The sequence below is a fragment of the Pholcus phalangioides genome, unplaced genomic scaffold (genome assembly GCF_987345545.1).
Source record: "Pholcus phalangioides strain wild (caught in Gottingen) unplaced genomic scaffold, Ppha-v1.0 ptg000011l_1, whole genome shotgun sequence".
Lineage (NCBI taxonomy): Eukaryota > Metazoa > Arthropoda > Arachnida > Araneae > Pholcidae > Pholcus > Pholcus phalangioides.
In genome coordinates, this window is record NW_028301604.1 from 56,723,757 (window position 1) to 56,845,118 (window position 121,362).

Genomic DNA, 121,362 nt, shown 5'->3' on the forward strand with positions numbered 1-121,362 from the left:
CAGCAGATGACAGTTTCATTTTCCCGAGAAATTCCGAGAAAAGGTAAGAAATAGTCAGTTTCAGCGTCTTACACGAGTTTTTCAATCCTCCGGTTACGTGAACTAAAACGTTTATCTGAGGATGTCATAACACCTACTATGAACACGATAAGAAGTCTGTGACAACTGCGATAAGTGACCAGGTAAGTTTCCGTCTCTTACACTTTTCAGGCTTTACGAGACTAAGATGCTCTGAAGTAAAGGTATTATGTTTGTGACTTTTCACCGATACGGTCAGATTCACTGCAACTGAGCCAAAAAGGTGCGATAACTGTTACAGGTCGTAGAATCACTAAGCCCTGTTATTTCATCTCGAGTGCAGATAATGTTACGCTAAGCGATCATGGTTCGTAAAAAATATATTTTTAATGCATATCTTCAAGGGGAAAATAACAACTTTAAAATTTCGTTTTTTTTTTGTCTCGTTTCTATCAATTTGTTTTACTCGTTTTAAAATTTTAAAAAATTAAAACTAACATAAATTTTAAAACTAACATACAAAAATTACTTTTTAATTATCATTATTTCTCGTAATTAATTCTGAAACAGGCAACAAATCAATTCAAAAATTCCCGAGAATTTTAAACCCCGTGTTACAAACGCGTATATGGGGAGAGTATATATCAGTATATATAGCACGTATATATATATATATATATATATGTACACTGTATTTTCCTACACTTATATAAGGAATTGATTTTTACTCTAAGAAATTCTCAACTTCATATTAATAACCATTTTCGCATGTTTAAGCGAACAAAATCTTTGTTAATGAATCGTTAGGGATCTTTCGAATTATGACATAGCATATGTTGCAATTCATCGTATCCATTTAGGAAAAGGCGCTAAAATATTAAAAGATAAATTAATAAAAATTAACTTCGTAAGTTTGAATTTAACGTTGTATAAATTATAACCTAGTCTGTATCATAATATTTAATATGATACAGAGTGATTACTTCAACTGTTGATCCTGGAGGCGAGACCTCCAATCGAAAAAAATATCCAAATAACGTGTAGAACTCGGATACGTCATTCATTTTGCAAGGGGTTTTATAGTTATTAAAATAAAATTAACTTTTTATACGGACACTCTGTCTTAAAAAAGAAAATTAGAAACCTATTGCCCTGTCTTTCCTGAGACAAACAAAAAAAATTCCACCTTTCGAAGTGCAATATTCACTAAGATATTTGATTTCAAAAATCGAAGTAAAGTTGGGAAAGAACATCAAAAACTAACGGACAACGCTTCTTTCCCTTATTTTTATGCTGTTCTTTCCCAGCTTTCCTCCGATTTTTGAAATCAAATATCTCAGGGAATATTTTATTTAGAAACGTGTAATTTTCCTTGTGTGTTGGCCTCAGGATAGACAAGGCAACAACTTTCTAATTGGGTTTTTGAGGACAGAGTGTTCGTATAAAAAGTTAATTTTTTTTATTTTAATAACTATGGAAAACCCCTTGCAACATCAATGACGAATCTCAGTTTTACACGTTATTTGGATAATTTTTCTAGTAGAAAGTATGGTCTAGGACAGGCATCTTCAACCCGTTGCTCGCGAGCACCACGTTGCTCTCCGAAGCAGTGCTCGATGCTTGTGTCCGATTTCGTGCTCGCGAGCACTTGATCAACTTTCCAATTCAACACCCTTTACAAATTGCATCCAAGGATTGAAATTATTCTCATTTCATGTGCATTCGTGTATCAAACTTGCCGTAAGGGTGCTCTTCTTTTGAGGTTAGGTACAGGCGCTGTTCGCCACCAGGAAAAGGTTGAAGACCTCTGCTCTAGGATGAACGATTCGCTAGTAAAATGCAGCAAGGGGAATCAAGTAAACTTCCTGTATATTGCATTGCCTAAATTGTGTATAAAATGATATAATCACGCAGAACGTAGGTTAAATTATTTTATCATTCGGCTTGCGGATTTCATTAGGTTGCAATTAAAATCGATATCATAGATAGTTTTTCTTTTCAACTGGGAAAAATACACTCTTTTCATCATTGACTAAATTAGGATAATTCTACCACTCAGTATGAACTCGCAAAGAATCGTCGGCATCAGATAACAAATTTGCGATGTTTTAAACGGGTGGGGAAAAAACAAGAATGGGTAAGATTTTTCGAACTGATACATCCACGTCGATTGTACTGATAAGACTAGTCTCACAAAATGGAAGTTAGAGGTCAGGAACTGGGATTTCGAAGAAAAACATTTCCAATAGTGAAGGATCTTCACTGTTTTGTTCGCCTAAACTAGCAAAAGAGGAGGAAAAAGTGTTTTTGGTCGTCGAAATGGTCTTCATCTATCAATGGTTAAGGAAGAAAAAAAAATTTCAAAAAATAAATTATAACAATTAAAACTGACTAGGAATATAGTCAGTCTCATACCAATATTGACGATACGTGTTATAGTACTTATAGTACTAATACTTTGCGATTGCCAAGAGAAAAATATGATTCCTTTTGTCACTGATCAGAGCTTTAATAAAGTTAATAAATCAATCGATTATATCTCAAATGCATGCTGATTTTCTAAAAAAAATCTGTTCATTCTTTAAATATTTATTGCATTGATGTGCTTGTATTTCATATTAAAAGTTACCATACTCATGTCATGAGTTTTATGCTTCGAAGTAGCAAGTTTTATGCTTAAAGCAGACTGAGCACTTCCCTTCTCAGATCACTTCTTTTCCTTTTTATAAATTTGGCTTTAATTATTGATTATTTCTTAAAATAGGTAACATGCTTCAAATATTTAAAAAATGGTCATGACTTTCCACATTTTTGTGAAAAATGTTTATACATCGGAAATCGGTGAAATGTAATAATAATGGTTGAATGAAGTAGGAAAAAATGGTTCCTCATAAAAATATTTTATACATTTTACACTGAGAAATGGCTCTTCAATAAATCATTTTCTTTTCCCGTGAGCCAGCATTAGAAGTTCCAAGAGTTAGGTGGACAAGGAAATGGAAGGTTATCAGGAAGAGAATGCTTTTCTCATCAAGTTGGATTCAAGTTGTAGGCGTTTGCAGGTAGAAAGAAAGCGTTTTGTTTCCTATCCCTGTTGTTATAACAATACGCTGTGGTAGGTAACTGGTAGTTAAAGCTTAAACTGAGTCTCGTACTGTATTTAACGACGAAGTGATGACGGAGTCATCGTGACAAATGTGACGTTAACTGATACACTCGCAACAATCATGACAGACTTCTCCTTCCCACAAGTGATCCAAGGTCAGACAAATTTACCTCAATACTCCCCATTAATTAACTGCCTGGATTTTTTTTAGAAATAGATACCATGTCTTCGCTTCTTTGCAATCATACCTTAAGCAAGTGGTTCCCAACGCGGTGCCCTAGGGCACCCTGTCACCCACCGTGTTTCATTTGTGCCTGAAAAAATTATTTTTTTTTTATTTCATAAATACACAAACATATATAATACACAAATTCCAGTATATAATTTACAAATACCAATATATAATGTACATAACATAATACTGCAAACAATTTGTCACCTCAAGGGACTGAAAATCCTTCCCGCAAGCCTAAAGTAGTTCGTTTATTGAATATATATTATTATCAAGTTAAATATAAATTATTGTGCTTATGTGCACTTTGCATTAGATATTATATTGATCTCTTAAGTCTCTTCTTTTAGCAGAAGACCCTGTACTAGTTTCTGGTGGAATACATATTAAATATTATATTTATTATAAAACTGGGATGAGATGAGAGCTGCAACGACTGGTCAATTTTACCCTTCCAGACCCTTGTGCTACAAACGTGGTGGTTGCTTTTTCTTACTGTAGATATATATTTTTTAACCTCAGGTTGTTGAACCCTGACTTAAATGATTGTGTATTTTTAGAGTTAGAAATGTGGTGAATATGAACTTTTTGGGCTTTCATCAGAGGACAGCACAAAGTTAAAAAAAAAGTGTGTTTTTAAGATGACTTCTCTCCAGGAGAAAGTGCCTCCGAGGAAAGTGCGATGCATTAAATGAAATTTATCAATAAAATTCTGGAGAAAAATTGTATGTGAATATATATGTACTCTGTATCATGTTAGTTAAAATTATTCTTTACTTATGAAGCTCCAAAATTTGACAAAAGAAATTGGAAATTTGAAAAAAAAAACTAATATTTGCTGACATTTATGTTTTTATATTTGATAATATTTGCTGACAATGTGTTTTTTGAATATCAAAAATGCAAAAACATCTTGAAAATTCACAAAAATGAATTTTCGGGTCTGAGAGGGTTGATATAAATATAGACTATCATGTGTGTTGTTATGCAATCGGCTAAGGAGCAGCCATATTTGATATATTTTATGCACAATTGCATCTGTTGCCGAAGAAAAAAATTTCACCATCGCTTATCTTTATTTATTTATGAATTTTTATTTTGAATTTATTTTGAATATTTATGTAACAGCTTAGATTACACACACAAAAGTAACTAAGGTTAGGTGTTTTTTCCGAACACTGAATTCTTCTAAACGTCATCTGTTACCACAATATTATTTAATAGATTAGATCGATTGGTCTCGAATATTATTTGATGTATTTTCTCACAATTGTGAAGCATAATTTTGGTTTGAAATATATGTTTTTAGTTATTCAATCAACAACATCATGCCAGAGTTTCTGCATATGAAGATAAGAATCATTTCTATAGCCACATAGCAGTTTACTGAATAATTTTTCAAATAATCATAATGTTGAGAATTTTCTTTAGAACTGAAGCATTTAGAAAAATTGTTCCTTTCTGAAATTGAAATACTATTCACTCTTGAGAAAAGTACCATTATTCAATGCCTTCGATGAAAGTTTTAAAAATATTTTTACGCTTTTTAAGTAACTTTCAAAATCTGGAGTAGACCACTAATATGTTTGAAATTTTTGGTGCTAGCTTTAAATGCAAACTAAAAAAAATTATGTATTTTGTTCCAAAAATTTTTAACGTTTGCATTTTGGTAGCAATATTTGTTTAGTTGATATTCACAGGATGTAAAGTTAAGTCCTTATACACACTTTATTTTTCGAACCTTTATTTATAGAAACACACTTTCAACTAGGGAAGTATCCCAACACTGTACCCATTTCAGATGTGTCATTTCTTTAACTTAGGCCGATATGTACCGAGAACCGAGATACAAAATTTAATTTCGTTTTATATAGTTAACTCGTTTTCTAATTTTCAATCAGAAAATTGTTGTCCTGTCCTTCCTCAGCGGAATAAAAAATTTCATGCTTCCAAGTGCAATATTAGTTGAGATATTTGAATTCAAAAACCGCAGAAAATGAGGAAAATAACAGCATTTATAAAGAGAAAAACTCGAGAAATTATTATTTTTAAATAAATAACATGATCCTCTCGCGAATATTCCTAAGGGATCAGCATGATCCGTCCAGGGAATTTGTTAGTGATAGTAGACATCCATGCCCGAACCGGGATTCGAACCCAGACCTGCACAGTGAGAGGCTAGCTTTCTAACCACTCGACCGCCAGGCGGCGATACAGTCAACCCTCGGTTTACGAACTTAACGTTCGTAAAGCGAAGGTTGACTTATTATCAAAGTGTCACCAGATGAAAAATATCGAAAATCGCTGATAAGCATAAAGCATCGATTTTAAAAGAACAAAAACCACACTTTGTTGAGAACAAAGTCGGTTTACGAAGGTTAAGTACGTAAACCGATTTTCTAAAGTCTGTTCGTAAACCGAATCGTTCGTAATTTAATAATAATAATTAATTAGTAATTTTCCCCTAGGAATCAATGCAAAACAAATTAATTCGTTCCTATGACTCCGAAGATTTTTAGTATGAACTTTTATTACTTTTATTGTGTTGCTCCTGTGCATAACTAATATGGTTATCTCTAAACCAACACTGAAATTAACACAATTCGAAAAATATGAAATGCAAACGGAAAGAAAACGATGCAAGGGCAAAGTCTGGTTTCGTGAATATGTATGTATCAACTATAGTCTCAGTGTTAAAGCCCTCAAAATTTTCGCTTGCATCACCATCTGGCAACAAAATATACTCCAAGCCAAACTGATGGTTCTGCAAGACACTTGCTACCAAGCTTCGTAAATAATATGAACTATGAAATTGTGGGATGATAAAATCTTCTTTTTTCCTGAAGTTAACTGACTGTTAGATCTATGTCAGATATTATTGCAAAACATCTTTGAAAAGTTCTTTTCAGAACTTCATAACATTCGAAATGACCTGCTAATCCATGGGCTGAATGAGAGTATTTGGTGGCGGGATCTTTACTCTGATGAAATGTAATTCTTCAACCAAATTCTATATATCGAGAGAAAAAATTGTAATCTATAACTTCTGAAATATGTTTTTTTTCCGGGATGATTCACACCGTTTTCCATGCTCATAAATCAGGATTAGTTCATAATCTGAATCTTTTTTTTTTGTTCATAAACCGAGGATTTACTGTATCTCAAGTTCTGTGACACATCAAAATGATATCTATTATGTGTGCTATTTTTAACGGCACATTCATTCTTTCAACGCTCTTCGCACATAGGTTCAAAATCAATGATAAGCATGCATTCACACGAACACAAGCACATCTAAATTAAATTGGTTTTTTTTTTCCGACTATATCCAAAAAAGTAATTATTTCATTAAAAGGGCGCGTAAAAGATATTGTCTATCATTCCTTTTTATTAGTGTAAAGTGTGCTTTCAGGTTAATAATCATGAAAGCAGGAAGAAAATCACCAGGTCATTTTTCTGTTTCTATTTTTTATTACTATTTTATTTTTAATGTATATTTGTGCGAATAAGTGAGACAGGTGAAAGCAGTGAAGCGCGCAAAGTGTTTTCTTAAGTACAATCCTGATGAGACAGGTGTCGCTCGCATCAAGGGGTTCGAGTACAATCATACGATACGCACAGTGTGATTACGGCACAAAAAATATATATATATATGCGTACGTACCGCTCATCTCAACAGAAAGAAACAAACAGGGGGGTTTTCTTTGGTTATGTGAAAAAAAATGTCTGAGAAAGTGTTTTTCCAAGAAATTTGGATTTTTTTTCGCCACCTTCTTTCACATTTCGTACCGCCATATCAATTTTTAACGCTATACCTCAACATTTAATTTGTACGATTTATTTTTATGATAGACAGTGTTTGTTATACCATTCTCGATAGGGCGTTAATGTTTTCTTTTCTATCCCTTTCAAGAACAGAAATAACGATCAGTTAACTTCTCGGAAGATGCGTATTTTCTATGATGACTTCATAAATATGGAAATGACATTTTTTTTCCCTACAAAAAAAGGGTTTTTGGGTTTTTTTTCCAGTTTGTTTTCTAATTTTAAAATTCACAGATAACAATCAAATGCAAAAATTTTTATTTAACACTAGGAAGCCCAAGATAGTGTCAGTTTTATTAACACCCCGAGGTTTTTTTTTTTTTGTTGTTGTTGTTGGTTTTTTTTTTTTTTTTTGCATTTAAAGTTTCTTATAGCAAAATAAATTTCCAGGTATTCTTTTTCTTTGCTCCTTCTGCACTGTTTTCATAATTTTGATAATTTTTTACCTTTTTTATTTCTAAAATACTGAACTGGACATTAAAGTGAAAGTATGAAAATAATACTATTTGCGTCATTTTCGTTGTTTATCGGCAATAATTCGGTAGGTATTCTGGGGCCCTGCCATCTCCCCTGTGCTTATGAAAGATAATCCGAGAGAAACTGACGTCTAGCGCTCACGGTTACTATAGGTGTCCATTCTGAGAGCACATGCGCATTCGACACAAAAATAGATGTTCGAGAATTAATATATTTAATTAGGACTGGCTAGCAGCAATTGTTGAGCAGTTGGTACGAATCGTAGGCAACCGAACTATAACCGAACTATTCATAGTTCGAATCCCGCCAGTATATATATAATATAACGCTATTTTTTCCCTTCTTTTTTACCTTACATCTTCGTATGATTCTTTGAATTTTCCTGCGTACGCACGGAAGGAAAACGATGCTTGTTCAAGGAGTGGAGGGAAACACTGAGAGATTCGCATTACGGTATTTTACACTAGCGACAGAGTTGCGTTTGTGAAGAATTCATTTTTCCATTTATTTTTGAAAAATAATTACAATACAATCACAAAAACATCAAATACTATCATTTTATTATGCGAAAAGTAATAATACGCGTGTGGGGTGGCTGCCTGATCAACACCACCTATAGAACAAGGCCTCCGCACGAAGCTTGTGACGTCAGTTTTCACCCTGTATAATTAATATTTTTTTCAGCCGAAATGCTAAATAATGCTAAAAAAATGCACTGGTATAAAAATGACCCTTCCTTGGGGGTTCTTATGAAGTTCTACGATTTCGAGCCATTATTATAATTGACGAGGGTTAAATTGTATTTTAACATTTTTACTAGTTTCTTGACAAAGATTTTTATCGATTCGACTTGGAAATGAATATATAATTAAAATAAATTGATATGATAAATTTCATGAATTTATTTTTTGAAATATCTGAAAAAAAAAATTGCGGTATTATTTCATTTCTAAGCTATATTTGAATTTGAAAACGAAGACGAACGAGAAATTTGCGCGTAAAAATGAACGGGCAATGCATAAATCTTCTGACCATGAAAAGCCTGGGTTTTGATTGATGGTGTATAAATTCCGGAAATGACCTTTCCATGACGTGATTTTGCCGCCAAAACAAAATTCAGGCAAGCATTCAGTGGCGGGAAAGTATCTAAAAGAAGTTGCGCAGATGGAAATTGTTGTGTCGTGACGAAAGGAGATGTTGCACCTGTGCAGTTCAGCGACCCACTTGAGGAATCATTGAACGGTTGAGCGCCTTATAAATTAAGCACATCGACATGACTCTTGTAGTATTTATTCATAAAGAGGAAATTGCCGCATTCCTTCCTCACTAAATATAAACATCTGCACGTGGCACCTTCATAGTAAATCGTGTGCCGCGCCTAAGTTTTTAAGCATTTGACAAGGAACGCCTGGCTCTAAAGAATTATCGCACTGCATAAAATATAAAAATCTATATTTCATATCTTAAGAATAAAATTAAGAATTCTATTTACTACTATTATATGTATACTGTCGCCTAATATTATAAAATTCTTTAAGAAAGCTTGAAAGTGTTATACTTAAAACTTAATTTTATTTCTATGCTCGGTTTTTTTCGTTCTTGAACAAAAATTCTGTATGGCTTATACAAAGCTGAGGTGTTTATTTTGGGCATTCTCTTGGTGTGGCTTGATTATTCACCGAAAATTGCGGTATTTCATTGAACAGTTTCAAAGTTCAAAACTTCAAGCTCGTGTTGACAGATTCGCGAAACGAAAGCAATTATTTATTTTTAATTAGAATAATTTTTTACGATAAATTCATCTCCTATTTTATGCTTCTTGTAAATAGGATTTTAAAACTATTTATATTATTATGAAATAGAAGAATTACTTTATATCACTTTTGGTGGGGGGGATGGCAAAGCATTATCATTCAAATAGCTTTTGTGTTTTGAGTATAAAAATGGAATTTTCCTTATATATATATAGAGAGAGAGAGAACAAAGCCGTTTGGGGCAGAAAAAGACTAAAAAAGACGTTTTGTAATAAAGGTTCATAATTATTATAACTATTTGATTGTAAAAAGGTCGTAATGTAGGCCATCACAAATTGACCGGAAAGCGGAACTCGTTGCTGTATGGAGAAGTAAGATGAAGATAATTATTACCATATTTTCTTTACCTGGACTAATTTGATTATGGGGGAAAAGCGATATGATTTCTTACTATGACTATAATCTAACAGGGAATTTCGAACCTTGTTTGTTGTGTGGTAGGTCATCTGTATTCAATAAAGTAAATTTGTTTTTCTATGTCAAAAAGCTTTTCTTTTTCACTGTGCTAGTTATTTTCTGTAAGTCTTCATTAGGGAAAACGAAATAAAATAAATGAAAAAATGGTATTTTGGTTCATTCGGCCGAACATCCGAAATTTGTGAAGACCCTCGCCATGCAGAAAGTTGAAATTGTTTTTGTTATCGCCTGCTTCGAAATATCTTTAAAAAATAGTCCAGTGATGCAGATAAAACTACTAATTGTTTTATATTTGAAAATTTCGAAGCGTGAACTAATCAAATTTAAAACTTTTCATGTGATAATTATGAGTTATTATCAAAAGTAGTGGCGATATCAATTTCCATTTCCTTAAAACTGCTCAAGTAATTGACTTGAAACACACAATACAATTAACGCATTCTTCTACAATTGGCAAGTTTCTAGGCCTTTTATATTTCATTTTCAAATTAAACTCCTTAACCTCTTTTTTTGTATTTTTTATGAAAATTGATATTTCTCTGATTAATCAACAAAATATTTCAATGAAAACAAATCAAGCTCTAAGTACACTGCAATTTCTTTCGAAAAGGAGAGTTCTCCAATTCTGCTATATATTTTAGAGAATCCGATGTATTATTGGCGTACGCAAAGGGGGGGGGGGGGTTGGGGTTCTAACTCCCCCAAGCTGAGATTACAGTGTTATTTTGCAGGGAAAAATGTAAAAACTCCCCCTTGAGAAAAAACAAAATTTGAAACCCCCCTTGATAAAATTCTTCGTACGCCTATGAACCGATATCACATTATACTTTGAAAATTTGGTGGAGGGAAAAATGATTGTTTTTCTAGTTAATACCAATACAAATTCAAGGGCCACGAAGAAAAATGCCTAACGAGTTGGCTGAAGGAAAAAAAGGCCATGAAAAATATGGATATCAATTACAATGGTCGCGATGGATAGCGTGCTTGCCCAGTTAGCAAGAGAACTGGGTTCGATTAACGGCGGAGACAAGTTGACTTTTCTTTCCGAGTTCACCTCGGCATAATATCCAGAAAAAATTGTCTTTCCTTAATCATAGTTGTCTTGATCTAAGTGTGTGGATAGATTCTCAATTTATTTTCGATGATTATCGATTTCTTTACTAGTCTCTAAATAAATTATTCTTACTTTAATTAGATGATTAATAATTAGATCTAAATTATTTACTATTCTTTATTAAAACTCACTGGTACTATATGAGTAGATCCGATTCACTATTCCAGCGGTAAAAACACCGTATATAAGCACTCAAGTTATATCCATCCAAGATCCGTTATTTTAAATTCCCTTTGCGAAGTGAAATTCCAACTTTAAAATGGCAGTTAATTATGAGATACGACTAAGGAAAAATTTTGAATTCAAAAAACAACGATTAACTGCAAAAAAGTGCTGCAATCAATCTTTTCAAAAGCGAATCATTTCAAAGAACAAAAAGCGCCGAAGGATATTTCTGTAATGATAAGGAAATGCTGAGAGGTGAAAACAATGACACCTCCAAAAAATCACCTCTCAGCAAGAACACAAGCGATCTTGACCCAACCCTAATAATAAGTCTAAAATACTGTTCGAGGCCACGAACAGTAGACGGAACAAAGTTACAGGATATCCGAGTTTATTTCTTTTTCGACTAAAACAGCATCAAAAGACATTTTGCCCACGGGTTTTTTATTTTTATAGTTTTTCTAAGCAATGAAATGATCCAAAAAGTAGTTTAAAAAAATCAGTGTTTCAGAAGGCGGGAAGTATTAACCTGCTATTAGCAAATGCCTATCGGGTTTGAAAATGATATTTCGCTTTGAACTTGAAGCGCTGAGTGATAGAGGAAAACGTATAGGAAAGTAAAACATGTATTCGATTTGAACTCGTCCGCACATTGCATAGTTTAGCTGCCACTGTGGTGGTTAAGTGGTCATAGTGACGTACTTGAATCGTGAAAATCCGGGAAATATCGTGAAAATTCATCCTACAGAGAGTGATACTTCATCAACAACAAAATTTTGAACATGAAAAATATCATGAGACTATAAAATGTTGAAATATAACATTTTAAACAGATGTTCACACAATACGCTCCTGAATGAAGATTATTGATTTTAAAGAGAGAGAGAGAGAGAGAGATACTATATACAGATATACAGGGTGGGCAAAAAGTCCGTAGAAACTTTAAAAATACATAAAAACAGGAAAAATAACAGAAATAAAAAACGACTTGCAGGGTTAGCATCGCTAGGTCGAGGGAATTTTTTTAAAACAGAAAAATTAACTTAAAAAATGTCGATAGGCGGCGCTGACGTACACAAGTCAAAGAAAATATACGCAAATAACAAAAACAGAATGCCTCCAAATCGTTTATTACAGCAGTATGTGTTCCACATGACCACCACCACAATGGATAACACATTGCAGGCGAGTCACAAATCCAGCAACAGCAGAGTGCAGCAGGTCCACATACACGGTTTACAGCGGTGAACTGGTTTGGATTAGGAGCGCAAGTTCTTATAACCGTCTCATTATTTTTCCACCGAAGTCGCTCATACCAGCGCCACCTATCGGCTGTTTTTTAGTTAATTTTTTTCCTGTCTTAAAAAAATTCCCGTGACCTAGCGATGCTAACCATGAAAAAATTCATCATCAACGCAATTTCAAAATGCCCCCATGATGCTATAGAGTCAGTGTCGCTAGGTTGTCGCTATCATCACGGCTGCTTTAAGAGAAAATATTTGTTTTTCGACTTCCAGAAATTTATTCAGACTAGTTTTCAAAAGTGTTTAATAATTGTTTGAAATGTGTTCGATAATTTGAAACTAAGCACAACGTACATCACAAGTGTTGAATTTTATCATTTTTAGTTAGAAATTTTCTCCGGTTAGATGGAACGCTATTTTTTCACACACGGTGTCGGGTAATATGGAATACTATAAATATTATCTGAATTGGGCTAGAGAATATCTCTTCAAGATCGAAAGTTTAGTAAGATAGAAAAGGAAAGGTCGAGAAATAATGTGTGCCCTGTTCTCTTTGGTCCCACCTTGACTGTTTTCGGACAGGGAAAGAAGATTACATTTGTGGATCTCGGAAATAGTCTACGACATTACCGCATCATCAACTATACAAATACAAATACAACGCCACAACAGGCAAATTGCCCAACGAGGTGGCTGACTTAAGAACATCATGGATCCCCGAGCCATGTTTTGGAGGCCCTACCTACTACTGCTACACCACACATGCACCCCGCCCACACACCCCCCCCCCGCGGAACCACCAACGAATCGGTACATGCGGGAATGTGCGTGTACGTGTAGTGAAACCTGACGTGAAGTTTTTTTTGTTTCCCTGTAATGCTTGTTATGTGTAGTGCTGCCATCTGCCACCAGTTTTTCTAACTATGAGTGAAGTGTTATGATTGAATGATTTATATAAAAAGAAACGATGAAATTTTCATTTCCCATTGTCATAGACTCATTAAATTTCATTTTTGATCAATTCGAATTAGTTTTCTTCATTTTGAACCCCCATTCCATATTACCCCATGAGAATGATTTTTTTTTTAAATAACTTTTTTTCTTAGTTATAATATATTTATTTCTAAATACCAGTCAATGCATAGAGCTCTCTCCAGCTGGCCCAACCCCTAGGAGTAATGTGCTTATATCCCCCATGGGACAGAGCCTGGGTCATGTCTGGCACAACACTCAATGCATAGACAAGAAACAAAAATTTTATAGAAATACAGGTTTCAGGTATTTATCATGTTCTAAATCTGAATAATCGAAAAATAAAAGTGGTACTCCATCTTACCCAATGACTATATATGTTTATCTATCTATATTATGCAGGTATTTATATTTAAATTATTACTAAGAGAAAAATATACGATCATCGTAATAAAACTGAAGACTTCAGTTGTGACACGCGTGAAAAAAAAATAATAATAAATGGAAAACATGGTACAGACTGAAAATTGCCGGAAGTGGGATAAAATCACTGCATTCATTGTATGGACTGAAATTGTGAAGGTAAGAGAAAAGAAATAGGAAAAAGTGTTTACATCATCATTATAGGGAAGGCAAGAAAAAGAAAAATCGACTGCTAGAAGAAAATAGACTAGTCAAACGGGTTATCATCATCGCGATAACTATAGATCTTCTGAAGGTAAAATCGACCATATGCCGGCACGCGCCCAGCAACACCCGAAAAAAAAATTATTATTTATACCTTTTTTGACGCATTTCACATTATTATGATGACCCTGATATCTTCTTACGTATAAATGGCAATCACTTTACTGGTGAAGACTTTTTTTTTTTTTATTCCAGCTTTTTAGTCTGAACATTAGGATTTATCAATAGTATACCACGAGAATATATCGTTTTTTTTTCCTATTTTCGTGAAAGTACCGTATCACGGGGCTACCTTGTATCGTTTTCGAGAGTTCTCGTTAAGAAAAACTCGTGCTAGAGTCATAGCAAATGTACAAAATGTTTTTGAAAATTATGTTGGCATATTCTAAAACAATGTGAGAACAGGTCTATTGACTTAAAATGCCATCACAATTTTTTTAAATTTTCATGAATTTTTTAAAATTGATGCAAAATAATCCATAAGAGCGAGTTTCTTTAGACCACCTAACATAATGATTACTTCTGAGTAAGAGTATATTTTGGAGCACTGTCAACCCACTTAACATTTATCGTGTTACTACGTGGTACTATGGGAAACTGACAAGAATTGAGTTTTTTGGTCTTGAATAATGATCAAAATTCACACAAATGCAACTCATCTCATTTAACATGCAAAAAAAGCAATTGATATGAATGAAATTTGGTATTATTTATCAAGAAACAAGAGACACAGATTCGGTTATTAATATCAATTTCATGAGCTCAATTAAGCCTAAAAGGAAGTAAAAAAATACTTTTGGGTTTGCTTTATTCAACGTTTTAGGTGATGCAAAGTAGACCCAGTTTTGCTCATAACGTAACCATCATATAACTATCAATTATATCATGACACAGCGTTACAACGTTACAAAAAAAAATTTTTTTTTCGTGTCAAAATTTTTTTAACTGATTTTGACTATATTTGGTGTGCTGATTTCAAATATGAAAACAGTTTTACTCTATCAGCTCTAGTTTTTTATATTCAGCATAGTTCAATTATGCAATATTTTAACATTGAGTAGTAGTTAAGCTTTTTTATGTGGATTCGTTTTCCTCTGCTTTTTCCTTCCTGCTCCATGTGTCCAAGTTCGCATGGTTGTGGAACAATCCGGATCTAAATAAAGTTTTAAGTGTTTTTAATCTGTTCCAAGATTTTTATTCCGCAAATCACGAACAACTACATAAATTATAAAGTTCTTTGTTTTGAGGACTGAATAAAAGAAAAATTACATCCAGAGTCGGAAGAAGTTGTAATGAGATCATCCTGATAGTATTTTGCTACAGACGTGGTGAGTACACCCTAAAAGAGAACGGTAAAGCCATTTTTCTGATTTTGTTAAAAGAGCTTACTTTGGGTATTTTGGCGTTAGGCTTGGTGACCATGATAAAGTTTGGACTCCACACACAGTGTGTAAAACTTGTACATAGCATCTATGACAGTGGACTAATGAGAAGAGAAGGAGGGTTTAAATGGGGTCAATACCATTGCTCACTAACCAAAATGAAAGAAGAATACGATACTATCACTTTTTGGTCATAGACAGAAGATAGTTTCTTCTTATTACCCTTATAGGAAGAGGGCGGCCTACGAGAGAGAACAAGGTTGTTGGAGAAAGAAATATCGTTCGTGAACCCTTAGCCAGATGAGACAGAATCATCTCGCTTCCGTTGTGTATAAAGCTGGGGTTAATGGAACAGCTCGTGAAAGCTCTGATCACAGGACAACCCTTGCTTTGCATGCATAGGACAAAAAATACATGGACAGAAAACTTGAAGCTGAAATTTTTGATTGTCTTCAAATCAGACCGCTCATAAATCATCCTCATTTCGCAGATTCCATGAATGCGACAGTGTGGATCTCATTTGTCCTTGTTGTCAAGAAATTTATTGGCAACCACAAGGCTGAAAACTATGTTGAACTAGTTAGCAACACTATTCTCAACAACTTTAAAGACCTTGGTTTTAATATGAGCATAAAGGTTCATTACTTGCACAGCCTCTTCGACCGTTTCCCCAAAAATCTAGGGGATACTAGTGAGGAACAAGGTGAACGATTTCTACAGCACATAAAAGAAATGAAAGACTGATACCAGGGCAGATGGGATACTCATATGATGGTAGATTACTGTTGGAATCTCTGTAAAGAGACCGTGTAAACAAAGTTCACTCAAGAATTCTAAACAAAAGAAGCTTACGGAGTGGGGGAAAAATAACTTTTCCTGTTGTTTTTTTATCTGATTTTTTCATTTCTGATTTTTAATTAAGCTATTAAGATTTACAGGAGTGTTGCTGTGTCTTTTTCAATCAACAGAAATGATAAAAATTAATTAAGCAATTTTTTTTCTTCAATTTAACGCCTACACCCTAAGCCTAATTTAAAGTGTTAACGTGAATAACGCTATTTTTTCATATCTCGCAAACAAGAGCTGATGGTTGAAAACTAATGTCATATTCGATTTCAGCCCATGAAATACACATAAAGTCAGTTCAAAAAACTCCGGCACCAAAATCAGTGTTGCGCAGTTTGATAAGTTAATTACAACTTTGTAGGTCTGATTTAAATGACACAGTTGGTTTCTACATACAAATAAACATCATTTACTTTCTAATTAAGTCATTTTATGATAGCAAAACGCAACATTTTTTCGGCAAAAATTCTGAGTGAAATGAAGCAACATAGATATGTTTACTAAACAATATCAGAAATGGCAGATGCATCAATAACTGAAATATATATGACCGATGATGTCTCCTGCGGCCAAAATGAAAACTGTTTGGAAATTTTCATTTGAACATTAGAATAGTCGCTAGGCAACGTTGAATTTTTTTTTTACGATTAGTACAAAGTGGCCCCCTTTAGGTGCAAACTGGACCCGGATTACGGTAGTTTAAATAGATCCAAATATGGTCTCATCTTCTGTACTTTTACGAACAAAAAATATATACGGGATGAAAACTGAGTCCGTTTCAGTTCAAATAACTCGTTAACCGTTGATTATACGACCATACTCTCAAATAGGAAATGTATTCAAATGACCTACCTATCTCAGATGTGTCATTTTTTTACTATGGGCCGTATTTGTATATAGAGGTACATAATTTTAATTTTTTATTCGGTGCGCCTATTTCCTAACTTTCAGTTAGAAAATTATTGCCTGTCTCTACTGAACTCCAAAAAAATCATGTTTCTAAGTGCAATATTAGCTGAAATGTTTGAATTCAAAAACCGTTAAAAATTAGAGAAGGAACAGCATATGAAACGTATGAACCGCACAGAACATGCCCCCCTTAATATTATCCCTTACTTACGTGATTTTTACCACGATTCAATTTTTATTATTCACGGTAAGATATAACGGCAATTTTTAATGTAAGTTTTATGCATATTACTATTATTGTTATTAACATTTTATTCATAACTTTTTATAAATGAATTTTAAGTTGATACACAAGCATTTTCAATATGAGTATTTTTCAATTACAAACGACGTTGGAGTTTATTTTGTATCCGTATAAATCTTTCATGAAATTTGCATTTATAATTATATCCATTTACTTTATCCACCTAAATCTCAATTTATTTTCTACCCTTTGGAAACTGAAATAAAGAAATATATGGCTAAATATGACTAAAATTCATGAAAAGATTAGAAATCTGTGTATCCACACAATTAAAAAAGCTGTTTAATGCATTACTTTTCTATCTATTTCTTACGCTACTAACTCATACAGTTCACGGAATTCATTTTTATATTCATTTGCCTAAACGATAAATTTAAATATAAATAATCTTCAATAGAAAATAATTGAGCATACGTTTTTTTTTATGGAATAGAAACAATCTAATAGCTTCCGACTGTATTAAATACCCTGGAGTTTATAATAAGTATTAGTCGGATCTGTTGGAATCGTCAAAATATTTTATTCTGATAAAAGTGCCGTACTTTAACGTGTATAAGGCCGGGAGTACACTATAAAAGTTTTATAAAAGTACTTGTATAAAACTTGAAAAATGCCACCAATAAGATTATTGGTTATATTCTAGAAAATGCAACCGGTGATCTTATTTGTAGTATTTTTCAAGTTGTATAAAAGTTTGATAAAATCCCTTTTGTAAAACTTGAAAAATCCAACCAATGAAGCTCATAGTTTACATTCGAGCAAATTCAATCGATAATCTAATTGGTTGAATTTTTCAAATTTTATAAAAGAACTTTTAGAAAATTTTCTAGTGTAATCCCGGCCTAAGGATCTTTTTTTTCCACAAATTGGGTCTCAAAAAAAAGGGGAAAGATTTTTTTGTAGATGGATAGTATATGAGTACCGATGTGTTAACAAATTACGTACTCAATTCCTTGCAATTTCCGATGAAAGTGACTTTGATGATGATAATGAACTAGTTGATGTAGCTGATTGTGACGTACCAGATCAGGGCGATGAGCAGGACCCGGATGTTGTATTTGCAATTTTTATTATATCTTGTATTATATATAAATACTGATTGCATTGAGCACTTATGAAAAAACGTGCTTCAATTTCTTGGAAAATAAAATTAAAGATGTTTTTTTTTTTGGCTTAATAATCATGGGCATACGCGGGATTTTCCCGGGAGGGAGGGAGGGGCATTTTTCATTTTTTATTGCAAAACACCCCTATCACCCCCTTCCCCAGTACGCCATTCATTTCCCCACGTATAGCAACAGGGCCCTCCGATCAGATTCTTCACGGGCCTTTCACTATTTCACTAGTGCATTTATCGTAAAAAAATAAAAAATGATAAGAATCGTCTCAGGGCCCCAAGCCGGAGCCCTGTCAGCCCCACCTTTGTGGGGGCCATAACACCAATGTTCCTAACCGATTCATGAATTATAACTCGTGTATTAGAAAAGTTGTTATTTTTAATGAAATCTAAACGAGAGAGAAAAAAAAACTTGAGAAAAAATTTACATATGATTGATGCTGTCGTTCGATAACCAGTTTTTCAAGAAAAACTTGTGCTATTTGTTTTTATGGCATTTTTTTCCAGTTTTTAGGACATTTTGTAAACCATTTTCCAAGATTTTTTAGGACAATAACATCCGGGAATTGATGATGAGGAATTTAATAGTGTCTATGATGAATAACGAATATCTTCTTACTTTTAAACAACTATAAAAATATAATATAAATAGTATATATATATTATATATATGAAACATCTTCGAAAACGTTTTTCTAAATTTTAAGCCCAAAAAATCGGAGGGTTCTTAATACACGTTAAAATAGGGTAAATAAATAAAACGTTGAAAGAAAAATCGTGGAAAAGATGCCTGAATATACTTTCAACTCAAATAAATTGCTTTTGTTACTTATAATAAAACATCTTTTGCTAAATACCATCATGTACTCTTGACTCAATAACGTAATTACCTACTTGATTTTTACACTGTCCCGAACTCATTGCTGAAATTTCCCGTTATCGTTTAGCGGGACACACATGCACACATCCTCGACCACATTCGATATTTCAACGTAATAGTATTAGCAAAACTTTTTCTAAAACTTAGTTCAGGTCTTGGATTGAAAGAAAAAAAATAAGAAATTTAGGAGAAGGCCTCAGAAAATAGCAGTCGATGATATGGTTGGTTGCACGAAAAACTTTAGAGGCACCTGCAAGCATTGTACAGCTTCCCCTTATATATATTATATTCCCTCGGTACATTTTTGTTTTTAATATCCACTGTGCGACGAAATCTTTTAGTCAATATTTTTGTGAGAATACTGCATCTAACTAAGTAAGTACTACCGGTCGGAAAACATCGATGGGAAAATGTATGCTTCGGTGCACTTTAATTCCAAAATGATTCGCTATTCACGCAAGCGGTGATTTGTCGAATCGGTGGAACGTTAATCGCTTTCCAGTTCTTTTCATAAAATCGAATCATTTTGCCAAGTATAAAAGATGACGAACTTAATGATGTATGTATGTATATATATGTGTGTGTGTGTTTATATAGGAAATACATTGTATTTATGACCATTCCGCATGAGAACTTGATTTCCTGGGAAAATTCCAAAGAAGTTTTTAATAACAGGAAAACTTTTTTTTCATTCATTTTTGGTTTTCAACTCCCGTGAGAGAAAAACCTTTTAAATAAAATATATGTTAACATTTAGTTTCTCTGTAATTGGATTAGAAAATATTGACATACATGCGTGCTGATAGTAATCGAATAGCACTATCAGCGATTCCGAACTATTATTTCGATTCTTATAGCTTGATTCTATTTTTTTTTCCTTGTAGTTGTGTTATGCAGAAAACTTAGAACTAAAAGTTACATTCCTTAACGAGCAAACGTCCATGTTGTTTTTTTCTCCAGGTGCAAATATGAACAACCGTGAGGCACATGATTTCATAAATTTCGAGAGAGTAAAGCCAGCATCTGAAAAAGCATAAATAATTACAAAATCTGCCGAAATGCTGAAAAACACCTGCGAAATTATTGAAAGAAATAATTTCAATAACTACTGAAAAATATAATTTCATAGTTGATGAGAAAGTTCGTGATTATTGAAAAATATAATTTCATAGTTGATGAAAGTTCGTGATTATTGAAAAATAATTTTATAATGAATGAAAGAAATAATTTCAGAATAATTAGTAAAAGGAATAATTCCAGAATTAGTAAAAGGAATAATTCCAGAATTAGTAAAAGGAATAATTCCAGAATTAGTAAAAGGAATAATTCCAGAATTAGTAAAAGGAATAATTCCAGAATTAGTAAAAGGAATAATTCCAGAATTAGTAAAAGGAATAATTCCAGAATTAGTAAAAGGAATAATTCCAGAATTAGTAAAAGGAATAATTCCAGAATTAGTAAAAGGAATAATTCCAGAATTAGTAAAAGGAATAATTGGAATCAACGGTTAGCCAGTAATTTGCAGTGCGTGCTGTAAGCTATACATCCTGTATATCCAATGCTATAATCGTAGTCACCTCTTCTCTTTATTCGGCATTGTGTCATGCGATATTAAAATTTTCACGAAATGTTAACACTTTGGTAATTTCACATGACTGATTTACAAAAAGTACTAATGCCACCATTATACATAAAAATTGGTCATATCTTATCACAGTCCTTCAGTTAAAAAAAATCAGCAGCATTAACACACTTACAACATGCTTCCTACGTTTTCTGTGGCAAAGATTAAAAGGGGGTTTTATCTAATTACAGTAAATGTGAAATGCAAAGAACAAAAACTTCTCAAAACATTCAAAGACTGATAAAAGAAGCTTGGAATATCTATGTTGGCATGCTTAACGACTTTCTAGGTAATCGCTGGACCAAAAACCATCTTGAGCTAGCGGAAAAACATGAAAATGAAATTTCCAATGTTTCTTCAAATGGCACAACGCATTCTCCACGCTCATCTCGAAAAATTCAAAGAAAGCATGGGTGGCTTTCCTAAAAGAGCACATTCATCAAGGAATTCTCGACTTGGAGTCTCTATATGAGGGAGAACACATCGAAAAATTCATGGAGATCACTTTTGGGAGCTAAAACATAAAGATGAAGTGAATATGGGAATAAAGATGGGAAAAGTCCCATCATTTTTTATTCAAATTTAATATTATATTTAAACTCTGAAACGCCCAGATATGCGACTTACGTTCTTGACGTCATTTGTAGTTTTAAAATTATTATCAGTGCGAAAGTGCTTTTTTTGTCATTTTGAATATTCCATTCCCCCAATCAGCCAATGAGTGTGTATGTGTGCGTGTGGTAAATGACCATTTCACAAATATCGATCCCCTTACCACGAAAGCAAAGTTTGAGGAGAATAATCAACATTTACATGATTATTCAGGCCGAGCAAACAGAGAAATAACTTTTGCCCCAAGGACAAAGAAAAGTTTGTGTTTTTGTTACATAGTTAAATTGATGAAAATTCATTATTTGTGGCAAAATTTCTCCATAATTACTGAAAAAGTAGTTAATCAAAAACATTTTTCATAACTAGTGGAAAAACAATTTCATAATTATTGAAAGAAATAATTTTAGATTAATTGGAAAAAGTAATTGGAAGAAATAATGAAAGAAATTATTATCCTAAAAAGGTTTTTTTTCAGAATTGATGTAATAAATTCTTTCAGAATTATTGGAAAAAATAATTTCAGAAAAAAATAATTAAGGAAACCTTTTTTTTGCAGATTTACAGGGAGATAACAATGAATGAATGAAATGAAAAAAATGATCAAACAAAATTTTTTAAGAATTGGTGGGAGAAATAATTTCAAAATGAATAAAAATCTTCAAAAACTTTGAAGGGCACAGACCCCGCCTACTCACGTATTAAGACGCCACTGTTGGCTAGTGCAGCAAAATACAGTCGAACTTGGTTATTTCGAAGTCCTAAGTCACTGAAAAAAATTCGAATTATCCAATTAATCTGTCCGGGATCTTTAAAATGACTACAAATTGCAACTTAATAATATATAATTATCCTAATAATTCAATATAATTATCAATTATATTAAAATTTTATCATCATTTGCGAAACTGTTTCCAAAATTTTAATAATTTATAATTATCATACAGTCGACGCTCGTTATAAGGCCCCACGTTATAGCGATCATTCCATTACTACGACTGTAGGATAAGTCCCAGTTCGAATTACACCAAGTTCTACTGTAGTTTCTAACTTCTTTTTTTGGAAAATACTTCAAAACTCTCGATAAAAATTAATGTTAATATATAAGCTAATTGCTGTTTAATTAAGTTCGATGCGTACTCTAAATTTCAGGAAGAATCACGTAAAACTTGAGAAGACACCAGAAGCAGGTGCTCTGTTCAAGACGAGTGCTCGGGCGAATCGTCCGTATCCGTCACGCCTTACGAATTTGCAAGAGGATGAGTCCTGGTCGCGTGCTGAAGGTGACGCCACATGGCAGTCGGACTTGGCTTTTCGTGGTTTCGATATTTAGAAGAGAATATCATCTATCACGTGTGTGTGGCGCCTGCAGATAAGATGCACAGTATAGTGTATTATATGTTAAATGAACCCCTGTTTGCACAATCCAGGGTGATGCGTGGAAGGGACGACTTATTTTGTATATTAATTGTTGACTTACTTTTACTCCTAATTTACTCGCCAAATAGATCATACTAGACAGTCTGGTCTAGGATGCTTCACTAAATTTTTCACTCCTACTGATGATTTAACGTAATCTCCAAATGAAATTGGCAAAGTTTGAAAATGGTGTTTATGCATACTGTCCGATAAATTTGATTAACCCATAGTTCAACAGTCACGAGACAAGCTAACTCATGTTTTTATTCACATACGTAGCCGGTGTGATGAGTGAGCTTTTCCTTAAGAAAACCAGTCTACAATGTATTAAGTCACCACCATCTGAAGTAGAGATGATGTTGACTTAACTATACTATTGATCAGCGTTTCTCAACCAATGGTCTGCGACGATGGCATAGGTGGTCCGCAGACAGACTTGATAATTCGATTCTAACCGAATGAAAAAATTATTCATTTGTTGTAATTGATATTAATAACATCCATATGGGCTTTCAAATAAAAATTGTACATTCATATTTAGGTTCACCATACGTCATCAAAGAAAATACAGGAAATTGCGATCTTAAATACGGGCTACAGTAATTGTAATCAAAAGATGCATTTTACGACAAGTTGGCTAATTACTGGGCTAGCTAATTTACGGGACGTCGCCAACTGCCATCAAAAACGTTCCATAAGTCGACAAAATTCTCTGTTGTAGTTAAAATCGCTGAAAAATTCAGGAAAAAGGACATTGAACCTGACAAATATGTAAGATGAATTACATACGTAAGATATAAGATTAATTTATGAATACAATATAAATACACAAATACAAAGGCCTCAACAGACAAAATGTCCAACGAGGTGGCCGGAAAAAAATGACCCTGAAAAATATGGACGTCGAATAGATATCTAAACTATATCAAAAATACAGCAACCCAATAAGAGCAATAAAAACTAATAATTATGATAAAATATCAATATACTACTCATAAAAATTTATGATTGTCTCATCTAAGTATGGATAGCTTCTCGATTTATCTCAATTCAAGACCCCCGGAGGTAAGCTATTCTATTTATTCACAACTCTATTAGAGAAAAACTCCTTGCGACACCCCACAACCTAGTATCCCTCACCAATCGATACTGGTATCCTCTTGTCGATGCAGTTGATTTACGATGTATTAATTACTCATGGTTCATTTTATCCATCCCGTTGAAAATTTTAAACACATCAATATATATTATTATCCCTCGACACCTGCGCTCTTCTAATATAAACACGCTCAAAAAATCAATCAGTATGTTATCATGTGTATATATTGTTTATAATTTGTGTTAATTGCATTTTTAATTGGGTTGCTGTATTTTTGAAATATATGACATCCATATTTTTATGGGCATCTTTTTATCAGCAACCTCGTTGGGCATTTTGCCTGTTGTGGCGTTGTATTTGTATTTGTATTAGCTTAAGCCAGAGCCCGCGTGGCTCTTCTCTGCACCCCGTCGACCAAGTCTTATGTCCCTCTGTAGGAATGGTCGCCAAAACCTAACGGCATACTCCAATCCAGGACGAACTACGCCCGGAAAAGTAGAAGAATCACTTTAGGAGAACGCGAAGAGACCTTTTTGAGAATGAAACCAAGCATTCTATTCGATTTTTTGACCACCGCTGAACAATGTTCAAAAAACCTAAACCGTTCGTCAATAAGAATACCCAGATCAGTGATCCTAGTTGCATCCGGAATAATAACGCCATTCAACTCGTAAGTAAAACGTGGGTTGTTTGAACCAAAATGAGCGACCATGCACAATATGTAAGATGAATTTGTATTTTCCAGCTATTAATTACCATGATAAGTTATAAAACGCCGTTCATTCACGATTTTAGCAAACATTACAAATTCGATCAAGCATCGTTAAAAAAACATTACATTTGTACAAAATAATTCTGAAACTGCCGCTGTGGTGGTCGAGTGGTTATAGTGCCGGACTCGTGATGCGAGGATCCGGGTTCGAACCCCACAGTGGTGGTCGGCGGAAGTTGGTTTTCTGTGGTTCCCAACTTCAAGGCGCAAATGCGAGCCGATCTCCCCGTTAAAAAAGTCTCGCCACAGAGAGCAACAGTCCTACAACGGTAAATCATTCAACCATAACACTTCACTCATAGTTGGAAAAACTGGGGGCAGATGACAGCACTACACATAACAAGCATTACACAGAAACAAACTTTACGTCAGGTTGCACTACACGTACACGCACATTCCCGCATGTACCGATTCGTTGGGGGGTTCCGCGGGGGGGGGGTGCATGTGCGGTGTAGCAGTAGTAGGTGGGGCCTCCAAAAAATGGCTCGGGGATCCATGATGTTCTTAAGTCAGCCACCTCGTTGGGCAATTTGCCTGTTGTGGCGTTGTATTTGTATTTGTATAATACGGGACGCAAGTGGTTCGTCAAAAATTGTTTCAGACATTTTACTTATCCTTACATTCAGAAAGGTCGAGAGACACTGCTATAGATGGTGTTGGTTATATAAGTATACACACAATTTACCATATTTATCACTATAAACTGGTGATTATGCCTAAACTATGCTACTAACTCGCAAGGTATAGAATAAATTTGTCAATATCAGCAAGATGATTGTGGAAGCGGATTCATGTTTTCGCCACCTGGACTATGCAAAATTTGCCTCCCTCCCTCCCTCCCTCCTCCAATTCTAATACAGTTTTCTTGACTACTCATTTTCGTAATTTCCCGCCACCCTGGACTATAGCCCGCTTAGCTCCCCTATAGATACGACTCTGGATGATTGGTGATCATGTATATGTTACTACCAAAGCCCGAAGTTGATCACTTTATGAAGTGGACAGCCCAGTTGACCCGGTCAATGTCCGAAATTCCGGCTTTCGCCTGCCCCTTTATGTCGATCCCTACACATTCTTATGTATGGATCACTAAGATATCGATATTCAGATTCCTTTGATTGTTAGGGTTGACGTAGCTAACTACAATAATTATGGTTAGCTATGGCTAATTATAAATGGTCATAATTATCACACAAAAAATACGCCAACGCGGCGATGACCCCGAATCATAGGGATCTATATATAGGGGCCGGCGAAAGCTCGAATTTCGGACATTGGTCGGGTCAACTGGGCTGGCCACTTCGCGAAGTGGCCAACTTCTGGCTTTGGTAGTAACATATATACAGTGGGAACCTCCAATTAGAAGTTTCCTCTGAGAACAACGGTTTAAAATTATCGGACAATGATTGGACGCCCGTTTCCCCCCCCCCCCGTTTTCAGCGCAATTATATCCTTTTATTCACGAATCAGAGATTTTGATTCGTGGACACATTGATTACATAAAATCGAATACTGGACTTGATGGAAGAACAGTTGACATTCGAAAACCCGGTAACCTCTTGACCTGAGGAGTGCCGGATTTTGTTGGATCGTTATAATGTATATATGCTGTATAGATTTAACGGAAAATGACCACCTGCAGTCCAATAAAAAAGAGATATAAACACTAAATGAAAAGGAAATGAAATGTTATAATGTTCACCAACTACAGTATATAAAACAGTTGTACAGGGTGATTCTAGATTCATGGGACAAGCTTTAAGAGGTAATATAAGACACCTAAACAATCATTTTTGGTCATAGAATGTGCAGTCGAATTACAATAGCAAAGGCGGTAGAGGGTGTTTTTAGGGAGTGCACAACAGCATTTTACCAAAAGAAAATATATTTTCCGACGTATTTGCGGCGATACGTCATATCAACCACTCGAGGATGCAGGGGGTTGTAATATAGTAGGGGCCCCTCACATGGTGCAACCTGAGTATCCCAAATTTTACCACAAGACATTATGCCATTTGTCATTGTTTGGAGCAGATGATTAACCTTGATCGTCCTCACACGAATAAAAACCAAACTTCAATCCAATGCAAAGGTACAGTTTCCCAGGCTGTATCGTAAGGAAGCCTACCACATTACAACCCTCTGCACCCTCGACTGATTGATAGCACATATCGCAGCAAATACGTCGAGAAAATATCATAAAATTTCTTTTGGTGAAGTGCTATTGTGCACTCATTAAAAAACCCTTTACTGCCTTTACTATTGCGATTCGACCACATATTTCTATGAACGAAAATGCTTGTGTGAAGTGTGTCCCATGAATTTAGAATCACCCTGTACAGAATTTTAGTTTCACTGGATAAAGAAAACGTGGCACCCTAACGTGGTAAATTTGAAAATGCGCTCCGAAATCTATGCTGGAAATCTGAAGAAACTGGATTATTGATGGTCGGATTTTTGAATGTCAGCTGTAGTTTTAACATGGATCTCATAAGGGAGTTCAGGGCTTCGAAGATCTATCAGTCTTTTATTTTTTTCACCAATTCACATAGCAGAAAAAAGCCCGACCATAAAACCTGACCTAGGGGTCCACTTCGAGAAGTGTGGAATCTGCATTGAAGTTCTAAAAAAAGAGATACCGCATTGTGTTGTATAATCCGCTGGCATAAACAAGAATGAGGGGGCCTTGGCAGGGTCATAGCGTATCTTCTCGGGGCAGACATTTTCTTGGGGGTCCCTTAAAAAAAATTATGCAAAATAAGTGTACATTTTTTGTGAGGTTCCCCCATTTGGATCGGGGCAGTGCACCCGGTTGCCCTAGCCTAGATACGGCCCTGGGCCTTGGGCAAAGATTCTGGTGTTTTTTTGCAGTTAACCACTTTACGATCAAGAACATAATATTGCGTCCCAACGCCAGTGGGATAAATTCAAACAAATCTATTTGTTTTCTTTCCTCTCTCGCAAAATTCATTGGCGGGACTGAAATAGCCTCGGTCCCAGGTACCGGTGCCTATGTCTCTGGGGAAAAAGAGAAAACACCACCCTTTCCTGTCGAGAAAATTCTGCATACGCATAGGCTATACATGAAGTGTGAAAGTCATAGATTTTTTTTATTCGATAAGCTTGAGAAGACAAAGGAATATACTGTAATACCGGAGGTAAAGGGCACTATGTACATTTTCGTCAATATTGGGAGACGCTATTAATTCACAGTACTTTCGTTACACTAAACATAGGTAAAGGAAACCAAATCCTTTTTCAATAAATGAGATACTGTATTACGAAGATTTTTAACAGCTGGCTGTGCGAAGGTGTATTTAGAAAAGAGAGAAAATTCAACTGCCCTTGCGGGGAATCAAACCCACGTCTCCTCTCACTTCCCGGGTGAGCACATTAGACTACAAAGGCAACGAACATCTCAATCTTTCCTTACAGCTCGTGTGCACTGAACGGGACCGTACATGGACGGTCGAACCCAATTCAAACCAAAGCTTACAAGTGCTGACACCACCACCAGATGGCGGCTTATCCGAGGATGATGTCACTCTCCGCTATCCATACGAAGGTTTTTAACAGCTGGCTGTAATGAAGGTATATTTAGGAAAGAGAGAAAATATCCAGCTGTCCTTGCGGGGAATCGAACCCATGTCCTCTCACTTGCCGTATGAGCGCCCTCGACCACTAAACTACAAAAGTAACGAATGTCGCAATCCTTCCTTCCAGCTCCCCTTTTAGTTGGAAAATGTTCTCTCTTTCCTAAATATACTTTCTCATCAGTCAGCTGTAAAACCTTCGTATGGATAGCGGAAAGTGACATCATCCGCGGATAAGTCGCCGTCTGGTGGCAGTGTCAGCACTTGTGGGCTTTGGCCTGAATTATGTCCGACCGTCCATGCACGGTCTCGTTCAGTGCACACGAGCTCTGAGAAAAGATTGACATATTCGTTTCCTTAGTTGTGTAGTGCACTCACTACAGAGGATGTGGGTTCGATTTCCCTCAAAGAGCTGTTGAATTTTCTCTCTTTCCTAAATATACCTTCGCATCTGCCAGCTGCTAAAAACTTTCGTGCGGGGAGTGAAATCATCCTCGGAAAATGAGACATTCACTTTATAAAACAAGTGAGCTTCATAGAAAGGCATGCTAAAAAAAATTTTAATGGTTCTCCTGAAAAAATTTTCCTTTGTGTCGTGGTGTCCTTTACCTCCGGCATTCAGATATGCACTGGCGTACGTGGAGTGTGGATGGCTTACTCCTTCCAAGCCGAGATTTTTGTGGGAAAACATGGAAGAACACAAATAGTGAACTTCTCCCCACCTCCTTGAAAAAAAGTCCGTTCATGATATATATGCTAATTAGTAGAGCCCGGATTATATGCACTAAAAAAGTGGCAAAATATGCTCTATAAATATGCACTTAAAAATTCAAAAATATGCTCTTGCAAATGCAAAAATATGCACTTAAAAATGTTTAAAAATTCACTTTAAATACCAAAATGTGCACTTAAGCACTTAAAATGCCAAAATATGCACTAAATATCCCAGAATATACACTAAAATTTTTGGTCATCAAGTACGTGTGTATATATAGGCCTATAAATGCTCTGAAGAATAAAAATCCGCACGCAACCGCAGTGCTGTCGCCCTCTTTTAAGCAAATCCAAAACTAACAATGTTATTATTATATCTGTGTACAATAGTTTTGGCACTTCATGTCACCATATAAATTTGATATTCGATTCCGCAAATCAGAACTGGGTTAGCCAGGGTAAGCATGTGTGCTTCCATGCAATGTTGAAAGTCTAAAGTGAGTGAATGAACTCTTTAAAAAAGTTTGTTTGCCCAATCATAACCCTGCCAAAAATGCTGAAATTTTTCCATCATAATGAAATAAAAGTATTGTCTTCACTGACATTGAATTTTTTTTGTGCAAATGGTACCGTAATACATGTACACCAGTAATGTCATTCTGTGCCTACTTAATCAAGTTCCTGGGATTTAGATATAATATGTTTTGATTGTTCAGTTTTTAAATGTTTGGATTATAATTAAAAATATGTAAATTTCACATTTATGATGAAATTAATGCAATAAATGTGAAACGTGTGAATTTTGAGGAATAAATGTGAAAATTTGAATTTTTTTTTTTTTTTTTGCTATTTTTTTGTGAAATATCAATAACTTGCAGTTCTAAAAAGTGAAAATTTGTAATAATTTTTCTCAAGTACTTGAGCCTTGGGCCCTATTACATGTGTTTAAAAAAATGGTATTCCCGCATGAATTAAAGCACCTTTTTGCATGTGATTGTTATACAAAGTATGCGCCTGGTTCATGTAATCTTCAGTTTCGAAAATGAAGTTCCAACTCTTATAATATGTATTCGGTTGACTTTTATGTCTTAGCTCTGTAAGGCTGGGTACACAAGGGCCGGAAAAAATTATGGAACTAATCTACAATTTGGGACAATTAAACTATTCATTCGTGCACAAATTTTGTGGTGTAAAAAACAAACATTTCACAAATAAAAATTGTGAATTGAAGAAGGAAACAATATCATGCCGAAGACAGCTGCAGATAATTATTCCAATAAATTGACTCTATGCCATCTAAAGTCCCAGCAACACCTACATCATTTTTTTATCAAAATTTGTTACTGGAAGCCTTTTCCAAAAAAAGATTTTTTTTTAAAGATGTGATGCGGGATGGGGGAAAAATTATGTTAACAGACAAGTATTTGTAGTGGTAAACCAACAGACATTTGGTAAAGTCATGCAGACTTCAAATGACACCAGTATAACCACCTCCTCTTCCTAACAAAAGCATGGCCCACTGCTCTGTCTCAATGAAGAGATATAAGCAGGTGATCAAAGACCTAGACCATCTGGAAAAAAACTTTGGCAACATAAATATGTTATTGCCACGCATATGCACACACCATTTTTTTGCATGCACCAATTCGTTAGAAATTACCCTGAGGAATGTTCACGAGTTGCATACACCGTTAAGTAGTAGTAGACTTCAAATGCAAAAAAAGAAATGTTGGTACTTCTCATTGTTTCAAGGGCAGCTTAATCTAAATTAAAAACATGTCATAATTAAAAAAACAGCTGTAATTACACTTGAAAAAATTACGTCGTTTTTATAGTGAACAAATGCAAAGTTTTGAATTTGAAGTTTTTTTTTGTAAATAAGTGCAAAATTTCAGATTTAAAAACTTTTTGTTCAAAAAATTTTAATATTTCATTTGTGAAATTGATGTATCCTTAATTATAATATCATCTGCAAATCATGTATAAATTTTTGATTTGTGGAACATTTGGCAATTGAAAAAGAAGAAATAGAGTCCATCGAGTGAGTATAATTTTTAATCACATTCAAAAGACACTCAGCTTCTACCACTTCAAATGTACTCATAAATAATGTGTGTGATTTTGATAATTCCGCTCAACTCAGCAGAATGCAACTAAAACGTTGCAGTAAAATGTAACATGCATCTAAGCATAGTAACATAGGCCTATATACATAAAAATAACTATATATACTTATTTAAAAGTATGAAAATATGTACATTTTTATTTACATATAAGCATTCACATCATAAATTCTTGAATGCTTCTTTCTGCATAAAATTTATTTTGAACATTTTTCTTAATTGTGGAGAAACTGTTGAATATTTTGTATTGTATTGGAAAGAATAATATACACACTGAAAACAATATATATATAAACAAAACATAGACTAAATATTTATCACTTAAAAACATTTCATTATTTTGGTATTAGAAAAGGTGTTTTTAGTGGAATAAAATGTTTATGAATAAAGTAGACTCCAGATAATCCAGCCATCCAATAAGCGGGTTTTCTTCTAGCCCATAGAAGAGAAACACATGTCACTGCATGTTTTTGCACAGAAATTATTATTTAAATGGGCTTTTTCAATTGACTTCCAGTAATCCAATGATTTCAATAATCCAGCACACCCGATGGTCTGATCAGTGCCGTCTTAAGGCATGGGCCCACCTGGGCATGGCCTGGGGGCCTCACAAAAATGAGATCGGCTTGAAATTTTAGAGAATTTGCTTGGCAGGGCCTCAGAAAAATCAATTGGCCCAGGGGCCCATGATACTATTAATGATAGTCTGATATGTGCCAAATTAGCGGGAGTCTACTGTACAGTGAAACCTCACTATAACAATGCTCAATATAATGTGATAATCCCTCTACAACAACATTTTTTCTTGCTCAGCAGAGTACCATTATATCGAGTTCTCACTCTATTTTATGCACAAGTCAAATCGTAATATGTTATATAGTTTTTTAATAAAAATACTAATTAACTGTTTGCTTTCAATCAAGTACAATTTCCTAATTCATAGATTTTTTTTATATATTAATAGGTAAAAGATATGCAATAACAATTTTTCTGCCTTTAAAAAAATGATTCTGTTCCTGATAAAAATTATTTGTTCTATATACAGTAGCATAGCTATGTAAATTTATCTTTCAACGCAAAATATATGCTAGCCTTTGCCTAAATCTTATTTCATTGAACAGTTCAAAAAAATATGTAAGTATTCTTGTATCACCAGGTATATCTCTCTTCTGACGAAATCTCTCTGAAAGAGACGAAAAATCTCTTCTGAATAATAATAATTAATTTTCCTAAATATATTGTCATTTAAAAGAGTGATATACCACCAAGGGGTGCAAAAAGCCATAAAGAACAATTAGAACTGTAATCAGACCTTATGAAGCCACCACTGTTGAGTCTGTGGCTTTATCGATAAACAAGTGTGGAGGTTTGAAGAGGCATTCCTTTTTAAATTGCATTTTCAGAAAACATTTTGCAAAAGATATATAGTACTAAGAAAGTATAATATAGGCCCACTGAATAGTTTTTGCTAAGATTAAAACAGCAACACATTGATTACGAAATAATTAAAACAAAATATCTTCACATAAATGAATGTTTTTTTAGCATATTCAGAAAAAAAAAGACATTTTCAGGTATCAAACTGACTGGCGACATTTTACGCTGTTGGTCCTGCGGACCACCACAATATTCTTCTCGGTGGTCTGAGTGTTTAATCATTGTTCTTGGACCAGTGGACTACCAATGATTTTGAACGCTGTATTTTGTTCATGGAAGTTCATTACGTTCATATAACAGATAGTTTGATAGTTAATTCTACATATAGAAATAATATGATATGAATTTCTAATGAAAAGAAATTCATTAAAACATTTTCAACGCTAAAAACTATTTTTATGATAAAACATTCTTTTAATTTAATCTGAAAGTTACTCTTCAGTTAGCACTCTACTCAAATATTTTTTTAGCTATGCCACTGTATCAACAGATAAGGAATGATTTACTCACAAATTTAAGGCTCACTTCCTTCCCAAGCTGCAAAAAAAAGTGTATTGCGTTTTGTAATTATAATATTGGCACTGATTCTAATGTGCATCCATATACATGGTTGGAATTTGGAGAAAAAAGTACCCTTTATAGATTCAAGTAAATATAATATGCATTGCATATATCCAGAAGAAAATATACATATAACACCCAAACAGCATAAGAAATAGATTGAGACTCACTCATAAATACCCCTAAAAAATATTAGTCACTTTCAAAAAATGAAATATTTTGCATCAGATTTTGATAATTTTTGATAATACAGTATCATGATAAAATACCATGTTATAAATGTCATTCTTTAATATGAATAAAAAAATAGCATTCACTACTAAGATTTCTTGAATAATGCAGCTTTGAGTTTTTCCCATCAAACCTCAATAATAAACTGTCAGAATAAATGTTCTTATTTCCATTGGTTTCAAGGACACTACCATTTCGTCATGAAATAGGTCATCTATATAAAAATATATAATCAATCGTTAGTTATAATAAAAAATCAATTAAATATAATTATTCAAAAACAAGTAGATTTATATAACATTGTAACATTAATTGAATACTTACTTATGAATGTATTTTTATTTGAATGACATCTCCAATGGTGATTATTATAAATTAATTTTGAAAAATTAATCAAGCTCAATTTTTTCGTAACATCCAATATATCAACAGATTAGTATAGTCGATTCCCATTTCAACACATACTGTTATAGCAAAAATCTTGCTTTAACAAAAACTTTTCTAATCTCCCAGATAAGTTTATATAGAAACAAAGTGAAAATCTGAAATTTCTTTATAATGAAATTTCGTCATTACTACGAAGTGATGTCTTCGGTCTCTAGAAGTTTTTGTAGCAGGATTCAACTGTAGATGATAACAAACACAATTCTTTTTTCCTTGATAAATTAGAACCACAATGATATCATAAGTAGAGATAGACATGAAAGTCTGCAGGGGGCATGATGATGATGATGTCAGTTCATATATATGCATATACATTAGATCAGTCGGCACTGCCTTTGATGCTGGGGGAGAGCTTTCCCCCCTCGTATCTCCATCCATGACAATGATTAGAATAAGCAAAAAATCACAGAAATCTGTTTCCACCTGAGAGACAAATAGTTAACCCTTCAAACTATTATTTAACAGGCGTTGGAGAATCTCAGGAATGACATTGAAACATAATAATTTTTCAAAATTCACTTAGAATAAAAGGTTCCAGATTTATGAAACCAACTATATGGAATATATCAACCATATATATGAAAATATGAAAGTAATCAAAATGATCTCTTTCGCTAGCAAGTTCTCAAGGCAATAGTCCTTCCATACTGTATTTATATAATTGCACTATTAAATAGAATATGCAAGATTTTATACAATTCATAAAATATGACATGACTACCTCACCATTAGCATCTAGGTCATTATAATCATAAGGAAGTTCTGTTTCATCATCATACGACCAATTCAAACGTTCAATCTCATTCACATATGCATTGGCTGCAAGAGTTGTTTCTTGAATGTTTAATATATAGAACTTGTCAAATAAGGCCTGAAAAAAAAAATTTATATGAACGATACCATATTCAATCTAGAAACAAAAATACTGGTAATCTTTTAGAAAGGCATGTTGTAAGAAAATTTCTAACATTAATGAATATGATGCCAAGATTTAAATCAAATGTAAAACATAAAAATGATCATTTGATCATTGCACCACAGTCATTTTCTGTACACGAGGGATAATTGTACTGGGAACTACAATTTATTGCCGATTCCAAACAGCAGCCCATAAGAGGTTAGTGCGCTCACCCCTCGGTGTGGGACTTCCTGTGGTAGCAATTTTTTCTGTGGTCATATCACTGTTTCTGTTGTACCCCTGTGTCAGGAGAGTTTCTGACAAGGACGAACTGAGTATTGAACTCGTGAGACCTCTAAACATCCTTTGGTACTTTAGGCGAGTATGTTATCGACCTGCGCTACCACGCCCACATAAAACTGAAACAAATTTATATTGATACAGTTTATTCCGGTTACAAAAGACTGAAAACACACATTCCTTTAATTTGACTTGAAAGATTTTATATGCCAAGCTGAATTATAAGTGGCTTCAAACTGCATCAAACTGAGCAATTGGCCTGTGAGTGTATGAAATTATTATGCTTTTGAAAAGTTTTGGATGATCTATCTAAACTTAGTTCAATAAATAAAATAAAAACAATGCTATCTCTGGTATTAGTTAATCTTTGAATGTAAGAAATTGTTTTAATTCAGTGAACAAAATTGGATCCATTTATGGATCTATTTATTTATTTTATCAGTGTTAAATTAATCTATAATATGAAAAAAATTTTGTTATAAAACTATTTGTAATTCAAAAAAATGTGTATTTCAAAATAAAACAGGGTATTTCCAATTTTGTATACTTAATAAAATCATCAAATCAAGTCATTCTATACAATATTTCAGATCAAAATAAAAGAAATAGTCAATAAATATTCTAACATAGTCTAAGGAAGTACACATCTTTCTTTCTTCTTTAGGGAAACACTCCTGCTTAGACCTGCAAATATCTCCTCATTATGCCAACCACTAGTGTTGCAAAAAGCAAGCCTAAACCATCGCACACATTCACCCTTTCACTCAAGAATCATTCTGCTAAATAATCAAATTTATCAAATATAAAATTACTTACCCTCAAATTTACTGTAGCTGGTACTGTATCTTCACTATAATCAGATTTTTCAAAAAAGTGCTCCAATCTAAGCAGCAATTTGTTGTAATCAAGTTTTTCTAAGGTTAGCACATGAATATTTGGAGGAAGATTCTCAATCATAGCATTCATCTATGTAAAAAAATTTTTTATAAATTATAGAACTGAGAGTTTTGCAAGGAAAAAATTTAATTTAATTAGCGTGTTTCATTAAATCTAGGATAAGATATGTTCCAGAGTTTATATATTTGAGTAAAACAACTGTCTGTAAGAAGGAAAAACCTGAGACTTTTTTCCCATATTATATGACAAACAAGTCTCTGGTTTTTCATTTTTAGAACCAAAAGTTTTGGTTTTTATCATGTATTAAATTTTTTCAGAGAACTGCTTCATAATCTACATTAGCAAACTTTATTTTACATCATTTTAAGTTTTATTTTTTATTTTTTGTTGTTTAATTTTAATTGTTATTTATCTTAGTTCTATCATATTTTCTCATTATTTCCTTTTCAAGAAAAAAGCAATAATTATTAAAAAAAACATACTTACAGGTCTAGAATGGAAGCAGTTTGAAGCAAAGGAATGATTATGTTTCATGAAACCAAGTACAGGTGAATAAAACAATTGCTTTCCTAGTATCTTATTGAGCGGCAGCATATCAACTATCCTTCCAAGTGTTAAAAGATGCTTTCCACGAATAATTAAGCCTTTGCCATCATGACCTGGTTCATTCAAAGCCTCATTCACACCATAACCATCATCAAATAATAACCTTCTGTGAACCTGTAAAAGAAAAAAGAAAAAAAATGAGAAGAAAAGGGTTGGAAAAAGAGCTAATCATATCGTTAAAAAGAAATTTGGGTGTGTTGATCACACAATGACTATGACATACCATTAGTTCAAGTGAACCATCTCTGACACTGCTTCCTCCTTCAGCACGATCTGTTAAAATAGACAACTGGATATCTTGAGTGGCATCCTAAGAATGTGCAAAACTTCAATTTTTGTGTAGCAGTTTTAATTGCATTTCATTACAAATATGTGAGTACAGTCAACCCTCGGTTTACGAACTTAATTCGTTTCTGAAGTCCATTCATAAGCCAAATTGTTCATAAACAGAAACAATTTTTCCCATAAGAATCAATGCAAAATAAAATACTCCATTCCTGGCACCCCAAAGTTTTCTAGTGTAAATATTTGCAGCAGCTCCTGTGCATAATGTGAAACCAATGAAAATCATTACAATGATAAGTTACTCAAAAAAACCCCCCCAGAGTATAAAAGGGATGAAATGAAAATGATGCTAAGGCCAGGTCTTGTTTCATTAATATCATTTATAATCCCAGTGTCAAAACCCGCAAAATCTCTGCTCGCAACACAATCTAGTCACAATATACATCGTCCAAGCCAAATTCATAGTTCTGTAAAATTTTTGTTGCTAAGCTTTGTCAATGATGGCGAATGCAATATGCAATATGTAATGTAGAATATTAAAATAGATGTTTTGAGTAATCATTGAGCATGTTAGTTTTATGCCAAAAATTTCTGTAAAATGTGTTTGGTAAAAGTTCTCTGGAAATGACCTGCTTATTCATGAATCACACAGGTGATAATAGCTGTTGTATTTACAGAGGCATGAACATTACTCAGATGAAATCAAATTCTTCAACTAAGTCCTCTCTCTCTCAAAAAACAGAAAGAAAGAAAGCCACATGACCACAGACTTCTGAAATAGTCTTCCCTCAAGATTCAGTTTTTCTATGTGTTTGTAAACCAAGACTAGTTCATAAACCTAATCATTTTCTGTTGTTCGTAAACCTAATCATTTTTCATGGTTCATATACTGAAGTCTTTGCGAAACGAAGGGTTGACTGTATGTTGTGAATAACATAATAGTCCAAATAATCATAAAAAAAAAGTTTTCAGAATTCTTGCTCCAAACAAAATATGGTAATCAGGTTTTTTTGGCTCTCTGGTGTTGGGAGGAACATAATTTCAACATAAATTGAATTGTCAGGTTTAAGAAGGGAATAAAGACAAACAATGGCAAAATTACTTTTTGTACTCTAAAGTATATCCGTCCTCTGCTCTACACATGAGTGTTAAAAATGAAACAAAAACCAGTCCATAAAGATAGACATATGAACAAAAAATTTGGTGGTTATTGAATGAAAACTCCATCACTCATACAGTTTTTTTTTATTTCTCAAAAACTTATCAAGTTTAATTTATCACTTGATATTACTTAATAACTGAGCAAGCTATAGTTTGAAAAAATAATAATTTTAAAAATATTTCACTCAATTGAGTTGATTTCCACAGTGCTTGCAAAAAATATTCTAATCTTAAAAAAATTAACTAATATAGATGTTAATAAATAAATCAGGTCTTAGAAAATGTTTCACTTAAAGAGAAAGCAGAAATTAGAAATTTTTATCATAAAATCTAAAAAGACTCGTACTTACTTTCAAAAATGTTTGAATTATTGCTGTGTATGATTTAACTAGTGCATCATCTCATAAAACTGAGGGCATTTGTGATTAAAATAACACACAAGGGTTTAGGGAAAAGAAAAATTATATTTCATTTCCACTAAAATTACATAATTACTCATTATTATGTTAAATTATTTTTTCTCGTGCATAACTTTCACAGAACTTTTTTTTAGCTTTTTATTATATTGATTTCACTCTCATAGTTTGATTTGCAGCATAGGTTTCTCATATTGAATGTAGTCAGTTTGGATTACAACTGTTTTCCCACAGAGCTATTTAAATTATGAACACAGTGGCATCTGAGCCAGGGGTATTATGGTGAGCACCCATGGTAATTCGTGGCACTGGTCTGAGCACCACTGGAATTCATTCAGAAATCAAAGTTTCGTGCATAAAGTTCAAAGCAATCACCCACAGGTTTCAAACAATTCTGGCACCCTTGTATGCACAGTTTTTACTTTACATGTGCAGATACCACAAAATTTTGCATATTATTTTATTATTCTTCACTATATTATTTCTTACTTCTCAATTATAATTATTTTCATATTTATTTCAATCTAAAATTTTCATTTTGGAAGTTTACTATCAAATGAAACATATAACCTGTATATAAATCCATGCTGTCACAGGGTAGTAATTCCCAGCAATATGTTCAGTAATATTCCAAGGAAAGTTTTCTTGATAATTCCGCCTGATACCAAAAATACAAAATATATACAATCAGACCTCAGAGAACATTTTCATTTGTTCTTTTAGTTACTACTTGTATTTTCAAGTATCACTTCACTTGAATAATGCATCACTAAAAATAATGTAAAATTTTTATTTGATAAAACATGTAAAATAAACTTCTTTAAGTCACTGGGATATGACAGGGTATGCTTATCAGTATTTTTCTTTGTGTTATAAATATAAAGCATTCTACAGTATTCTTCCCCATAACTGGTCAAACTCATTTTCTCATAGAGTCTGGGGCACATATAAAAACAAAGGATTAGGTGATTCATTGGAAGCTCTTTGTGACAGAATGGTTTTTCTATATTTTTTTCTTATATCATTTTTTGTTCTTGACCATATTTGTTTTTATTGTTTACTTTATATACTACAATTAATGCTAGTTTTTACAAACTCATAAAGTTTGTAAAAAGGAAAGACATCTAAAGAAATGACATATTGTTTTGGGACCAGAGGACTTAATCTTAAAAATATGTTCATTAGTAAAATTGAACACATTGACTGTACTTTTATTCAATAATAATTATTATTATTCTTAACTAGAAGTTCCATCTCAAAATTTTAGCAGTGAAGTTGTTTCTCATTTAGAGTTTAAAAAGTTGCTTCGAATCTGTAAAGTGTATGTTCACATTATTTTTATACTTTTTCCTGAGTAAAAACTTTATTAATTGAAACTGATTTTTGAGCTTAAGATACCAGTTAGAAAAAAAAAACTATGCTGTTGTATCACATTCACAGTAAGGTTTAAAAAGCATCTCAATTTTTGAGGCAAAAATAACTCATGTCAAATAAAAATCTTAAAAACTAAAAAATAAATGCAATACATTTTCTAATTGAAGAGAATGAAATGCATCATGACAAAATTTAACTACAGTAATCTGTTTTAAAATATAATTTTATTGTTAATTACTAAATTGACAAAATATGACTAACTGAACATTGAAAAAAATGAAAAAAATTATACATACAAATTTTAAATATGAAAATGTCCATTATATGAACTTACACACGCTTAATAGTCTCTCTTCCATTTGAGTCTGTGTAAAATATACCACTATTATCAATTTCGGTATCAAATCTCGTGATGATTTCTCTTCCAATGTTATCCCTACATGTGGTAAATAAAATATGCACAAAGTTAAATCTGGAATTCTTAATATTGCACTATTATTCATGTTAGTTAAATTTGTTATACAGCAATATACTTGTAGTAAAATATTTGTGAGGATTCCTGCGGGAATTAAATGATTAAAAGTACCCTGATTTCTGATAAATAAGCTGTATCCAGAAAAGTAGAACACAGAAAACATTTTTCAGCTAGAAATACTGTAGCTCTGTATATGTCATATCTAATTTGTATTAAAAGACAGGTCTGTTTCCACCTGCTTCCCACTGTCCACCTGTAGGTTATGTCTGTCTGTATGTTTTAAATGCAAATTCACATACTTTGACCTTTAAACTTATGACTTCAGAGGAACAATTCTCAAAGGAACAAGTTAAATTATTTAAAATTTTTTAACAGATTCTTTCCATGCTCACATGATGTCTGCCACACATTGAGACGAGGCATGTCAATCTCTAAACCATTGTAAAAAGCATAGTTATGTGAGTGCTTGAGGGAAGGATATTTTATTCCTAGTGCAATAAATTGCCATAAAAATTTATTTTGTACATTGGTTTCAAGTGGCTGTCACTGCTATTTGAATATATATGGTAGTTGTATAAGTTTACAACCTGTAACATAAATCAGCATTTTAATACTTACGATACAGGAATCTGGCCAATAACCCAATCAAGTTCAACAAAGGGTTGTCCTTTATAAACACGAATTACTTGACTTATCCATGGTGTATAATACTGATGCACTTCTTCAACTAGAGTTCCCTGAATTCAAAATGATGACTAAGATTACTTTTTTATAAAAATGCCATAAAAATACAAATAAACTGCATTGTTCTATTCTGAATACAGCAAAGCTCATTTCAATTGTTTCTTTTTTAGTTGTCTTATCTAATGTAATTTTTTATTGAATATATGGTTTTTTAAATTACTGAAAAATTCAATACGTCAGTCATTTTTATATAATGACAAATCCAAAATAATATATAATCAAATTAAAAAATTAATGCAATTTATTTCTAACTACTTATCCATTAATTCATTCAGATTGAATAGACTGACAAATTTTAAATAATTTATTTTCTCATTTTTCAGAAGAAAAATAAAATAAATCATACTTTGAACACTCTGTATGTAACATTTTCCCCTAAAGGAAAAGCTATATCATATTGTGGATTGAATGCATATGCCCCAGATGCTCTTTCAATCCTGTATCCAGGCATTCCTTGATAAAAATAGAATGACTGTTTCATTCGAATTTTAAGATCATATTCAACTAGCATTATTTCCTTGATCAGTCCACTATAACCATCAATTTTCACTTGGTAAAACTGAAATATTTATTTTTCATTATTAACATGGAGAAAAATGATATACTAAGCATTTAAAAGGATGTAACATATTTTATGTATGTTAACAAAACATATTACAATATTCAGTGATGAACAGAGAAAACTTTACAGTATCAAAAAAAATATCAACTGAATATCATACAAGTATGTTTTAAAGTACACTATATGATAACTAGTGGAGTTTTCAAACTCAAACTCATTTATTACATTGGCTGTTCAACCTTTCTCATAGTGGAAATTCAATATAATTCAATACAGAGATTCAAAAAAGAAAAAAATTCAATATAAAAATTAAAATATCAATTCAATATATAGAAAAGCAAATGGGAAAAGAACATATTTGAGATTAAAAGAGCATGCTATTTTGAAACACGGGCACATGATACAAGAAATGGGGGAACAAAACTCATGTGTGAAAAAAATCAAAATCAATTTCATTTCTAATAGCAATTATTCCAATGAAAAAGAGAAAAATATTATTAAAGTTAATATTTTTATTATAACTCAGAAAACTTATGATATTAAAATTATTTCCAATGAGACCCCTAAGAGATATTTCTGATGGTAAAAAATGTGTTAGACAATTAACAATTCCATGAGTCCATGTCTAGAGAGTTCCCAGAGCGCAATATGAGTTTTCTTCAGGTCATATTTTATATACTTCCCTTTAAAATAAATATTATTTGACTGAAGACGCAATTGCAAAAGGAGTCTATTAAGATGCATATAAGTATTTACGAGGAGATGATCTTCTATACCAAAGTTAGATTTCAAAAATTTATAGTGTGGGAAGTGGGTGGAGCTGAAAATATGGGCTGTATCTGCTTGTATTCCTTGATGAATTAACACTGCCATGATCTGTGGTATGCAAGATTTCACTGTATTTGAATTGTAACTCACTTAGATAACAAAACGCAGTACCATTTAAAATTTTTTGTTACAACAAGTACCAGTTGTATTTTTCATTATTACCAGGAATGGTTTTTTGCTGTAATCTGAGGAAGCCTAGCTTCTGTAATCTCAATCGTTGCTCATTCATTTCCAGGATTTGCAACCAATACATAAGAACCATTTTTTTAACAATCACACAGGTACAAGGCAAGCCAAATTCAGAGCAAATCATGTATCCTGGAGTATTTCTTGGAAGACAGAAAGCCATTTTGATATAAAAACAGGACTAGTGCGGTTTCCAGAATTCTAAGCAAAATTTTACTGTTTTGGTGAATGGTGCTACAAATATGAGAATATATTTTGAGATGTGCATATCTGAATAAACAATAACACAAAATACCATTCCTTAACAACTTTAGTATTTTTAGACAATGAGTGGGTCCTTTGAAACTCTCTATGTGAACATAGGAGCCTAAGAGCTAATGCCATTTGAGCCCCCACCCCAGTAATTTCTGAAAAAACAATGTAATATGCACCCTAACTCTCCTGCATACATGTGTGGCTTAGTCTGATATATATATATAGACGACCAGCAACTTTCAGCCTTCTCAATGTTTTTTTTCATGTTGCCGTCTCTGTATGTGAATATAATTTTTTTGAAGCACATTTTTCGAATTATAATAGCTAAATACCTAGCTTACCATGTGCAACTCATTTATTTAATTATGGGTTAATGTTTTTGTTGGTATATTCACTTTTGGTATTGTGAGAAATATTGGAGCAGAAGAATGAAATAAATTCCTAAAACATTCTAAAAAAAACTAATGTTTGTGCAGAATAAAAAACAAAACACAAAATGCAAGTACCTTTATTTTCAGCCATTAAAAGAAATGTTAATTTAAATAATGAACAATTGAAAACTAAAAAAAAAATTACCTTTTCTTTTATGAATGTGATGTGAAAAAAAATTTCATATTAGACTCAAAAACCTGCATACATTGATTTACTAGAATTTCAACAAGCATATGCTACATTCATTGATAGTTTATTGGTACGAAATAAGCACCAACATTTTGAGAAGAAGGTTATCAAAATGTAAGTGGATAAAAACAAAACTCAACAATACCTCATTCTGAATAACAGCATCCTGCACAGAAGTAGGGATTCTTGCACTTTCAATATCAATTACAGGTTCATATTCTGAAAAAAACAGATAAAATACTAGGCATGGAAGTTTTGTAGTTTTCATTCTTTAATATTAAAAATATATTGTATATAAATGTTATGCATACAGAAAATTTTCTCAACATTATATTTTATTTTTTTGTGTTTGAATCCTGGTATTAGAAAGTGGATTTTTATTTGACAGTAAACAGACACGAACACAATGAATGTATAATCCATTTTCATGAAAAATACAATTTTTTTTATTATCTTCTTTTTTTTCTGTTCTTCAATTAGTGTTCCTTAATCAATGTTTTTATGAATTCAGATTAAAATCGCTTTGAAATATTTTTTTTTATTTTGATACCCGAGTAGAATTAAATGCTCCTTATACAAAAATAGGTTTTAGTATGGGGTATTTGTTCTAAAAATGATGTTGCTTATATTTTCATTTTTAAGAAAGTTATTTATTTTTTGTTGTTGTTTAGTCATTACAATCATGTGCCAGTGCTAGCCTCCCTCCCACACACACACACAAGAGAAAAGAGAAACATGTGGAATCTGAAGCTTGGCCTGAGATATGAGGAGGGAAAGGGAGGAGCTGTGCCTCCTCCAACATCAAAGATGTGTGCAAGTGGCCTATTATGTGTGTGAGCATTTGTAATGACATCATCATCATGCCACTCCCCTCAGACCATCAAGTCCTCTTTGATCACCAATTTCCTCTTATGATCCAAAAATCAAGATTTAAATCAGAAATTTCTGTAGAGGTCAGAATAATTATTTTTCATATTCATGAAGCAGAATTAAAGTGTTACATGACTCAAGCTAGAAAGAAAATGTATGGCTTCAAATATACAGTGTGTATATAAATAAAAATTCTTTCTTTAAGAAAATGCATGAAAATTTGAGAAATATTTAACCAAATTTTTTATTCTCTAATAGGGTTGTTAATAAATGGAATAGCTTACCCCCGGGAGTAGTAAATTCTAACACAATTGACATGTTCAAAAAGATATATGGTAAACATGTTGGGGTTAATCGAGAAGCTATCCATACTTAGAATAAGACAACCATAAGTATTCTTTATGGGCATTGTATAATATTTTATCATATATATAGTTTGTAATTGCATTTTTAATTGAGTTGATGTTTTTGAAATATCTGACATGCATATTTATTATGGAAAACTTTTTCTCAGCCACCTCTTTAGTCATTTTGCCTGCTGTGGGGTTTCATTTGTATTTTATATTTCAAGTAAAATATCTTACCATGTGCTATGTTTATACCATAAACAGAAGCTGACATTGGCTGCAGAGTTACAGGAAATACAAGCTCGCTTTTTGATAAACTTGATCTCTCTGGCAAGTTTAATACAGATAATGGTACAGGAACAACCTACATTTTAATGTAATTCGTCTCCATGTAAATTACTGAGACATATATCATAAAAATATACATACATTCTAAGTTGGTTTATATACAGGTTAATCATAGGTTATTGTGTTTGCATACAAATTTTATTTTTTCTTTCTTCAAATAACATGTGATCTGTTACATCTTATCATAATCAGTAAAAAATATGTAGACAATTGAAAATTTTGCATCCTGGGCCTGATCAAACCTTAAGGGTTTTCAATAACCATAATTTTGTTTTAGTTTAATATAATACTTCAAAAAGTTTTATTTTACTTTTAAACAGAACTCATGAAAAATTTGATGATAGATCATGTTAACTCATCTTGAAAAGATCATAAAATTTCAGTTCTTTTTGTACTTTGGGGGAAAAGACAATCTCCACTGAGCGCATTTTTTGATCAATTTTGATTGTAGGTTGCAATTGCATTAGGCACTTTCTACATGCTGAGAGGAAAATATTATTCTATGAGGAAATTTTAGCACAAAAGAGAGAGAAATGTAGTGGGAAAGTAGCCACTGGATCACTTCGTACGTTTTGCTATCTTACTGTCAAATTATTTGTCAAAATATTACCAAACTGAGTAGAACAATAGGTACTATATTTATGTTTAAAAATGTAATTGAAGTTTTATACCTAATTTCATATTTTAATGGTATCATGAAACCCAAAAATAGTTTCTTAATTTTCTAGTTCCTTTTAGGTAGTTCCCTAAATAAAACTTAAATATGTGTATTGGAATGGGAAGAAAGTAAGAGATGTATGTTTATATACATTAAAAAAATAGTTTTGCAGTTACTTTTTCCCTTTTTTACCTTCTATTTTTTCATCTGAATTCTAATAGTAATAAAACATATTTGTCTATTTTTCTAACTGTGTAATGTGTAGAATACATTAGTTCTATTAGTTTCAAAAAAGTGATAACACATTCTAAAGTATTGAGTTTTGAAAAAATACCTGTGTTTCAATTATATCTTCTGGATATGACGTCTTAGTTACATTGTACCACTCTCCTAATACTGGCAGACGAATGAAGCTTGTAACTTCTTGGGAAAATGAATTATATATGATAAGGTAGAACTAGAATAGAAAAATAATCATTAATATAAAATTATATTCAAAGGGTTTTAAGAAAATGAGTTAGTAGAATAAATTGATTCTGTTCGGTTAAAAAACATGTCATAACTTCCATTATATGGAGTTCTTACTCACATTTATATACATCCTCATTAAAAGTTTAGATACAGTAGAGCATTAATAGTCCAAACATCAAATTATCCAATCCACAAAGTTAACAAATTCTAGACCAGAGAGAAACAATGTTACTCTCCATTATTCACATAGAATACAAAAGACTGGATACCAAGTGGAGATGAAGATGAAGTTAGAAAAAAATTTCACATGCCTCTGGGGGAAATAAAACCTCTATTCCCTCATAATTTGTATGGGTGATCTACCACTAAGCTGCAGAGGACTGACATTTTCTACCCATAAAGCATATATGTACTTTGTAAGAAATATAATAAGGGACCCATAAATGTCCCTCAATGACACACACCATGGAAGTTTGAGAAATGCCAAGAAATTACTCAAACATCTCACTGCCTTTTAGCAGAATAAACTCTTCTTCTCATTGAATGACAACCACCAAAACATTAGCAGCTATCTGCAAAAATATGTTTATATACAGAAGATTTCATTGATAAGGATTTTTCAACTTTTATGAGAAGAGGTTTTATTATTTCGTTCAGGGAACTGAACATTTAACATAAATTAACATGAAAAATTTAAATGAATGTAACATCATAGTAAAATATCATTTTGAGCTCACATACATCATAATAAAAGAATTCTTGATGATTACATAAATTATTGAATTATAGAAGATGTGAAATCTAGCGTCTATAAAACATGAATGATTCTTAGTAACACTAACTAATACAACAGGCACCTAGTAGAATAACAATGATAACTTTGCTCAATGCTGATTTTGTTTTCGAAGATTTTTCAGTGATTTTAGGGTGCTGATTCCAAGTCTGACATTGGTTTTGTCAGATTGGCTCTGGTTTTTGAGATAAAGTGGGAGTTAAATCCCAATGGTAATACATAAGCAGCATACAAATCACACTGAAACTGTGTGAAATGTAAATCAATAATAAACCTAATATCAATAAATAAAGACCACTGATGGTAATCATGATATGAATGTAATAATGTATTGAATAAAAAGGGAAATAAATAAAAAATTGAAAGTAAAAATTTGATGCGAAAACTAGTGGCTGCAGGCTATATTAAAATGTTTGGAATATGCATTATCTCAAAATTAGAGCCAATTCTGCAAAACCAACACCAGTTTTAAAATCAGCAGCCTTAATATACTCTAAAACCGTTAAAATTTCCTTGGGAACATGGATTTTTTTTGTCATACAGTTATTTAATGATTTTGCATGTGCTTCCAAGTTCTTCAATTTTACAAATTAGTTTCTCATTTTCAATATGATTCATTATATAATGAATGAATTCATGATTTTTTTTAAATTCATCATTCATGAATTTTTTCTCTCTTACCTTTGTCTCTGTTTCTGTAAAATCACATCGGCTGATGTTAAGTTGGGAACAAAAATGAATGGATGTCATACAGTTTTCTGTCTCATCTGAACTCATTAGTTTGTTTAGTGATCTTGAAACAATATTCTGTAGATTAATATGAAAAAAAGAAAGAATTAGGTTATCAATCATTATTATTTTTCCATTATGATGCATTACAATACCAACTTTCTAATGTTCAGAATGAAAGGAAATGACTTTTTCATTAACCACCTAATAAAATTTACATAACAGTGAAATTATCACTTCAACAACAATTTAATGTGTTTTAACCAGTGGTGGCCAGTGCTCATGTTATAGGGTTAGACAACCACCAGATTATAAAGAAAGAAAAACAAAAAATTATATTCAGGTACCGCCAAGGAACAATCCCCCGGCTATAGAGTATCAGTATAGAAATAGACTTGAAGGGCCGAATGAATGAATGCCAGAACTCTGCTGCTGGACTTATCCCATTGCTGAGATCTCTTCCAGCCCAATTTCATGGTTGAGTGCAGAGTCTATAACACATTATTATTGAGTCAAAAAGAAAAAAATCTGCAAACATACAAAATTAACAACAACATATATTCCTGGACAATTGGGTACTGATGTGATTAACAGATTTTGTGGTGATAACAGATTAGATGGCTTTAGGAGTCGTTGGAGAATGTTCCAGGGTTTATTTAAAAAGAATGAGTGTACTATTTTATTTGAGACAATTAGGGAGTCCATGCCATGTCACCTGTTATTTTACATGTGTCATATTATATAGATAAGAATTTTTTTTGTATAATATAATATGTCCATCGGAACGAGTTTCTTGCTTTAGATCTTGTAGGTGTGCAAATGAGGTTGATTGGCATTGTAAGCTTTTAGCCGGCAACTGTTGTGGATGAGAAAAAAATAAAGAAAATACAAATATTGTGTGGGGGAATATATGCAATTAGGGGCCACTCCTGCCACGTCACTTAGCATCTTCATTTTGGCGAGCATTATACCACAATATGAATAGGCACATGTGTAGTGAACATGAAATGCATGGAGAATTGAAAGAAAAGAAAAAAAACACATATGCATGCATATCAAGTGGATCCCCCTCATAACATTAAAAAAAACCACTAAGTGAAAAATTGCTTTAAATGGGGTATTTCGATGAGTATTAGTAAAAGTTGGGATTATGAAAAAGTCATTCTTAGCGGAAAACATTCTAAGAGGGAACTTGTAGCTTGAAATTTCGTTTGGAGGAAATCACTTGCATTTTGGGGGGGACCAAAGTGGTTGAACATTAGATTTGGCCAGGGCCGTCATTTCAACTTTTTCCTGGGGGGCAAAGCGCATGTACTGAATGTGTGTATATATATACATACCATTTTTAGTGTATTTTCAAAAGCCAGGGGGGGGAGCAACGGCCCCCCTGCCTCCCCCCAAATGACGGGCCTGAATTTGGCCATCTTTTACCCTTTTTCGGTTATTTTCTCACATTTCAGACGTGGGGGACCAGATCCCAAGTCGTCGTCCCCCTGCTATGGCCTTGATGGGAGGTGACTTGAAGGGGTAAGGGCAGGGCATGATGATGTCAGTGCATGTATATACATTTATATTAAATTAGTTTGCCCCTCAACAGTGCTAATGAGAAAGGAGACATTGCCCTCCTATAATCCCTATATCTTTGTCCATGCTGCAGGTTATGTGTAACTGCACATCTAAAGATGCTCAGCGCAGATATGGGTGAAACATAAGGGATTGAGTTTTCCATACCATTACCCAATCACGAGGAAATGGTATAAAATTCATCAAATACTGGATAGCAAAGCCTAAGAATAAGAAAATATTACAATTATTCAAAACTATAAAGGAGTTTTTACCAGCAGTGCCTCAAATTTTCAGTCAAACAAGACCCAGGGTTCCGTGTGAAATAGTGGCTACCAAATCATGGAAGGTTTTTATTCATTCTATAATTCATTCTATACTCTTTAATAATTGTTTTTTATTGTTTATTTCCATATTTAATTCTATTTTTTCAGTGTTCTATGACTGAAAGACTTTTTCCTTAAAGAAGAAGGGGGGGGGGGCACCAACATAAATGTTTGGATACCAAGCCATAAACCCATTGAGACAACTCAAATTTCCTTCCTAATTTTTTTTCTTCTCTAAAACCGATTCAAAATCCATGGGTCAGGGGCGGCTCAAGTTTTCCCGCCACTCGGCTGCAAAGCTTTATGTGCTGCCCCTGGAAGGAGGCTGACAGAGCTTTTGCCGAGAAGACCCTGGGCTAAACCTATTTTGTTCTTAGAAGAAAACTGTACACCATTCTTCACAGAGAAAATACTCGTGACCTTACATTCCGCGTTTAAAGAGACTGTTTTGCTTTCAAAGCAGAACTGTCTTTGCTTTTTTTTCATTTTTTTTATTTATTCATTTAGCAAAGAAAAATGTACAAGCATACATATACAAATAGAAACAACTTTTCATCCAAGGTGAACATGACTGTCACACACTGGATTTATTTTACCATTTTTGATTATGCCAGATAATTCAATCCACAAAACAGCACTTATTGATGAGCCATCATTACTTGCACTTATCCTGTAAGGATGATTTATAATGAGGCAATTCTTATTAAGATATTTATTTCAAAGGCATTTCTGGTGCTTCAGGGACTGGGCAAGTGAGAAGCTGAATTAGTTCCTTTGCATTTATTTCACTGTTCTGGAAAAATTTATGTTTGAGAGCACCAAATGTGCTTTTGCCCCCTTGTGATAGAATACATTCTTATTTCTGGTATTACCAACCCATACCCTGTCTTTTCCTTGAGTTTACTCAACACCTCCATTGTCAACATATAGTTCAAAAGCGTGATGTCATGTGAATTTTTAGTGTTGAAAGTTTCAAAAAAAATTTGTGTCCAATGAAAGCTCAAGCTGCCACCCGGGTGCATTGCACCCCTTGTACCTTTGCTTAAGCCACCCAGGACCACCAATATTTTCAACATCATAAAAATATTATTTATAGTAAGTTTTCAATAGCTTTTTTATCATGGTAGATTATTATTAGACAGTCACCAATAAAAACTTGGTAATTTAGGTCATCTTTATGAAAATATCATACCAACTTTTTCTTATATTGTTGAAAAGAATGATTAAAATTACCTCACAATGTGAAACACCGATAGATAATTGTCTTGTATAATCATCAGAAACATGCTGCTTTTCTGTACCCCTGTAAAAAATGGGGTTTTTGAAATAATTTCAAAGTTACAGATCTTTAAAATAAATGGGAATATTTATTTGCACATTTGAAGAAATAAATCCTATTTTAAGGTATATATTTTTTAATATAACAGAATTAGTAGAGAAAAATATGGTTTTTTTTTCACTTTGTTATGGTTTAAAAATGAGTCCAAAATGAAGTGAACAGAGTAATAATTCAGAAAAGAAGCACATTTGGTTTAACATAGAAAAGATAAATGAATTGTAAATAAAGTGCAGAATGGTGATAAAATTATAGCTGTAACTGAAGAGTATGGGTCTTTTAGGACAACTGTGGCAACTTTTCAGTAAAAACAAGAGAAGACTGTGAGTGCTAGGGTGTCTGCTGGAGCAATGAGAGAGGAATATGGTAAAAAAATAGAACCCTTATAACATCTAAGACGCAGCAGATTGTATTTATAGTGTATGAACAATGTATTTTGTAATTTGGTGTGTTATAAAATACAGTAAACGCTTAAAGTAAAGGACATATCATGATATATACTTTTGTTTTTCTTTCCATATTAGGAGAAAGATATGGAGACCCAAGAACAAATTATACATAATCTATTTTCTTGAACTTTATGGAGAACATTTTCTTGCAATCCAATATTAGACTGCCTTGCAAGGAACCAATGTGTTCTTATTTTAAAATAATTATTTTCTAAGTGCACTATATTAATCAATGTTTTTCAAATGAAATGCAACACCAAATAAGAATAATTAAACTTACGTAATTCCATCATGATGTTGAACAATACCAAGAGCCCTTGCTGTAAAATATGTATAAAAATAAAATGTCACTTTAAAAATGAAGCATTTTTATGAAGGAAAAAAACAGTATTTCTGTCTGAAAAAAGGTTCACATTTAAAACATTATTGCGGTTTAATGGAACCTATATTGAACTTATGAGAGGATTCCAGCTTCCAAACAGGAATGAATCCCATTATACTTTTAGTTGTTTACACTATAAATTTACCACAGACGGGGCCTCATTAGTAAACCCGGCCCGGAGGCCTACCAAAGTACCTGGCCCTAGTGCCCAACTATAGGATGTAATAGCCATGCTTATATTAAATACATAAATCTAATGAATATCAACCAAAGTCAATAAATTAAACAAAAAATATTGATTGGAATAACACAGTAATTTAATATTATGTTCATAATTTTGACAAGCTGTGCTCAACTACTAATACTTCTGCCAAAAAATACTTCAGAAAAAAAAAATGTTGAGAAGATATCTGATTTCTTGTGAACAGATACCATTTCTCTTAGACTGAATCAAATATTTTGTCAATAATATTTATCATTTAAATAAAATAAAGCACATCTCAAACATACACTGGTGAAATAAATTAAGAGAATTTGCATATTTTATCGAATCTCATGAAAAGAACTGAACTGAATGTAAAACCACTGCTTCTAGACAAAAATGCAAAACTTGTACGTCAAATACGTAAGTGTACACGTGTGTGTAGGCGGAGCCAGTAGAGAAACAGGCTTTATAAGCGCGCATAAGTTAAGATGCATTTCGTTCGCTAGCACACCTCTGCAAATTTTTTGGTGTTATTTTGCAGCAATCGGTTAATTTCAAATTGTAACAGTAAAAATGAGTAACCACCAACGTTTAGATGATGGAATGAGGTGGCGAATTGTGGGGAGGCTAGAAGCAGGCCAATCTCAAGTCCAGATTCGTAGAGAGTTCAATTTAACGCCCAGCGTCATGTGTAACTTATGGGAACAGTTCCAGGATACCGGATCCACCGAGAGAAAGCCTGGGCAAGGTCGTCCAAGAGCCACGACGGCCAGAGAAGATTGCCATTTGTCGATTATAGCGAGGCGTAACAGGAGTGCTACAGCTTCTCAGCTCTCTCGTGACTTGTATGCAGCCACAGAAACCCGTGTATCAAGGGTGACTGTTTCCAAAAGACTTCATGAGAGAGGGTTGTTTGCAAGAAGACCTGCTGTTTGCGTCCCGCTCACTTCTACGGACAGGAGATTCTGTTTATCATGGTGCTGAGAGCATAGAGATTGGAGTATGGATCAATGGGCGACCGTTCTCTTCACTGATGAGTCCCGGTTCAGCCTAAGCACTGATTCTCGCCGTACGTTCATATGGAGAGAACCAGGGACCTGATACCTACCCTCCAATGTCCATGAAATCGACCATTATGGCGGAGGAGGTTTAATGGTCTAGGCAGGCATCATGTTGGATGGCCGCACACCTCTCCATGTCTTTGAAAGAGGCACTGTGACTGGTGTGAGGTATAGGGATGAGGGATGAGGTCTTGGAGCCCTATGTTCGCCTTTTCAGGGGTGCAGTTGGCCCTGAGTGCATTTTAATGGACGATAACGCGAGGACACATAGAGCTCTTCTGCTCGACGATTTTCTAGAGAGTGAGGATATTCGCCGGGTGGATTCGCCAGCCAGATCTCCAGACCCTAACCCTATAGAGCATGTCTGGGACGCTCTGGGGAGGGCAATTGCAACTCGCAACCCCCCTCCAGGAACCATCCAGGGAATGAAAACAGCATTGCTGAACGAGTGGGACCAATTGCCACAGGAAATGATAAACTGCCTTATTTCAATTATGAAATCACGCTGTGAGACCTGTATATCTGTAAGAGGGGACCATACCCCCTATTAACCCATCAATTAACCCATTTTTTTGTTTATTCTGCAACCGCTGTTTCATACCTTCCGACTCCAACGAGTGTTACGCACGATCATGCGTGTGTATTACAATTATTGAATGGTTATTTGTTTTGTATTGTATCAATGTATGTACATATCAAATTTCATTAAAATCGGTACAGTAGTTCTAGAGATAATCGACCAAGTCTGCAAATTCTCTTAATTTCTTACACCAGTGTAGTTGGAAAATTAAAATAAACACTATTGAAGAAACTCAACTAGATATGCTAAAATTTCTACATAGGCTTCATTTAGTTTTCAGCAGTTATATATTTGTGAAATGCTTATTTCGACACAGCAAATAGTAGACTAATGATTGTTGGGCATTCTGAAACACTGATCAGGTAATGAAAAAATCAAACAACCATTCTTCTATCTTCTTTTTCTAGAATGAAAGTTTATTTACCTAAAGTATTTATATCGCCAGATTCTAAATTTGTTATTGCCATCAGCTGTTTGCAAGCCTAAATAAAGAAAAAAACCATATCAAAATCCACGACACAGGTATCAGAAAACATCATGATGTTTTTATTACAACATACAATAACTTTGAAAAAAAGTTGTGTAATTTTCTTAGCTGAAAAACTTTTACTCTCATGTCATGCAAAGTATAATTTTATATCTAGAGCATAATAATTTTATAATCACATTTATTACTGGGGGGTTTTCAGCAGCATATAACAAATATTTACTTCATTTGAGTTATAGATTAAATGTTCGTTTTATTTAAATAATAACAGTTGCATTTTCTGGCATAGCCCCCACATCCTGGAGCAGGGCCCCTAGGCTGGGACTGAGACCTTTGGTGGGCCCTCAGGCCAGACATTTCATAGAGAGGCCCTTGTATAATTAATTTATAGTGTGAAAAAACAAAAACAAATGATAATCGTCCCGAGCCCTAGGGCTTGAGAGCCCTGTCAGCCCTACCCTTGTGAGGGCCATGCTTTCTGGTTCAATTTTTTTTAGTTATTATATGCAATCAATGATTTTCTACTTCCTATAATATCAGGCTTCTGTTTTTGAGAAGAGATGTGGGCAGAAATAAGGTTATTTTCCTTTGTTTTGTGCTGCCTATTTATTATCAGCCTATTTATTGGAACATAGTATCAAACTAGACTATGTTTTGTTTGTTTAGCAAGTTATAGAAATAAGTATTTGAACTTGAAAATGTCAGATTTCAATAGATTATAATTTGTTTATCATAACTGCGAGAAAATACCATAAATTATATCTATGTATTCGTAGTACCTTCTGGAACAAAAAATCAAGATTGCAAATCTCTTACTTTATATGTTCTTCAAGTTTTTTTTTTTTCTGGCTAAATTCAGTATTTAAATAATTCCATAGCTACAGGAGAGAGGTGTGTTGAAGAATTTGTAAGTCTTTTGGAAATATTACATAAATTACTCACTTTATTTCAAATGAATGAGGAAGATTGTACAAGGTATGGCAAACACAGCTATTACTGGATCAATGAAATTTTCCTCATTATCATTTATTTTTCATTTGAAGCTTATCAAGTGTTAAATCACATTGCTACTCAAACTGCCAAAATCAACTTTATGCTTGCAAAGGACTTTTTTTTTATTTTCACATTTAAAATGAAAAACATCAATAAGCTTAGATAATCACATTCTTGAAAAGGCTTAGCTTGTTTCATGAAACTCCTTAAATCCTACATTTTTGAACAGAAATTTTAAGCAATCCTTACTTTGCTATGAATAAGCATCATGGTTGCCTGCACGTTACTGAATAATTCTTTTACTGAATATTTGATACATTAGAAAATACTAAATATGAAAAATTTAGTAAAAGGGATGCTGGTTAGTTTATTGGGGCAGCTTTGCCATTGTTGGTACATTTTTTTTTGCTACTTTGATGGGTGCTTTTTTTATTTCTGTGTTTTTAATGCATATTTGTGGTTTCAAAAGTATATTTTTATCAGTTAAAAATTGCATACTTCTTGTGATCATAATGACGTTTTGATAAATTTTTAATTTATTTGATAAGATTTATTTTGATACATCAACCCAACAATCTTTTCAAATATTTATGAACTTCATACGGTCTTCAATATTACTTATAATATATATATATATATATATATATATATATATATATATATATATATATATACTTTATTGAAACCTCAGGAAGTATAAGCTCTTTTATAGAACAAAATTTGAAAAAATTATATTGTCCTTGTCTTGCTGCTCATGATAACAAATACATTCTGCAAAGTTAAATTCCAGGAAAGCATTTGACTTTCCCTTTTTTTTTTATTGTGCAATTTTGGCACATCAAATTGGCAATTGTCCTAAAAACTGACCAGTAAAAAATAAGAACATTTAATACTACAAAGAAATAAATTGGATGTAATCCTACACTGAAAATTTTATAAATTTAGTCTTGAAACTAAGAAAAGCACCACAGTATCAGACCAGACCAGAATTTGAAGCTTGAAATGGTTTCTTACCCATATCAGCAAGTTGCCAACCTAAGGGCTACCCCTGGGGGTGTCAATGAAGAATAACAGACAAGACTGTGCGTGTATATATTCTGTGTGATGTATGTTATTAAGGAAAATTTCATAATTCAATATGTCTGGACGTGCAATGGTGTCTGAAAAAGACACCATATAATAATATCATTAGACACTCAGGTAATCTGAGTTTACCAAGTGTGTAGCTACTTCTAGCATGTTGGGATATGCTTTCCATAATACATTTTGTCCCATCAGCTTCCACTGTCAGTGTAGCACCATAGTATGTGCACACACCAAGTGCTTCATTAATCCTCTGACAGGAGCATCAAAAATAAATGTTTAAATATCAAAGCTTCAACTTAGAATTCACGCTCATTTTTTTATCATTCTCATGCAGGTGCAGATCTAGAAGAGAGTTATGGGTGTGATCACCCCTCTCAAGAACCAGATAGTATAGAAAAAATAGTCTGTCCTGTTAAATACTGGGAGGTTATACGAACCTGCACATTTAATTGTCCCTCCGGACACATCATCCTTTATCCATGCCTGTTACCATGCATATATTTTTTTAATTTTTTGGCTGAATAAAGATTTATTTTGAACATAAATAATCATGTTTATGCATAATTTTCAATCATTTTTCTATCTGAATGGAAAGTTTTTATTCCTGCACCTAACAGGTGCATGCAGTTAAATTTAATATGTATGCAAAGAGTAGAGGTATACAATGCATTACTAACTTTGGTGAAATGATTACTATACAGAAAATATCTCAGAATCAATTAATTTTATCAGTGTTTCAATTAATTTTATCAGTGTTTCAATTAATTTTATCAGTGTTTCAATTAATTTTATCAGTGTTTCAATTGATTTTATCAGTGTTTCTCCTAGTCATTTGCCAAGAAATAAGTTTGCTTTTATATAGCCTACAAAACAGTCATAGGCAAAATATTTCCAGTAAGCTGAAAAGTGTGAGCAGCCATGTAAAAGAAAGTTTATGTGAAATATGCTTCACTGGTAAACAAATTGAAAACGCATGATATCAATGAGCAAACAAAAACACAAAAACTGCTTTGCTTTTCAGTAGTTTTGTAATGTTGTTAATTTTATGTTATCATCATAACAAAATGATGATAAAATAATAATGATGGTTACTTAAAATTCATACATATTGTAAAAAAACATTTACCTGTAGAAAGGCACTACTTCTCCTTGCATGGAATTTCAAAGCTGGCCGACTTGTGAAATAACCAGTCCAGTACTCATGTTGTTTTGAAGCATATGGGAAGAAATCATTCTTAATCGTTGCCCATGTTTTGTTCACATTGTTCAAAGCATACAAATAACATGCAGGAGTTGAATAGAAAGCATTCACTTTGACCCCAAGTTCCTGCTGCATAGAGATAAATAGTTTTGAGAAATATTACTAAATCATGCATGTGTGTTAGAAAAGTTCAGAAATTTACTTTTAGTGATGCTGGAATATGTTTGTATGAATAATTGCATAATACAGCCAAAACTATAAAAAGAAAAAGCTTTAAACACAGCAGGAAGCTTTACGAGAAAAACATACCAGAGAATTAATGTGCTTTATAAGTAAGTCAAGGTTTCTATACCACTTGGCTGCATCACGAAAGTAAAAGTCCATCCCCATTGTGATTGAAATATGATTAGTTCCATAATGTTTGGCCTATTAAATGTAAAAATATCACTTTTAATATATCTTATCTTTCTCAATTTGTAGTTGAAATAATTGGATAAGGTGTAAAATAGGATCGAAAAAATCAATTAATTACTTAGACTACTACTTAATGGATCTCGTCATTAATTTTCTAATATTGGATTCTAAAAATAGGAATATCAACTCTTCTTCTGGTGCATCCTATATAATAATGTACGGCATAATATTTTGATATAGCAAACTGATTTTTAATACAAATTTTTTTATTTAACAAAGTTTTCACATGAATACTCATTTTTTCATTAACACTCAACAGCAACTCATTTAATAGGTCTTCATCAGGGCCGTCATTTCAACTTTTTTGTATTTTCTTTCACCAGAGCAAATAATAGAGTCTGATGCTATTTTTAATGCATTGAACGATTTTAAACTTATAATATATTTTAAAACTTCAAATATGTTTTTGGAGTTAAAAAAATTTTGATAGATTTTCAAATTAAAATCCTTATTGAGGAAAACTATCTTCATTTATTCATATAAAAATAGATAAATGAAAACATGGTACCTGCTCTCTTGCCAAATTCACAAAATTATGTGTCTTGATAGCAATGTTGTCATCCTATAAATATAATGTTGATCACATTACATATCAAAATTAGGAATTTTCACAGAATTTTTTCCAATTCTAGTTTGATATTTTTTAACAGTAACATTGAATTATCAATAAAAAAAAGAGAAAATATTGAAGTAGGAATGAAAAAAATCATAAAAAGTTGAAAAAGTTTTGTGGTTAAAGCTGATTATTTTTTTATTTTGTTTTCTTGTCTTCTTAGTTCTGAGAAAACTCAAAATTAAAAAAATGTAAATTCATTTTTGTTTTTGAAATTATTAATATGACTGAAAACACCCCACAAAATTTCTCAATTTCCACAGTAAAATCTCCAAGATGTCAATTCAAAAATCTTCATTTTCAAGATTCTGTGATTTCCAGAAGATGAGTTACACTAGTGTTTCCCAAAGTTTGCAATCTGTCGCCCCATGGCGGCAGGTATGGAATGACTAGTAGAAGCTACAGACACAACAACACAACATGAGGTCGTATGAGTTGACTTGGGTTGAAGGCAGCAAAAGGCAAATAAGTTTGGAAGACTTGGTTATACCAAACATTGTATGTGTGTGTGCACGTAAATTTTCCAAAAACCACATTTTTCAATTTTTAAATACTATGAAATTTTCTGCGTCTTTGTTAAAGTTTTTGTTCTAGCTGTATTAAAAGTATTTTTAAAGTATTTTAATATAAACTGCTGGCAAGCGTTACACATGCTAATGTTTTTCACTAAAATGAGTTTTTTTCAAAACTAAGTTTTTTGTTAGAAAAGGAACATTTTTTCGAACACCGCTCATTCAAATGTATTGAAACTTTGTGTGTCTCTCAACACTATAGTGTTACACACTTTAACTCGGGGATTTTTTATTAAAATTATTTTTAAAATTTTTATGGCACAAAATATGGGCAAATTTTGATGATTTTTGGAAAAGTTGCATGTTGTTTGAGTTAAATTTCGATAAAAAAAATAACCAACAAGTAAAATCCTAAAAGCTTGTGTTAAAGTATGTAACAGAATAGTGTTGAGAGACACACAAAGTTTCATGTCATTTGAAAGAGCGGTGTTTGAAAAAGTGTTCCTTATGTAACAAAAAACATAGTTTTGAGAAAAATGCATTTTAGTGAAAAACATTAGCATGTGTAATGCCTGCCAGCAGTTCATATAAAAATACTTTTAATACAGCTAGGACAAAAACTTTAACACAGTTAGGTGCAGAAAATTTCATAGTATTTAAAAATTGAAAAATGGGAAAATGTAGTATTTTGTAAAATTTGCATGCACCAACCCCCTTAAAAATATTTGCCATTCTCAGAGCCCCTATACCTTGGAGCAGGCTAGAATTTCTGACTGACTTCCTTTCTACTTATGAAATTGATTTTCTCGTAAATTCATTATGCAGAACATATTAATAGTTATATTATATATAAATACTAATTAACATAAATATTAATTATTAAGCAACAAAATATAGGGTGTCCAAAAAAGATCTTTATTATTCTAAAAGATTAAATTCTAAATTAATAACAAAAATATGAAAAGGTTAAATGAAATGTAGTTTGCGACAAAAGAATGAAAAAATCTAACAGTTTTTTTAGTATCAATTGCCTGAGGTTGACGGCGCTAATTGCTTGGCAGCTGTAATAAGAAATGAAAATGGCGACTGCGCAGGAGAAAGCACAATGCGTACGGATATGAGATCACAGAAAACCATGCAAAGAAAGTTTTGCCTGATGTGCTATAGAAATTCACTAAGTATGCCTTCAATTTATGCATGGATGCAGAAGTTTAAAGACACAGGAAATGTTGAGCATGTGAATTTCTCAATTTCCTACCAAGTGTCAATTACAGCGTTGTGTAAAAGACCACACCAAACATTACATTTGAGGCTATCTGGTTCATGTTCGACTGAAATGTGTGTCTGATTCGCTTGACACTTTCTTCTGATGTTGATGGCGGGCAGTAATTTTCACATGCTCAACATTTCCTGTGTCTTTAAACTTCTGCATCTATGCATAAATTGAAGGCATGCTTGGTGAATTTTTATGGTTCATAAGATCAAAATTTCTTTTCCCGGTTTTCTGTGATTTTGTTTCCACTAGCCATAATACACATTGCGCTTTCTCCTGCATGGTTATCATTTTCGTTTCTTATTACAGCTGCCGAGCAACTAGCACCGTCTACCTCAGACAATTGATACTAAAAAAACTGTTAGATTTTTTCATTCTTTTGATGTAAACTGCATTTCATTTCACCTTTCATATTTTTGTTGTTAATGTTTAGAATAATAAAGATCTTTCTCGGACACCCTGTAGTTTTATAAGGAAAGTGTGTCAGATGAAATAACTAACACAGTAGAACCCTGTTAATCTGATGTTCAAGAGTTAAAAGCTGTATAAATGCAAAAAACGCACAACTGAAATCTAATTTTTGCATTGTAACACCCTGAAATTCTTAAAAATTACGTTTTTTTTATTCTATCCTCAGATTCTGCTTGAAAATTATTTGAATATAACAAATACTTAAAAATACTTTAAATCATGAAATGAAATAAAATCTCCCAAAAATTCATAATAAAGGTATTACAATCACTTTCATTTTGAGAAATTTTATGATATTTTTTAAATATACAAAAGAAAATTTTAAACTTCTTTTTGAAGATTTTCAGCAAACAATAAATTTTATTTATTGACTTATTTTTATCAGACTTTTGTACAACCATCTTCAAAAGTGGCTCAGAATATTTAATTCTTTCACTGGTCCATTATTTTTCTCATAGATTCAGAATTCTTGTCAAAATTGTGTGAAGTGTTAATTCCAGAGAAAGGGTTTTTCCGGTTTTCTGAACAATATGATTTTTTTTGACAAATTTGATTCCACAACCAAAAGAAATTCTAATTAATTAAAATCATTTTGTTTAGGGATGCTGTATTTCCATAATTTTCAAAAAGTGACAATAAACAAATAGTTTTTGTGCCCACATTAAACTACTCATCCTGATCATAACTGTTGATAATCCCATTTTATGGCTTTTACAGAAACAATATTCATAAAAAATTAGTTCAGTGAAGCGTTTGTGCAACCTACAAAATAAAATAAAATTTGATTGACAGAAATCATGTTTTTACGAAATTTGGTGTTTTTGTCAAAATTAAAAGTTGTTTAGTTGAAGTTGCGCAATGTGTAAAGGATATATTTTAACATTAAAATGTATAAAAATGAATTGCAACTGAAGTCAAATGCTGTACAAATGTAAAAGTTGTATAAATGAGATACCACTGAATATGCACCATATTTTCTGGATGGACCTCTCTTTATTAAGCAATGATCTGTGCCTTCTGTACAAAGGTTAATATTGGTCTCACCAATGAAGTCAACTTTTTTATTTCATGCTCAACAGTGAATATGTTAACTGCTTTTCTTATCTTCAACTATTCATTTTTACACTATAAGAGATTTAAACTGATTGTTATAATATAATCTTTAATTATAGCATTTTTACTGTCAAATCTTTTTGAAGAATAAAAAAAAAACTTGTGAGATACTTTGTTGAAATGAAGAAAAACATTTGTTTTAATTATGTAATATGCATTTAAAACTTTTAAATAGAAATGAAGTGAAAAGTAGAGGAATTTATACTTACTGTCAGTTCTTCATCTGCACAGTTGATATCAAAACAATACCCTTTTGGTGGCCAGTAAACATTTGGAAGCACACCAAGAAATATATTAGCTTTCTCTCCTGAAATATTATGTCGCTCGTTCCATTTCAGGTCAGGCAGGTGATGCCTAGCAGCCACTTCAGTAATAGTTTGAAATTATATGAAGAATTTTTTTTCGAACTCTACCATTTTTATTTTATTCATAATTTTGTGTTTGAATTGGAACTAGTGCTCAAATTGTCTTAAGAATTAAAATTTGGAATTGTCTCTGAAATTCTTTTGGAGTTCGATGATGTTTATGAGTTTTTTTCTGTTTCTGTTTTTTTAGTGGTTTTTAGAGTTGGGAAAAATTATTGTGTTGTGACTGGTTTTATTGGTCAGAATAGTCACACCACCGATTGGGAAATTGGGATAAGTGACGTCACTAAGCATGCATGTGCAGACGTCCTTCTTTCTCAGTCTTTGAATATGGTAACCCTACTTTAGACCTCCCCCCCCCCACTCACAAATTTTGCCACCACAAATTCCTTTGTAGCCCCTCAGAAAAACCTCTTCAAAATCGGAACTATTAATACAAGAAACATTACCAATAAAATTCATTCTTTCGAATCCACATTGTTTGTTCATAATCCTAATTTTCTTGCTGTCACTGAAACTTGGTTATATAGCAATATCAGCAATTCCGAATTCTTACCATGTAACAGTTTTGCATTTCATAAAGATGGAAATACTTGTGGAGGGGGGATTGCCCTTATCTTTAATAGCTCCACCCCTTCTTGAAATTTCTTTGGACTCTAATCTTAAAATCGTTGGTGCCAAGTGGCATTGCCCAAATTGCACTGCTATTCAAATATTTTCTCTTTACTTACATTCTGCTTCAGATATTCACTGTTTTGTCAGATTGGAAAAAAATTTAGATAGATTTTATAATTCACACCTCTTAATCATAGCCTGTGATTGGAACCATAGGCACTGGAACCTAGGAGCTGAGACCATTTGACCCCCCCAATAAATTTTGTAAAAGGGGTGAACCCCCCCCCCCCCAATAATTTCTGAAGAAACAATGCAATGCACTCTTCCTCTTTGGCGTATGCACTTCAGTCCCGTATATACAGGATGACCAGCAACTTTCAGCCCCCTAATGTTTTCTTCGTGTTGACGTCTCTGATTGGAACCTACCAGGAATTGACTGGCACAAAATGGAGTTGGGTAATCACTATATTAATAATAGAGTTCTTTTTCTTTTCCTTAAGTTTAATCTCATTCAAACTATCTTAGAACCATCAAGAACCTCAAACCACTCTAGCTCTACATTAGACCTAATTGCCATTTCAAATAAAATCCTGGTTTCTGATTTCTCAGTTTTTGTGATGGCATTTCTAACACAAAATTCCTTTTGTAAATTTTTCCTCCATCACCTTCTCCCTCCCTTTAAATTCTCAGCAAAACTCAATATTAACAAGGCCAACTTTCCTCTTATGCCAAATATCTTTTGCACTCATTTCCCTGATTTTGTCTCATCATCTTCCTTAAATGATATTCATATTCTCTGGAGTAAATTCAAAGCTGTTATCAAAACATGCAAAGCCTCTGTTCCCATCAAAAATACCTCCCCAAAATGTCACTTTATCCCCTGGATCAACTGTTACATTATCCATTTAAAAAGGAAAATTTGCTGAAATATCTCCAAACTCAAATTCAATAACTCCCTTTCTCTCAGAAATAAGATCTAAGTTTCTACACGTAACCTTAAAGACCTCATATTTCACCAGAAAGCAAATTATCTAACTTCTTACCTCACTACTTTAAAACTAACCCCTTAAAATTTTGGAATTTTCTTCTCCCTAAATCAGCTGGCCCTTCTTCCCTTAAAATTGATAGCATTGACCTAACTTCTCACCTCGATATTGCCACAGAATTTAATCAGGCTTTTTCCTCTGATATCCTACTCCCTCTCAATACTCCTTTTCTGATTCATTATTCAGCTCTAGTGCTATCTTCTTCACTAAAGTAGGCCTTCTGAATCTTTTAAAAACATTGAAACCCCATTACACTGGCCCTGATGGGATCCCAAATCACATTCTTAAATTTTGTGCTGTTGAAATTTCCAATTATCTTCAACGTCTCATTAAACATATCTAACTTTTCCTGTAACTGGAAAATTAATAAGATAATCCCAATTCATAAATCAGGTTCTCTTTCACATCCTCTTAATTTCAGACCAAGTGCTATGTCCTCTACAAGCTGCAAGCTTTTTGAGCACATAGTTGCCAAGGAAATCCGCTCACACCTTGATTCAATAAACTTCTTTTCCCTAATCAACATGGCTTTTGATCATCTTTATCGGTAACTACCCAATCTGCTCTTTTCATACATGATTTATTAAGCAGGATAGACAAAAACGTCCAAACTGATATAATTTTCTTGGACTTTTCTAGAGCTTTTGACAGGGTGCCCCATATTAAACTTCTAACTCCAAAACCTTGGCCTATGTGTTCAACTGCTTAAATAGGTTGAAGCTTTTCTTACCAACAAGGGCCAGAACTCCCCCATTTCTCCAGGTCAAGTCCGGCCACCCCAGGATTCGGTCCTCCCGCCTTTATTATTTTTGATTTATATAATTGATCTTCCTAATTCTATCAATTGCCATATCAGACTCTTTGCAAATGATTGTGTCATCTACCAAACAGTGTGCAACGAATCCGATCACGCACATCTCCAAAATAACCTTAACATTATATCAGAATGGTGTTGATTATGGCAATTACTCCTAAACTCTTCAAAAACAGTTTCTCTGAAACTTACTCACAAAAGAGTTGATTCTCCTTGATTCCTCTTAATCTATCAAAAACTCTTTGATCACTGATGCTTCTTATATAAATATCTGGATTAATTATTTCTGCCTACGTCCATTGAAACCTCCATGTCAATTACGTCTTTCATATAAGTGTCTACAAGAACTCTTTTTTTCTTTGTCAAGTCTTAAAAAACTCCACCTATTTTACCTCAGATATCTCTGCTTCCAAACCTATATCCTTCCTGTACTCTTCTCATATGCTTGTAAAATCTGGGACCCCATACTCTCTCCAATATAGACTAATTAGAATCTATTAAAAATAAATCTGCCCGCTTCATTTTAAAATGCTGGTCATCCCCTGCCTCTGTTACTGAACTCAAGCGCCAACCACTTTCCACCCATTGACATATCTCTCAATTAACCTTCCTTTTCAAAATCCTTCTCACAGCTTTTTTCACATTGACACTTCCAATTTTCTTACTTCTTCTTCTATACACAAAGAGCTTCACACTTTTCCAATAGAATTAACCATTCCCAAAAACTGAAACTCATCTTTGCATTCACAGATTGTTTCAAATTTAGTTTCTTTCCTCGAGCAATAACCGATTGGAACAACCTCCCATTAAACATTAGTTATTGTATAACAGTTTCCAATTTCTCTTGTTACATCAATTGTCTCCTCCGTTAAGTTTCACCACTACATTCCCTTGTATAGGCCTTGGCCAAGCAATATTGAATAAATGAAAAAATAATATTTATGATAGAGAATATATTTTTTCGTTATTTATTTAAGCCATTTTCCTTCACTATTTAATATATGAATGTGAATTAAGTGTGGCAAACATATAACTTCAAAATAATCTTCTAGAAAAAGAAGTGATCACTGGCATTCTTCACCACAGCCTGCCTGATTTTATATGGAACGAGCCCAAAGTATAATGAGATAAAAAAGATTGAGCTCAACATAATTAATTAATATAATAAAAAGTAAAATCATTTTTTTTTTAGTTTTTGTTTGTAAAGGAGTAGCATATAAATCATATAATTAGTAATTTTGCATAAATCATAGAAAGATAAGGGGCTAAATTCAATTCCTATAATAGATAGAGATTGCCTTTTGTATGAAGGAATACTTTGTCTGCATATCTTTATTCATATAATACCTTTTCAACATCATTTGATCATTTTTGTCCCACCATCTGTCATTTTCTGCACACAACGACTAATTAGACCGAGACCTACAGTTTATTGTCGATTCCGAATAGCAGCTTTTTTTATACTCATCGAGAAGTTGGTGAGCTAACCTCTTGATGTGAGACTCCCTGCAGTAGAGCAATCTTTTTTGTGGTCATGTCACTGTTTCTGTTGTACCCCTGTGTCAAGAAAGTTTCTGACAAGGACGAACCGGGTATCGAACTCGCGACACCTCTAAACATCCTTTGGTACTTCAGGCAAGTATCTTATTTACCTGGGCTACTGCGTCCTTCTTATTTACATATATGAACAACAAATGTGGGGAATTACTTTGCTGAAAATTTTTTATTGTTGGTAAAGAGAAATGAAGATTCTTCTGGATAGCTTTTTGTACAAATTTATAATTTTAAAACATGACAGCTTCAATGTATAGACTAAAAAGTATAGAATTTTTTAAAGTAAAAATGTACTCTAAATTAAAAATAATATTTTTTCATAAGAATTCTTTGGAATACCCAATTTAGCTATATTTGAGAAAATGTTTGCTTAAATACATGAGAAATGGTGAAAGGCAATTTTAAATTTCTATATTAAACAGTTATGGAAATATGTTTTTCACAGACAGAGAGAAAAATACACACCAAATTTAATATATATATTTGTTTTAGTTTTATTATATACAACAGATGCAAAATACTGAATGTAAGACTATTACCTAAACTTTCACTAGCTTGCCAAATTACTTCCATTGTTTTGGACTTCTCTCTTCTAAATTTATCTTGATAATGTAGTCTCCCAATAAATTCACCATCAAAATACATCTATATAAAATCAAAATATGTTAACCATTAAATCATTTTCAAAAGTTCATTATCAAATACACAATAAATTAAGACATGAGTCTTTCAATTACTTTTTTCATGAACATGCAAAATATGGTGAACATGAAAATACAAGAATTTTTATCCTGGCATATTTTGGCAACTATTTTTGAACTGAAGCTGATGTTTTTGCATACAATTAGCAATTCAGATTAAAATCGTATTGTTTTTTTTTTTTATCATTCATTAAAGGATTATGTTCCCTATAATCCAAATGTGCATTACCCAAAATAAAGGGATTTTTCTACATGTAAAATTGTGCTCTAGTCAATTAAAAAATTCATCTCACTATAAATGAAGCTCGTTATCTCATTAACTGCTCTTTGAAAATTAAATCCAGCCATTTACAGAGTCAAATGTATTGTAACTAGATGGAAAAAGTTTTGAATTTTTATGATTGGGGAGATGAGTTGTGCTAAAAAAAAAGCTGCTAGTTTGTTGAGGTCATTTTTAAAAATATCATGTTCTTCCGGAACAATTCTTGGATTCAGATCTTTTTTTCAAAAATATTTCTGCCTTCCTGAATTCAAGTAGCGTATAAAAGGTTTCACTCAAAAACGTTGTTTGTACAGCACATACATTTATTGGCTATAATATTTTATATTTATTCCATGTATAAGTAAAGAACTTGATTGTGGCTGTAATATACAACAAAACACTAGCAGCTATAATACAGGAAAAAAATCGAAGTGTTTGAAAATCAATCAGGAAGTCAAGAGGGTCCAAAAAAATTAGTAACATAAAAGGAATTCCCAGGAAATACTGGAAAATTAATCAGACCAGAATAGAATTTTTCCCTGCCTTATGGTAATGCAATCATATAAACAAAGCCAGCACATATGAATACAATGTCTCTTGCAAACAAGTTTAAGAATCAAAATGAAGTTGTATTCTTAATTTTAAAAGAAATAAATACAGTAGTAACTTAATTATAAGATTATTGTAATTTGACTTCCCTCTGTCAGTCGAATGGTTAGCGAGCTAGCTTTTGGCTGTGCAAGTCTTGTATCCTGGTTTGGATACAGTGTATATATACGGGGTGATTATAAAAAAACTATTCCGACATATGGGCCCCTAACTATCATACCATTCACAGAAACTGAATGAAATTTTGGCATAAGGTATTTTGAGGTATGCGCTCAAGAATGATATGGAAAACAACAGTGTCACTCTAACAGTTACGGTTACAGTGAGAAAATTTCGAAAATATCAAATGGCAACACCAAGTTTTTTGTATTGGATTGCGATCTCCATACTGAAAAACACTAAATAGCGTTGGAATGGCACCTGTAGCACGAAAATCCCCGGAGCTAGGCAAGGAAAAAGTAAAAAGGACTTTGCCGTGCACCAGAGCATTAATGTTCGTTTCATTCGTCACACCGTTTCTTCGGCTGAGATCCCAGCCTGATTAGTCCTCCACAAGGTCATGTGGAAAATTTGTGAAACACAATAAAATGCTTTATTTTATGCTGCTTCTCTGTCCTTATTGGTTGTCCTCACTTTTAGCCTATCTACCGCCGGTGATTTTCATGCTACAATTGCCGTTCGAACGCTATTTAGGGTTTTTCACAATGGAGATCACATTCCAATACAAAAAACTTGGTGTTGCCATTTGATATTTTCTCACTGTAACCGCAACTGTTAGAGTGACACTGTTGTTTTCCATATCATTCTTGAGCGCATACATCAAAATACCTTATGCCAAAATTTCATTCAGTTTCTGTGAATGGTATGATAGTTAGGGGCCCATATGTCAGGATAGTTTTTTTTATAATCACCCTGTATATATATATTATGCATGGATGTCTACTAACACGAACAAATTCCCTGGACAGATCATACAGATTTCTTGGGAATATGTGGAGATCATATTATTACAACTATTATAAATTAGTCATACATCTTGAAAATCTTGTATCACAACTAAATTTTTTTCATTTAAAAAAATGCAAACGTATGATTAATTCCATTTTTGTACAATATTAACATAAAATCCATTAGAATGGTATAGTGTATATTATACAGAACAATTTGTGATTATAAAACAAACATATTACTACTTCTAAACAGTTTCAACTTATTAAAAACCCCTGACTGGGTAAAGTGTGTATGTAAGGGAATAATGTGCAGTACAGGAGGAATTCAAACACTTTCAAGTAGTCAGTAATCACATATACTATTACTAAACCGCACACGTGCCTTGTACACATTCCTCTGCAGAATTTCTAACAAATCAATACATGCGGAATGTAGCCTATCCTATGTTCTGAGTGTATGTGGCCCCTAGCGCATTTATGTTGTCAGAGAAGTGTTTGTTTCATGTTCTTGCTGGTGCTGCCATCTGCCTTCAATACTTTGAAGTGTAGGTGGTAAATGCTTGAATTTCCATGTTATTGTAAGTATCATGTTGAAGGACTGCCTGTTCTTGCTCCCCAAGCTTTACTGCGATATCTTTGAAACATAGAAATTTTGAAAATTTTCTATGTGAAAGATATTGCTCGTGATTATGAAAATGTGAAAGAAAGAGAGAGAGAGAGAGAGAGTATCTGTGGGGACAAAAAAAAGAGAAAGAAGCTAAACTGAAGGCAACTTTATTATAGCATAATATAATAATCAAAAATTTCTATAGTTGTGTTAAGCATAATTTATATTGTTCCCATTGCCGACTGCAGGAGTATATGCAGCCCACAAAATACGCCTGCAAAGTGGCAAACAGTAAAAGACATCGCCGCCTGACAGTCCAGTAGTTAGGGAGCTAGCTTCTGACCGTGCAGGTCTGGGTTCGAATCACGGATCGGGCATGGATGTTTGCTAATACTAACAAATTCCCTGAACAGATCGTAACGATCTCTTGGGAATAAGTGCTGATCACGTTATTCTTAAAAAAAACAAAACATTTCTCTCTCTCGGTATTGCAGCAGACATATTGTGATATATATTAAAAGCATTCCCCCCCCCCCCCCAAACTTATCAAAAGAAGTCCACACACACTTTCTGTGCCTATTCCCCAGTAAGGTAGACATCTTTCAGTCACTTATACATACAAGGTCAGCCAGAGGTCCATCTTAATGCATGAGGGGCCACCCGGCAATGACCTCAAGAAATGAGATAATGAGATATGATCGGGTGATGCTATATTCTAGAGCAGTGTTTCTCAACCGCCGGGCCGTGAATAGCCAACACCTGGGGAAGGGGGGGGGTCTGGTCCCCTCCCCCGAAATGTTAGAAAATGACTGGAAAAAGGTGTCCAAATCTATTGTTATATCATTTTGGTTCCCCCGAAATGAAAGTGGTCCCTCCGAACGAAATTTCTGGCTACGCCCCTGGCCAACACCACCTATAAAACAAGGAGAAGCTATAGATTGGGGCAAGGATTGGGGAACCTATAGATCGAGGTTGATCAAGAGCTCGCTGTTGGAAGGGGCGATTTTTACAAATTGTTATGAATGGGCGACCATAAATACCACATTTTGTCCCGTATTTTTCGGGACAATCCCGGTTTTTATGTTTTTTTCTTCGTCCCGACTTTTTGGAAAAAATGCTTCAGTTCTTTCCGTAGCTTTCTTGAATTTATTATTTGATCAAAAACGTGTTGATACAGATAATTTTCAACGGATTTATTGAATGCAATATTATCATATAGAACAGTTTCCGAACCTTTTTTGTCCATCGCCCCCCAACGCAATTTAACTCATAGAATCCTATGTTATACCTGTAGCTTCTACCGCCCCCTGGAACATTCCATCGCCTCCCAGGGGGCGTTAACGTCCACGTTGGGAATCACTGATATAGAAGATCCGAAAATTTCACGAATTATCGCATTTCGTTTGGGGGAAGGGTGATCACCCAGCCCCCCATAGATCCGCACCTGGATCTGATGCTATGTTTTTTGGGAGTAAGTATGTACAATGAATTGGTAAGCAGTACTTCTACTCAAGTAGATGCCCCAGACCTGATTTTGTCTGAGGAGAGGGCCATAATGCCAAATGAATTCATTTTGTTTCATGTAACTCTCATACCTGGAGATGATTCAAACCGTTATTTCAAAAAATAATTCATGTATTTTAAAACAAGGATAGTATTGCTGAAACAACAATAAACAAAAAAACCTATAAATTGGAAAAAAATTACAAACCTTGAGTTTATCAAAAAATGTGCAAACCTAAAAATTAGTAAACTGTCTTATCCAATTTCCTTGTAAAAAAATTCACAAAATGTTCAATATGTTTTGGGTCCAAGTAACCTTAATTTACCGTATGTATAAGAGAAAAAAATTACTTGAGAAAAGAGGGATGCTTGCTCTCTGGAATGACCAAATGTGTCTACTTGCCAACCAACACGAGGCATTGCACAAAGTCCAAAAGTTTCATTTAACCAACGTAACCCTAACGTCATCTGATCTATAATGGCCAAATAATGGGTTGTAGCTTCATCATTCATGCTCCAGCCTCCATTTGCAAATTGTAGTCTACCTGAAAAATGAGAGATAAGTAATCTTCTTTAATAAATTGTACCAGGACTATTGGCTACTCAAAAGATAAATAATTCATCTTTTTTTTCTTTCATGATGCAGAAGCGACCCATGATACAGTCATGAGTGTTTACTTGGCTGTAGTAAAGTTAAGAAACAATAACAAAAAATATTCACCGGGAAGATAAGATCAATGGAATTAATAAAATTTAATAATAAAGACTCCTTTGTTGTGTTTGCAACAAAGCATGCCGCCTCTATACTTCCGGGCAGACAAGCATGGCCAGGGGCCCCTGTACTCTATGAAAAGGGGCAAATATGCGTTTTGGTTCCCTCACCCAGTATTTTTTGCAGAATAGTCCGGGAACAAAGGAAAAATTCGGCTTCTCAGTTGCCCGGTCCCTGGAGTACCAGAAACACCTTTGAAATAAATTTCTTAATAAAAAAAAATAATCCCGTTATGCATCATCTTCACAAGATAAGTGATGATGGTTCCCCAAATTAAGTGATGTTTTAAGGATTAAATTACCTGTTATCTGGCACTATTAAGAACGGTAAAATAATTCTGGATCAGAAAGCAGAAAAAAAAATATATGCTTTAAAAGCGGGACGCATGGTCACGAATATTTTGCGCTATAAACAATGGTAAACAATGGTGTGCGGCCTTCCTCTGAAAAAAATTAGGTATATCTAGAGGTCCCCTTGACTGAAGCCCTACCAGCCTCCCCCGAGGGTCGCCTTTAGGGGCGGCATATGAGGCTTCGCACCCGGACGGCAGGTAAGCTCGAGCCGCCCCTGGCAAAAAACCGGCAGTCCCTCCCCCAAGCCGATGATCCAGGGGGGGTCATGTGTCGGAGATGATTTATTGCTAGTCACTACTATCCCGTAAAATACGGGACAAATTCATTCTCTTATATTATCGGGCTCTTAAGGGGGGAGGCGGTCGTCCCTATCACCCTCCTTTCATTCCGTGCCTACCCCTCCATTTCTTCCAAGTTGGCTTTAAAGGGACGAAGAAGTTAGCTTTTTTGAAATGAAAAACAAGGGTTTCCTTTATGCACCCCTTTTGTGGCCGCCACCTCACAAAAGCCTCCTACTCGTACATAGAGACTGAGGCTCCTAGATAGTATCTAAGATAATAGTATCTAAGACCTTATGCAACCTTCTTCATTCTGGGTCTGGGTATCTTAGACGTAATTCTATGAATCTTCGAAAAGGTGTTCAGTTGTGTATTTGAGGTTTGTTAGAGTTTTTAGTCTACACACATACGTTGCTCCCAGGAGCGGCTCGGGACAAAATCTCTACCAGTGCGGGACGCATTTTTGGTTCCCTTGACCTCCCTGCAATTAAAAAAAATAAATCTGTTTTAATCGTTTTGTAGTGATATGTTCAAAGAAACAGCGAGATTTTATGTCACAATTTTTTCCCCTCAGATTTGGCGCCCCTTCTAGAGTGTTTCTTGGGTGCCAAAGTGCATGGAACGAAGGGAAAAATGGGGTGATATAGAGGGAGATTCCCTTCATTTTTTTTATTTTTCACAAAACAAAAGAAAAAGGAACCTATCCAATATCTCCTGGAGTGGTACAGGAAAAGAGTTCAAGCGCGCGTGTTTTATCATGACCAAAATCGGTATATACTGTATGGAGGGCCGCAACTAAAGGGGAGCAGGCGAGTCTGGTGCCTCGGGCGCTGTACCAGAAGGGGCGATGAATTCACCCTTTAAATGCAACTTCTACATGCCAAGGGGGCACCAAAATGCCGGTTTGCCCCGGGTGACAAAGTATCTAGTTGCGGCTCTGACTGTATGTATGTAGGTGCACTGCTCATATATAGATCCTTTTCCTAAAATATTAATGAGAGAAATGAGAAATGTGTTTGGCGTAAAAAGTTAGCGAGATTTCGACAATTTATCAGATGTGTACATTTTAGGAATGAAAAGTAAATTTTCAGCTCTCGCGGCTAATTCATAAATTCAGAGCAGTGGCTCATCCAATTATAATTTTTTCCTTGGTATTCTGGCCCGTAGACGGAGATAGACTTGAAAGTCTGGGCACGATGATGATTACTGGGGGGGGGGGGAAGCACGATGACATGATGATGATAATGTCAGTTCATATTTCATTTCATTCTCAAACTTTTTCCACCCGCGTTGCCCCCTACCCTAATCAATACTTATCTCCGTCTCCCCAGTGGGCAGTTTAACAAAGGCTCTCTTCGAAAATCCTTTTTCGGGCCGCCGTTATATCGCGCCCCTCACAAAGATTGGTGGCTCACAGTTTGAGAAACATTAGATCAGGCGGCTCCACCTTTGACGCTGGAGGTGGGGGAATACCCTCCTGTCCCCCCCCCCGTATCTCCACCCATGTTCTGGCCATGGCCCGCACAAGGGTATGGCTGACAGTACTCTGGCTCGGAGGAGGAGGAACGGAACAATTCTCATTTTTTTTCTTAATGTAAATTCACTATACAGGGGATCCCGTGAAATATCTGGTCTGGTCAATATTTCGGTAAAAAAAAATTAAAATATCAAATAAAAATACTTTTTACATGTTATTTTAACCAAGTTTTGTAAATTTAAATTTTATTAATTTTTGGAGGGTAGTAGCTAAAAATTTCTCGGAAAGAAAATTTTTTTGCTTCTCCCCAAGATTTTGTGCTCCCTCTAAACCCTGTCTTAATTCTCCGTTTTTTTTTTGTATTTTTTGTTTCGCGCGCAAAATAGAAATTTTTTAAATTCCTTGTAAATTTTCCCCCTTCCCTCTCTCTGTTTTACTTTTTTCTAGCAAAAGAAGAAAAGTGCTGGATTCATACAGTAACTTGTTTTTAACACACAGAGTATTTGAAAAATCTGCATCACTAACCAGTTTTTACCAGTCTTTTCACATATTCTTTCACCAAATCTGTCTGTTGGTACCACCATTTGGAAAAGAATGCTGTTTCTACATAGACAAATTTCCTTTTATGATGATGCACCAAGTTGCTAACAACAGAACTGATGATATCTTTGACCCCTGAGAAAAATATATTACAAACACTAAGTCAAATAGAAAAAATATACTGGGTATTTTACGGAGTGTCCGAAAGGAATAAAAATTCTGTGGTTCGTTCTAAAATTAAAATAGAATATGAAAAATGATCAGCAAAAAAGGGAAATTAAGCTGATATAATATCACCTTAAAAAATTATATATGAGGGGACACATAAAAATAAAAATTTTAATTAGTAAAATTTTGAGAAATATTTATTCCGTAACGTTTGAATAAAAATTTGCCGAGATATCGGTCGTCTATACATATAAAATAACATGTCCTGACTAACTGATTCATCATTGCCGAGCCAAAACTGCTGAAGCTATAAACATGAAATATGGTCAGTGGTTTTACTTCATGATGTGAACGCTCACTAAGACGGGGTTTTCCGACGGGTTTAAAGGTTATATAGAGGCATCACATGCATAGGCGTACGCAGAATTTTCTCAAGGGGTTTTTTCTTCTCAAAGGGGGGGGGTTTACATTTTTTCCTGCAAAAAAACACTATAATCTCGGCTTGAGGGCCCCCCCCCCTTTGCGTCGGCCAATGATCACATGTACAGATTCGCTGAAAAGGGTTTTTTTTTCTCTTCTATTCAAAATTCAACCCCGGTGGTTCAAAGGCTATATGGAGCTGAGCCAAAATCGCTGAAGCTATAAATATCAAATTTAGTCAGTTGCTTTATGATGCGAGACTCACTAAGGAGGGAATTTTCAAATTTCAAGCCCCAAGGGCTTCAAAGTTAACATAGAGAACTAGCTGATATGGTTAAATGCTATATGGGCGAATCATTGCCGAGTAATTGTCAGATTACCAAATCCACGCAAGTGAAGCCGCGGGTAGCAGCTAGTTGACAATAAAGAGAGGCTTTTTTTTCAAACCGAGCACAACTTATGCCAAATAAAGAGAGAGTGTCGAAAGCAAAACAGGGCTGTAGCCACCAGTAGTGTTTTTCTGAGGTGGAGGGGGGGTGACACAGATCCCTCGGTCCCCCCTCCAGCTTTAGACTTGATGTAAAGTTTGACATGAACTTAGTCATGTAGTAGATGTACTATCTTATAGTAGATTATCTCAATGCGCTTGACAGCCAGATGCGAATACAAGTTGATGTGTCACGAGGGAAGAATTATTGTATGGGTTCATTGGATCATCCCTTGTTTTACGGGACAGGCCAAATTCTTCAATTTACAGTCAACCCTAGGTTTATAAGCGTCTTGGTTTGCAAACAATTCGGTTTACGTACAATAAAATGATTCGGCATACGAACGAATCTTGGTTTACGAACACTCAAAACGGCCTAAACCAACATCTTCTAGAGCAGACTTTTGGTCCTGACAGATAATTTCCCTTGCAATACGGTGCACAGCACTTGTCAGTGATATTTCTGGAAAAATATCTCTAAATTAACAATCGGTGACCACGTGCGTTCGTTACGCGCTGATGTTATAATGGCGATTATTTGGGACAAGCAGCTTCGGTTGGAGGAGAATGCCGAGAAGAGGAGAATCTCTTTCTCGTTTAGACCGGAGCGTGATGACGTCACAGCATCGAAAATATCGCGGGCGAAGGCTTTCTGCTCTAGAAGGTGATGCCTAAACCCCCAAAGGAAGCATATTTCAGAAGCCTAAGATTGCATATTTTTTACGACAGAACATGGTTGAAGAATTATATTTCATCAGAATAAAATTCCCACCACCAAATACGGGTCATCTTATTCCCCCCCCCCCCAGCAATTCGTTTCAAAGTTTACGAAGCTCTGGAATTTTTTCAAAAATCTTTTGCAATAACATCTGATATCAAACTAACAGTCATAACTTCTGGAAATATTATTTTTTATCATCCTAAATTTCATAGTTCTTATTCATAAACTTTGCAGCGAGTGTCTTACAGAGAACCATCAATTTTTTTTAGAGTATATTTTGTGACCATATACTGTTGGAAACGGAAATTTTGAGAGCTTTGACATTTTGTATAGATGATTCATATTCATGAAACCAGACTTTGCTTAGGAATCGTTTTCATTCCGTTTGCATTTCATTTCTTTGGAATTATGGTACTTTGTTGAGTGTGGTCTGACGGTAACCATTGGTCATGCACAGAAGCTGTTGTAAAATTTCATCAAGAAATCTTCAGAGCTCCAAAAACGGATTAATTCATTTTACATTGATTCCAATGAGAAAAATTATTCCAGTTTTCGAACAATTCGATTTACGAACGGATTTTAGAAACGAGAATTAAGTTCGTAACCAGAGGGTTGACTGTAATTTGACTCCTGGAAGGGACGATTTCCACCCCCCCCCTCGACCCCCCCCCCCCATAGATCCGCACATGCTGGGAGCGATATATTTACGATATATATGTAATTGATTATACAGTATTGTATATTGAAATTTTCGATAGATGTGACCTCAAAGTTTTAAGAGCGAACGATTACCTTTATAAAATCAGAAATATATGTTTTTTGAACAGCCGTCACTGTCACTAAGGTAAAAATAGATTTGAATTTCATACATACACATGTCATAATAGGTATCCACAGTATGAACCCAGCCAACATCATCATGAGTGTGGCAAATTAAGTGAATGTTCAACATATCCGGCTTGACTTCTGGACAAGACTGCAAAGATACGCAAGTTATTATGTGAGAATTCCTGCATTATACAGGGTGGCGCTTATTTTATCTACCAATTTGAATTGACTGCCTTGTCAGAAAGTGGGAGCGCAAACAAGACTTACTTAAATCAGTTGAGAGATAGAAATTTGGCAATTAGTATAACCCCGTAGAACAGCGGTTCTTAACCAGTGTCCTTAGAAAGATTTCGGGGGTTCTGTGAGTTTAGATAAGGAAAAATACATTATTTTTGTAATAGGCTATATATTGAAAGTACAGTATTTTGAAAACGGTTCTATAGCGTTCATTGTTCATTCTATTGGCCCTAGCAATCCGCGTGGATCACAAAATTTTAAATCCTTTCATAGAACGTTGGTCAATGCAAATGCAGTTTTTCGGCATTGACGATTTCACTTAACTATTCTTTTGCTCAGATTTAACAGGTTCAGACTACTTCTTCTGGGATTATTCGTATCTAAAGGAGAAACGTTTTGTATACAGGGTGCATAGCAAACAGAGGGTATGGCATTTTACTGGCGAACCGTTGATCCCAGAGAGAGGTATACTTCCAATTAGAAAAGTTTTCAAATAACGTTTTATACTCAGATATGTCATTCATGTTTCAAATGGTTGTATAGTTACTAAAATAAAAAATAACTTTTAATACGGTCCCCGTGTGACCAAAACTCAAATAGAAAGTTGTTGCGCTGTCTCTCCTAATGCCAACAAAAAAAAAATCCTTGTTTCGAAGTGCAATATTCACTGAGATATTCAAATTCGAAAAACGGAGGGAAAAAAAAGCGGGTAAAACGGTTTTTCCGCGTTGGCATCAGTTAGGCAATACGGGTTCTTTTTGGCATCAGGAGAGACAGGGCAACAACTTTTTAATTGGGTTTTGGGGCACACGGGGACTATATAAAAAGTCAATTTTTTCTTTTAATAACTATACAACCCCTTGAAACATGAATGACATATCTGAGTACTACACGCTATTTCGGAACTTTTCTAATTGGAAGTATACCTCTAGCATCAACGGTTCCAGTAAAATGCCATACCGCCTGTTTGCTATGTATCCTGTATATACTTTGCAGTTGATATACAATTTGAAAGTTTTAGCTGTTAAGGTGGGGCTTTTTTTCCTAGCTTTTGAAAATTGTCAAAACCGAGTCATAAAGAAGAAAAAAAATGCATACTTTATTTTTCCCGTTTTTACTTTTATGTTTTCTTTTACTATGGGGTCTCTGCAGCAGTGCCTATGTTATCGCCTGCTTTACCGCACACCAACTCCGGTCATATATCGCCTTACTGCAATTTCCAACCAGAGGAGTTGGGCGGGAAATGAAGGCTCCATCCATCGGTGGTCGCCCTAGACTCGGTAGGTAAAGAACTTGCGTCTAACGTTCTATGCCCGGATTCAAACCCATGCACCTTGATGGTAACCTTCATAGTGGAAGACGAGCATCTTACCACGGCGCCACTCGGCCCCCTTCTGTTACCTACTGCAGGGGCGTAGCCAGAAATTTCGTTCGGGGGGGGGGACCACTTTCATTTCCGGGGGGGACCAAAGGGACAGAACAATGGATTTGGCCATCTTTTTCCCTTTTTTCGGTCATTTTCTCACATTTCGGGGGGGGGGACCAGACCCCCAAGTCCCCCCCCCCCTCGCTACGCCCTTGACCTACTGGCATGGCTTCCCGTTTATGACGTTTACACCTACGACCTAGGAGCAATATGGCCCCATATTGAGAATCGCAGAGTTACAGGAAGTCATTTCCAACGTGCACTGATGTTTGTATTGTCGGTAACATAAATGACATAGATTGTATTAATTGCCTTAGTGTTTAGTTTCATTTTTTTTTATTATACAAATACAAATACAAATACAACGCTACAACAGGCAAATTGCCCAACGAGGTGGCTGACTTAAGAACATCATGGATCCCCGAGCCATTTTTTGGAGGCCCTACCGACTACTGCTACACCACACATGCACCCCGCACACACCTGCCCACCCCCCCGCGGAACCCCCAACGAATCGGTACATGCGGGAATGTGCGTGTAGTGAAACCTGACGTGAAGTTTTTGTTTTCTCTGTAATGCTTGTTATGTGTAGTGCTGCCATCTGCCACCAGTTTTTCTAACTATGAGTGAAGTGTTATGATTGAATGATTTATCGTTGTAGGACTGTTGCTCTCTGTGGCGAGACTTTTTAACGGGGAGATCGGCTCGCATTTGCGCCTTGAAGTTGGGAACCACAGAAAACCAACTTCAGCCGACCACAACTGCCAAATTATAGCATTTGAATGTATCAAGATTACTAACGTTTTCCCCATTTCGATTCGAAGCTGATAGATACAATGCGCTCTACACTGTATGTACAGTATTAAAGTAAATAAAATATATATGTGAATTATACTCTATATATCTCTTTAAATTTAGATACGATTACATTGTGCAATAGAACGATTGAACCCGTTGATAGTGTCAATTTCCTTGTTCATCGTTCTAGTTGATCTTGCTCACAATTTCATATTCATGTATCAAGTATAATGATGTACATTTTGTAAACTGCAATTGCTATAGAAGGATGAAGGAGAAACTTTCTGGAAATTGCTTAACCATATAACAAATGGACGGCTTCTATATAAAAGAAACCAAGCGCCATTAAATCAAAACTGAGAAAAAGCTGTTTAAAGTTATCTTCGATTCAGTGGTAGTTGGTTCAAGTGCACACAGACGGCATCACATCCTATAGTCACTTGGTTCTATTTAGATAAAAAATCCCACCTCTTTCAATAGTTTAGATGTCGGTATATCTAAAAATGTTAAAAATGGCGCTTGGTTCCTTTTATATAAAAGCCAAATCAGCTTTAGTATTAATGTACTATAACTATTTAAGAATAATTTATTTTGTTTGCTGTATCCTTATCAATACTTCCTCGCGAAAGTCATTTTTATAACGAATGAGTTATATTTTTCCTTTTTAATTAAAAAAAAGCGAATAAAAAATGGTCTCAGTAGATGTTTTGGTTTTTATTTCATAAGTAACAAATAAAAAAAACTTAAAATATACAGTTTCTAGAAAAAAAATCGAAACATGTCAAAAAAATGTCAATTCTTACATCATATCCGCATTTTGTAGCTACTACGCCTTCACAGATTCTAAAGCTGAGGATTATTACAACTGTTGTCCACCGTAATGGACTCATTTCCTTGTAGCAAACTGCTCTTTTACTCAAAAGCGATATCTGCAATGAAGAAATCAAAATGAAGCTTTTTCAAGGTGAAATACGAAAAAAAGCTACAACTCTGTTGGATTAATCTTATGAATATTCACTCAAAAACAAGCACCCTGTGTCTACGCGTGTTAATTTCAATTGCCGAAATGCAGTTTTAAAGCTTATTTCGAATGCGAAAAATAATATTTATACATTCACCTTTGATTAAAAAAATTGGCACTTTTCGGAAGAATTTTCGATGGTTAAGTTTCACGCGTTAAGAACTTTTAGATTGAGCTTGCAAATTAAAGTAAATAATGGATGGATAAACTACCAAAGCTGTGGTGGCCATGCATCCAAATCGAGCATTATTGTGATGCATAAATATAGACAAATATACAGGGTGATTCAGAATTAATCGTTCGAATTTGATGAGGAGGTAAGTAATAATAGCAAAAGAACACGATTTCGCATAAGAAAGTGTGGCCGCAAACGTCATTGGGAAAGAAAAAATATGACCAAAATGTGAAGTAAAGGATATACAGTACAAGCAAGTGCTAAATCAAATAACATTTATGATGGCCAGCCAGTTTCGCCCATTTGCTAGAATATAGGGCTGACAGTGCCGTTGCTATCGCCAGCGAGCATTCTGGAAAATTCCCGGCGTTTCAAGGATTTTCACTGATATTCGTGCTACAAGGTCAATGTCACTGTCAACAGTAGTCTCTCGTACAGAAGAGTTTCCCTGCACCTCCCGCACGTACACACAATGAATATGAATTTCAGCAAAAGAGAAAGTGTTAATCTATGAATATAGCCGCGTAAGAGAGAGAGAGAGTGTGTGAAAAGCCCACATTTTTGATTTTCATGGAAATCAGTGTGTGTTAAATATTGAATAAATAAATTTTTTTTATACAGATTTCCTAAATATTAATATAGGAAGTGTGGGATTACGGAATAGTCGGGTAATATGGAACGGAACGGGATTACTCCACTTTTTTAAATATGGTCACAAAAGTGGTAGAGACAAACTACTTCTAAATGTCTCCATGAAGCTCTGCAGTCACTGCCGTCATATCGTCATGCCTGCTATAGAAGATTTATTTTCCTGACTTCCAGGAATTTACTCAGACAAGTTTTGAAAAGTGTTTATTAATTATTGGAAGAGTGCATTAAAGGAATACTGTTGTCCACCGTATATGGAACGGAATACGTCGAAGAATATCCTAAGCTTCCGTTTATTAACAATATTAATTAACACATAATCATAATACTATTATTATTCACAATTCTAGATTGTTGTCGCATTATACATGAAGACTTAACAAATTTTAGACGGGGTTCCAATAGAGATAACAGACGCCCTCCGATGCTCATGTAGACTGTCCGCGTAACAGTTTTCTTCTTCCGTCTCTTCTCTGCACTTCTTCTCTTACACGCCCATGCGCATTTTGCACCCGGCGCGTCTTTAGTCATTAATCAGTGGGCCGCTGCAGTACCCCGCCCCTAGAAAGAATGTTCTTGAAAGCGAACCGGCAACCGAATGTGGCGGCCAGACCTGGAAGTTTTTTCCGTTTTTTCCTGGGCCTCCTGTGGTTGCTCAGCAGGAACCGATGAAGGCTGCGGTGTCGTTATGTTGTCTGTTGCTTCTGCAGGTTCGTCGTTTAGAAGAAAGGCAGGTTTGACCAGATCGATGGAGACGATAATGTCCTTACCATTTTTATGGATTTTGAAAGTCTTATCACTTCTGTCTACAACTGGAAACGGCCCATCATATGGTGGTCGTAGTGGGGCTCAAACTGCGTCATGCCGGAGGAAAACGTGACTGCATGAACTGAGTTCTTGGTGAACGAAAACCTTCGGCTTTCCGTGACATCCTGTTTGAGTTGGCGATAAGCTTTTCATAGTATGTCGAAGTTCCTTCACGAACTCTGGAGTAGTTATGCCACTAGGTGTTTCATCGAAGAATTCTCCTGGAAGACGAATTGTTTGTCCATATACCAGTTCACTCGGTGTGGCCTGTAGTACCTCGGTGTGGACCTTGTAAGTGCATCGCAATCCCAGTAAGACAGTTGGAAGCGTTTCAGTCCACCGCTCCGTCAAGTAAGCTTTTAGCGAGGACTTGAGTGTACGGTGCCAGTTCTCTATGAGACCATTGGCTTGCGGATGGAAAGCGGTGCTGTGTATATGTTTAATGCCCAATAGCATGGCTAGGGATCGGAAAAGGCGTGATTCAAATTGTCGTCCCTGATCGGTGGTGATGGCAGCTGGGATGCCAAAACGAGATATCCATGAGCGGTATAGTGCTCTGGCCACTGTAAGTGCCTCTATATTTGGTAAAGGCTCTGCCTCTACCCACCTAGTGAATCTATCGATCATTGTCAAACAGTACGTGCTATTGTTTGAAGTAGGCAGAGGTCCTATTAAATCAATGTGAATGTGATGAAAACGTGAATTGCTGGCCGTGATCTTGCCCACTTATTACAATCTGAGTTTATTTTCGGCCAAATAAACCTGTCTGTGATGAGTTTAATTGAAGCTTTGGTACCTGGGTGTGCCAAATTGTGCAAGGAAGTGAAAATGTTGTATCTCCAGGATTTTGGTACGAACGGGCGAATTTTGCCTGTAGAAATGTCACAATATAATTCGACAGGACCATCAGGAAGTTTTAACTTTTTCAAGTTTAATGATGAATGTTCGTCAGCTAATAGTGATAACAGTTCCTTGTCAGCAAGTTGTGCGTCCGCCATACCTTTGTAATCTATTGGATTTGGACATGTTATGGTATCGACTCTAGAGAGAGTATCGGCAGGGATATTCTCTATTCCTTTGACATGTCTGATGTCGGTTGTAAACTGACCTATATAGTCTAGCTGGCGCAATTGGCGTGGAGAACATTTGTCGTTCTTCTGCGAGAAAGCAAAAACGAGCGGCCTATGGTCCGTATATAGCACAAAATTATGCATTTCGACCATGAAACGAAAATGTTTGATCGCCGCATAGGCAGCTAGCAATTCTCGGTCATAAGCTGAGTATTTTTTTTCTGTGTCTGAGAGTTTGCGGGAAAAGAAACCTAAAGGTTCTAGGCCTGTTGAAGTGACTTGATGCAAGGCAGCGCCAGTGGCAAAATCAGATGCATCAACATACAATGCCAACCCCGCATCTGGAGAAGGATGGTGGAGTAGAGTCGCCTCGGCTAATTGGTGTTTGAATTCTTCAAAAGCTTTCGAGGACTCAGGTGTCCAAATTATTTCCTTTTTATCAGACTTTTTTTTGCCTTGTAAATGTGTACATAATAATGCTTGAGAAAATGCTGGATGTGGAATGTTGCGACGGTAATAATTTAATAAGCCTAAATATCGTCTTAAGACGGCGATTGTTTTGGGACGCTCAAATTTGAGAATGGCCTCAACTCTGTCTGGGAGAGGTTTGATACCTTTGTCACTCACCAGATACCCCAAGAAAGGAAGTTCTTTTGCTCCTAGAATACATTTGTCTACATTAATTCTGATACCATACTGGGAGAGTCGTTTGCACACCATGTCAAGATGTTTGACATGTCATCTTCTGAACAGCTGCTGATCAGAATATCATCGAGGTAAGCAAAAGCAAAATCGAAGCCATACAAAACTTCGTGTATAAAGCGTTGGAATGTCTGATCAGCGCTCGATAGTCCAAAGGCATATATAAAAACTCAAAAAGACCAAATGGTGTTGTAATGGCCGTCTTTGGCACGTCATCTGGATGAACAGGTATTTGATGATATGCCCTGGTCAAATCAATTTTTGAGAAGATGTTTTTGCCAAATAATGTCTGGGAAAAATCTTGTATGTGAGGTAGTGGATAGTGGTCCTTTTGTGTTTGTTTATTTAAAGCCCGATAGTCACCCGTAGGACGAAAATCTCCATTAGGTTTTGGAACCATATGAAGAGGATTAGACCAATTAGATTTACTGGGTCTACAAATTCCTTGTTCAAGCATAATCCGAAATTCTCTTTTTGCGACTTCCAGCTGCTTGGGATTTAAACGCCGGGGGCGTGAAAAAACAGGTTGTCCCTTTGTAATGATTCTGTGTACCGTGTTGTGTTTCGCATTAGGTGAGGATGGATATGGACAGAGGATTTTTTTGTATCTGTAGAAAATGTCCTTGAACTTTTCATCAGTGGCTATGAGTGTAACGCTCATCTCTGGACTGTTGATAGTGGAGCATTTGCTAGCTAATCTAGTTAAAGGGATCCTGAGGCAAGAATTTTTCAAATCAATCAGCAGTCCATAATGTTTCAGAAAATCAGCACCTATGATAGGTTTGCTAACGTTAGCTATGATAAATGGCCACCGGAATTCACGGCGTAAATTGATGTTGACTGAAATCATCTTCATGCCAAATGTTTTGATGAGGCTGTTGCTAGCAGAATATAATGTTAAGGATGATGGTGCAACAAATGACATACCCGACTTGTTGGGCAAAACGCAAACATCACTACCACTGTCAATTAAATAATGACGACGTGAAGTTGGATCATGAATGAATAGGCGGCTAGAGGAATTGAATTTGAAATCACACTCCGCCACATGTGATTTCTGGTTTAGTTTCCCTGACTGTTGTAGTTGCATGGTTGCTGGCATTTATAGGCTTTATCAGCGAAATTGAAATGGTACCAGCATATACCTTCTGGCAGTGCTCGCCTCGGACTCTGTGATCGCCGTCTGTTGTATGAATGTTCACGGCTATAGCTTCTTGGCCCTCTCTGTCTATCTCGTGAGAGACGTTTTACTTGCTCAGTTAGTGCCGCAATTTGAGTTGGCAAGTCTGTTAGTTCTGTGTTTTCAGTTGATTTACCTAAGCGACACTGTGTTTCGGCTACATAGTGTGGGTTTAGTTCCAAGATCTTGTCAGCTATTTGAGCTAACTTGTCAAGATTTCCATCGGAAATTGACAGAATTGCTTGGGTCTCTTTGGGTAACCTTTGTATCCACAATGTTTTGAGGAATTCTGCATCAACTTTGTCATTGGCCAATTGGCGCATTTTTCTCAACAAATGAGAGGGTTTGTCATCGCCGAGGACCGCATTTGATAGCAAATCTTTCACTCGTTTTTGTTCCGAGTCGGAAAATTCAGCCTCTAGTCTCTCCTCCTTGTGCGTAAGATATAAATTTTCGGCCGGGGGATTCCTCACAATGTCACTGACATACGACAATACTTCAGAGTTTAGGGCAGAAACTACAGAATAATACTTTGTCTGATCGATCCCGGGTAATATTAGCGAGAGCGAAATGCGCTTCAATATTTATAAACCATAAGTCAGCATCTTTGTCCCAAAATTGTGGTAGTTTAAGTGCTATCCTGTCTATCTCCGTGGACCTGTCCGAGGTATTGGTCATGTTGATGACAATGAATAAATACAAAATCTAGAATGAAATTGAATCGCCTACGCAAGGGACATAACACGAAGAAAAAATGTTGTACACGCTGATCTTACTTAGTTACTTGGCGGAGCGGAGACAGGAAACCACTCGGCTTATCGTTCGCTGATGATGGACACCTGTAGAAGAAGAAGCACGATGTTGACGGATATATTGTTATCCCTCGTTGTTTCCGCTGCTTGAAGGTTGCGCGAGCGATCTTTCCATGAAGTCACCACTAAAGGATACGTACGTCGAAGAATATCCTAAGCTTCCGTTTATTAACAATATTAATTAACACATAATCATAATACTATTATTATTCACAATTCTAGATTGTTGTCGCATTATACATGAAGACTTAACAAATTTGAGACGGGGTTCCAATAGAGATAACAGACGCTCTCCGATGCTCATGTAGACTGTCCGCGTAACAGTTTTCTTCTTCCGTCTCTTCTCTGCACTTCTTCTCCTACACGTCACGCGCATTTTGCACCCGGCGCGTCTTTGGTCATTAATCAGTGGGCCGCTGCAGCATAATTATTTGAAACTAAACACAATGTAAATCACAAAATCTGTATTTTATTGTACTGTGCTCTCTTTTTTTTTTAGTTGGGCTAAAATATTTTTAAGACAGAAGAAGAGAGGCCCTGAAACAATGTTTGTTCTGTTCTCCGTGGGCCCCGCCAGGACTGTTCTAGGGCAGAAAAAAAGGATTGCATTTGTGACTTTTGTAAATAGACTATGAAACCACCATCAACTATAAAACCAAACTAGGAAATTTTTATTTTTCATTGTCAACTCATTAGGTATTGTTTTTGATAAATTTCCTTTAGTTTTATTCATTTTTAACTCTATTCCATATTACCAGACTATTTTATATCACCCCCATTCCCCCCAAATATTTTTAAATACTTTTTCATGGAACACGTGTTTAATTTTAAATACCATACATTTGTCATGCACAGACAGGAATCAACATTTTTTCAAATACAGTTCAAGTTTCTATCATCTTTTAAATTGGAATAATCCAAAAAATAAAAAGAATATTCATATATATACTCCCCTCACTTCCTATATATATACATGGTGTCCTGCAAGTGCTAGCACGGCCTTTATCTCATCAACCATCCGTCGTAGAGGTATGATTCCAATTTAAAAAGTGCTCAAAAGGCGTTCAAAAATTACCCAGTCCAGTTTTGAGAGTGAAAATACAGTGTGTGACACAATAAAAAAAAATCTAAATTTTTATGTCATCCCCATGTACCTCCAATTAGAAAGTTGTTGCCCTATCTCTCCTGATGCCAACAAAAGAAAAACGTTTCTAAGTGCAATATTCACAGAGATAATCGAATTAAAAAAAACAAAGGAAATTTGGGAAAAAAACATCGTTAAATGCGGAAAAACCGTTTTACCCGCATTTAGAGCACAGGGGTAGCGTATAAAAATTTAGATTTTTTATTTTGCGTCACACTGTATTCTCACTCTTAAAATTAGTAGAAGGTAATTTTTGAACGCCTTTTGAGCATTTTTTAAATTGAAATCATACCTCTACGACGGGCGGCTGATGAGATAAACTCCGTGATAGAACTTACAGGGCATCCTGTATATTTTGTTTTAAAAATTTTCATCCATTTATGTTTCATTTGTTTATTTCGTAATGTCAACAAAAACTGTCCACTTTCAGGGCTATACCTGATTTTAATATGAGCAAAAAAGAGAGGAAAACGAGGATAATAATTTAACTACGCTATTTTCGATAAGCATCGATTTTTCGATCAAGTGCACATATTTTAAATAAATAAAATTTAAAATCTTACTTTTTCGGTTATAATTGATGTGATTTTTTTGTCTGTTGGCTTATCTCTCTAAACACAGCTTTTACATCAGAAGAACGGCAAAACTATTATAAGACATTCGCATTAAGCAACCGAGCTTCTACGTGTACCCGCTTAATGAATAACCTTCTGAAAAACGATTTTACACCAGGAAAACAAATTTGTTTTTCACGGAACTTCTTTTCTCTTTCACGCGATAAAGTTTTATGCTGATTGGTTGCATTGTTTCCGCACATTTTACAATTGCAACTGTCTGTCAATCTACTTCGTTTCTTTTTATAAAAAAAAATCTATTTTATATTACGAATTTAACAATTGCACATTATAACGTACAAATTAACAAAGGAATTCGAGTTGATATTCGTTCGATTGAATGAAGTTTCGTAGAATATTAATGTTTAGTATTTTGATTTGTTCAATTCATATATTTTTAGGTGGTTTTTTAATTTTATTTTTATGTTTAGAATGCAGAAACATCTAAAAAAATAAAAAAATAGAATATTTATATTTGTGTTAAGTCATATTTTTAAAGCAATAATAAATTTTGATTATTTTTCAGCTGATTCATAAAAGAAAAGTTATTTAAAAAAGCATTCACATTATAGATACATCTTCATTTCGATGATACAAACACAGCATGATATTACCGTATTTCCCCCCATTAGCAGCCTGCATGTCGGGATACATCGAGGGAGACCAGCATGCCGGGAATACCCATAGTTCCCGGCACGTTGGGAAATTCGAATCACGGATTCTGGAAAAAATTCTTAAATATCTTTATTATAAAAATCAATTGCGAAATTTGCTGAATGCATACTGTGATCCTTATTATTCGTCGCTTTTCCCGGCATGCAAGGAATGGACCAGAACATTCAAAAATCTGGTGTCCCTCGAGTACTTATGCGAGGTATTCACGTGAAATTAATTAGAATAGAATTAATTTCGTGTAAAAAAATTTACATAATATAAAATATAAAATGATATATAAATTAGAGCACAAAACTCTAGTTGAAGAAATAAAAAATCTAGGGCATTGCGTTGAAAATTATTTTTACTAAACATGAGACTTGTTGGATCCATTCGTAAGGAAATGGTTTTGCAGAGAAAAATTAATCAAAATGCAAACTCATAACCCGGAGTGATGCTACATGGCGAGCAGAGGTTTGCCAACACCTGCAAGTAATAAAGCTTGTGTTGGGTTAGAAAAGAGTTTGATTTATATTTAGGTTTGGACATGTAATTGTTTGTGGGGCTTTTTAGATTCAGAAACTGAAAAAGAGTTCTGATTGAATTATTTCTTGTGTGCATGGAATCACAGTGGCACGATTGAACAAAACGGAGTAAACCTCGACTGCTAAAGTGCAAACATGTTATTAACTCTTATTCTGGCAATGAAGTACCAAATATTTGCACATCAGACAATATATCAATACACATACACAATATAATTACAGCCGATCCCGTTTATAACGTTTTCCTGCTTAGTACGACTTATTTTCGTGGTCTGAACTTCGACTAAGTCTCATTAAAATTTCCCGTTTGAATGGTTCTTTCGCCAACAACGTTTTTTAATGACGGTTTTTGAAAACGTTTTTAAATGACGGTTTTTTGAAAACGTTATAAGCGGATCCACTGTACATATAATCTCGTTTTTAACTTTTATTAACGCTTTATTTGGTCGTTTTGCTCTTAAAAGCAACACGAGTTTCTTATATTTTTCAAATAAAGGCATTGTATATTTTCAACTCGTCTCGGCATATTATGCTCTCTTCTTAGATACTCCTAAACATTAGATTTTTACTTGTGAGCTGAAGTTTCTATAGTTACCAGCAGAATGTGGCTCAAAGGTACACGTCTCTTATTTCTTGACAAGGCCAGCAAGAAAGATTTTTGACCCTTTCATTTTAGAGGAAAATACCATATGTGGAGGAAACATATTGCTGTGCATTCTTCAATAATGAGTTGACAAACAATAAATGAATTTTTAAGCTATTCAAATTCTCTGTAAATCATATGAATCCAGTTTGTTCCCTGAAATGCAATATTCCATATTTTTTAAATATTGACAATAATTTTTTTTCTTTTGCCATGTAATTGAATTCAGGGTACATCATTTGCTTTAATCCCTCAACATTTTACGTCATATTTCAATGCTTGCTAATTAAAGGTTCAAATACAATGGATAAGGTATGAAGTATATGACAGCTAGTTATTGGTAATACAGCCGATTTTTTGCAAATTCTTCTGATCTCAAAAATTTCCCATTTTCTGTGCAGCTATATGCTTGAACATTTGACACAGTTTATTTTGGCTGGGAAATGGGTGGTGTGAGTAGGATCACTATATTGTTTCAAAATGTCGTTAAATAAACTTGCGTTACTATTTTATTACGTTTTTGTTTTCATTACCTTCAAGATTCTATTAATCCAACAATTTCATTCCTGACTCGCTGCATGTGCAGTTTTTTAATGTTTCGACTGCACTAATTGTAATTTGGCTCGATATATGAGTCGGCCTGTAGTTTAAGTTTTTTCAATTAGGTCCATGTTTGTTTGCTAGGTTGGATTAATGTGACCATATTTTTTATTCACTGCGTATGTGCGAGAATATTAACGGTTTTCTGATACACATGTAACGAAGTTTCCTATTTTTCTTCCCTTTTCTATTCGTGTCTAAATCATAATGATATATTTTCCAGCATTTTTGCATCTTTATTCATTTAAAAATCTTTCAATTCGTTATAATGCTTCAATTCTGCTTTTAAAATTACAAAGTGACACTTTATCAGATTTTTCTCAAACAAATTTTTGACTGATCCGATACTTCACCTTATATTTAGAGGTTTCACTGCAAAGTATTAATAATTACACACTGCGAAGATGATAATAGCACTAAAAAAAGTCTTATGTTACCTATTAAAATTAAATAAACTAAAGAAATACATAATTCGAATCGGCATATTACTATCACTGTCTTTAACACTTTCAGACCAGAGCATTTTTTTTTTTGAATATTGAAGAGATGTTTTTTTGGATTTTTAATACTCAAGTGAGATGCACTAAAAACATAAATGTCATCAAATCTTTTTTTTTTTCAATTTTTTTGTGAACAAATAATTCACTTCGTTCAATTTTTTTCATCCAAGATAATGCAAGGTATATTCATCTTCACATAAAATTTTTTCCAGAAGTTTATTGCTGTATATAAATTTTATATAATAAATAACACTTTCCCAGTTCCCCATATTTTTCCCTCAATTGAATATGGTCAAAAGTTAATTTGAATGCTGGCTTTTTCGTGAAATACGGTTTTATTTACTGCGATTTTTGTTGCAGTTATTTATTTCCCCAACCATTCATTAATTTTAGCATTAGTTAGCAAATTTGTCGTAAATTGCATTTTTTTGCAACATTTAGTGATATCCTGTATTTTGCACCGCATTTTCCTCATGCGGTATTGTAAACCGTAGTATGAAGGTCGAAAGCACTTGATATGTAACATTAGATAGATATCAACTACAGATGTGTGGCGTTACGTGACTCATTGTAATTGTATTTACCTGTTTAAAATCTTTTTCATCCTTCATCCATTTAATGAAAAAGATCTACCCTCATTACACGCACTTCCTTGATTAGGGTGATTCAATCTTGTCAAATTCATTTTTGACTGTGTCTCTGTCACAGAACCGCAACTAGATACTTTATCAGCCGGGGTAAAGCGCGCATTTTGGCAACCCCATGTAATGTAGAAGCAGTTATATATAAAAGGTGAATTCAGTGGCCCTTCTAGTCTAGCACCTGGAAGCACCAGACCCGTCTGCTCTCCCCCTAGTTGCGGCACTGCTCTATCATTCTTATGAACAATGCTTTTGCTAGTAACCCTTTATGAGGAACTAACACTCTCTATAGTAGAGTTCTACCTGTAAACGTTTAATTTTATTTTTTAAGCACATAAGAATTTCAGCCAAGATAGTGGGAAAAATTACAAATTTCTGACATAGGATTGAATAAATTATAACTTGAAAAGTATATGAGTTTCTCCGTGTGGACTGTAGACTACTGTGTATTATTTGCAGCTTTTTTTTCCTGATAGAATCAAATAAAAATTAAATATTTTACAAAAATAATTTTTTTATAGAAAACAGAGGACGGATATAGATGCGAATAGAAGAATCTGAGCATTTTTTTCCTTAAGACATTAAGAAAACACGACCAACAACTTTCATTTCTTGAAATTTCATTACTAGCGAATGAAAGTTGAACATGAGTATTATATATGATGACATTTTCTCCTAAAGCAATGAAATTTGTATGAGTAGGAATCTACCGAAATAAAAAATGGAGGTTTCGTTCGACTTTATTTGATAGATGTTCGAAAGGACTTTTATTTTTCGGTAAGGCAAGATATCCAATTATACTGTGTGTGTGTTTGGGGTTTTTTTAAATCACCTTTTCCCCCTTGAATTCGTTTACCACTATTTTTTTAAATGGATTATTATCTAATACAAAGAATTTCTAAGAATTTCTATAGAATTTTTTTAATCCTACTGTGTACCATTAATCAGCCTCCACTACCTCCCTCCCATTTGATTGGGGCTTCTAGGTCAGATATTTTTGGTGCAAAGTTTATTTTGTAAAAAATGAGATTGATTTTCCCCCAGCTCCCCGGGCCAGACATCGTCCAATAATAACACCATATTATTAATCAAACGTGGATTATTATGCTTTAACCCACTATAGTCCCGTGTATATTTGAATATACAGGCATACAGTACATAGTAAATACATAGTCAAAAAAACCCATTTTATACCAATTTTCCTTTCTTATTTTTTTGGTATTTTAAAAAGCACATCTTTAAGTACGAAGGATTTTTAACAGCTGGCTGATGCGAAGATATATTTAGGAAAGAGAGAAAAAATTCAACTGCCTTTACGGGGAATCGAATGAACGTCCTTTCACTTTCCGGGTGAACGCCTTAGACTACAATGGCTACGAATGTCTCAATCTTTCCTTGGAGCTCGTGTACACTGAAAAGGACCGTACATGGACGGCCGAACCTGACTCAGGCCAAGCTCAGAACTGCGGAAAGTGAAAGGACGTGGGTTCAATTCCCCGCAAAGGTAGTTGAATTTTCTCTCTTTCCAAAATATAAGTATATCTTCGCATCAGACAGCTGTTAATAAACCTCATATGGATAGCGGAGAGTGGCGTCATCCTTACATCTTTTAGTGTCTACATTTTTTAGAACTTTTTTTATCTAGAAAGAATTGGTTCCTTGCCGGAGTCATTTTTTGAGAGCTGCCGATATTTTACGTGTTAACAAATTTATAAATCGCATCAAATTGAGGCGATTGGAAGTAAAATACAAGATAAAAACTATTCAAATTTGCTAAATAAGATTTTATCTGTTTATAGATACCGTTAAAATCAAATAAAACTATATATTTTACCCTTAATTATCCATTTAACAAACTAGAAAACACACTCTAACTAATCAAATTGCTGCGATGATTACTGTTTCAATTAAAAATATGCTAGCAGCACCAATTAACATACATTTTTATAAAATAAATGTTCAATATGTTTTTATGGGAGTGAATCATAGAGGGTTAAAAATAAAAGATTGGTAAATGATACGTACATACAAAGGCCAAACTTTCAGTATATGCTTCAGAAATCACACAACTAATATAGTATGTATCACACAAAAATTATATATTAGCTACTTGAATGCTGTTCTGTTTATTTGAAATTCAGTTGAATCCTCAACGACCGCTACAACATGTCTGAATCCAAGAATGGATGTGTTTGCGTGACCGTTCATATTGGATTTAATAAACATAGGCGTCACTTTAGCCACCGCCATGAGCGATACAAAATATTTATTCTTGCTATATCAGTAAATAATAATATATTATAATGGCTAACAAAATGAAATAGAAAAGCGTTTTCAGTTTTCTGCTGATTACTATTTCTTTTGTTTTGGGTGCCTTTAATATATTAGAAAGAAAACACTTTTATGGAATATACATATATTGTTTTCCTCATTACCCATATTATATTTATGCATTTTTTCCTCAATAACAAAAAATATAAAATATTTAAAACATAAAAAATGTTTTATCGTGTCGTAAATATGCAATATTTTCTTACTTTACGGAAGAATAAGATAAATGATTTTTAAAGTTTATTAATAGATTAATTTGAAACATTTTGAACACATAAAGAAAGGGATATAACTCTGTTGCAATTCTAATCATTGATGTGAATACGTAACTGATTTTGGTTATACATGTTTTTGAATAACGTGTGTGTTGCATAGAATGTGTAATTTCTGAAAACGCAATTTGAATAGATGATTTCAAATTTAATTTCTTCCATAAAAACACTCACACACACAACCACCACTTTTAAAATATAATTTTTTTAACTGATAATTGAGCATAATAGTATTTAACAGCTGCTGTATCGCACGAGTTTAGTATGCTTTCATTAAGGTGTTGGAGCTGAAATTTGAGGCGTTATCGGAGAATTCATACTACATAGAACATGAATTGTAGGTCCCGGTACATGTTTGTATCCCTGGCATGCAGAAAATGACCGTGGTGCTACATATATGATCAAATAGAACACGGATACATATAATTCGTCTAATATACAATATTATATCGAACCGGTAAAATTTAATCGTTTCTTACCCCGTGAATCATAAGAATGTATTATTTAATCTCTCTCATTCAGCGGAAATAATAGTTCTAAAGTGTACAAAAGAAAGGCTGCTCTCAAACTCATTAGATTTTCAGTCAAAAGAATTGAGGGAGGTAGGCGGTTCTAGTGAAATGCATTAATTAATAAATATATATATAAAACTACACAATCAAAGAACACCACGTATTCTTAAAAGTATGTTGACACAGAGCATCTGCTTCCTACAGGTGTGCTATCGTGAGAACTTCCTGTGTATTACGTATTAAAACTTAAATAAGAATTAAACACTTCTAGGGAAATAAAGTGAGCATAAAAAGAAAAAAAAGAAATATTTAGTATACTCACCCGAAGGAAAAAAAAAATTTAGTATTCTGTTTCTGACGCAACTTTCAGAAAACAAATTACCACCGAAAACTAAATGAAATCCTACTTTAGGTGAGGAACTTCCGTAAATGTGTGCTCAGAGTGACGTGATATTCAAAACGTAGATGCTTCTATTAGCACGAACGCCCTCACACTCTGAGAGAGGGTGGGAAACACTTTAAAACATCAAGGCCAGCTCCATTTTTATTTGACCTTCCTGCCCCCTCCCTTCATAGTGGACACTGAGACGCCCGTTATTTACATGCAACTGGCTGTATCAAACAAATGACGCGTCAAGATACACCAAAGATCTTTTTTCGATGGTGATAACGGTTCGTTAAGAAACGCAAACCACCGTGAAGAGATGCGCGTGCCACTTACTCATTTTCTCTCCTCTCACATTTCATTTTCCTTTATTTCAATCACGGGACGGCCACAGATTTTGTCTGGACATGAACAAATTGATTAGAAAATAGTAGGACCAACAAGAGAAAAAAATAACTATGAATCGAAATTTTATAGATATTTTAATTACCTTGAGTAACTGAAACAATCATATATACAAAAAATTACTTGGATATATATATATATATATATATTTCATTATAACCACTTATATATTGTATTTATATATATATTAACATTTTCGAATTACTAAATAATATTTAAGTTCTGGAAATTGAAAGTGTAAAGAAAAAATTGAAAAGAAATTAAACATCAAGAATACTTCGGAATATCTTCCAAAATAAGGCTTTTCATCCATAGACAGAGGAAGACAACTTGAAAAATTGAAGCTAAACAGATACTTAAGCATCAATTTGGGCAACCGAATAGGAATTTTTACTAGATACTTTTATAGGAAAAGGATTCAATCAAGTAATTGGTGACTATATGTAGGAAGGCATGTAAAGGTGTCAGAAGCAAAGGGATACAAGTGATCAAAATCTAGTTTCGAGAAAATCAACATCAAAGTTGATCTACTTCATAGAAGTTCTATGTAGTAGTCAAACTAGTGGTCGCTAGAAAGCGGCCCAAGTATATAGAATGGGTCTGTCCGCCTGGTCAGTAGTCAGTTGTTGGGTAAAGGAAACTCTTTAAGCATTTGACTCAACTATTCAAATTTTGTCATTTGTATCCCTTTGCTTCAGATCCCCCCATATGACAACATTTATCAAGCAAATATACGGTATTAGGATAATATATTCGAAGGAAAACTGAAGATATATGGTATAAACATGATTCAATGCTACATAATTCAATTCTACACAATTCTTTATATGCATGAGACGTGTACAACTGTATAATGCATATTTATTACATGTAAGCTATACATGTTGCATGTATATATCACATTCTTTATACTTTTTATCATAAGGTATCATCACAGCTAATTGATATATCAAAGCCCACAAGAAAGAACACTGATTCCCTTCATTACATATTATTGCTGCTACATTGAACGTAGTCCATTTTTAGAAGTAAATTAGTGTTTCAAACTGGAACCACTTTGAGAGTGAAAGCACTTACTGTCTTTTTCACATTTATTGCAAATAATACGGATGTTCACATTTTAGGAACTTGGTGGGAGATACGTGGAATTTTTCATCTTAATCAAGGATCTTTTCTGCTAAAGACGTATTTTCATCCTCATAATAGATTCTCGTACCATCACCAGACTTCAACTTTCTCTGTTGAATCATTTCTTTGGATACAGTTTTTCTGTCATATGCTAATCCAAGTAATCCCATGAAATCGATGAAAATCTTCGTAAGATTTAATGTATATCCCAATTCTGAAGTGGAATAATCCCATGGAAATACATGATGATAGTTGTGCCATCCTTCGCCGTGCCCTATAAATGCGACAAAAATATTTTCTCTAGCTTCTATATACTTGTCGAAAGGTTTGTCACCGAATTTGTGAGCAGCACTGTTCACAAGCCATGTGAAGTTTAAGCTAACACAATATCGGGCCATACCCGCAACGAAAAAAGAGACCCAAAGGGATTCTCCCCAAAACCAAACGGGTATCATCGTTGGTAGGTAGAAACTGAAAAGTATATACATCGGGATGTAAAACCTGAAACGAAATGATTGTGCAATAGATAAATATGTCATGATAATTTATTATTATTAATAATATCGATAAAACTTTCTATATTATTTAGTTATTTATATTCAATTATGTCTTTTAAAAATTGTAAAATGTCGCATTTTTTCAGAGATGAATCCATTAACAAGAACATTGTTTGAAGCACAAGTTATATACCTTCGATGAAAACGCACAACAGGATCGGACCATAGATCATCCAGATAAACTGACTTTCCTCTTGTTTTCACGTCATGATGTTTCTTGCACATGAGCCAACCCATATGAGCAAAAAAGAAGCCCCTCTTTATATTATGAGGATCGGCATCAGTTTCAGTAAATTTATGGTGCACTCTGTGATCTCGACACCATTCATATATATCATTCTATAATGCACAGAGAAAAACAATAAAAAAGGGACAGCTACATGTAGTTGGTAATTCACAAGCAAAAAGTAAAAATCGAGAAACAAGCAAACCACAGATTTAAAAAAAATTAAAATTTCACACTGCTTAGAAATACCAATTCTTAAAAATCTGAAACAAATTCTCTTTTGATCCACGGAAAACAAATAATAAATAGACACAAATTTTATACCAATATTCAATATACATTGAAATTTTGTTATATTTTTTAGGTATAAATCTAATCAAAGAATCATCGTAATTGCGAAATGTTCAAGTTTCTTTTGAATTTATAGTTTATCTTAACGATAAACTTTTTTTCGTAGAATCACTTTATTATCGAGGGGGAAAAATCAGCTTCAACTGAACCAGATATTGAATCCAAGAGGTCAAATTCTGATCTTGAGAAAAGAACACATGTGCATGACTGCAGTTTTCACGTGCACAAATCTCAGCTTCATTAGAAAATGAATAAGGAAGAGTATAATGAGAAAATATATTCTTATCCTTGATTTGTTTTAATGTTTAATCATGGTCCGTCAGCTTTGAATATATTTACGTTTGGTGTGTTTCTTGGGAAATAATTCAAACCCTTAATGATTTAAAATATTAAGATATTAATTTAATGGGCCAATGTTTAGAGCTTTGGAAACTCGGAATTCATCTGACTGATTTTCTCATGAACATCTTTGATTTGATATTACTATTCAGAAAGCAACAGGAACAGAATTGAAACGTAGAATATCATTGATAAAATTATATGCATACATTATATGGAGGGTAAATCCGACATATTCTGCCAAACGAAAGGGGGTGATATACGAGCCCAAGTGGACCATGAAACACCCACCAACCCTATCCTATTTCAAACCGTTTCCAAATTATGGTGGATAATCTTTTATGGAAAAAAAATGCGTCAACTTTGAAAAAAACCAGAATTTGTGAAGTTTTTGAAAGACATACGCAAACTGAGCATTTATTTGGAAAGAGCAAAAAAAAAAAAAAAAGCTATAAGGTGACACAAATTTTATTGAAATATCTGGTTTCAATATATTGCGAGCTACAAACGCTGAAAGATTGGTGAGGTTCAAAATCAAATTTTCGCCAAAATTTTCAATTGCCAATTCCGCAAACACCATTATAGCTAGAATAGATCAAATTTGCCAAAAAAGTGTCCATTCCATTAGCTTCCGAAAGAGCTTACAATAAACCATATCGGTTTTCCGGTTCCGGAGAAATTTAGTCTTTGGTTTGCAATGCATCACTGAAATCAGCGTTTGTCGAAGTAGATATTCCAAGAAAATTCGGAATTGGCTGTAACAGATGTTGGCGACAATTTGATTTTGTACAAAAAATCCTATAAGGTGACACTACCTCTATCTACAGGACATCTGTATTTAATGGCGAGCTACAAGTGCTGAGAGATCGGTGAAGTGAAAAATCGAATTGTCGCCAATACCTATTAAAATTACTTCTACGAGAGCAGATTTCTCAGTGATGTATTGCAAACAAACGGCTGAATTTTTCCTGAACTAGATGACCGATTTGGTTAATTCTAAACTCTTTCGAAAGCTGGTGGAATGGACAAGTTTTTAACAAATTTGATTGATTGTGGCTAAAAGTGTGTTTGCGGAATTGGAAATTAAAAATTTTGGGTGGCAATTTGATTTTGAATTTCGCCAATCTTTCAGGGCCTGTAGCTCATAATTACATTGAAATGTTTGATAAAATATATTTTACAAAACTTGATACACAACCAATAAGTCTATTTTCGCTCGAATGTAACCGATACGGTTATTGGTTGCATTTTTCAAGTTTTGCAAAGATGTTTTATTAAACTTTAAAGTGCAATATCACTAGAACAACACCCGAAAATCCCTAAATGTGATGAGCACTATTTTAGAGAATTTCGGGAGAATGTTATATATAGAAATAGAAGCAAAAACGTCCAAAAAGTGCAGTTATACCCAAATTCGTTGAGTTTTTATAAATGTTATAAGCCCCTAGGCTTATTAACATTATTCTGTATAGGAATCAGTCAGAACCAAGGATTATTGATGTTATAGTTGGTGTCTTTACAACCGAGGTGCTGAATATATGAATTTCAATATCTATACATGCACTCTCAAACATAAAGTGAATTCATTAAAAAAAGTGATGTGTGATAGAAAACCGAGAACCTCTATTAGAAAAATAAATGTAAATAAGTAAGGGAAACAAAACTTTTTTAAACGAGAAATAAATCGAATCCTACCTGCCCTGCTATACTTGTGAGAATGCACAAGAATATTCTCAATGGCAGTCGTGCTTTGTAAGATCTGTGTGACCAGAGTCTGTGAGATCCAGCGGTGATTCCAAGACCTCCGAGATTTCCATAAATCAAAGCTATATTGTGCAAAACAAATGAATGTTGCCTGTATTATTTAAATAGCAAATTGATGTAGCACAATCCGTTCAGATGCGTGTTTTTTATATACGAAAAATAAATTAAAATATATAGAAAACGGGAATCTCGCAAAAGACATGTAACGCATATACAGTGGTACCTCAAACTACGAGTGTCTCGACTAACGAGTAAGCAAAACACATTCAATGAATATTCTTGATTGCGAGAAAATATTCAACTAACGAGTAAAAGTTAATTCGAAACATGAAACCTCAGGTGCTTAGAACAAGGTGAAACTAACTGCGTGTTGGATACGGTGGTGTGTGTTTACCATAATCTTTATCTGAAGCAACTACGGTATAATATTTTTCCTACATGCATTAATTTTCTCATACACTACTGCTAATGAATTTTTATATGAGAATTACCGCATTTCTTGACTTATACGCCACAACCACTTACGTTTATAAAAACATAATTTTATATGACGGAAAGACATTTTTCTCTGGATATTATACTGAGGAGAAATCAGAAAGGAAAGTCTCCTAGTTTCTGCCGGGAATCGAATCCAGTCCTCTTGCAATCCGGGCAAGCGTGTTACCCGCATGCACCTTAGGAAACGTGACCATTCCTTCCTTATTTATGCTCTGTAGCCTGACGCAAAAGGACTGGGTTCGATTCCTGGCGGAGACTACTACTACTTAACCGTACATGCACTTCGTACACATCCCCTACGGAATTTCTAACGAATCGGTACATGCCAGAATATGCGTGTACGTGTTATGAACCTAATGTGAAGTGTGCTGTCATCTGCCATCAATTCTTCTGTGAGTGAAGTGTAATGATTGAATAATTATACCGTTGTGTGGGCCTGTTGCTCTCTGTGGCGAGACTTTTTAACGGGGAAATCGGCTCGCATTTGCACTCCAGCGGAGACTAGCAGACTTTTCTTTCCGAGTTCACCTCGGCATAATAGCCAGAAAACAGTCTTTCCTTCAAACAATAGGGTTGAGAAAAAATCAAAATCATCTCATTTAAATGTTTCAGGTACACACAGCTAACTAAATACAGCGCCTATGTTAATTTTTTTTAAAGCTCCAATATCTCCAAAAAAAGGCTATAAAAATTATTGTATAACATTCAAATATCAACTAATTAAACTGCATTTCGCTATTCAGAATTAGTTCTAAGCATAGTGCAAGCATTTTCTTGTAAATATTTGATTGTACAACACTAGAAAATAGTAATTACATGAAAATTAATTATCCTGGAAAGGTGTGGCAGATACCCCAGGGTGACACTTCGGTTAAGCTTACAAACACCCCCTTTGTCGCTATGGAGCTTTTTCTGAGAACTGTGGCAATACTGTATTTTGGAGGGTTTCAAACGAATTACAGAATTTCCCATTGTTTTACGAGGCAAAATTTAACTCATCGAATCCGTTTGTCGAAACACGATTGTATAAATCGGGTATCGTCGGTATAAGTTATTTCTTCGGATTACACTATGATAAGTGAGACCACTAGTTCTTTTCAAAATCTTTTGAACAAAATAAATATATACTTTTACTGGATATTTAAATGAACAAGTCCTAATATTGTATTTATATTTAGTTCAAGGCTCTATAAACCTGGAATAAAAATATGCATCATAATTATATCACACTACTCTTATTACAAAGAGATGATGTAGATGATAGACAGATGATATCTATCCTAGGGTCCTCAGGGAATATGCCAATTGTTGGGACCAGTCGGAGAGATTCACAGAAGTAGTGTTGCTGAGGGTATCGTCCCAAGGGAGTGGAAGCTTGCTAATGTGGTTCTGATATTTAAAAACGGTAGCAGAGAAACCGTGTCCAATTACCGTCCAGTTAGTTTGACGAGCACCCTCTCGAAAATTTTGGGAAGTTATTATCAAAAGGCAATTGGTGAAGTGAATAGACGAGAATAACATGTATGTCGGTAAACCAGCATGGGTTCAGGAAGGGGAAGTCATGTGTAACTAACCTCCTTTGTTTCTATGATCACGTGATTGAGGCTTTGGGAATTGGCAAAACCATCGATGTTGCTTATCTTGATTTCAAGAAGGCATTCGATCTGGCCCAACATGGGAAACTCTCGAAGCGTTTACACAAGAATGGTATTGGGGGCAATTTGCTGAACTGGATAGAATATTGGTTAAGGGATACGCCACAACGGGTTATGGTGAACGGAGAATTATCTGATTTTACAGGTATCCCAAATGGAGTCCCTTCAGGAAGTGTTCTTGGCCCCATACTCTTTTCACTTTTTATCGATAAACTCGATTAAGATATCGGTGGGATTGTTAGAAAATTCGCAGATGATGTGAAGCTAATGGGAGTAGTCGGGAATCCAAGGGATAGGGAGATGCTAAAAACTAACTTGAATATGATTGCAGCATGGGCAAATGAATGGAACATGGCGTTTAGCATTCACAAGTGCATGGCCGCTCATTGTGGTTCGAACAACCCACATTTCTCTTACGAGTTGAATGGTATCACTATGTTGGATGCAACTAAGACCACCGATTTGGGAATTCTCATTGACGAGCGGCTTAGGTTTTCTGAACGTTGTTCAGCAAGGATCAAAAAACAAATAAAATTCTCGGCTTCATTTTATAAAAAGGTCTCTTCGCGTTCTCCTAAAGTCATTCTTCCGCTTTTCCGAAGCCTAGTTCTTAATGGATTGGAGTATGCTGTAAGGGGCCGTTAAAGTATTACGTAATCAAATTCTCAGCCATTTTTGACCCCCCCCCCCTTGTCCGCAAAATTTCATCAGCTCTGCCCCCTCTGAATCCTAACGCATATTGGTGAGGTCAGAGACGTACACGGGGGGGGGGGGGGGGTGAAGCATAGGGGGCTCGCCCCCCCCCTCCCCCCACGATCCACGATCAAAAATTTATTTTTTTAATGCAAAAAATATTTTTTAATTGAAATTTCGGAAGAAAATGCCTTCATGTTATTATAATCAATTTCTGTTATTTTCAATGCCATTTCAAGGCTATGAACTCAAAATTTATCTTTAATAAATACATTGCGACCCACCCTCTGAGCCATATAATGATAAATCGCATAAACACACTTGGTCCGCGGACCAAATATGGCCCTGGGGGTTATCTGATGCGGCCTGCCCCGCCCAAACCTAATTTTGTAAAAATGAACTAAGCGGCACATTCACAGATCACTTATGTCCCGTGGTACAATTCCAGAACATTTAAGCGGCCCGTGGAACATTTTCAGATCACTTAAATCACTCGGGACACAGTTCCAGAACACTTAAGCGATACGTGACATATTTAGAGATCCCTTGAGTGGCATGTGACGTAGTTTTAGAGCACTTAAGTGGCCCCCAGTGCCGTTCTACATCACTCAAGTTACCCGCGACACATTATCGGATTATTTAAGTGATCCGCGGCATATAATTACGGATCACTTGAGTGATGCGTGGCACAGTTCCTGAGCACTTAAGCGGCCTGGACACATTTCCAGATCACTTGGATCAACGAAATATTTAGAGATCACTAAAGTGGCTCTGTAGGGCACTTACCAATAATAGGGGGGGGGGATGTTACTTCAAGTGCCCACAAACTATCGAAAAGTTTTTCTGGTTTTTGGCTCACCGACTAAGATGCCATTAAGAATATTTCATATTTTTATAAAGAGTGGTTGATGACGTACGCATTATTCAAACACCCTCCCCCCCCGTCATCAAAAGTCAGCAAATCGGAAACCCCCTCCCCCATCGATGATGACGTAATACTTGAACTGCCCCTAAGGTTTTGGTGACCATGCATACAGAGGGACATGGACATAGTTGAAGGGGTGCAGGGAAGAGCTGCGCGTGCGGTTGTTGGCACACGCGGCTTGAAGTATGAAGAGAGACTTCATTTTTTAAACATGTTTACATTTGAAGAGAATGCAGGTGTCGGGGGATATGGTCGAAGTATTCAAATTTTCAATGGGATTGATAGGATGGATCATGAATTATTAGTACGCCGTCAATCGACTGCTTTGGCAAGGGAAAAACCAGTACCGATTGGTAAGGGATAATTCTAGGTTGTGGCGTAATAAATGGAATAGCTTAATCCCCGAGGCAGTAAATTCTAATACAATTGTTACGTTAAAAAACATACCATAAAGATGTTGTGGTAAATCGAGAGGCTATCCATACTCAGGTAAGAGAACCATAAATATTTTTTACGGACATTGTATTATATTTTATCATGTATATATAGCTTTTAGTTTTTGTAATTGCATTTTTAATTAGGTTGCTGTATTTTAGAAATATATTACATTCACATTTGTTATGAGCATCTTTTTCTCATCCACTTCGTTGGGCATCTTGCCTTGTATTTGTATATTTATTAGGTAAAAAAAGGGTTTCAACGAAAAATGCTCACCAAAAATGATTGTCTTCATCAGTGCACTTGTCCATCCCAGATAAAATCCGTAAAGTGCGGTCATGTGCAAATATACGAACAGCAGAACATTAAACCAGACAACTCTTCCAGTTTCTTTTTCTTTTATCAATACGGGTTGTTCAACATTTTGCTCTGTGACCGAGACTGTTGAATTTGGTGCCATCTTTTTACTTTTTTTTCTTACTGTATCTATTTAAAATAATACAAGATAATTAGACTTGAAAAAATTGATCATTCTTTTCTTACTCAAATTTCATCGGATATATTTCTCAAAAGATTTCTAAAAGAAAAATAATTTATACGGCACATGTTCCAAATACATCCTTGAAGAAATGGTCACCAAATACTGTTCCTAAAATGATTGCACTTTATTTATTAAGATAGGATAAGAACTGTTAACATAAGAAGCTCAGTTCGGAATTCGAGCACTTTGGATATAGAAAAACACTTATTTTATCAAACATGAATCCCCATTCATATCTTAGTATAGACATAACAAAATTTTATTGAAAATTTTATTTTTTATTTGTTTAATATTGGGTAGTTTTTAGAGCAGTTAATTAAATTGCTAGTGTTGTTATACTGCAACAAAAAACCCTATAAAATTTTGACTATTTGAAAATTATGGAATAGTATTTCTCAGGGCATATAATGAAAAAAGCAAATGACACATAAGCTACGTTTACACAATTCGAGGCTCAATAGTTTTGACCGATCGTGAAACGATAAGTACGTGTGATCTCAGATTGGCTGACTGACTGAGTGGACAGAATTTTTTCAGGGATTACCGGGCCTATTGGCCCCATTAGTCCCTCGGTAAGTGGCCCTTTGCAGGTTGGGTTAAGAGAAAGAAATACGTGTTTGGTAGAGTGATAGTAGCGTTTATATGCTAGTGTGTAAGAGGTTGACCCTCAGGTTGGCTCAACTGTTCCCACCGGGTGGATGTAAATATTTCAAATATAAAAAGGCTTGGGATTGATCTAAGATAAAACCATCCGTTTGGGATCGACTTCTAACTATAGATTCCGGTCCCACGCTTCTAGGTCCCTGGAAGCGAAAAATAATCATGATGTGCCAGTCCGTGAATTATCTACCACCATGAAGGTCCATGGGTACGATCCTGGGAAAGGACATATATAAGTTCTTTCCCTACCTAACCGTTGAGTCACATGGAGCTAATCCAATACAGCTACTATGTATATCAATGCATCACACGTCAGCGATGAAAAATATGGATATGGGACCTACCAGACCGCCTTACTTCATCACATCGAATATTAGCACCAGCCACTTCCTGAATCGCCGGTCAAAGCCCGAACTACTTCTGCAAATCAGACTTTGGCCAAAATTTTCGGTCAATTCGCAAAGTGGCCGCACTCGGGACTTTGGCCATAACATATACAAGTTGAATGGAGTGAAAAGTTAGACATAAGCATCAAGCATTCTCGAGTGCTGCAGCGAGCAGGTACAACATGTTATCATTGGTTTTCTCTCGTTGAATAGTGCAGAAAGCATTTCGATAACCTGGTTGAATGTTCAGGTATTATTGAGCTTCAGATGGATGTTTACACAGATATTTAAAAAATAACATGGAACATTTATAGGATAACATTTTAAAATACGATAACATTTTCAATTACTCTGAAGATTTTTTTTCTTATTTGCATGGCCGAAAACAGGCACAAATATCAACAGGTATTATTTTCTATAATTTAAGAGTACTGTATTTCTCTGATGTAGTAAGTCTATATATGAACACATCTTTAGCTGACAAGTGGCAGATGCCGAGAATAGTACTTTCAGTTTTTCTTGTTTTCAAAGTGAATAATCAGAGCGAGACGAGAGCAAACAATATATAAGAACAATTAAAATGCTTCACTTTAGAGCCTACGTATGAAGGCCTCAGTCATTAGTCGGGAACATGTGATTTATAACTTTTTTTATTTCATTTTCAATAAGGCGGAATAGATTTTTTTTCACGTCTTTGAGTCTAAGTACTTGGTAAGAAGAAAGAAGACGTCACGAAATGAGTGGTCAGAGTGTTTAAATGCTGCCACTTATCATGTAATACATAGTTAGTTCATTAAATTGTCTAGGGTAACTTGAAAGAATGTGATTTTTCAGACAATAAATCGTGCCACTACAGCATGCAAAATTCATTTGATATCGTAAGATAATATTATCACGTGGGCTATTTTTAACAGAAGTAAAAGCAGTAAATTAAAGAATGTTATTTGAAAGAATGAATATATACAGAAGAAAAGCATCATATGCTGAATAACAGTTATAATATATATAACTTATGTAGCAATACATTCTCAATGAGTATTTTCTTTAAATTTACCATACTTTTCTTATGTTTATACTTATTTTTACCTCCTCATATAATCATACATATACTCTGCATATATGCAATATGAAAAAAAAAATGTATAAAAATATCAAATGAGATAATTTTCAATATGTAATTATTTATCGTTTTTCCCATGGAATAATGATGATGATGAAAAGGAAAAAAATAGATGAATTCGTTTACTTAAGGTTAGGGATATTAGAATAGTTCTTGATGCGCATAAGTATGTGTTGTGACCATACGCCAAATTATTCTTCACTTGGAGCTCTGAGCAAGCATCCAATAATGTATCACACCGAAAATATTTTATTACTTTACTCTGTGAAGTTTGAATTCAAGGCTAAATGAATTTAACCGGTCTAAAACATTTTTACTCAGGTGGAGTAACTTTTCAACTCCGCATTCTGCAAACTAACACTTTCATGCTAAAAATGAAATAAAGATCTGTTTGCTAATGGCGAGATTTCCAAAAAAACTTTTTTTGCCTTTTCTGACATCGTAGGGGATTATACATATGTATATACCTATACAATTTTGTTAATTTAATGAATTTTCAAGAGTGAAAAAATGGTAGTCATGATTCACACACACACGTCCAATTTTTTATGCTGGGCGTAGTGTACAAAATTGAAGTTCCTCTTTCCTGTCTACAGTCTTAAATACTCATCAGAAAATGATGAAACTTTAGGAACGTCTTAAAGAAGGGATGGGGGAAAGTTTCTTAAAACAAAAAATGCCCTGCATAGCCTATGGTGCAGAATCACCACGTTTGTAAAAGAGTTTCGCTGGCAAAGTACATTCCCGTAAAACCAATATCATACTGTTCAATGAAAAAATGCGAATGTGTGGAAATGGTTCTACTGGAGATATTTAGATACCCTGCCACATGAAGCTTGAGCAGTTTTGTCACATGTTTACAATAAATGTGCACCATATAATTTGTATAGAAAAACCATCTAGTGATGAATGTCGGAACTGATTTTTTTTACTCAATTTTTTTCCCATCCCTTAATTGAAGCGTTACCAAAGTTTCATAACTTTGTGATGAATAGTTACATACTTATATTATATACAGGGTGGGCAAAAAGTTTGTAGAAATTTTAAAAATTCATAAAAACCGGAAAATAACCGAAATAAAAAATGGTTTGCAGGGTTAGCATCGCTAGGTCACGGGAATTTTTTAAGACAGGGGAAAAAATAACTCAAAACGGCCGATAGGTGGCGCTGACGTACACAAGTCAAAGAAAAGATGCACAAATAACGAACAGAATGTCTCCAAATAGTTTATTACAGCAGTATATGTGTTCCACATGACCACTACCACAGGGGTTAACACACTGCAGGAGAGTCACAAATCCAGCAACGGCAGAGTGCAGCAGGTCCATATACATGGTTTACAACGGTGAAGTGGTTGTGGATTAGGAGCGCAAGTTCTTATAACCATCTCATTTGCATATTTCCACCAAAGTCACTCGTACCAGCGCCACCTATCGGCTGTTGTTTGAGTTATTTTTCTTTTCCTGTCTTAACAAAATTCCCGTGACCTAGCGATGCTAACCTTGGAAACCGTTTTTTATTTCTGTTATTTTTCCGGTTTTTATGAATTTTTAAAGTTTCTACGGACTTTTTGCCCACCCTGTAGATGAATAGCTGTAGACAGCCCTGAATGAGTGAACTTTAACTATGCACACCCTGTACATTGAAAACGAATGCAAATCATGCGAAAATTATTGCAAACATTTCAAATTTCTGTTTTGCCGCATTATAAAATATTGATAAACATAAAATATAAATATTAATTTTTAAAATCGGTTTAATAAAGGAGTAATAAATAATTTAAATGAACATTATTTTTGTTTAAAAGACTCACACTCATGTTTCAATTCATGTCCTTCAATGCGTAAAAAACATCTCTTACCCCAAAATAATTTTTTCATCTATTTCTGTCCGTGGCCTGTTATTTTTTTCTCTAAGAGCTTTCTCATTCAAAGCTTTTTTTTAACATGCTACTAAACAGTTTAACTTGAATTCTTTCGAACAGCCGCAAAAGGACTGGCTGACTTACTTTCCCAATGAAATTAGTGCACAACTTTCTCCCGATCTTCATTTTTCCCCCTTGAGTGCTACTTTCACTTGTTTTTCTTGGTTGAAAGGTTTTCAGATTGATGGGTCCACACAGCACGTGTTTTCAACTATATATACACTTGAATGGGAAATCCGATTTTCTTTTAACGATCGTTTCCTAAATACTATCACGTGATTAAGGAAGAGAACAACAATCACACCTTCATATGTAGGCTATATTAAAGTTATTCTAGTTGTCAAGTCAAAATCAGCCAAATGTGAAGCAGTAGTGAAGCAGTGAATTAAAATGTATGGATAAGATGCATGGATAGACAAAATGTATGGATAGATAGATAGATGGATAGATAAAACGTATGGATAGATCAGATGGATACATATTTGTTTAACTTAGCAGACTTTAAAGAAAATCAGTCAAATGCATATTCGAGTATTCTGCAGCCAACACACATTTTGTATCAAAAATACCAGGTATTTCGAATAATTATGGATTAACGAAAAAAAAAAAACTAGGCATTTTGAAAAATCATCGAACCTAAAACTAACATAAATAAATAAAATAACCGCAACGTGGTTATTTTAAAATTTAATTATGATGTCACGAGGACGTCGTTTTTTTTTACTGCACCAAGCTCTGATGCGACAAGTCTGAGTTGTAATCCCAGTAAAAGACATGGTAACTTAACTCTTTCGGTATCGACATTTATGTGTATTCCCGGTCCAATCAACTCTGTGGTGCATAAACCGTAGTTATCAAATGTATAAGTGCTTTCTTACGAAGGAAATAAGTTTAGAGCACTGGATTAATTATTAAAAGTTTTGATATGGCGGGTGAGGTAATGTAATGTAACGTTATTCATTAATGTAACACGTGTAACTTCTGAATGCTTATGGTGATAGCTATAGATATTATACAGGGTGCATAGCTAACTCCTCGATCATTTTTGTCGCACCATGATCATTTTCTGCACACGAGGGCAAATTAGATTACGACTTACAATTTATTGCCGATTCCGAATGGCAGCCTTTTTTTTATACTCACCGAGAGGTTGTGCGCTAAACTCTCGACGTGGGACTTCCTGTGGTAGCAATCTTTTCCTGTGGTCATTTTGCCGTTTCTGTTGTGCCCCTTTGTCAGGAAAGTTTCTGACAAGGACGAACTGGGTATCGAATTCGCGACACCTCTAAACACCCTTTAGTAATTTAGGCGAGTACCTTATTGACCTGGGCTACCGCGAAAGCTAACTCTTCGAACCGCAAATTACTGGCGAACCGTTGATTCTAAAGACATACTTTCAATTAGAAAAAAAATATCGTGGGATCTCAGATGCACCATTCATATCGCAAAGGGTTGTATAGTTATTGAAATAAAAAAAAATACTTTTTATACGATCCCCTGTGCTCAAAAACCCAATTAGAAAGTTGTTACACTCTGTCTCTCCTGAGGCCAACAAAAGAAATTCCACGTTTCTAAGTGCATTATTCGTTGAAATATTTGAATTAAAAAATGGAAATTTTTTTATTTGAAAATGTCCCTCCTTTTTAACGAAGCTGATTCATAACTGTAAAATGGGGCGGGGGTGGTAGCCCAGGTCGATAAGATACTCGCCTAATGTACCAAAGGATGTTTAGAGATGTTGCGAGTTCGATACACGGTTCGTCTTTGTCAGAAACTTTCCTGACACAGGGGTACCACAGAAACGACGATATTACCGCAGAAAACGATTGCTACCGCAGGGAGTCCTACACCGAGGGGTTAGCGCACAACATTTCGGTGAGTATATCAAAAAGGTTGCTGTTCGAAATCAAGCAATAAATTGTAGGTCCCGGTCTAATCAGCCTCAATTTTTTTTGCACGGGGAACCGAATCTTGTAAGGACGGCATGGGTATAAGTAATTTTCTTTTGTGTGGTTTCTCAGACAATCCGATAACTGTGGAGATGTAAAAGTTGAAAAACAAGCAGCAATATGGTGAAACCTTTTATGGACAGTATATTTATATTTTATCACAATTATAGGTTTTTTATTGCTCTTATTGGGTTGCTGTATTTTTGATATAGTTTAGATATATGTTCGACATCCGTATTTTTTGTGGGAATTTTTTTTCAGCTACCTCGTTTTGACTGTTGCGGTCTTTTTATTTCCATAACAAAGTATGAAAGTATGACAAAAAAGCGAGTAAAAATGTCAATCCACTAAAACTTTTCGCAATCTTGTTCTCTTTTTGTGCATTACAAAAAAAGAAAAATAGTAAATGAAAATTCCTTTCGCCATTAACGCTATTTCAATTTTGATGATTAAGCAGGATGATTTTCATTTGATGATTTAGTAATTTATTGAATAGCAAAATATTTATCTGCGTAAATTTGTTTTACAGGCGCACGATAAATCTAGAAAAATTGTACATAGATTATAGTTATTTTATTTTTATTAACTTTTATTATAGTTTATTTATTTTTTGCTCAACAAAAACTGGATAGCAAGACCTAAACTTCCTTACGGCACTTTCATGAATTGACAACGAAACACAACTAACTAAAATATGCCGAGCTTCTCCAGAATTTTATTTTTATTTTCATCGATTTGAATTAATCAAAGTTCCACATATTTTCTGCTTTATTTATTTACTTCCTATTTTGAACATACTTCCAAATGTCAATCTCGAAAGGGTTATTTTAAGCGTTTTCGGGTATGTTCCCTTCATAACTTTTCTGCCACCTATAGCGATTTGAGGGTGTAAAAAGCCGGCAACTTTGATTTCTTTTTTCCTTCTTAATATGTAAACCAATTATTGAGCTAGTGTCTGGAAACAACCAGTTTTTTTTACCCCACTGCCTCATTCATTTCACCCGTCTTGAAAACGGTGAAGTCTACTGAAGAAAAACGAAAATTCAGCTCAGCTTTTGTCAAATCAAATGTTTATTCCGTGTTTTCAGCATAGCAATATAGGGCAAAAGCGCATTAAAGCACGTGAGAATGAATAGATAAAATACAAATCAAATTCACCATTTCTTGACATGACTGATCAGCACCTATTATATTTATGCTGTCACGACTGAGGGAGGGAAAATGCAGAAAAAATTCGCTCTAAAAAAAGAAAGCTACGAAGAACAGAAATAATAATAATAATGATAAAAACAAAAACTTATATGTTACTTCCTACTTAAGGTATCCGACTACGCTCCTAAGCACTTTTCTATAAAATGGTACTGGAATGAACTTTAATAACATTTTTTGATAGAAAGTGTTTCAAAATGGTGAAAATAATATTAAATTTTGAACTACCTATGCCATTTTTTATGGAAAAGTCCTTCTATGTCTAGTTTTGTGCAAAATTCATGTAATATTCGAAACGCGATTAAAAAACTTTTATAAACGAAATGTGTTGTGTTATTGTCGCAGTACGTTCAGCTAGTTCGTAAGCGAACCAAAATTTAAAGGATTGTACGGTATGCTCATAAAATACACCCAATTCTGTTGATGTATGTGTGAATTTTATGAAATTTCATTTTAAATATTGTGTATAAAACACTAATTAAACAAATGCATGCGGTTGACTAAATTTTGGTTCATAACCTTAAAAATATACCTCAGAACCATATTATCGTACATCCGTTTTTGTCAATTTTGAGACCTTGTAGTGCTCATTCTATAGTTTAGGGCCATAGTATTGTATTTTAGCCAAAACCATACTATAGTATGTCCCAATATACTTTTCGAGTAATTAACAAATTGATGAGATAAATTGCGATCTCTTCATATTGTGAAATAACTCAAATAGACATATGATACTATGGTTCTTGGGTAAAGATATGGCAAAATGTCATATTAAAATTTTGTAACGATAAGTTAAAACCAATAGATTTTTAAGAATCGTGTTTCTAACTAAGGTAAAATGTGAAAAAAATGGCAATCTTCGTAAAACACGTTTAAATTTTTAATTCACAAATTACTTGATGTAAAACGCAAACTAAAGTTGGTGTAACTTCGGTGCTAAGCGTCTTATAAACAAAACAAGGCCTGTCTTGGAATCACAAGAAATGAAACTTTCATAAAAAATGATTTATGTAAAAAAAAAAAATCAATATTTTCTTCCAAAATGACATTTTAAACATTGTCGGATACTTTATGTATGAGAAGTAACAGTTTACGGACATTGGTGTCATTTTATATTTCACATATTTGGGTTGATTATTTTTTATATATTTATTTATTTTTTGCTCTTAAAATATTTTTCTCTAACCTTCCAGTGAACGCACGTATGTAGGAGATACGCGAATGAAGGAGATTGCGTACCTCCTTCATACGCGCGCCCGCTGAAAGGTTAACGGAATAAGAGCAAATCCTGAAAAAAAAACACGAATTTACAACTGCATTCATTATTATTTTTTGCTCATATTATCAACATTGGCGTTGGAGCCAAGGGTGAGCACCCATAGTACGTATACAAGGAGAGCCACAACAAAGGAACATTCATTTTCAGGCGCGGAGAGTATCTAACAAACCACACACACAATCTCCCTAACAAATCATTATCTCGCTTAACAGAAATGCTTTCATTTCTGTAATAGATAACTATATATAAGTACGTTTTTCTATTTTTTTTCCCCAAAATATTTAAATTAATTCTTTTTTGCGTTTTACATTGTAACTTTTGGACTTACAACACTTCGTAGTCTATTTAGGTTTTGCCTTTTCGTTCTTTATTGACTTGACAATTATCTTGTGGGTGTTATGGTGTTAAGAGCTCTGTATTTAGATGGCCATTTGAATAATATATATGCAGTTTTTTTGGATAAATCGCTTTCGTTTGTCTTCAGTTTGTTTCTATATTTTAATTCTGATGAAAATGAAACTTTTTGAAATCGATTATTTTAAATTTAAAGAAATTTAATTTTGGTTTATATTAAGTAACGCATCTGCCACTAATAATAAGGAAAAACGAATTTTACAAAATTTTACATTGTAATACATTCTCCCCCCAATGGCGGTAAAATAAAACTCACCTTATTCCACATAGAACGTGTGTAACTCAGAACTAAAATAAAAAATTTTACTTACTTTTACAGTGTAATGAAATATATATATTTCCTTATTCGACTATAAATTCTTATTGAAAAACAATTCTTACCCAACACAGGTTACCACGCTATTTGCTACGTAATGTCTACAGATGGCTTAAAACGTATACCGGTATGAATTGAATTACATATTATGAACCGATTTTTCAACTTTAAAATTAATATTATTTTATTTCTACTTTGTACAATTTTTTGTTGATTGCTTTAATCACAAATACACAGCTTCTATGGCATATTTTCATGCATAAATATCCCGCTAATTTTTTTATTATGCAGTATTTATATGGGAACAAAGTCAATAAACGTGTAATATAATGCAGAGAGACTAAAAAAATATTCTTTAAACAAATTGTTTTAGTTTAAATAATCTGAAACAGATTATTAGAACATATACTGTTTAACAAAATAGCTAATTTGCGTACAACTATACGTGTATAATATATATACGTGAGGGGCGCGGTAGCTCACGTCAATAAGATACTCGTCTAAAGTACCAAAGGGTGTTTAGAAGTGTCGCGAGTTTGATATCCGATTCGTCCTTGTCAGGACCTCTCCTGACTCCCTGCTACCGCAGGGAGTCCCATACCGGGGTGTTAATACACTAATCTCTCGGTAACAACAAAAAAGGCAACATTACGAACGCTGCCGTTAGGAATCGGCAATAAATTGTAGGCCCCAGTCTAATTAGCCCTCGTGTGCAGAAAAACATCGTAGTGCGACAAAAAACGATAAAATATTTGATCATTCATTATTACTTTTTTCACATGTATTTTCATTCAGTTTTAAATCAGTATAAACAAATTTAAAAAAATATTTTTTTTTACCACCGTCATAACAAAATCAGTCTCAAAGTTATTTTGTTTTAATTTTTAATTAAGAGAAAACTAAACTGAAGGAATTGAAAAATTATATACGTACAACTACAATTTTCTTTTTAATTATAACCATAAGTTTTACACAATATATACAGATTCCAAATTTTTAATTATTCCGGTATTTAAGTTCCCATAACACTTATACCCTTATTTAAATATATTCATTAGGATATTATTCAAATTTATGTTAGAGGTAGTATATTGCTCATGATACATCTAAGTTTTCTATATTTCACTTGAAAGTATAAAATCGTATCTTAAATTTATTTTCAGGTGAGAAAAAAATTCAACGCATCTTACCTTTCCTTGAGAAAGCGTTTATACTATCGTTCTTTCGTACTTGCGAAGTTCACAGCGAGAGTTAAAAAACGAAACTGACCTAGTCTCAGAACTAATGCCCGGTAGTGTTGTCCACCTAGGCCCCAAAGCTTTTTAACTAGGTAACACAGAGATCCCGCGCTCTCGTTTGATTGGTTCACCGGTAAGCTACTATAGATGACGTAAAGTTTATCGGGGAGTGACGTAACACATTTTGTAAGGTGATGGTCGTTGAGCACGAATAAGAAAGACTGAAAAATGATGACTTGCTCTTGAGGGGCGTTAATTATAAAACATTTTTAGAACTTCTGTTTGTGTTAAATATATAAATATAATTATAAAATTGTGAAGCAATTTTGCGTTTTTCCAGAAAATATTTTTGTTGATAAATATGCACATTAAAACTCGGTTATAACGACATTGAAAATTCCGCGAAATTTTGTAGTTATAACCGAGGTGTCGTTACAACTAAGGTTGATGTTTTTAAGAATTTCAAGTACAAAAATATATAATCAGATGAAATCAAATAGTGTGCATGAAGTTATTGTTTTATTATAAACTAGAGTAAAAAAACCCATATTTGATCAGGGAAAATAGGGGACATATTGACATCATAAACATGGGATATTGCCAATTGTCGCTTATAATGTTGCAAATTGTCGGCCAAATCTCCAATTATTTCTTACTAATGTATAGATGATATTCTCACTCTAGGGGAGAAATGCAGTGCTACAGCAGTGTAGACACTGCTACCCCCTGCAGTGATTAAAATGTTTTAAATGTATAATCCGGGAAAAAATTTTCACCTCCGAGCAAAGTGATTTTTCTGGGGTCCTCTACTTGGCTGGAAATACCTGCTACCCCCAATTCACGTACACGCTGTCGAAAATTCTGCACCCTCCGGGCCGAGTCCGGCTGAACCATGCATGCGTTAAGCCGGCACCGAAACACGGCAAAAATCTGGGGGATTACTATTGGCATTTATAGTCATTACCAGAATATACTCTAAAATTTTGTAGAAATTACTATATCATCCCCTTTTTGGATTATTTTATAATTTTTTCGAACCACGGTCATTTTCTGCACACAAGGGCTGATTAGACCGGGACCTACAATTTATTGCTGATTTCAAACGGCAACCTTTTTGATATACTCACCGAAATGTTGTGCGCTAACCCCTCGGTGTAGGACTCATTGCGGTAGCAATCGTTTTCTGCGGTAATCTCGCCGTTTCTGTGGTACCCCTGTGTCACGAAAATTTCTGACAAAGACGAAATGTGCATCGAACTCGTAACATCTCTAAACATCCTTTGGTACATTAGGCGAGTATCTTATAGACCTGGGCTACCGTCCCCCAATTTTACAGTTATGAATAAGCTTCATTAAAAAGAGGGACATTTTCAAATAAAAACAGCCAAGAAGGGCAAAATTACGAAATGTTCTGCATACGTGTCATATTATCACCGTAATTATGATAAATAATATGGAATAACGACCACAAATGTGTCGTTATATTCGATGTCGTTGCGTTGGAATTGACGTTATAAACAGGTTCGTTAACATTGTTCTCTATAGGAATTAGTCAGAACCTCCAGTTATTGACGTTATAACCGAAGTGTCATTACAACCGAGTTAACTGTTGTACCCCTGACACAGGTGTACAACAGTTGACAATATCTTAGGATATGTTTTGTGAATTTTTAGATAAAGTTGAATGTAAAATTACAAATATGAGAAATTCAGATTTTTTTATTATACAAAGATAGGGTTTCTTAATTTTCTGGGAAATGTTTGGAAAAAAAAATTAAATGACTCTTATAAAAAATTGTAATAAAAATTTTGTTTCTACTTTTGATTTATCATTATATTTGCATACTGTATATGTTTTTTTTTACTTTTTAACTGAAGCAAGTATTGTAGAAATTGCTATTTATGGTATATGCGTATTTATTCACTCTTATAATAATCATAATCCAGCAGTTAATTAGCGTGTTTGCCAGCGTATTAGAAATTACATTATTTTTTAAGGAGAGAAAATTGCGTTTTGTCCGCTGGTGAATACGATATTTATCTCGATATCCTCTAAAAACACTTTTTTTTTTTAAATTCAGAAACTCGAATATAGATAATATTCCGACACGCACAACTATTGTGTACACATTTAAAAAAATTAATATCTGACTAAATCAATACGATATTACTCGGAGGGATTTATTGATGTTTGTTTATCGTTCATATGACTGGTGTCAAGATTTCATTTTTTCCCAAGGATGATGAAACAGATAGATCTCATCGATTACGTGTTGTTTTTATGACTGTTTACTTATTTTGCAAGATACGTGTGCGTTATAGAGAACGACCAAAATTCGCTTTGCACTACTTTAGAGTCTTGCACAGTTTGAAAGTTTAATTTGTTGTTCATATCCCCTCCGTGCACTTGATACTGCGAGACATTTTTTTAAATAATTTTTTTATATTAAAAATTGAGCTATAGGAATTTCATATACACATGCACTTGAAGTGAGGCGAAATAAGACTATATTAATGTATAATGAACAGTTCAATACAGATGAAACCGAATTTAATGAATACTAAGAAACAGGGAACTCAAGTTGTTTGTAGGTCTTAATTTGAAAAATCAATTCAAACATCTCCTAAACTTCACCTGGTAGTGACACTATTTTCTTGCAAGAGAAAAGATTGATGGGACAGATATTTTATGTCATATTTCATTACCTCTCTCATTTATACAGGGTGATTCCACAGGCGGAGATAGATTTGGAAGTCTGGGGGGCACGGTCATTATTGCAATGATGATGATGTCAATTCATATATACATTAGATCAGTCGACTCTACATTTGATGCTGGGGGACAATGCCCCCACGCCCCAACCCCCCCCCCCCGTATCTCCGCCCATGAGTGATTCAAAACTCAACGTACAAACTTTTACGGGAGGGGTAGAAAACACAAAAACAAAACAGAATCACATTGGAATGTATGACAGAAAAACCAACCTGATCAGCTGAAGAATAAACGATGATTCAGAAATGACGAGCCAATAATGAATGGTTGGAAAAACTCTTTATTTAGCGATACTTTACACGAGGACAGTAAGTGTACACGATACGTTTCACAAGTGCTCAAAATTCGTACCATCCACGTCGCAAGAATCTCCGTCACAGCTGCAAATGTCCGCGAAATGCCGGGTATTTAAGAAAGGGTTCGACACTCAATGCGTCGCCGTTGTGAAGCGTGCATAACTGTGGATGGTAAGAACTTTGAGCACTTGTTGTGAAACTTAATGTGTACAAGTATTGTCCTCGTGTAAAGTATCGCTAAATAAAGAGTTTTTCCATCCATTATTGGCTTGTCATTTCTGCATCTCCATTTATCCTCTAGCTGATTAGGTTGGGGTTTTCGGTCATACATTCCTACGTGATTCTGTTTTGATTTCGTGTTTTCTACATCCCCTACAAAGGTTTTTATGTTGAGTTTTGAAATGCGCGTCAAACTTTATTGTCCAAAACTACAGTACTTCGATTATTGTAAATACAGTTGTTATAGCATTTGTCGCATAGCAGCTTGTAATCCTCCCCGGGGAACAAAGAAATTCTCGAAAACAACCATGGTGCCTACGGGAAACAGTTAGGGAGACTACAAACGGTATAGTGTTAGTAGCTTAAAATCAAGAAAATGATTGAAATCTGGTTATTATTAACCACACCACTCTGAATAAAAATTGAAATAGAAGTATTAATAAATTTGTAGAAATCAAATTACCTGGCTGAGCATAGCAATAATATTTGGCGCGAATGCTGAGTTACTTGAGCATTATGAAAAAATTAGAAACTATGATGAGTTTAACTATCGATCGTCATGTTCTAATGATGATATTTACATTGAAAATATAGACAGGCTTCATAGAAAAACAGGGCATATGGCATTTTACTGGCGAACCGTAGAGACATACTTCCAATTAGAAAAAGTGTCCAAATAACATGTTGTACTCAGATATGACATGACATTCATGTTGCAAGGGGTTGTATAGTGATTAAAATAAACAAAATTAACGTTTTATATCTTGCCCGTATACCCAAAACCCCAATTAGAAAGTCGTTGCTCTGTCTCTCCTGATGCCAACTAAAAAAAGTACACGTTTCTAAGTGTAATATTCACTAAGATATTCGAATTCGAAAAAAGGAGGAAAATTGGGAAAAATAGCATTAAATGCGGGAAAACTATTTAGCCACATGTAATGCTGTTCTTTACCAATTCTCCTTCGAATATCTTAGTGAATATTGCACTTAGAAACGTGGTATTTTTTTAGTTGGCATCAACATTCTAATTCGTGTTTTGAGTACACGGGGATGGTATAAAAAGTTAATTTTCTTTATTTTAATCATTATACAACCACTTGCAACATGAATGTCATGTCATATCTGAGTACAACACGTTATTTGGATACTTTTTCTAATTGGAAGTATGCCTCTAGGATCAACGGTTCACCAGTAAAATGCCATACTCTCTGTTATTTATGCACCCTGTATGTACAATATATATATTTCTCGAAAAACAGTCGTGTTTGTTTTTCAGTAGAGAAGCATATTTGCACTGGTCCGCATTCATTAGTGTAATTCGATATTCTGAAGACAATTGTTTTTCCTTTTCAAGTATTTTACTTTAAAATGGTTTCAAGTCACGTTGGTATTAATGCTAAAGTTATATGAAGTCCTCTGACTTTTCAAGTTCACATGAAATGGCAAACTGCTTTAGAAACATTCATTTGTCACTACAACGTTATAGTCTGTCAAGCTCGTAACCTCCAATTGACCGACTCTATAACCTATAAAAATTTAACCTATGCAAACCATCATTATTTGTGAACTGCAAGTACGTATCATCGAAGGTCACGTTGAACAGAAAAAAAATCTTCAACTCCCAACAACTTACACCAAATTTTATAAAAAAGCTTAACTCTTTTTCTCTTTTGTGAGTTTGCGCTTCCTCATAGAACATTAGCACCATATTTTTTTACGGGTCAAAACCTAGATTTTTGCGCTTATATGACAATGCAAACAGACTATCAATTAAATAAAGTATATTAGCACAAAAGATTTAAATAAGTTTGTTTCAGTAATACAATTTATTTAACATGTACGTACATATAACGAATATTTATTTATTCATTTCATTTTATTTATATGCAGGATATTTGTAAGAAATGAAAATACACAATAAAAGTACTTGGAACATCTAGCGAACTGATTTTCAACCTTTTTCTGGCTCGATAAATTAAAATTAAGACAATAAATAATCAATATAAACAATTACTTGATACATTAATAATAACTACTTATCTGTGTGTGATTTTAAACTAATATTACATTAACTACCTATATAAAAACGGCCGACTAATCATTATAGACACCTTACTCTGTAAAGTTTGTGTTTGTATGGACTATTATCTTACGGTATGATTGATGTCATCGCTCCGTACCCCAGGTTGGTTGAGAAACATTGATCTAGAACACCAAATTCTTAATGATGTGCACGGAGAGAATATAGTACAATACACCACTAAGTTTATGGTCAATAATATTACATCGTATCTGGGGCTTGAACGCAGATGTTATTCATATAGTTTGAGTGATTCTTCACCGAATAAAATAATAATGGTGTGACAAAATGATTCTAATAAAGATTGCTTGCTTTAAGCTTGTCAACTTGAATTATGTTGAATCTCTGCGTGAAAAAAATATGGAGAAGAGAAAAATAGAGAACATATATATATATATATGAATATACAATATGAATATGCAGTAATATGAAAAATATAAAACTACTAACTGTAAGGGAAAATGAATGAAATATTATTTATAATAAATCACTTGTATAAAAGTAATTTAATTTTTAAATTATTTCTCCTTTACCGTTCTAATTTGAAACAAATTTATTCTCAGATTTGTAATGATCAAAGCTGTTGTTTGTGAAATTAAGAAAAATACTGAGACCATCTTAGTTCGAACTCTCATTGTATTTTGTAGTTGAAAATAAGCATTTTTGAAAATCGACATGCTATCATGTGCTGTACAAATTTATATCTTGTCGTGATTGTGAAAAATTTTACTCTATTCAAAAACCAATTTGATTTTCGATCATGGAAAATATTTGCAGTTAATGATGTTATGATTGGGTTGTATCTAGATAAATATAAAAATACAGTTTTTCGCAAACTTGCGGATAAATATTGACTCAAAAAGAAAAAAAAATTACGCAAGATTTTAAAAATAGTTACATAGCTCGATAATGCACACACGCATTTTGCTTTTATTCTCAAACACGGTATATGCGATTTTTTTAAAGTCATAAATATAAGAGCTTCAGTTATAAATACTAAAATACCATTCTGGAACTCATTTTTAGTTAAAAAATAATGAATGGTGTGTCACGAGAATTAAAGTGCAACAATCCTGTTTTAATTTTTAAGAAGGTATTTGTGACCCCC

General features: G+C 34.2%; 2 protein-coding genes and 1 long non-coding RNA gene across 6 annotated transcripts; 1 reads left to right on the forward strand and 2 right to left on the reverse strand.

Annotated features, from left to right (window-relative positions):
• Positions 1 to 29,720: 29,720 nt before the first annotated feature.
• On the forward strand, positions 29,721 to 44,822 carry LOC149080607 (uncharacterized). The gene is made up of 3 exons (XR_016193608.1): positions 29,721 to 29,836; positions 36,719 to 36,778; positions 44,415 to 44,822. It is a non-coding gene; the product is annotated as an uncharacterized LOC149080607 (long non-coding RNA).
• On the reverse strand, positions 31,377 to 94,986 carry LOC149080608 (lysosomal alpha-mannosidase-like). Of its 4 annotated transcripts, none has more exons than XM_089239760.1 (26): positions 94,809 to 94,986; positions 80,419 to 80,544; positions 77,200 to 77,302; positions 74,516 to 74,665; positions 71,462 to 71,655; positions 67,018 to 67,123; positions 62,294 to 62,391; positions 58,611 to 58,664; positions 57,938 to 58,054; positions 57,554 to 57,757; positions 54,286 to 54,343; positions 51,914 to 51,953; positions 51,082 to 51,151; positions 47,912 to 48,037; positions 46,301 to 46,423; positions 45,198 to 45,324; positions 43,889 to 43,962; positions 41,638 to 41,850; positions 41,166 to 41,284; positions 40,407 to 40,508; positions 39,269 to 39,356; positions 37,060 to 37,146; positions 36,717 to 36,950; positions 36,150 to 36,299; positions 34,862 to 35,006; positions 31,377 to 33,905 (listed from the first exon to the last, which is right to left on the reverse strand). In XM_089239760.1, the coding sequence occupies exons 2-26, from the start codon at positions 80,503 to 80,505 to the stop codon at positions 33,826 to 33,828; spliced, it is 2,949 nt and encodes a 982-aa protein (XP_089095886.1). In that variant the 5' UTR covers positions 80,506 to 80,544; positions 94,809 to 94,986; the 3' UTR covers positions 31,377 to 33,825. The 4 variants fall into 4 exon arrangements, with proteins under 4 accessions (XP_089095886.1, XP_089095885.1, XP_089095887.1 ...); XM_089239759.1 differs by lacking the exon at positions 94,809 to 94,986 and adding an exon at positions 94,454 to 94,565; XM_089239761.1 differs by lacking the exon at positions 94,809 to 94,986 and adding an exon at positions 87,738 to 87,859.
• A 493-nt stretch (positions 94,987 to 95,479) lies between these two features.
• Positions 95,480 to 114,927, reverse strand: LOC149080609 (acyl-CoA Delta-9 desaturase-like). The gene is made up of 5 exons (XM_089238669.1): positions 114,839 to 114,927; positions 104,127 to 104,336; positions 99,573 to 99,703; positions 97,095 to 97,300; positions 95,480 to 96,905 (listed from the first exon to the last, which is right to left on the reverse strand). Exons 2-5 carry the CDS (start codon positions 104,308 to 104,310, stop codon positions 96,434 to 96,436), a joined length of 993 nt encoding a protein of 330 aa, XP_089094795.1. The 5' UTR covers positions 104,311 to 104,336; positions 114,839 to 114,927; the 3' UTR covers positions 95,480 to 96,433.
• Between the last annotated feature and the right edge of the window lie 6,435 nt (positions 114,928 to 121,362).

Excerpts from the sequence above, each read along its gene's own strand:
- LOC149080608 (XM_089239759.1), bottom strand. Across the intron at positions 51,152-51,913 it reads CAACATCATGATGGAATTAC|GGGTACAGAAAAGCAGCATG; the intron begins GTAAGTTTAATT and ends CATTTTTTACAG. Across the intron at positions 43,963-45,197 it reads TGGTATAAACATAGCACATG|AATATGAACCTGTAATTGAT; the intron begins GTAAGATATTTT and ends TGTTTTTTTCAG.
- LOC149080609 (XM_089238669.1), bottom strand. The coding sequence starts at position 104,310 with ATGGCACCAAATTCAACAGTCTCGGTCACAGAGCAAAATGTTGAACAA. Across the intron at positions 99,704-104,126 it reads GATGAAGACAATCATTTTTG|CTTTGATTTATGGAAATCTC; the intron begins GTGAGCATTTTT and ends TGCACAATATAG. Across the intron at positions 97,301-99,572 it reads TCACAAGTATAGCAGGGCAG|AATGATATATATGAATGGTG; the intron begins GTAGGATTCGAT and ends TGTGCATTATAG.